We start from the raw sequence: 141,296 nt of genomic DNA, 5'->3' as shown, positions 1-141,296 counted from the left end.
ATTCAGGCTTCAAAATGGCTTCAAAATCACATTTTTGAGTACTGGGTGGGGTTTCATGTCCCAGCTGGCAGCAGATGCATTCTGTCAGCAAGACCTCTGCTCTCTGCAGAATGCCCTGCCCAGCCTGCCCCAGTGTCACCAGTTTAATTAGCTGTTGTTCCCAGTGCCTGTGGCTCAGCTTAACTTGATGTGAACAAACCCTGCTGTGCTCCACAAGCTGGACTCCTGCTCGCACCAGGGAGAAATCAGTGCCTTTGTCTCTGGTTTTTTCCCTAGACTTCACACCTGGCAGAAATTAAAACTCAGAAACTGGGCCCAGTTGGATTCATGTATGGCTTGGTCACTCAATCCTGTCTTTTATCTAAGGAGGAAAACAGAAAAAAAGGGACCTCAGGGAAATGAATCCTCCACTGAAGTCTGATGTGCAGCCTTCCAGGCTGCTGGTGTGTGCCTGGCAGTGGGATTATTACCCATCAGAGGAGCTCATGCAGGGAAGAACATCCTCACCAGATGCAGGAGGGGATAGAGAGGGCCACATGGGGCAAAACCCATGTAGACTGGCTGGAAAAACTGGGATTCAGGCTCAAAAAGAGTTTAATAAAAAGCTCAAAAAGGTTGTAATAAGGAGATAATGGGAAAAGTGATGTCTAGAAAGGGAGGGCCTGTTCTTCATGCTCTGCTGGACTAGGCAGGATGGACTGAAGCAGCAGCAAGAACATTTGGGGCTGGAAATCAGGGAAACCCTTCCAGGACAGCACTTAAAGCTAGGGCAGGCTGGCAGGGAAGAAGGCAGGCGCTGTCAGTGTGGGGAGCAGCCCAGCTGCTCTCTGTCTCTGGGCAGAGCAGAGGGAGCTGATCCTGTCTGGACATGTGGCTCTGGACCAGAAAAACTGCTGAGCTTTCAGTGGCTCCATTTTCCACCGGGCCAGCCCTTCCCTGACTCCCTTGGGGATACATTCACAGCCACTTTTTGTCACTTTGCCACCTGATTTCCCAAAAAGCAGAGGCACCCACCCAGGGCTGGGTACCCAGCTGGATTGGGGAGCCAATCTTCTCCTGTGAAGGGAATTGGATTTACTGAGCTGCAAGACAAACCTGTGCATCCCTGGGTGAGCCAGGGGGCTGGCAGTGTGCAGGGCAGGGGGACAAGGACAACTGCCTGTAAATTTGTCATGGGCTCAGACCTCAGAGGGCAGCAGGAAAATACCTCCCAAAGATTTGCTGAAGTGGGATTTTTCTTACTTGGCTCCATGAACTGGATCAGGAATCCCAACTGGTGTCTCAGAGCACTAAAGTAATCTCTTACCCTTTGGATACATGGCCAGAGACTTCTCCAAAAAGGCAGAAGACTGGTGATATTCTTTTTCCCAAGAAGAAGTACAGCACAAATGGGACAGATTGCATCTGCCAGACTGACCTGCATCCCCCTGCCTGCCTCAGCCATGTCCTGCTCCTTCCCCAGGGCTCAGCCAGCAGCCAGACCTGCCCCAACCACAGCAAACCCCCCTCCCCATGGCAATGAGCAGCAGTGACCCCAGGGACAGGGTTTCATCTCACTCTCAGGGTAGAGGAGGGGAGTGGGAGGGATGTGCAGGAGGGGGTAACCCTGCTGCTATGGAGTTTACCAGCTTTTTATGGTGTCTGATTTTTGTCATCTGCAAAGCTATCAGCTGAAAACGTCAAATTAGTGCTGTTAGTCCACTGCACAGCTCTTATCTGTGTCTCTCAGGATGGAAGACACTTCAAGATGATTATTGTTCCCCACTGCTCCTGAAATGAAATTGGCCCTCCCAGAGTGCTAAAAGGGAACCGAGAAATTGTTTGCCTGAATTTGCATGAAAAGCCCTGGAGACGTAATGAAAGCGGGTGACAAGCCCAGTGTCACCTTCTGCCAGCTAAATGACAGAGAGAAAATTTCCTTCGTGTTTCTGTTTCACTTTAGGGCCTTGGTTCCCTCTCCTGCCCTTTCCCCTGGCCTGTCCCCGAGCTCCTGAGCCCCATGCCTCCACCTGCCCCATGGGGCTGCCTGTTTGGGAGCCTGGAGGATATTTTGCCACCTGAGGAAGGATGGTCTGTCCTGCACGGACATCTGGACCCTGCTCCCAGCACAACAACAGTGTCAGTGTGCCCAGGGCACAGCTCCCCCACCTTCATCCCTGGCACAAGGTGGGCTCCCCCTGTTCTGGATTATCCCATTGTGCTGGAGCTTTTCCTCTTTTAGTTTAGGAAGTCCTGCACACTGCAAAGAAGTGCAGTGACACAACTTCAAGTCCCAGCCATTGAAGCTTGATATTTTCTTTTTGATCCACCTATTTGGCTGTGAGTAAACAAAGTAACACGGTCCCTCAGGACAGACTGTGTGCTTCCAGGGCTGCTCCTGATTGCCACGGGACCATCAACCCGAACCTGCTGCACCCTGGATGGGGCAGGAGTGTAATGATGGGGCTCTGCTGGTTCAAAACCCACAGCATCAAGGAAGGCAGTGCTGGGGAGGGGCTCCTGGCTGGGCTCAGGGCAGCATTTCAGCAGCCAGCTCCTGCAGTGCCCAGATGGGGCTCCAGATCCAAGGGTTGGCCCAAGCTTGCTCGTACATTTGTGTGTGTGCTTGCCCAGGCTGGGCAGACAGCTGGCTCAGGGAGAGCTGCAGCCAGCTTCCAGCTGGGAATTTGCTCACAAGTCATAGTTTGTGAAATTGCTAATTCCCACCAGCCTTGTGGTGTCTGCTGCCTTCTCCCTCCAGCATTGGTTATTCCTTGCCTTGAGGCTTTCCTTTGTACCAGGAGCACCTTTTGAGATTTCATACTCCAGGAGGAGGCCTGGAAATAACGACACAGACAGGCAGGAAAGCTCAGAAACCCGGAGGAGAATACTGAGATCACAGAAAATGTGAATAAATGTAGAAAGTCATGGTGTGTTCGGTTTGGGTTTGCTTTGTCAGGGCACTGCTGAGCCATCTCCACCCTGAGGACTGTGGAAGTTGCTTTCTGAGGGTCCAGCCTCTTCCCGAAATTCCATCCCAGTGTTTTTTCCCTCTTGTGCCTCCAGCCAAAGGGCTGCTCCAGCACCAGTACAAGCAACTGCATGGGTGGAAATGCCTGGAGGCTCAGGGAAGAACTGAGCTGCAGAGACCTTAATCCACTTTGTTTCTCTTTTAATTCACACACAAGGAAATGTCCTGGAGGCAGGACCAGTTTATCTGGGACCCCCTCCTGAGTTTTCTTCCCCTCCCATCAGCAGGGGAAGGCAGACATAAGCCCCTGCTCAGCAGATGGGAGGAAACAACCATTGCAAAGATGGAGAGTCCAGCAGTGAACCCCAAACTGGTCCCAGGGCAATGCAGGGACAATCGCCCAGGATCTGACACAGGGCTGCCACCACAGGGACCGAGTGGGACATCACCATCTCCATATCACATATTCTCAATAATCAATATTCTGATTGGGTTTAAACCCCTGGGGTTTCTCCCTTGCTGTGTTCCTAGTGGTCCCTGACCCTGAACTCCACCCTGCTTCTGTCCATCAAAACCCATCACCCTGCCTCTCTTCGGGGCTCTCTGTCTCTGGATCTGAGTTTGTTCCCATGCTGAATAAATGGTTTCATGGACAGAAGCCCATCTCGTTGGTGTCCCATGCTGGTTCCTAGTAACCATAGCTTCTCTGGACCTGATCCTGCAGTTGCAGAAGGCAGCACCTTCATGTTTCCTCCATGTGTGTCTGTCTGCCTTTGGCTCCCTGCAGCAGGCTCTGCCCATTTGTCCTGGCAGCATCCCTGCCTGCGCTGGCTCATGGGCACCTCCCACGGGAGGGAACACAGCCAGAGTCACACGAGTGTCTTCTTGATGCCTGCAGAAACCGTGCTGACACGTTTTCCCTCTTCCCCGTTCTCCCACCTCCAGCAGTGGGAGTTCTCTCGCTGCTTCACCTCCCACGGCCAAGAGAAGGTGGGGTGTTGTGTAACAGAGTCCTCGGGAAGGGAAACTGAGTCCCAGCAGGGGGACAAGGGAGGGCAGTGAGTGACTCCTGCTCTCCTGGGGACCAGAGGAGCCTCTTGGAACAGGGCTCAGGCACAGCAGGAGCTCCCTGCAGCTGAACTCATTGCCCTGGTGGGAATCAGCGTGCCCGGGGTGAGACAGGAGGATCTGTAAACACCCATCACAACCCATCACAACCCATCACAACCCTGGGAAGGCTTCTGTGCTCTGCCTCCCTGCGAGAGGAAGAAACCAGATGGAAAAATACACAGCTGGGAATTCAGAGGGGTCTTTCAGAGTCAACAAGGACTGGTTTCAGGGTCAGAGGAAGAAGCTTGTGGGTCAGCAGTGAAATGAAAGCAGCGATTACAATGGGAAAATGTACATATGTATATGTGGCCAAGGAAAACCAAATAGTGGTTCTTATGTTATCTTATGGAAGATATGAGGTGTTAAGAATTCAAAAAACAGTGAAAATACCAGGGAAAAAGCATACCCAGAAGGGCTAAGGGCAGTAAAAATGGAGTTTTTAAAATTGTATTTGTATTGTTACAGACAAATGTTTAATAGAGATGGCAGAATTGCTAATGATACATAACAGGCAGAAACAGGCAGCAAATATTTCTGTTTGGTATTTGGAAATGAGCAGGCAGCTATATTTGTCTCACGTCAAGCTGCTGAAGCACTTTCTAGTTCATTAATTATGTGGCCTTATTAAATATCATCTGCCAGGAATAAACACTGGAGAAGCAGTAGGCCAGGGTGCCTCAGCTCCATGCCCTGCCTGAGCCAGATCCTGGAGTGAAGCCCAGAGCCAGGGATGCTGCAGGAGGTAAAGGTGAGTTGGCTCCTGGGGAGAAAACAGGGGGTGACCCAGATCGGTGCTGCCTGCTCTGCCTGGCTTTAATCCTACGCAAAGTAAAAGACAAGCTGATATAAGATTCAATTAATAAAGAATTAAAGGATAGAAATCTAATTAATGCCAGTTGACATGGTTTATGGAAAACAATGTCTTGTCAAACAAAGCTGGCTCGTTCCGTGGTGGGGTGATGTTGGGTGAACAGAGGTGGTGCAAGGCTGCACCAACCCACAATTCCTGGGGTCTGGCTCTGAACTGGAGGGTGCCTGGTTCCCCAGATTTGAGGTTGGCACTGTCAGCAAAGGGTGTGCAGCTGGGGTGAAATGTGGGGTACGAGCAGCTCACAGCATTGCAGGGACTCTCCCCCTGCACAGGCTCCTGCCCCGCTGGCAGACTGGGGCTGTGCTGACACACAGGGACCCTGCTGCCACCCCCTCAGCTCCTGATGGTAGGAGTTTCTGAGCTAAATGAGGCAGAAGAAGACCCTGGGTGGCTGCCCCTCCTGCAGGAGGTACTCTGGCTGTCCCCATTGACGATGTGTGAGGTGGAAAGATCTCACTTCAACTCTTGCTCTTTGCACAGTCAGCCCACCAGCTGGTTTCTTTTTTTTTTTTTTTTTTTTTTGGTGATTCCCTTGTTGCTTTTGCGCTGAATTCTTCATTCCCCTTTGTTTCAATCAGGGATAAGATTTTGGAGGCAAAACAGACCCGCAAACAAGACACAAGGAAGGGGACAGGCATCTGTGTCATGTCCAGCAGTGCCCTGCACATCTGGTAATTTGTCTTCACCCCCAGCACAGTGCAAGGGCATGCAGGGCTCTGACAGGCACTGGACAGGCATCCCCCACATGCCAGGGACAGGGGTTTATCATTCACATTTCTCCCATTCTGCACAGCACTCTGCTTTCACTCCTGAGCAGGAGTTATCCTTAGAAGAAATGCAAAGATGCTCTGCAAAGGCAGGTCCCCAAGTACCTGTCACGTCACCTTGAGGTGCAGCACCAGAGGGGGACTGCGAGAGCTGCTTGGATAGGGGGGCTTGAAAAGTCTCTTTATCAATGGGAAGGAAATGGAGAGAACAGCTTCTGTTCCAGGTACATGAGCAGAGGGAAGAGGGGAACATCGCGGACATCCCAGCGCCCTGGTGCGCTCTGGTGCCTCGAGCCTGGCTGGCCGTGAGCCGCAGCGGGGCCCCATCCCTGTGCAGCTGTCCCCAAGTGGGCAGTGTCCCCAGGTGGGCAGTGTCCCCAGGTGGGCAGTGTCCCCAGGTGAGCAGTGTCCCCAGGTGGGCAGTGTCCCCAGGTGGGCAGTGTCCCCAGGTGAGCAGTGTCCCCAGGTGGGCAGTGTCCCCTCCAGGGCTGTGTCCCCTCCAGGGCTGTGTCCCCAGGTGGGCAGTGTCCCCTCCAGGGCAGTATCCCCTCCAGGGCAGTGTCCCCAGGTGAGCAGTGTCTCCTCCAGGGCTGTGTCCCCTCCAGGGCAGTGTCCCCAGGTGGGCAGTGTCCCCAGGTGGGCAGTGTCCCCTCCCGGGCAGTGTCCCCTCCAGGGCAGTGTCCCCAGGTGGGCAGTGTCCCCAGGTGGGCAGTGTCCCCTCCCGGGCAGTGTCCCCTCCAGGGCAGTGTCCCCAGGTCCTGCCTCAGCCCCATCCTCGCTCCGAGGCTCAGCCCGCTCCAGTCTCATTGCCATTCCGTGTCCTCGCGGCGTCTCCTGACACCGGATCATTTACAATGCCCAGGAGGCAAATACAATGACTCATTATTATTAGTTAATGAAGCATCCAAGCACTAAACCCACAGTCTGCGAACGGATAAAGAGCTCAGGCTGAATCCGATTTACCACGCATCTCCCTGGCTCCGCCGGCAGCGATGGAGCTGCAGCCCCCGGCCCCTTCCCGCTGTGGCTGGGGCAGGAGCCGCAGGGAGCGGGGCCGGGAGCATCCAGCGCCCTGCCAGAGCCGGGAGCGCTGCTGGCTGCTCCCACTGCGTCACCTGGCAGAGCAGAGACCCCCAGAAAGGCACTGGGATCCCCTCCTGCAGCTGCAAATTCCCAGCACAGAGCTGGCTTCAAAGCCACCAGCCTCAGGGGACAAGGGGCACCAGGGGACAAGGAAATGTTCTGCATTTCGAGGGGTCAGGGTGGAGGCACAAAGGACATGACATGTCCTTGGCTGGCAGCACGGATAACACGGGATTTCTCAGGCTGTATCTCCCTTCCCAGAAGAATAAATATTTGATAACAAATTACTTTGAAGATAATCCATTTAATCCTTTGCCATGTCTCCAGGTTTCAATATAATTAAAGTGTGATTAATGTTCTAAAGAAAAGCTAAACCCCCATGCCTCTTCTTGCCCCCTCTCCCCAGGCTGCAGGGGATGGGCTCTTGACAGGGACAATGGGGTCCTACCAAAATCACTGCTGGTGGCCAAGTAAAGCCCAGAACTGGACCTACACACATCCTGCATGGCTCAAACCACCAGGCTTGGAGCAAGGACAGGCAGGCCAGATGTGCCTGTGGCTCTGGGAAGGGCTTACACAGGCATGCACTCCCCAGGAGCTGCTCACACAGATGGATCCCTGGACTGGGAAGGGGCTTTCAACCCACATCAGCTTCCTTCCAATTCCCCACCAGCCTCTCACTTTCATTAACCCTTGTCCCTCACTCAGGGCTGTTGATGTCCCTCTGGAGTCCCAGTTTAAGGCTGTGCAGTGCAGAGCTGGTAGGATGCTCTTTTCTGCATCTCCCAAGGGCTGATGCAGTTCCAAACCAGGAGTTTCAGCTCCTCAGCCCCATAACCCCACCTCCACAGAGGCAAAAATACATTATAGTGGTATCTTGGCAGGGATACACACGTGACAGTGCAGAGCTGTGTGGGCTGGGGAGCAGCACAGAGGGGAGATGTGTGGGCTGTGCCCTATTGATGGAGTGGGATCACCTTTCCACTCCTCAAACACTGAAACCAGGGTTGAGTCAGTTGATTAAAAATAGAGAGTGAGGGGAGGTGTGAAAGCCATGGGAAAAAAAAAGGAAAACAGGAGAAAAATAAAGAAAAGCCAACCAACCTAAGACAATCTGCATTTGCCTCCCTGAAGGTCCTGGAGCTGGGAGGTGGGGGCCTGGCACCTGGGGTATTTCAGAGCTGAGACACCTCCAGGGAGCCAGGTGACATCTCCCTGGTGAGCCCAGACGTGGCAGCACTGCTCCCCATGGGGATGGTGGCAGCTCTGACTTGTCACACCTCACAGCACACAGCGAGGGGTCCAAGGGATGGGCGGGGGGTGGTGGCAGCAGGTGACACCAGTGGAGTTGGAGGACAGGACCCTTCCACTGCTCTTCACTTCCCAACACAGCTGTCAGGGACTCTGATATTCAGAAACACCACGAGGTGCATCCTTCATTCCCAGCAGTGTCCCTTGTCCTGGAGCTGTTTGCAGCAAACCCAGGCTGGATTTTCTGGATTTTGCTGATCAGTGTTGAATGAAGTTCCCTACAGACCATCACCACAACGTGTCTGGGACAGCACAGGCAGAGCTTGTCCCAGCCACACGTGTGTCCCCTACCCTCAGGGGGGAGCAGAGAGGAAAGAGGCAGCCCTGGTTGCTGGCTGACACTCATATATTCCACTTCTCCTGTGGGAAAGCAGCTTTCCCAGCCAGCACTGGGAGGATGGATGTTGCTGCATGCAGCTCTGCTCTCGGTCCTGCATGACTGATGCCACCTCCTTGTCATCCCCAGGGAATTCCCCAGCTCTGAGCCAGCTCCGTTCAAGGCTGGGTGCCCTGAAGAGTTCCCAGCTCCAGCAGGGGCTGAGGGGAGACAGACGAGCAGCCACAGTGGTGGAGCTGAACTGGGGTTCTTGTAGGAGATGATTCTGCCTGGGGACACTGCAGCATAACATGGGCACGAAGTCTTGGTGCCAGGCAAGCCGAGCTGCCCGTGCCAGCCAGGGGAGCGTCACTCTGTGCCTGCACCTAACGAGGACACGGATCCTGGCTAAAATTAACACCGTGCTTTCACTTAACAAGTGCTTTTTCACTTGCTCCAGCCCTGGCAGGGCTTTCCTTGCTGTGTGCCCTAGGATAGTTGTGTCTTCAGGTCAATCCTGTTAAGAGAAGCTTTGTAGCTCAGGACCATTCATCAAGAAGTTAAAACCCGCCTTAGCTCAGGGAGCGTGGGAGAGCGGCACAGGGCTGCGCTTATCAGACAGCTCAGCACAATCAATGTTGGCTCTAAGGACGCTGATAAAGCTGCAGTATTCAGAATATGAGGTTTAGCTATTGAATGTCAATAGCTGGCCAGTGCTTTTAAGCATCAAACACAGCAGGCATCTCGCTGCAAGTCAGGATGCTGCCCTGGAGCTGCTTCTGCAGCCGGCACACGGGCAGGGACAGGAAAATCTGCTGAAGAGAAGGAGCCAATTGTCGAAGCCTGCCAAACTGTCAATGGAAAAGGAGTTACACTGCTGAAGGATCAGTTATTCAACAGAGATGGCAGTTTCATTGCTGGGATGAATAACAGAGCCCTGGCAGCCATGGTGGGGGAGCTGTGCAGCCATCAGGGTCCGTGCTGCTGGAAGCTCTCAGCGCGATGCTGGGCACCAAGGGCAGGGTGGGTTTCCAACAAAATGCCATCAGATTTTGCATCACAAGATGCAGGGCTTACATTTAATGTTAATGGCAATGATAAGGAATAAAACTCAGCACGTTCTAAATTTTTCTCTTGCAGGTGCTCAGCACAGTGCAGTCTGCAAGGCAAGAGAGCTCTGCTCCATGTGCTTTGCTTTTGCTGTACCCCGGAGTAGCCCTGAGGAAGGGAAGAAACAATTGCTTTCACAAGCCTTTCTCCCTTCCTCTTTCCTCCTTCTATTTTCCCCACTGAATCCGGACTCCCAAACAAAACCAGGCAAAGAAACTCTCCTGCTGGTCTCTGACAGAGCTCTCTGCAGCAAGAGGTATTTTAGGAACATCCTGCTGGCCTTTCTCTTTCCCCTTACAGGACCTGGGCAGACATACTGCTAGAGACCGGTGGAAAAGGGGTTAAAATCAGCCCCAACCAGCACCTCAAAAAACAACTTGGCAGTGCAGGAACCCCAAAGTCCCTTCCCTGGCTGTCCCTCCCCACTGTCCCCTGAGCCCTGGGATGCTCCTGAGGGCTGCGCACACACTGAGGCACGTGAGGGTTCACCTGGGGCAATGCCAGCAGGCAAGTTTTGTATTTATTTCCCTTGAAAATATGTCCTTAACGGGCAGTTAACATTATGCTCAAGTGACAACGAATTACACATTTCATTTAAGAGCAGGCACAAGGAACAGTGTAATTCCCTATAGACTAATGGTGCATTTCTCCTCACAGACAGTCAATTAAATATTTAATCAGCACAATAGCCAGTTAAGTATTGTATATGGCCATAAATACAACCCAATACATTTCCATGCCACATTAAGCTGAAGCTTGTAGACACTTGTCTCCCCAGCATCAGGCACGACAGCTCGGTCAACGCATCCTTCGAAAGCAGATTCTATTTATTTTCTGTCATATTAAGCAGGCATCATTTTTGTCCTGTCCCAGCCGAGTATATTAACTTGTGAACCATGTGAATAATCTGCATCAAATTGTGGACTGGGGGAAGATTCCTGCCTTCCTGCTCAGCAGCTGTTTGTGAGGTGACTGCAAATTTATTTGAATAATTTCTCTTGGGGTCACATCCTGGAGCTGCAGCAATGGCTGGAGGGCCACTGCTCTCTGTGCTCCTTGGATGCTTTAGAAGAGATGAAAGATTCAACAATTAAGAACACAGGCTAAAAAAAGAAGGGGAAAGATGAGAATTCTGCTTCTCCTCATTTAATAGAGAGGGCTGAGGTTGGAAAAGCATTAAAATTTAGGTTTGCAGACAGGGCACTGCCAGAAGGAGGGAGGAGAGGGGAAGAGGGAGGGAGGGAGGGAGGGAGGGAGGGAGGGAGGGAGGGAGGGAGGGAGGGAGGGAGGGAGGGAGGGAGGGAGGGAGGGAGGGAGCTCATGGAACCCTCCAAGGACACAGCAGAGCACTGGGTGTGGGTTCTTGGTGGCAGCACAGAATGGGCTGTGGGCACAAATGTGCCCCATGGACAAGGCCCCAAAGGAGAGCAGTGCTGGATCTGGGCATGCAGGGCCATTCCAATGCAGTGTCCAGAGAGAGAAACATTAATTCCTCTTTCCCACCGTCTGGGAGATGTGTTCATTCCATCAGTGTCTTCTTTCAGGCTTGATTTCTGCTCTGCTTGCTTTCAGTCCCCACTTCCCAAGCTCTCATCGGCTCAATTATAACCGTAAGAATAAATCTATTTGCGGGGCATTGTTGCAAAATGAATCAATAAACCTGAAGCAAGCACAAGGCCAAATCCTCAACATCCTGAATGGTTTTGTGTCAGCTGCAGCAGGGGCTGCCTCCCACATCCCCTGAGTCTCTCAGGTGAGTGCTGTTTGCAAGCACAGGGGTCATTCCTGGGACAGAAAGTTAAGCACATGGAATGACAGATGATTTTCTTTTCTGGCTTCTGAGCAGCTTCAGATACAACTCAAAATCCTCTTTTTAGTTTTGGCAGCCACAGTGATCAGTGCTGGTAAAGCAATGACAGGAATATTCTCCTTGCTTGTGGAGTGCTTGGAAAATGGGGTTTTTACTTGATTTCAAGATTTCAAGCACATATCAAGGACACAGCACCTAAACAGGGAAGAGCTCCCAAAAATCGGGGACCATGTAACTAGAGGGGTGTACCACAGTAAATCCTGCAAAATGGCACTGTAAAAGGCTTTTCAAGGGTTGTGAGCCACTCTTTGGAGAGCTGGAGACTGTGTAAGGAGAGGTCAAACTATGGGAGGGACACCAGATTTTGGTTCATTTTTCCTGTTTTAGAATAGTTTCTGGAGAAATCTGTTACATTACATAAAGGTTTGGGAAAGTAAGGACTGTAACTCGCTGGAGGCCAATGCACAGACAAGGCACCCCAGGCTGAGTGGGCTCACACTTTCCCAGAGAGCTGTGGAGGGCAGCCAGGACTGTGAAAAGCGGCTTCATGACCTCAGAGAGCTTCATTCTGACACAATTCCATCCTCAGCCAGCCTAGCAGCATGCTTCTGCTGACTGCATCATCTTGGCTGAAGCACAGTAAGGCTTTAAGCCACATGAGTGCCCCCAGTTCTGTGCCCCTTGCCTTAATTGTAACCTGAATTTCATCAGGAGTCAGTTTGGTACTAGGCACAGGGAGAAATGGAGCTGGGAACCTGCCCACAGGTGTCCCCAGCCACCCCCAAGGGCTTCCTACTAATAAATCCCCTTCCATTAGGAAACAACAGGCAAGCACCAGGGGTGGTTTACACTTTTCTCTCTCTGTTGCTCTTAGTTCAACCTCTGCAACAGCTGCCAGGAGCCATAAATCACCAGGCACAGTCCTGGAGCTGGGGATCACTGTCTTGTAAAACAAACATCTTCCAGATTTTGTAGCACCTGATGCTGGTTACAAACTGTTGGCTGTCAAATTCTTCCTCTTCCATTTATTTCCCAGCCCCTCATCTCTGCTACTCCTTGTCTGCTATATATCTTCTGTTTATTGTTATTTCTTTCCCCCCTTTGTTTTAATAACTCTTTTACTGTGGATTCTTGTAAAAACAGCTGCTCCAGCCAGTAAAAGAAAAAAAATAATAATATCTGGAAACAGATGCCCTGGCATTGCTTCAGCTGTAATCTGCTAGATTTATAATTCCTCTTCAGTTCAATATTGATTCAGAATAAAGCAACTCAAAACACACTGGCAGCTCACATCTTTTTGTAGTCTTCTCCAGTCTTTCTTCTTCTCTGCCACAACATTTCTTTTCTCTTCCTCCACACAACCAAAATACGTGGAGAAGCAATCCAGTCCAAGCTGATGAGATATACCCTGGTGCCTGTAGAGCAGAGGGTTTATGTCTGTGGAAGCTCAGAGGAATTATGTAGCTCATTTTTTATTGTTTTAATTTCTTTCCTCTTGTCCAGCATTATCTGTCTCCTTGCAGCACTCCCCCTGAAGTCACTGCCATGTAATTCAGGGACTTTGGGAGCTCACAGGGAGGCAGTGGCAGCCTGGCAGCCCTGAGCCAGAGCACAGGACCTGCCAGAGGATACAGCTGGGGCCATTCCCCTCGGGCTCTGGGTGCAGGAGCCCAGGGAATGGGCACTGAGGCTCCTGTCAGCCCATCTGCCACTGAACAGCTCCTCAGAGATCAGTGAGTCCCCTGGCACCACACTCAGAAGGAAACACTAGAATTTCCCTTCCATAAAGCATCTTGAGAGCCCCCACAGGACAGGAGAAAGCTGTAAGCACACATCTCAGGTCTGGGGGAAGAAAAGCCCATTTAGGATGCACATGTTAAATATGTGAACAGCAGATGCTCCTGAGGCCTGACTGTAAGTGGCTCGAGGGCCACCCCACCCATCCACCAACACACAGATTTCTTTTGACTGATCCCACACCAATGAGACTCTGCCTAAGTGCTGAGTGGAAGGGTTGTCTGGAGCCTAAAAGAGGAATCTGCTCTTTTGAACATTTCCCCACACTTTAGACAATGCCACCTGCCTCTTACATTTCAGTTTCTCTCAGGACTATTTGCTTCGAAAGGTTGGAATTATTTATAACTGGCCAAGTCTAGGGTTCCTTTCTCATTCCTGAGAAAGCTCTGCCAGTCCCACAAGCTGTGTCTTCCCACTGGAGCTCCCTTTGGGTACTGTAAATGTATTAATTTCTTCTTTAGGAGAGGTGGCCTGGGCTCTCAACAGATTGTAAGAACTCAGATGGTCTCCAGTCTCACATCTCATACAGGTATGGTACCACCAACATTTTCCAAGCCCAGCAGATCCCTTTGGGTTTCCCCTCAGATTCTCCCCTGTGTTCTCTTCTCCTCTGGCTGCTTTTTCCTCTGAGGAAATGGGCCCAGCTCAGGGGCAGCACACAAAGCTCAGCAGCCACGTGTGTCTGTGCTTATCTAAAGCCAGGCTCTAAGAGGCACAATTTTAGGAACTATCAGCCCTGTGATAAGGTGGGAAATGCCACTTTCAGCAAAGCCAAACTGGTTCAGGGAATTTGATTTGAGGAAACAAGTCCCAGCCCACAGCCAGGCTGTCTCAGTTGGGCAGGAAGTTCACTGATTCCCCTGGCTCTGTCACATGTCAGCCCAGAGCTGAGAAACCCTCCAGGAATCATTTGCATCCCTGTGCCTGGAATGGCAGAAATGCTTCTAGAAATGTTCCCAGAGGCTCTACATCAGCAGAAGAGCTGCTCTCTGTGCTGTCTTCAGACTGGAGTGTCCTGTTCTCCCCAGCATGGAGCCTCCTGTCAGGGTGGGTGATTCCTCCAGCAGGCACGAGGGATGGGAAGGAGCTTGTGTTTAGGAAACTCAAAATCCATCCTCACCATATTGGCCCAACCTCAAACATGGGCTAGCCAGGGAAAATGACAGACAGGAGCAGTTTTCTGTGCTGAGAGTCCCTGTGGTCCCCAGCTAGATGTCAGGCACAGGCTGCTGTAACCAGCCAGCCAATGTCCCCTGCACTCTGCCCAGTCTGCATCCCAGCAGAGCACACAGACAGTTCTGGAAGGTCACCAGGGAATGGCAACAGTGAAGGAACTGCGTGCTTCCAGCAAAACAACTTGGAAGGCAGAGGTGGTTGTGGGTCTGGGGGTGCACCAGAGTGTCAGCACACCTTGAGCAGGTCAGCAGGGGGACAGGCACCAGGAATGCCTCCCTGCCTCTGTGCTCAGCTCTCAACAACAGAGGTGGGGTTAGCAGCTTCAGTGTGCCACATCTTCTGTGCTGTCCCCTCCTTCCCACAGGAGCAGCACCAGGATTGAGCTCTTATGTGAGCTCTCAGGTCTGTCAGCCAGAGGGGCCCGTGACCTGCCTGAGGTTTGTCACAGCATCCTTGAAGTGTGCCGGTGCAAAACAACTGGGATTTAACAAATTGGCAATCTCTGAGGAGGAAAAAAATAAAAACTGTTCTGTTGAAGCATTTCCAACCAGCTCTGTGGTCACTGTATTTTTCTTTCAAGAAGCAATGCGTTGGCAGAGATGCACAACCCGCACACAGCCCCCCAGGGTGGCCTCTCCCTCCCTTCATCTCCCGCCTCTCCAGCTCATTTCCAGCACAATTCCCCACTGCTGTCCATCACCACTGTTAGTTACTGTGCCCCTCAGCACTTCCAAGAATGTGCAGCCTTTCCCACACAGTCCCTGATGCCCATGGCAGGGACAGGTCCTGTCCAAGCCCAGGGAGGGACGGGGTCCCATGGGAAGCAGGGTGGTGTGGGGAGGGCTTGCTTGCCCTGACAGCCACTGTGCCAGGAGCTGGCAGAGCAATCTGGGATTGTCCTAATTTGATTATTTGTTGGCTGCCTTCAGGGTGCCAGAGGACAATGCACACAGCCAGGACTCTCCCGTGGGCTGGTGATGGAGATTCATTAAGTTCATTGCATACCCCATTACAGTTACGAGACCTTCTGTGGCTCTGACATGGCTCTCTAGGTTTGCAGTCACATTGCTCTTCCTTGGTCTGTATTTCAGGGAAGAAAGGGGAGTTAGGTATGATGGTGGCTGGAGAAACAGTCCATGTGGAACTATTCCCATAGGAGAGTCCACGCTTTTGCAATCCCTGTGCAAGGAGCAGGGAAATGTGATTTCTCAGATGAGAGCATCTTTTCCCCAGTGCTGGACACATTTACTGTGTTTTCCTTCCCTTCTCCCTTCTCAGACAGCCCAGCAGCAAAGAAAAAAAACCAAAACATTGCTGTCTCAACTCTGGTTCACTCGGTTCCTCCCTTGCTTGCTTTCCTGGGCAAATCTATGCGTCAGCTTCAGGCTGAAATCCAAGAGTCCCAGAAGTGACTTTCTTGTTCAGTTTCCAACAAATTAAGCAAGCAAACACCAGAACTGTACATGAGAGTTCTGGGACACAGAAGAACATGAACCCCTTTGTCTTTGCCCTGGTAATAGGGGACCCCTGATACCTCCCCTCCGACCCTGGCCCACCATGAGAGTGACCACACAGCTCAGGTCAAGGGGCTTTTCTGGGTGTTATTTCCTTTCTGCAGTCTCTCTGTGATATGGACAGGGTTCAGCCTGAGGTCTTCCTGGGTGGAAGAATTTTCCTGTCTCCTCTGAAACTTTTTGATGTGTTTCCCAGGAGTGAAAGTCTGGGGGAATCCCATGGGAAGTGCTTTGTCTTACAGCGCTGTGTACTGCAAGATGATGGTTATTAGCACGCTCAAAGCAGCTGTCAGTTATCTTTCATCCTGCTCTATCCCCTGGGAAGGAGGCAGAAAGCTCTGCACAGGGCTTTGCTCAAGTCTTTAACATAGGGCTGCTGAATTAACAATCCTCAGCAGCAGTAACAGCAATGGGATGTGACAGCCACGGCCTGGGATGTCTCTGGTGCCTCGTGTCAGCCCTGTGGAGTCACCTGCTAAGCAACAGGGGTGTGGAACATGCAGGATTTTGTTTCCCAGGCTTCCTCCAAAAGCAGCATCATCCCTCCTCTGTTCCTACTCCCACCCCAGTCCAACATTGCTCCTCCCATGTCATCCCCCCTGCAGAAGGAGCCCAGGGAGCACTGAGAGCCTGTCACAGTGAGTGTTCCTGATGGTCCCAGGTTAATCACTGCCTCTCACGAACACTGACACTTAAGGTTGTTGTTTGCTGCCCCAGGAGACTCATTACTGGCTGCCTGACAGGGCAGGGGGAGAGGGAGGAGGAGGATGGGAGGGATGAACTGCAGACTACAGGGGGAGGAGAAGAAAGGACATCTGGGATCTTCAGGATGAAGGCAGCGCTGAACTTCACCTCTACGAGTGCAAATGTCTGGTCCGTGTAAGTCACTGTAGCATCTTCCCAGCCAAGGAAGGGAAAATTCCTCCAAAGGAGAGGCTGCCTGTTAGAAATGCCTGTTGAGACAGGGCCTTCCAGGAAGAAAACTGCCTCTTCATTAACATCCAGATAATCTCTATGCTCTTTTGTATATCAGAGTTAAAATATAACAGAATTTCAGTTGAATTACAAGATTCAGCTGATGGGAGCTGTACAATTCCTTCCACAATGTCTTTGTGTGTCTCAGAGGCCAAAAGCTTTATCAGGCTCTGAAGAAATAGAAAGAACAAGATCAACCCTGGGGATGTGAATAAGAAAACATGAGGTATCCAAACCTCTGATGTTAAGATACGAATTCACTTCTAAAAGATAAAAAACTGGTGAAACACACTGAGCAGCTGAGCAGCTCCATCCCTGGCTGATGACTACCTGCAGCCACAGGGCAGCCTAGAGGAGTGAGGCTCCCTGAAGATGCAGAGGGCAATGACTTTGAGACAGCTGAAGGTCTGATCTGGCCCAGTAGGATTCATCCCACAGGCTTGAGCAGCAAGCTCCTGGTGCCACAGAGCTCCTGTCTCCCCTGTTCACCACCATGGATCAGCACCAAAGCTCCAGGGAGCATCTGCCCTCCCAGTCTCATCCTCTCATCCCATCCCACACCATGTCTGCCTTCCTTCTCTGCTTCTCAAACACAGCTTTTTCTGCCTTTCTTTTTAGACACAGAATATAAAGGACAGAGGTCCTGGTTTCCTTCTAGCTCTTGAACACAAGAGCCCTTGGAGAGGATCTATTTTAAGAGAGGAGAGCCTTCTCACTGCTGGCAAAGCAGCCCAGCAAGGGCAGGCTCAGCGCCGTGCCCTCCAGTCGGGCACTTGAGACACCTGCTAACAGCCACTCCAGCTGCCAAATGCTCCTCCAGCAGTGGCAGAAATCAGTGTCTCCACTACAAACTCCAGCAGGATCCATGGGGAAGAGGGGGAAGGTGAAGCCCCCACTGCACACCTTCTGCACTGGCTCATGGCACGGATGGCAGCCAATGCCACCTTTTCCCTGGAGTGGGCAAAAGCACCTGAGGGTGGCTCAGGCCTCCTCCAAGGCTGACCATGTTGTGTTTTTCATTCTAGAGGACTGAAGAAGCAGGAGGCTCCCATGGGAAGAGCTGCCCAGGCTCCCCTTGCTGAGGGCAATCATTTTTTCCTCAATATGAAAAATCCTGAAGCTGTTTTTTTCAGATGCAGAAGGCAGGGCAAGGTGCCACAGAGGCCACTTGGCACATTTTGTTCTGTGCTTAGAATCGTAGAACCATTTAGATTGGAGGAGACCTTTAAGATGATGGAGCCCAACTGTTAACCCAGCACTGCCAACTCCACCACTAAAGCAGCCCCAGGCTTGTGCTCCAGGGTCACATCTCATCTTGGAAAGCACCAGTGTGTCCACTCCAGCCTTGCCTGGTAGGTCATTCCCTGCTTTTTTGATTCTCCACTTGGGAAGGTGCTTCTCGACATCTGTTCTGATTTTGATTCTCCTCTATTTAGGTTTTATAGCCCTTTTTCCTCTCCCCTTGATAATTCAGATGATATTATCCATATAACTTAAGTTTTTAATCACTTCACCTAAATTTTCTTCAAATCAGCATTATTTTCCCTTTCCATATTTTTTTAGCAGTGGGTTAAGCATCTTTATCCCTGTTTCCCCTTTCCACATGGTTATTTTCTGGTGGTGTAAACAGAGTTTATCACACTTAATAAATAATCTGTTAAAAGAAAACTTGAGCATACAAGCATTCTGATCCACTGCAGATCCACCCTAAAAAAGACTTTGGACCCCAGTGATTCTCCTCTCACCCCAGAATGCAACCAGCACTGGAAGAAGAGCAGACCTATCCTCCAGGTTCAGCTCAGTGATGTATGAATGAATGAATCCTGTTCACAGGAAAGCTGCAAACCTCCACTGAAATCAGCTCTTTGTTGCTCTCACATATTCATTGGAGAGTCTCTTTAAATTCCTCCTTGTCAAAACCATGCAAGCCCTTGGCGAGCCCATTTTAAGAGCTGGTACCTGTTCCAAGCACTAATGGCTGCTACGGGGAACAGAAAAGCGAGGCTGAAGGCTACAATGTTCAAAGCTGCCTTAATTATTAGAGCGTGAGCTTCCAAATCCCTTGAGAAGCCCAGAGAGTGTTGGCCTCAAAATTCACAGCGTGCTCAGAGAAGCCAGGGAGTTTTGGGGACATCTTGACTGCAGTCTGTCTGCCTGGCTCCACCGGACTTGGAATGAGTCCGATTCATTGCAGCAGCTCTGAATTCAGAGCAGAGGGAGCAGACAAGGCTCATTGCCTATTCCAGCCAGAGAGACTGCAACAACATTTGTGGTTTTAGTTTTTTCTTTAAAATAAGGTTACTTGAGTAGACAGCCAGGAACAGACCCTCTGTCTCCTCATTCCTAGACTGAGCTCCACTGATAATTATGCACAAACTGTCAGGGCTGCTTTGGAGAAGCAGTTCTAGAACTAAAGCAGCCTGACACGGCTTTGTGCAAAGCTTTGCCTGGAGAAGTGGTGTCCTCAATGACCACCAAAGTCCAGCAGGCAGAGCTGGGACTATTCAGACCCTGCACAGTGCAGCAAGAACTTTTTCTCTCAGCCACTAATTTTCCTGAAGGCTGGGCAGCCTGGCCAAGGGGGGCACGGATTCATGTTACTCCTGAGGAAAAATGTATTCCTGTGCAAAGGAAATCTCTGGATATGTCGGTGCATCTGTTTACGATGTGAAATGCGTGAGGCTCCCTCCTTGCTTCGTACCCTGCTCCAGTATTTATCCACCCAGCAAGCCATCACTGCCTCATCTTCCAGGACTGTGCTTCAACTTAGACATCAGCAATTTCCCCTGCCACAGGCAATCAGTGAAATTACCTGATTTAAGGCCAGAGGAGTCAAAAATGTCACACTTTGGAAAACTCTTTCCACAGCTTCATTGCTTTTCCGCATCTCCAGGCTGCAGACCGACGCAGTCACTTCTTCCATTTGCACCAGGCTGGAGGACTGACCATGGGTGATGGCACCACTTTCCAAGCAGGACCTTGGAGCATCCTCCTCCAGCATCCAGCTTCAGCCACCCTCTCCTGACCTGCACTGCTGGGCTCTGTTTGTCCAAAGTAAATTCAGGCAGATTTTCCTGTTGATCGTAGGGATTTTGCTTGCTCAGGTGGATCACTGGTTTTATTTTATTTATTTTTCTGCTAAAAGTCTGTTCTATGCAGATAAAATCCCAGGTCAGTCATGCCACAGGTAACTCCCAACCAGGGCACAAGGATTCATGGATGTTGGTGCTGTCTTTTCATTTCTTGGGAGGGATGGGGAGAGGGTTGGATGCTCTCCCGCAGCGACAAGGTTTGCAATTTCGTTTTAAAAGCCTGTAATCATCTCACTTCTGTGAGCTATTCAGGCATTTACATTGTTTTTCAGCATCTTGAGTGCTGGCTGGAAGCAGCTCCAGGGTTTGGGGGAGTGCAGCAGGATCGCTGTGGGGGGCTGTGCTGACAGGCACCCCCACACTGAGCAGAGAAGGGCTGTGCTCCTGCCCACAGGTGAGCAGACTCCTCAGCATTGTCTCTTATCAGAAAAGAAAAAGGGGGGAAAAAAACCCCAACAAATCAATTCTGTTCACATGAAATTTTAGATGTACTTCAACTAATAAACACCGAAGGATAAAGAAATGCCACGAAAACAAAAGTCCTGTTGTGACACAGCCATGGCTGAGGTTCATTCATTTTTTAGAGATTGTTTTTCCTTTTCTCCTCCTGGCTAGAAATGAGATTTTCAGAAAAGAGACAGCATCACCAGCATACAAACACATATCAAAAAAGGAGCTGACTTTCCCTGTGGGTGCAGCCATCTGACACAGGACACAGGGTGGACACAGAGACCTGGATGGGAGCTCCCTCACTCCATCCTGGCTCTTGGGTGATATTTTTCCCCATTTCCCCCTTGCAGATATGTCATCCCTCTGGCAGCGTTTTCTCCCTGTAACCCATGCTGGGAGGCTGGCACTGCAGCTGGGAGTGTGGAAAGCCAGCTCTTGTCTCACTTATGACCTTTCACCAGGAGAGAGGGGATCCCATAACCATTCACCTCACTTACAGGGATCCAAAGGACTCCCTGCTTTCCATCAGCCACCCCTGCAGAAGTTCCAAGGTCGAAATGCAGCCCTTCACATGAGTCAGTCCTTGCCCTGAGGAGCTGCAGTCGGAGGAGACCAGAAGGCAGGAGAACACTGATTCCCTACGTCTGTGCCATCTCGTCTCCATGCTGTCATGCCATCTGTGGGCTTTATCCCAGGAACTCCTGTCACATCCACTCCCATTAGCATTTTTCAGTGCTCTCCTGCCCTTTCCCAGCATCTGCTGACCGAGTCCCTCTGGTCAACGCTGCTCCTCATCCTTCATCAAGGCTTTTAATTTTCATGATGCTGTTACCCACTTTTGCTGCACTCTGCCCTGCAGCAGCTCAGCACACGAGCTGCAAACCAGGCAACCCAGCTCGCTAGCAAAGAGAGCTTCCAGACGGGGATTGAGCTGCTATTAATTTATCCTATATTTGTTTTGAAAAGATGCCTGGGGAAGGTACACCATTTCCCTTTCCAGTTAGAGGCTTAACAGCCACAGGCGTTCTCCTTTCTCAGAAATGTAAATCCATGTTTATTTTGCATGTACCCGATCAATCCCCAAGGCATTGCATCCAACAGGCCAAAATCAGAGTTCTGTCTCCACCAAAACACTTCAGGAGAAAGAGAAGAGGTAGACATGCTCTACCTTTACTTTCACCCTAACAACATCTTTACTTTAGATGTTTAGAAACATCTATTTGTTTGGGACCGAGGCAGCTGCATGGAGTATAAATTATTTTAATTGGTAAGCCCAACAGGACTCACTCCGTCTTAAAGCAGAAAGGGAAGACCTGGAACATCCATTTCCAGAGTAATCACTGAGGAGCAGCCAGACTTCAATTCCCACGAGGCTCTTCAGAGGGCTTGATCATTCAGGATGCTCTCACATATACAAAATACTAATCTACCTGCTGCACCAGCCATAATCTGTTCCCAGTTAAAACTTGTGCAACTCTGCTGATGCCAATTTATGAAGCAAACATTTAATTTAGCGAGCAGGCTCACAATCCTAAATTTAAACATATGTCAAGCCAGCTAGTGGCTTTGTTTTAATTAACTCTCAAACTTTGTGGCTGTCATTTCTTTATATAAACGGGGATGTTCTGCCAAGGGCAGCCTGTGAGCCTGTGTGCATCCCTACGAAACCTCCTGCTATTTCACAGCCACTTTTCAAAGAGCTCTTGCAGAGGCAAGGGGATGTGGATGTTATTATAAGGGTCCATATGGCAGTACACTGGCACTGCAGCATTAAATCAGAGGTATTGTAGCTTTCCAGCCTGGATTCTCACAGTACCAGGTAATGTATATGTAGCTTTATTGTTGTACAATTTTAGTGGCTATGCATTATTCAGGAGCAGCCTAAGTCTCTGCACTGCCGGAGGTGATTCAGTGATGATAAAGGGAATACGCTTTGCTCTAAAGGCAGGAGTGAAGGGATTTCACGGGTCGCTATCTTCTCCACCCACGGAGAAACAATGGAAGCGTTAACACTTCTGGTAAAGAAATCAGCTGGCGACAAATTCTCATCGATAATTAAAATGAAAGCACAAGCTGCCTTAACATGTAGTTAGACTTAGGAACTGTAACCTGCTCTCTAAATTAAATGCTTTCCTTGATAATTTGGCTCTCGCAGCAGACACTGAAATCTGCTGGAAGATGCCATCTAGTGGGTTATGGAAGTTTATTTAAGTTTAAATCCACTTGCTGGTGTGGGGCGAGGGTGGCAAGAGCTGCAAATGTGGGGTGCACAATGGTTTCCGTAGACATTTTGTTGTTGCTCCAGGAAATTAGGTATTTCCCTGCGGAGGTTTGCATTGGAAGAGCACTAATATTTATTTTACCAGTGCCCAGCAGGGCACCGGATTGTCACAGCTTCGCTGTTGACACAGCCGAGCCTGACGGCTGTTGTGCTGGCAGAGCATCTTCCTGAGCGCCGGGGCTGCCTGCTCCTCATTGAGAAAACGGATCCGCTCCCCATTTTTGGGAAAGCTCTGCCGCCATTGTTTGTTTTTCCTAAAAAGGCCCTTCAAACACTATCCTATGCCTCTAAATTACGTAGTTTACGTTATAGTTGAAGCCACTTAATGGCTATCCGACAGAACAGCACTGTTTTTTAATGCGAGCCACGGGTGGGTGTGGATTTGGAGCGATCGTGCCTGTTGGTGTGGCCGGCGATGGCATCTCCATCCGCGGTGGAGGAGAGCGGATTGTCCCCTCCTGGTTCTTGTGTGCCCGTGGGGCGAACTCCAACCCTTTGGGGACCACCTGGACCCTTCGGGGAGCACCTGCAGCCCTTAACCTTCATCCTGCTCTGCTTCTCCCAGCCCAGTCCCCGCTCCCATCTAAGGGCTCCCCCCCATTAAGGGGTTTTAAGCCAATTAACCACCTTAACTCCCCCCCATCGGCGGTCGGTTCGAATCCCGCTCCGGCGGCGCCCGCCCAGACACCCCGCCGTGCCGCGGCATCCTCGGAGCGCTGTTCTTAGAGAGTCATTAGCGGGGAGTCATTAGCGGAGGGTCATTAGTGGAGGGTAATTAGCGGGGAGCGGGGGCGGGGTCTCCCCGGGCGGTGGGCGGGGTCTCGGAGGCCACGCCCCCCGCGCGCGGAGCGGAAGTGCCGGAGTTGCCGCCCGGCGCCGCCGCCGAGCGCGGGCGAAAGTTGCGCTCCGGGAGCGCGGCGGGGGCGGCGGGACCGCGCTCCCTCCTCAGCCCCGGCTCCTCGGCCCCATCCCGCTGCTCAGCCCGCTCCCGGCAGCCGCTCCGATGCGGCGGAAGCAGAAGCGGCTGCTGCAGGCGGTGGGGCTGGCGCTGGCCGCCCTCGTCTTCTTGCCCAATGTGGGGCTCTGGTCCCTGTACCGCGAGCGGCAGCTGGAGGGCGGCGGCGCGGCCGGCGGGGACGGGGCGGCCGCCGCGGGGGCAGCGGTCGGTGAGGCGCCGGTGAGTGGCGGGGCTGGGGGGGCTGAGCGGCACCGAGTGTGCTGGAGGGAGCGGTGGCAGCCGCTGGGTGAGGGTCGGGGGGGAGCGGTGGCAGCCGCTGGGTGAGGGTCTGGGGGGAGCGGTGGCAGCCGGTGGGTGAGGGTCGGGGGGGAGCGGTGGCAGCCGCTGGGTGAGGGTCGGGGGATTCCCGTGGCAGCCGGTGGGTGAGGGTCGGGGGGGAGCGGTGGCAGCCGCTGGGTGAGGGTCGGGAGGGTTCCCCTGGCAGCCGGTGAGTGAGGGTCGGGGGGGAGCGGTGGCAGCCGCTGGGTGAGGGTCGGGGGGGAGCGGTGGCAGCCGCTGGGTGAGGGTCGGGGGGTTCCCGTGGCAGCCGCTGGGTGAGGGTCGGGAGGGTTCCCGTGGCAGCCGCTGGGTGAGGGTCGGAGGGGAGCGGTGGCAGCCGCTGGGTGAGGGTCGGAGGGGAGCGGTGGCAGCCGGTGGGTGAGGGTCGGGAGGGTTCCCGTGGCAGCCGCTGGGTGAGGGTCGGGGGGTTCCCGTGGCAGCCGCTGGGTGAGGGTCCGGGGGGTGCGGTGGCAGCCGGTGGGTGAGGGTCGGGGGGTCTCCCCTGTCGCACGGGGCGTGTGCGGGGCTGAGTGCGACCCCTCCCCGTCACAGAGGGGGCCGAGAAGCGGCAGCCGCCCCTATAAGAGGAGGGGGCAAGGGAGGGAAGCCGGGTGGGCTCCCGGCTGGGAAGGAGATGTTTTATGTCTCCTGTGCCTGCGTTGGAGGGGGAGCGCGAGTACTTTCTTGGCAATTGACGGGTGCGAGGACGGGAGGGTCTCCTTGCCTTTTTTTGGCTGAGCGTGGTAAGGAAATAAAGCAAGGTCTTTGCTTCTTGCGCCAAGGAGCGAGGAAGGGGAGCTCGTCCCATCCGTGCACAGAAAGAACGGCAGTTCTGTTTCCCTAGGGAGTGCCTCCGTGCCATTTCTCTTCGCCTGCCTTGCAAGGGCGTGGGGCGCAAACATCACCTGTTACTCTGCGTCCCTGCAGAGCTCAGGGCCAGGGCTAGCAGCGAGTACCAGGTGGAGCTGGAGGATTATGTCAGTGATGCTCCTTTGGGAAAAGAGAATAACTCTTCCTGAGAGGCAGAGGATGCCTGCCGGATACGTGGCCTGAGGATGTTGCTACACATGGCTGCATTCATTTCTTGTGCCACTGGTGTAGTAGTAAATTTAACATCCAGACCTGTGTACTGTGTGAGTGAGGATGGCTGGATCACCTAAATTAGACGATTGGAAGCACAGTTTAGCTGCACTTACTTTTGGCTGCGTAATTGCTTTGTCCCCTTCTGGGTTTAGCTTCGTGCCATTAAGAATGATTGGGACTTGAAAGCTTGAAATGTCATTGTGTAACTATCAGTTCAGCTGCCACTTTAAAAGGCTCTGCTTGTTCAAAACCACTTAAAACTCTTAGTTGTCTAAATCTTTCCCTCCTTGGAGACTTCCTGCTGTAACTGCACCGTAAAGGTGGAGAAACCTGCTGTGACAATTTCTGCTCTGAGGGAGAGAAGGCTCTCAAAAAGCTGTACTCAAACTGGGGCTGAGCTCTTCTTTCCCCAAGAAATGCCTTTTCAAATTCAAGCTTTTTAGTGTAAGTCTGGATAAAACCATGCTTGTGTCCCATGCTATTGGGGAAAGGGCTGTTGCCTGTCATAAAACATACATTTGCAGCAAATCCTCAAACCTGTGCAGAAGTCCTTTTGATGTGATCACGCAGTGATCATTACATGCCTGGAGTTCCTGATGTTACTGCCTTATGCTTGTATTTCTGTGAGATGCAGGGAATCTATTTTACATGACTGGTGAAAATGCAGCTCTGCTCCATAACTCCATGTGGCACGGTGTTAGGGCGAAATGAAGACCTCTGTAAAATCATGTGTCCTCCAGAGATAACGAGGAGAAAGTTGGTAATTATTCTTTAAGAGGCTTCAAAGTGACAAGTTGACTTGAACGGTTTTGGTCTTCCAAAATTGTCCTCGTACTGTAGGCTTTGGGTAGGTGTAAGCCAGGCAGTGTCTCTCTGCTGATTTCAGTGTCCTTGCAGTGTTCTCGGTGTTTAGGTATCCTGAGCTGCCCATGTTGTACACAATGCCTGCTCCATTTTTCTTTATGTCTCTGTAAAGTATGGCAGCTGTCAGTGAATTGAGATCTGCTTTTGTTTTGATGGTGTGTGGAGCTGGGCAGAAAACGCCTGTGCAGCTCGCAGGAAAATTTGCAGTAAAACCTCTCTGCACTTGTGTAAATCAGAGTTGCTGGGTTTTAGGTTGAAGGCTTCATCTTCCAGTCTAATTAACGTGGAGTTATGGGCTGCAGGGGGTCTGTGAGTGAAGATGTATTTGTGTCATGTGCTTATTTTTTGAATGATTTGGCCCTGCAATGATAGCTCCAGTTGCATTGAGCAAGGAAAAACATAGCCTAAAGGACAGCAGGCTGTCTTGGTAAAAATAATTTCAGATGAAGCAGAATAAAAACAACTCGAATGTGATTTTGTTTTTCTGTTTATTTGTGTGGGTTTGTTTTACTGTTGTCATAGAGGTATCTGCCAGCTGACTGCAGAGGGTTTTTTGGGCATCCTCACAATCAATGGTTGCAGCCTCTCTTCCTCGGTCCCAACAAGCATTCATGGGTTTTGTACTTAATAATCAACTTCCAGCTTGTAAATGAATATGCTGTTTGTCTGCTTGTTCCCGATGCCGTTTGAAAGAGCTGACTTCTTAATACAAAAACTCCAGATGATAGGAGAGAATATAATGAAAAAATATATTCAGAGCAGTCAGAAAAGATTTTCTTCTGTTTCTGGCTTTAATTTGCCTTTTTGTGCAGGCTAATCTTTGAATTGAGGACATTTCCTATGTACTTCAGAATTGAGCTTTTCAATGAAATCTCTGTCCAGGCTCATTCTTTCTCTTTAAATGGTGTCTGCTGTTTCAGTCAGTAGTTTTATCCCTCAGAGTAACAGCAGAAGGGGGAAGAAGGTTTTAAGAAACAGCTGAATTAAAGCTATAAAACAATCCCTAGAACCTTGGCATGATGCTAAAATTTTGAAGTTTGAAACCATCCAGGAGCTTTTGTTGTCTGTCTGTGCTGCATGTTACCTTTAGTAACACAGCAATATAAATCACTATAGGTGATTTGGCTTTATTTAATCTTTCTAGTGCCTAAAACAAATGTCAGAAAATTAAGCAATCAGAAACGATGTAAATATATTCTAGGAAAGATTATTCTAAATGGTTTCTGCGGAAGTGCCTAGGCAGCTAATTGCTTCTGTATTTACATGTTCAGGGGAAACATTATGGTGGCTGAAAATAGTGTCTTGCTTTAATAAGGAGGGTAAAGTTTCTGCTCTTTCCTTCTGCCTTTGGGTTTGCTCTTTTGCAGCTCTGTGGGTGCTTCTTGCTCGACAGAGGAGAGATGGAGAGAAGTCATCAAGGTCTTGGCCTCAAGGTCGTGCTGCAGATCTCCACAGAAAAGCTGAAGCTTTGAGTTAGTCCTCACTTAACTGCTGTGTGCTCAGAAGCGGCCTCTGTCGCTCTGTACAGTGGCTCAGCAGAGGAGATGATCTGGGATGTCCTTTTTTCCTGGGGTGTGTAACAGGTCTGGCTTCAAATGAGGATGGTGGCATCGTGGTACTGAAATGTTTCTGCTGACAGCTTAGAAGATGCTTTCACTTCATGACTGTACTGTTTGCTCACCACTACGTGTGTCTCGGTGTGCTCACGGAATGCAGATTGACTTTTCTGTAGATTCATCTTTTTCTTTTTTTAACAACTATTCAATAAGTAAAAACATACGATCTGTGGGTGTGGGGGTAGGAAGAAGCAAAAGGAATGCAGCTATTCCTTTTGTCTCTTGGATCTCTGCTGTCTGCCTCAGAGGCTGCTGAGCATCCTCAGCCGAAATGTTTAATTGATGTGGATGTAGCTTTGCAGTGTGTGAACCCTGGATGAGTTAGGCTGTGGGCTGGTGGTTTATGCTTGGGCTAATGCAAGTATTTATGTGCCTTCCAATGCTCTGCAGAGCTACTGCTCTGCACTTCTGTGTTCAGGCTGGAGATCTGCACTCTGTGTGAAATCTGCTGTTCTGGGAATGTGGCATTTGAGCTCGGAGAGATACTAAGCTTGAAGGTTTTTCTTTGAATTGCTGGCTAAAAGCACTGTAGCAAATTAGCTGCCTTTCGTGGCAGCGCGTTTTTATCTGATATGATGAATGCTTTATGGAGTCACCCTGTAGCTTGTTGTAGCAGTAATTTGTGCTCTATAAATTAACTCGGGAGCATGATGGAAGTGTATAAATCACATCGGTGATTGTGTGGTGCCCTCTGCTGCCGGCTGGCTGGAGTGATGTGGGGTACACCCTCCTGCTGCTTCCTTGGCAATAGGAAACCGACTGCAAACCTGGGACTGGAAAATGGCTTGGGAGGATGCTGTTGTTGGAAAGTTTGGGGCGATAAACTTTGGCCTTAGTGCCATCGAGCCTAAAGTTTGCAGCTGGCATGGCTGAAAATGCAGCCCTGGTGATGATCTGAGAGTGGAGCGATGCTCTGCCTTCCAGGCTGCCACTGCTCGTGTCCTCCTCAGCTGGGGAAGGGGACAGGCTTTGCTCTTCTGACCTGGGGACAGCTGTGAGGTTGTCAAGGTTTGTCAGCATTGTGGTGTGGTTGGCGAAAAACTAATAAGGAAGAGGGTGTTTGTTAAAAAACAGGGTCAGGGCTGGGGAGGGAGGAGAGGGGCTTGGGGAAAATTAGAGGAAAACCTTTTCTGCTCTCTGCCTGCCAGAGGGGAATTGGACAACCAGCCCACTGTATTTCACAGGCAGAGTCCTCTGGCAGGTGGACTGGTCCTGTCCTAGACCTTGCTGCTGCTCCTGTCGGGGGTCTGGCTCTCTGCAGACCTCCTGGGCACTGCTGTGGTGGCAGCTGTGTTTGCCAGGCACTCATCAGCTGATGTAAAGGGAGACTTTGAAAAGCTTGTTTTTGTAAGTATAGTGTAAAACAATTGGCATCAAAGGACTGGAGTGCAAGTGCTACAGCTGAACAAGCCTGTTTTAATTTAAGAGTGACTGGTTGAATGTGGGCTACTCTGAAGTTTATCACTTCAGTGAGTGCACTTGTAAAATGAGCAGGGCTTTCTGAGCTAGGTAAGCATGTCCTGTACTCATGATTGGCAAAGAGAGCTGAAGTGAAGGTGAAGTGTCTAAACCATCTCACAGCTGTAAAGTGCAAAGTAAAATTTGAAAATATGTTTATAAAGAAACTGGAGTTTTCAGTGGCCTTTACTCAAGGTCTCATTGTGGTAATCATCATTGTAATGGCAGCACAGAGCTGAATGAACAAATGGGCTGTATTGTAGGTCTTCTATGCTGTGTGAAAATAAAAGGTTTATTATACTTTTTATTCTTCATCCCCAAGCAGGTCCTTCTGTTATTGGAAAAGTGGTTCTGTTCCACTGTTCAAACATGCTCCATATGCACTTAATTGCTGCAACAGTGACCTTTCTTCATGGAAGGAAGATTTCCACTGCAAAACTTTTTGGCTCCTGGCACCTGGACTATGCTTTAGGTCACTGCTGAAAACCATAATCATGTGGTGATCTCCAGAGCTGTGTGTTTTTCCTGAAAGAATATGAATCAAATTGCACGAGACGACTGATTTAAGAGCAACCACAGTTATAAATTTCCTGGCAGATAACTGCCAGGTATTTGACTTAAGAGGACTGAAAAACTAACGGGAAGTTACTTATTACCAGTGAGGAGAGTTGGTGAAATTAGGCAGAAAACTGTTATTAATCAGACTTTGTTATATAGTGCCACCTTCCACTAGCTGTTTGAATACAGCTACAGGCATCACTAGAAAAAGATAAAGAACTGCAGTTTACCTTCCTGTCACTCTGTATTTGCTTCCTTGCGGAGCCAGCTGTAACCCTGCTTACTTTGTGTAGGAACAGACCCTGTCTAACTTTGAGGAAATTGTATCCAGGTGTTAAAACAGCTCTGCATGCTGCTCCTGTTTGTTTGCAGCCTTTTCCTGCAGCAGGTGAAGGCAGGCAGCCTTCAGCTTCCTTCTGGGAAGTACGGAGCTGGGAGGAGGGATTCCGCTGTATGCTGGAAATATCAGTAGAAGAAAAATTGTGCTGCTGGAATTTGTTTTGATTCCCCATGAAAGCAGCCATTTCCACCTGTGAGCTTGTTATCCCGTGGGTTTTAGTGGAGCTGTCAGTGGTAGGTTTTTATGGAGTGCACCTCAGCCAGAGTGCAGAGAGTTCCCTGGTACTTCAGCACGGTGTAAATGCTCATGTAAAAGCTGCTGTGGTATTTGCCATCAGGACACTCTCTTTCTCTAGTGTCCATCCTGTTTCATGCTTCCATCCTGTTAAATCTGTGGAGTAACCTGAGTTAACAGTGCTTCTGTTCAGTAGTAGCATGAATAATGCACAATTCTGTGTACACTCGGGGAGAGAGGTGGCTGCAGTGATTTTTGTGCATATGAAATTTTTTATTAGTAATAATTCCCCTCAGGTCAAGTGACCTGAGTGTCTGTGTGCAGATTTTTCTTCTGGATTACATTGTCTAGAAAACTGGAAAGGCTGAATGGATTAAAAACTGTCTACTGTGATGGCAAACAGACATTAATGATTGATTATTTTAATAATCATTCATTTAAATATTATTTATATGTTGCTTCAGTCAGTCTGAGCTAGATTTGGAATAGTTACTTTCTGTTAATTTAATTTGCTCTCTGTACTTACTCTGAAATCAGATTTCTGCCTGACATTTGCACTTTGTCTAAATTTGATCTGTCCCTGAACAGAAAGATTTTGGTCAGTCCTTGACCAGGCTGGTCACTTGCATATTCCTTCTAGATGCAGCTTGGCCTGGGATTCCTCTGCTTCTAGAGACTTGTATAAATGACATTCTATCTTGCCTTCAGGCCCCAGATTGTTTGCAGAACCAAAAGCTGTCGGTGGGGATTTTTAGCAGTTCAGGGATAGTGTGAATCTGTTTATCATGTTTCACAGACTCCTGAACAAATTCTGGTGCCTGAGTCACTTTCAGGAGTGTAACAGTGTGATGCTTAATTTCCAAATCCAGGGATAATAGCCCCCACTTTCTAATTTTAAAAATCCATGTTCTGCTTTCAGACTGCCTTTTGTCTTGGTGGTGGTGGAAAAAACTTAAATATTGTCTGTTATCTCTTGAAGAGTCTGCTTGTGGTTTTCCCTTCAGGTCATGACTTCTTACAGCTCAGGGAGCCAGTAAGAGCTACTGGTCCTGCTTTACTCCACATGAAGCCTGGCCTCTCAGCTGCAATGATATCTTTTCTATCGGTGTAACCAACACCCCTGGTGGTATTTCCTGCATTTGTGTTACCCTGCGTGGGTGTTGGATAGGCAACAAGGAATGGAGTGTTTATCTACACAGCTTTGTTAAGAATATAAGTAGTAGTGGATATCAAATTATGGCTGACTTGTCAGACTCTGCCTCCTTTGTTAGATTTACAGGGTCTGGCAAACGATTGGAGAAAGCTACAGATCAGTAAATCAATACAAGTACAAAGAGTTGCCAGGCAGCCCTTCTTTTCAAATGCCTGGGTAGAAGAGTAACTTTTACTGTGTCTGAGATCTGCTGGCAGCTCTGCACCCCCTAAAGTACAACATATGGGTTGTTTGACATGTCTCCTTATTGTTCCTTGTGTAAACTTGATAAAGCCTTAACTTGCAGCTTCAAAGAAGGGAGGTCTACCGTTTTTTGGTCCTTAAATTTTCTTTTCTTTGTAAATAATTACCTCTCTTCTCTGGCCTTTTGCAGTTCCTCCATTTTCTCTGATCTTAGCTCTGGGTTATAAGAGAGCTCCCCAGAGTATATATCTGTAATTAAAGCTTTTAAACCACAGTTACAGTGGAGCATCAGCGGTGCTCTTGTGCAACCACTATCCAAGGGAGGAACTTGCTTCAGTAGAAAAGTTGTTGATTTAATTGCAACCAAAGTCTCTCCTATCCCACTCATAGAGTTTCCTCTGATACTCCTTCATGCCTTCCTGCTTTGCTAAGTTGTCTTTCTAAATCTGATGACCATTAATGGCACATCTTCTGTAGCTCACAAGAATAAAAAGGTTTTATTTAGTCCGCCTGTCATTTTCTGGAAACACAGGCTGCCAGCTACTGCAAATCATGTCCCTCACGAGTACATTCAGAGACCTGGAGGGTTTAAAATGGAAACCCTGTTTTAATGAGCAAACTCGTGTAACTCATGTGGATATTTTGATTCTTCCCTTGGCCAGAAATAGAAAGCAAAGGAAGGGAAGGAGGACAGAGTCTACCAAGGCTTGACTGTGTTGTGCTTCCTGGCTTGGTGGAGAAGCTCACCCTTAATGTCACCAAATAAAATGACTATATCTTCCAGTCTCAAATTCTTATTAATTTTTCAGCTTTGATAGTTTTTTCCTTCTCAATTAGCACACATAGCAAAAAGCAACTTCTAAAAAATGTCTTTCAAAACAGTGAATGCTGACATCCTTCCCTGTTAGGCAGAGAATTGCTTCTGCCCAGAGGTAACTAATTTCTGATCAAAGCATCTCCCCTTGCTACTAATATGTATTTCTCATGTGCATGCCATCTGTAGCTGATCTAGCATTGACCTAACACCTTTCCCTGATGTAGCTTTCAGAAAGAACTTGTCCTGTTCTTTGTGGTTGCAGATCACAAGGCAACTGCTGAAGTGAAGCTTCCAAAAGTCAGAATATTTTTTTAAATACACAGAAGATGCAGCTGTTTACTGAAATAATGACCAGCAAAGGGGTTAAATTTCAAACGAAAAGAACTCGTGTCTTAAACTTGGATGCCTGTAAATGAAGCCTGTCTTCCTGCTGTAGAGCTATTTGGTCATAAAAAGATTCACAGAATAACAGTAAATCAGTCTGTCTCCTGCAAGAATTTAAATTTTCTGGATGCATGAAGTGTTAGTTTGAATACTCTCCCTTTCAAAAAATCTGATTAGACTGGCATTTTGTCTTTGTTAGTCAAGGTCTTGTGATGTTTTGTGACTTTACCAGATCTTATCTGTAAACACTGTCAGCTGTCCCTCTTCCACACGGAGCTGCCTTGCTTCAGCCCTCCTGAACAACTGGGGTTTTTTTAAAAGCTTAAGATGCTATGAAAAGTTCTGCTCTGCTTGATCCCTAAAGCCTGAAATCCTTTGCTTGCAGCTCTGTGTGCAAGCTAAGGTGACTTTTCAAAGGAAAGTCATTTTGTTCTCTGTCTGCATATGATTATTCAGAAGATCTAAAATTTTAATCCCCATCGTAGCCAGTCTTGTTTTTTTTCTCAGTGGAAGATCACATTGGCTTGTTTTTCTATAAGTTGCCTTTACTTGTGTTCAGATTCATTTGGGAGGTTACTATTACCTAGTTGATCAGTCTGGCAAGGAAACAATTTTTCTCCATGATGGCAAAGAACTAGATTTTTCTTTCTTGAGCTTCCCCAATGCTTCCCAGCCTTCACATGAAGTCCAAAGAATAAATGTTCACAGGGACTAGTAAGGATGAGCTGTTTCTTAATAAATAAAACAGGTGAAACAGTTTGAGTGTTCTTAACACTTAGACTAAAGTTTTCAAAGATGTCTTAGAGTATGATGTTCCTTTGAAAAATAAGAGTCTTATTGACTTTGATCTAGGGTATGGTATAAAAATAATCACAACCAGTACTGGCATCCCATAAGATTTTTTTTTTGTTTGTTTTCTGGGGGTTTTTATAATCTTTTTAAAAGACTAAGAAGCTCCTTCACTTCTGCTCAGACTGACTTTAATCTTAACTCTGCTTCCTTGGAAGCGGCTCTCTTTAGAGACTGTAATTTCAGCTCAGATAAATACAAGCAAAATATATTCCATCACTGAGGAAAATCAGAACCCCAAAAACTAGATAAATACAGACATAATGATGTTGTAAAAGGCTCTCATTGGGCAAGTAAGTAATTTTCTGTAACATTACAGAAGGTCACTTAAATTTAGCCTGTCAGTCCATGTTAGCCACTGTGTAACAGGCTTATTCAGGGTCTCAAAAAGAAGTGAACCCTGTAATTATCTTCTGTCTTCTCATTTATCTCCCAGGTGGCCTGTTGCTAGTGTTTTATGTGTGATAGCCAAGTAAGAAGGAATAACTCTTTTTTTCACTCCTGTGCATGTTGGTTTTGCTGATCCACCAAATACTCTCTGGGCTGCCACTTCCCTTTGATTCTCAGGCTGTGGCTTACTGTGTCGGAAATACTTCAAACTCCTATGGATATCTTGCTGTTGCATGCTGCCTTTTTTTTTTTTTATGTGTGTGGCTGTTTTGGAAACTGATTCAAGGCACTAATTTAGCCTAGGAAAAAAAGTCTCCCTTCAGAAAACCAGCATCTGCTCACAGGTCTTATTCGCAGCAGTGAAGAAGTTATATTGGTACAGTTAAAGCATTTGGAGTGAGATTTCTCAAGATTATTTTGCTTGCTTGGTACTGAGGGCATGGAGGTAAACTGCAAAAATATCTTCAAAGTATTAGAAGACCTGGGATTTTAATGCAGAAACTGGCAGAATTGTATCTGATTATGTGTCTGGAGAGCAGAGAACTATCCAGGTTATCATTGTTGCTGTCACAGCTGATTTTTGAAAAGGTGATTCTTGATCCATTGTGCCCCACATTGTTTCTGATCTTTGGATGTGAATTGTGTGCTCTGCTGATGGGGATATGGAAGATGGGAAAAGTCTTATCAGCAACATGTGAAGGTCCTACTTGTGTTGTCCTTGATTTTGACTGCTGCAGAGAATCTGTGTATAAAAGATAACAAATTTTCGTTTATTGTACTGTCATATTTTCTGCAAATAGGAACTTGGACCTGCTGATTACAGAAAAAGAGTCCTTGGCAAGGCAATTGCAAACTAACAAGTGTCTTGAACCTCAATCTGTACCAACATGATTTTCTGTGCATCTTGGCCAAAGCTGTTATCAGCATAAACTAATACTGGTCACTCTGGGTTAAAGGCCTGAACTGTGGAAACAACTGATGGCTTGTGGCTTTTCAAGTGCTGATATTTTTATAATAAGAGGCTGCTCCTGGTAGAAATGCATCTGAGAAGCCATGAATTATCATGAATACGTGAGCAGAGAGCACTGGCATTGCTGATAAATTAGCTGGGAATTGTCAGTTGTGTAGAAGAACTCAAATATTGGTTTAACCTGAAAATGTGAAATTAAATAGAAAAGAACAGATTTCCTCTCTGGATACTTGAAAACAATAACAAGTCATGTGATAACTTGTTTTAGAAAGTATTTCTAGAGGGTATGAGTTTTCAAGCCTAATGCAGTGAAGTCTATTTTTATAGTCCTTGAAAACAAAACCTGACAGACCATATTTGCCAGCACTTATATTGCTCTGGTGACAGTGCTTCTTTTTAGAGCATGCCAGAGGAAATACTCTGTGCTGGAGCATATGTCAGTGATTAGTGGGACCAGTGCTGCAGGATGAAGTGGAAGAAATATGGTTGTGTGAAGAAAAAGCTGAATGGACAGAACGTGAGAAATGTAGCGGTTTATGGGTCGGGTTTAGGGTAGGAATGGAAAATAGCTATTTTTAGGGATATCTGTATGTATCTGACATGCTGTCTTCCAAATCATTGAGGTTTAACTGAGAGGATAACTGCTGTCTTTCTCTGTGTGTTCCCCTTAATTTCTTCTTCATGTAGAGAATGGTTTTCCCTTTGATCACTGTATTATGCAGGTGTTTCATAATGCAGATATTTGTATGCTCAGGGTGAACTGAAAACCTCAGGAAGTGGAAGACTTTGGTGCCCAGCCATTTTGTGAATTTGTGGATTTAAGGCAGAGGATGATCCTCAGAAACCAGCTGAGTCTTTCCAGAGCTGACATCCTGGACCCAGAATTCTTACCAGTCAAGCCCATGAGGTGTGTGCTCATGTCTGGGTTTGGGGTGGCATTTGTCACCTCCTTCTGCCCCCAGGGCTGTCCTTGGCATTGACCACCCTGTGCAGGATGCCGAGGTCAGAGCACAGCTCTCAGCCCAAGTCCTGCACGAGCCATCTGGGACTCTGGGTACTTGTGTTCAAAGTCCTGGGGTGCAGGGAAGAGGATGGAGCCCTGCTGCCCTTCTCAGGGATCACTGACAGCTCTTCCTCAAGAGCTGCAGGGCAGGAGCTACATCCTCAGTTGACTTTGCCTCCCTGCTTTGACCATGCAAAATAACAAATATCGGTGTTCTTTGCAGGCACCAAAGCGTGCAGACAGGTACAAGTGATTCATGTGCAATATAGAGGCACCACTGTACATAAGCCATGCACCAAAACCTGGAGAAATCAGGTGAAAAGCCTGTTTTCTCATACCCAGTTGTTTTAACATGATCCTGAAAGCACCCACAGACCTCACTCAAGGACGCAGACCCCACTGTGGCAAACACAAAGCTGCAAGATGTGCAGCCTTGTGATTTTTCAAGTTTCTTGTATATTTAGCCCTTGACATCATAGGTTAGTCATCAGTCAAGTGCTGTAAAAACGTTCTGCTGCTTCACCCTGTTTTTCCTATCTTGTCACTTATATTGGAGTGCTCCAAAATGTTTGCTATTCAACATAAATGGGAATAAAATGGAAATGCTCTGTTCTCTTTATCACAATTGATGCCTGTACTTGAACTTTGCCAGTATTTGTTTATGAAAACTGCTTGTTTTCCCCTCTGAAATGTTTTTGTCAGAGCAGCTCAATACAACTTGTATTAGGGGAAGTCAGAAGAGGTTGGTGAATCCCTGAAAACCAAGAAAAGGATAGATTAGACTGCTACATAGAATGACCCAGCTGGTATCAAAATTAGACTGCTGCTGCAAGGTGGACATTTGGCTATTAATATTCAAAGAAATAATGCAAGAGGCCAAGCAATATTTAATTAAATGCAAGTTATAAAATAACTGTCTTGAGCTCACTACACTTGTGATTTACCTGACTTAGACTTTTTTTTTCAGATTTTTCCCTCATATTTAAGTGTTTTTAAAGCTATTTTCGGTCTGGTTTTTGCTACCCTGGAAAGTTCTTGCTTTTGAATAACTCTTGAGATAATTGGAAAAACAGAATTAAATTATTTGGGCCCTTTAGGGAAAAGTGAAGGCTTCATGAGATTTGATTTGTATTTCTATAGCACACAGGAGGCCTAGTCAGAAATCTGCAAGGAGAAAGTAAAACACCCAAAGGCAGGCTGCTTCCCATAAAGTAACCCAAACTGAAAGTATATATTTATTTTCCTTCCCTAAAGTTGCTGTGTAGAAAATACATTAAAAATTGGATTGTTTGCTGGTACTTGTACCAAAAAAAGGAGTTTCTCAGCAGTGTGATAATTGGATTTTGTACTATGTCACCAGTACTGCATGGAGTTCTGAAAGGGACATTTGGGTTTTCACTGGTGACTGAATCCAGTGTTTAAAGATCTTGGTTTTTTCAGTCTGATGTGTGGGGTCTCTCAGTTCTGTAATTGCTTCATACTTGAATCTACTGGCTCAGGCATGAGATTTATGGATCCAGTTTCTTCTTCTTCAGTTTGTCAGAGCTGTGAAAGGAACTGACTTTGAAACCTTGATTATAGTTAATCTTTGTTTTCTTACAACTCTTAAGGATCTAAACATTTAAGAGGAGCACCAGTTTACCTCACTTGGGGGTCACAGCTTCACAATGACAGGGTGTCTTGAGCAAAATGTTTTCAAGCTCATGGAAGTTGTGTTTGTTGATTTTTTTAGATAGGAGTTTTTTGTCTTCTGCTGGAGGGTGTTGAAAGCTGTGGCTCTTGAAGTGTTGTGATGTTACTGTGGACTTGTTCATCATCTGCAGTGATTTCTGCTCGGGAGGTGCAAGAGAATACCAAAGGAAATTTCCTTCCATCCCGCTTAGGAACTTTGTCAGCTTGACATGAATGAGTTTGGGCTTGTGCTCAGTGCTGCTGGATTATGCAGTTGGGATTCTGTTCTGGCTTCCTAAACGAGAGCAGCATGTAACACATCACCATTCTGTGTGTGCAGCCTGCTCTGGTGCTGGTTCTGTGCTGTGTGCCATCAGCAAGAAGGGTCAGGATTTAAATAATGAGATCAGATCATGCACCTGGGTCTTGTTTGAAATCACAGGGTAAAAAGCCTCCAAAACCTCTCAGCAGCTCCTCAAAAGAGGAGACTGGTTGGCAGACAAGACCCTGAAAACTGATTGGTTTTCATGTACTCTTAAAATTTAATGAAATGTAATCCACGGTTTTAATTGCATGTCTGGGTTTACGCATTTAATGTTGACTTTAGCAATTCTGCTTAGTACCTAATGAGGCTGAACTGTTTGTGTAACAGTGAACCTCCTCCAAAAGATCTTAAGATTAACAAATACTTGAAAAAGCAGGGAGGGAGAGACAGCAGTTGCAAAGATATCACCTAGTTTCTTGAAGCTTCTTGAGTTTTAAGTGTCCTTTGTGGTTCAAAGTAATCTTGGCTTCAGTTTGTTATGAAAATTTCCTCCTTCCTGGTGTGCAGAGTGGCTTGGGCGATCCATGGCAAGTGTGTAAGAGATTGCTGTGATCTGAAGCCACAACAGTGGAAGCATCAAGCACGCTCTTTAGCAAACGTAGTGCAGAACAGCGTTCCAGAGGGATGCCAGAAACATCCATTTCTTCATCTGCTCCTCAGGCAGCATCCTAATCCCAAACCCAGCAGACAGAGTGGGCTGCAATGGGCAAACACTTGGCACTAACTCTAGGAAAGCTGATGGGCTGTGAACTAGAAGCATCCCGTGGATCTGACACAGTGCTTGACATAACTCTTAATCTGTGTTAATGGAATTTCCTGAGCAGCCTTAGTTTTTTCATTGTCAGCAAAGGCGGATGTTTCAAGTCTGTGGGGTTGAATATTTGCTCCCAAGGTTCCTACCCAGCTCCAAGGTGGGAACTGCATTCTGGCTCAGCAGGTCAGCGTGCAGCTGATGCAGAAGGTGGTTGCAGCACTCTGGGGTGGTGATTGTGTATCCTCTCTCTTGCTTTCTTGTGTCAGAATAGCTCTGGTTTCTCTCCTGGTCTGCACCTTGAAGGGAAGTGTCTGTCATGTAAACATTTCTGTGTATATATAACAACCTGTAAACACTGAGGTGTTTTGGTATCTTGCAGTGTAAGGGACCATTTAGAAACAGGGGCATTGGTTGGATGGGCAGCTTTCAGAAAGAGAAAGGTGTCTGCTGTAGCTTTTGCTGCTCCATCTATTTCTATCATCGTTTCTATTGCTGGAATGGGACTGGCTGTACTTCAGAAAGGCTATAGTTGAAACAAGTTACAAAACAGCACCCAGCAGGGTATAATCTCCTCCAAATAAGTACTTGATAAGGCGTTTCAAGACATAAGCCTTCTTTAAAGAGTAAAGGAAAGTTCATTGGTATCCAGACAAAGACCCTTTGGCCATCTGGACTTGACTTACTGTTGTCTGCTCTGGCTCTTGGGTGAGGAAGTGCTGTCTGAGCTGTGGATATGAGGTGCTGTGCAACACTTAAGCTCCTTTGACCTAATTCACTTGCTTTTTTGCTGGAGCATGGATTAGCAGTGGCTTGCTGATGCAAAAGTAAGCAGCAGTTAATTCTTGTAAGTCAAGTGTTGTATGACTGTGATTTGGGTAATGCCATCTTTGTGGAAAAAGCAGGACAAATTCCTCAAATGAAGTGATAAAAGAGTGGCTGGGGCAATCCTGGAGGCAAATACTGACACAGCAGATAAGTTGTGTGTTGAGGTTTGGATGATGCTGGCTGCTTCTAACTGCTGCTTTCCCTTTCTGCATCATGACTGATCTCAGCTCAGCCAGAACAGGCTTCCTTGGAGGCCTTAACACATTCCACAGGATTCCAGATTGTTCTGAAAATGCTTTCTAAATGCTCTCTTAATTAAAGATTTCTCTAAGTCAGAATTAAGTTATTAAAATGTTCCAGGCATTTTCTAGAAGTCTTTTGAAAGCTGACTGTACATTCCTTTCAAAGTTGATCTACTGCCTGAGTTACAGAGTAATATTGTACTGCTTGTGGGTTACAGATAAGTTCAAATAAACAAATTATTAGGGTTTTTTGCAGTAGTTTGCCTTTTTGTGAACTGACACTGCTACTGAGTCACTCTTTAGGATTTTGCAATTGTGTAGTTGTGGTTCTTTAGCACTAATGGAAACAAATGTTTCATGTGCCTAGCAAGGCATTTCCAAAATCCCTGGGTATGTCAGAGCAGGTAGTGCTGCATAAGACAATACACTAACAGCCATCTAAAATGCTTTTGTTTCACAGAACCTGTGTCCACTTCTTAAAGACAGGGTGATTACAGATGATAAATCTTGATGATAAATCATACAGAAAAATTGCAGTGTGGCAAGTTTGCTCACCCAGCTGTGGTGCTGCAAGTATTCAATGTGCTACTGAGGTGATCTGAAGGTGACAAGTGCCAGAGAAAGAGAAGCTGTGCTGCTCTTAGTCTGTCCCTGCCAAGCTCTGTGAGAAGAGATGGTTCTCTGCCACCTCAACAGTGGTTAGAGCATCAAAGCCAAACCCTGTTCTGGCTTCAGATACATGTACTGACATGGATTGAGTCCTGTTGTTCTGAGTTTTAATTAGGCTTTTAGTGTTTTAAAGACACACTGCAACCAGAAGTGTTCTGTGTATCAAACTGAAAAGGCTGTGTATTGGAGGGAAGTGGATTTCTGTAGCAGTAAAATGGAGTTCTCAGCTTAAAATACATGTTTGTAAGAGAGCTCTGGTTCTGCTTCCTTTGCAAATGCAAGTTCTGCATAGATTATGTTCTTGCATTTTTCAGGTAGCTTGGAGGAGCTTCAGTGGAGTTGTCACCTTTTCCTGGCTAGCATAGTTAACTTCTGCAGGAAGATGATAATCAGTGTCCCCTTGACTCAGCCAGTGTTAGGAAACCTTGACTGCTGGTTCCAAGATAAAGTCGGTGTACAGGCGTCTTCCTGAGCTTGCAGTTGGCTTTGGCATTTTGCTGTTCAGCTCTATGAAGTTGAGAAAGGTTTTATAAAAAATTAAATCAGAACCTTGTCAGTTTATGTTGCTTCTGCTGGGAGCCATGAGCAGCTGTGAAAGAGCTGATAAAGTTGATGTTCCAGTTCTGACTGGAATTTGGAAGAACATTTCAGGTTAGAACTTTGCCTGAAAACAAATGTGTGGTTGTAGAGAGCACCGTTGTCATGTACATCATCCCAAAATCTTTTACAGCAAATGAAATGTTAATTGTTTTCTGTTTGCTCGGCAATCTTTTGGTGAATCAAAAGCTATGTAATTATCCTTCCTTATTAAAAATTCAGCCATGGGAATGGATGACTGTGTCTGTTTGCTGTGCAATTACTATTAAGTAACAGGAAAGCCTGCTGAGGGGTCAGTCAGCAAAAGCATTACTGGGAAACTGCATCTATGGAGCACATGGGAGCAGAAGACAAATAAGTGTCTTTTGTGTTCTGAAAGAAGGATGAGAGGCAGCTCTTGCAAACTTTGCACTGAGATCAGAGTCTAAGCAGTGAGGGCAGTGAGTGCATTAATCTGTGGTGCTGAGAAAAATGTTTCTTTTCCTAAGATAACAAAGTTTGACAGGGTTGTTTATCTCCCTTAAGTTTCCCGGGAGGTATGAACACAAAGTATGTTGTGCTCTGCCTCCTCTATCACTGTGCTGGATAATTCCTTTGTGAAACATCTTGCCCAGAGAGGTCAGGTTTTTAGTACAAGCCTTGCTCCTCTGTTCCTGCTCTGTTTTTGAGTGTTTTGCAGATGTGCCTGGTTTGTGAGAGGTGCTTTCTCCAGGGTAGCAGAGGTAAAAGGAAGTTTAGAGCTGCTCGCATTTAAAAGACAAGGCAGCATCACGGCTGTGTGAACAGTTGCTGCTTTCTGACCCACAAAACAATAATCATTGGGAAGATGGAGTTTTTGGGGAAGGTTTACAAAGTTTTTGGACCACTTCACTGCAGTTTGGAGCACAATTTGTGTGTTTGTTTAGAGGATTTCCATTTGCAGCAGTCTCCCTGCACTCTTGGTCTGGGTCTGGCTGGTGGAGTGTCCTTAGTGATGCTGAGCTGTGCTCACAGGCCATTTGCTATTTAAATTGAACATTTTTGCCTACCTGTAGCACAAACTGTTGAAGCTGGCTTTAGCCTTTACATTCAGGAGTGCCTATTTGGGCCATAGGAGCAGCAGCTCAAGAACCTTTGCAGCAGGAAAATCCCATCACCTTGTTTGAATAGCTTTCATTCAGAGAGAATGGAAGACCTGGGTCAAAACTGAGTTCCTGACTGATTTAAAATCCCTGCTCTCATGTACTTCTTTTGAAGAAGTAAGCCACTATTTATTTGAGATGAAGTTTAAATTTAAAATCCACAATGTAAATTACTTGGGAAGGGATGTCATTTATGCACCCATAATGGTGATAAGCTGAATAAAACAATTGCAGGAAACTTATTTCTGGGGGAGAAGCCAAGGGAGGTATTTTAGCCGTGGCACTTTTATGATAACTTCTGGAGCTTGCTCCTCTTAACAGAAAGATTATGGATGTTTTACTGGTACAATCAAAACCAGCTGGGTTTGGGGAATTTTAAGGAGTTGTTTTTTAAAGCATTTTTATAAAAACCCAAGAAGTCCAATTAGTAGAATTCAATTCATAAGAGTTTAAAAATTAATGGTAACTTACTTTATGAAATATGGATCACTTGAGACTAAACTAAGAACAGACATATGGTTTTGATTTTTTTTTTTTCTTCTTTAAACACTGGCATAGTGCTAAGGCCAGACAACTTTATTTTCCTGATGCATTATAACCAGCTGCAGATGTTTTAGATGTTATCGCTTCTAAATGGACTCTGACAAATGTCTCCTGGAAGCCAGCAGCTCTAAATATTACATACACTATTCCGAGGAAATGTTGAAAATAAAGTTTTAGGAATTAAATGTTCAGTGTCTGAATCAAGAAAATTTACTTTCTGCTTTTCTCAGGGGGATTTGCTAGCTGAAAACATTATTTTGTGAGACAGGCACAGGTGTTAGTCAAGACACATGTGGAGACTGGAACAAATATTGCCACAGATGGTCTTGCATGGTGTTATTTACTGGCCCTCTACTGTTAATACTGGAAGGTGGGCACTTGAAAAAGATACCTTGACATATAGCTAAATGCTGACCTGGAATTTGTAACAGGTGTACAGCTATTCGGCACTAAGACAAAAAACAACTGAAGTATTTATTAAAACATATGGAAACATTGTGTTTTGTGCATCAGCGAGCAGGGCATGGCCCTCTGCTACAGAAACTTTTGTGATATTTCACTTACTCTGTTCAAGATTAAAGTAAATAGTTTTAATTAAAGATTTTTTTTGTGCTTCTTGTCTTTTCTGCATAGCACTGAATCCTTTGAATCACCCAGAAGGACATTTTCACATACATATGGGATACAAAATGTTGCTTGCATATGAGATGTGTGGCTTTGTGGGGGGAGAGGGACCATGTGAATATTGATATGGGAATTACACCTGATGTCCTTGACTTGCAAAACTCAGGCAGCTTGATTCATCACTGCATAAACCATTCACATTCATTTTTTCATTCCCTGAGAGTGGGAAAATATCTGTGCTTTGGTGTAGACACCTCATTAACATGTGATTCCATATGCAGCTCTCAGAGTTCTCAGGTCAACACAGGAGAGGAAGGAGGTGTCCTGAGGGGACAGGCTGAGTGACTAAAGGCTGCAGGCTGAAGTGAGTAGTAGAAATACCTTTTCAGGCACTACATCTGATAGGGCTTGTTCATGTGTTAGCAGTTCACCAAGTAATGGTGGTCCTAATCACTTGAAATTTTGTTGGGAGTATTGCCAAAAATCTTTGTAGAGTTTTAAAGGAAAATGGGGATTGCTGAAGTGTTATCAATAACTTTTTCTTTTTTGTGTGTGTGAGAGCTATTTTGGTAAAAAGGTATTTCAGAACGTAGTATGTGCTTATGATATATATATATATATATATAAAAGGTTAATGATGCATTTAGTTTGTACCACACAGGGTGACCAAAGGGAATCTCCTTCCCCTCTGTGTTACCCCTAAAGAGCCTCGCTCCAGCTTTGGTCTGGTTTAAATATAAGCCACCTTGTGCTCACTGGAATCCCTGGAGTCTGCCTGGCACTGGGGAGCAATTCCAGGAGCAGATTATGGCTGGAAGCATCAATGGGTAAGTGCTTGAGCAGGGACCTGCATGCTTTGCTGGGAGGGACATGGCACAGTGCCCTGGGCGGGAGCTGAGCCCAGCAAATGCAGGTCTAATGATTTGGATTTTGCTATTTCACATTAGTGTTTAAAACTGCTTAGATATAATCCCCCCAGCAAATCTCTCTATGCTCTGGGATGGTGAACATTCGCTGCTGCACACTGATTTTTAAGTATGAACTGGTTACACTGAATTCTTGTGCAGTTGAACAAAGGCTCTCTCTGGTGCCTGGCAAAGAAGAGAAGTTTTCATGTCTGATTTTGTTTGCACAGGATCATAAAATGGGTCTTTGTATTAACATGCTATAACAAATGAAACATTCAGGCAGAGGTTTGGTTTGGTACTTGCCAGTTGTGGTGGCTCTGGAAAATCATAGAATATATGTATAGAATCCTTGGAAAGGAGAACTTCCACTGAGTTCAGAGTCCAGAGCTACTGGTTGCATGTGCTGAGTTGGATGTTTTTTCTTGGCTTACAAATTATTACAAAGAAAGTTTATACATTGAAGGTTAATGTTCATAATACAAGTCTTTTCTTAGTGGTTGTTCACCTGAGCCACAAAGAAGTTTCTTCCTCCAGTCACCCAGGAAATTTCCACTATCTCTTGAACTTGCTCTGTTTTCTTGCCAAAATTTCATCAGAAAAAAAAAATCTCAAAGATAGTACATGCCCCTCAGCTGCAGCTGTCTGAACATACTTAAGCTCAGAGGTCCTTTTTCTCTACTGTGCATGGAGCCTGAATCCTTCACATTCCTGATTAAAAGACAAGCCACAGTTCATTTTTTGAAATATCAGTCAAGAGCACGCAGTATTTTTATGCAGCTCTCAGAAGATTGATCTGAATACTCTGAAATCCATAGAAGCTATGAACTTTGGCTTGCATCTTCTTAAGGAAAAGAAAATTATCCTACCTTTGATGGAGTTTAGCAGAAAGTTGGCTTCTATTTAACTTGAAGGAATTTGGGGTGGTTTCTCGTCTCTGTGGCCTAAGTGGAATATCTTGGCTTGTTTGAAACAACTGCTGCTTTTTTAAAATGCATTTAAAGGAATTTTGGTGGTTAAAGTATTTGATTTTCCCATGTCACTCATCATGTACTGTGGTTTCTTCATTTTCCCCATCCTGGAGGAAATGTTCAGCTTACTGCAGTGAGAGCTGCTGCAGAAGCTGTTCCAGACGGTCAGGACAGTTCTTAAAGAGGATAGAGGATTAAATGATGAAGGCTTTTATAACTGCATGAGCATTGGGTTGGGGTTTTTTTGGATTTTTTTATTGTTTGGGGTTTTTTTATGCAATGTTTTTTTCTGAAGCTTGCAAAGAAGATTAAATAGAACTGTTACTGTGGAGTTCTTTAATCAGGCTCTTCTTTGGCGGTCACTGAGATTAAAATGTTAACACAGGCTTGATGCAGTTCTAGAAACTAAACCAAGTACCTGTTTAAAGTTTTATATAGGGAAGGTGGCTTAAATTGCAGCAACTAATTAGATTAAACTGTTTGGAGATGTTAAAATAGGTGTACTAAGCAGACAAAAATGTGTGGAATTTCCCACCTACTAATAATTATTTATTGATTCCCTTAAGGCTGGCACTGAGGTGTCCCTTCTCTTCTGGCAGAAGCAGCTTTCTGTTTTAAAACCTTTTAAACCTTGAGAAGGTTTTTAAACTCTTTGGTTTGATAAGCCTGAAAGTTAGGGGGAGGTGGAGATTGATACATGTTCCTGTATGAGGAAGTATGAAAGTGTGAATTTGACTTTTGGAATGGTAGTTATGGCAGGAAGAATAATAAATTAACTGCCTGAATGTGCTTTGCTGCCTGAAAAATAAGGATCCAGTAACCAGGCCCTGTTAAGGAGGACTTTGACTGGAGTTGTCTCAGTAATAGAGGCAATTTGATGATCTTGCCCCCATTTTCCAGTCTGCTTTCCCTCCACTGTGCTGGTACAGCCCTGGCTGGGGACTTACTGCAACCAGATCGATGAGAGAAGCTGGATTTGAGACAAGAAAAAAGCCTTTAAACTGAGCTCTCCTTCCGAAGATGATGTGTGTAGAACAGCAGTGTAATTCAGCAAAGTGTTTTTGCTCTGCTGGTCTCACCTCTTCAAAGAATTTGCAAGGATTTACTTCAGACCATGGACAAAAGTATCAGGATTTATGAATCTAAGATTAGCTTTACTTGAAAGTACAGAGCAGCCTTGATTTTTGTTCTTTTATGCAAATTGGAAACGAATTCCACTAAATTGCATATACTAAGAATCTTACTTTTTACTTTTTGGCGAGATTGACATCTTGTTATTACAGTAAGTGTTCTGGTCCTCCCTCCTGTTCCTGTAATTTGTGAAAATCCAGTCCTACATAGGCTCTTCTGAGCAGCTGTCCTAAATGGGATTACTGAAACAGACATTTATCTGAGCTTTTTGCTTTTATAATTCATAATAGCCAACTGCTCTGGCTTAGGCTTTTTGGGACGGTGAACTTGTCTTGCCTCTTTGCACAGTGGTAAATTTATGGAAATACATAAATATTTCCTAATCTGGGAGCATCATGTGGACACTTAAATCTTCAAGTCTCTTTGCTTAATTCAAATTTCAAAAGCTGTTCTTAGAAGTAAAGAAGACTAGTTCACTTATGTGTGGCCTCTAGTGTTTTGTAACATGAGGCATGGGAAAATAGGTCTGGTTGAAGTCATCTGTGAAGAAGTACTGAGAGAGAAGTGGCACTTCTCCCTGAGGTAGATACTGAGGAGGGGTGAAAGTGTTTCCTTGCTTTGTCTGCATGGTGAAGTGATTTTAGATGCATCTGAAAGACCACTCTGGTTAGCGATTTGCTGTGAAGTACCAAGGCTGATTTTTAGTATGTGTTAGGTGTGGGTTATATATATGGGTCCTCATTCAGTGTGCATCTCTTAATAGCATAAAATTATTCAAAGTTGACTTGTTTCCATGCATTAAATGTCTGGCATATTTATGATTCTCTTGCCTTGCTAGCAAAGATGGTGACTTCCACATCTAACACTTAGCTCGTGTTTCAGGAAGACAAAAAAAAAAAGGCTTTTCTCTTTTTTTTTTTTCTTTTTTTAATATTTCCTGAAAATATGTAGCTTGTCTCCCAATGGTCTTGCATGTGCTGACACCCAAAACTGGCACTGTATGTAATGGATTTGGGATTCAGACAAATGTTCTTGGGCAGAAAACACTTGCCATATAGCATCATGTTTCATGATCTCATGGGGTGAGACTGCTCACAGGATTAGGTGTGGCTGCCTGTGGTTTGGGCTAAATAATCTGCCTGCTTATTACTGCTAGTTTTGGTAACCAGTGTGGTGGTTTTTTTCCTCCCTGAAGCTTGGCAACCACCCTTCCTGTGCAATTCCACCTTTACTTAAAAAGCCATCTTTCTTACCACAGCCCATCTCATCTATGAATCCTTACCCTGAGAGCAGCACTGCAGAGGGGATGTTTTCTACTAGAGGTTAGCTGATTAAATGCTATGAGAAATTATTACAGCTACTTGAAAGCAGTTGCTGCTGTCTTTAATTTTACAGTGTCATGTTACTTTGTCTTACTTAAGTGCCAACACTCTCCAGCTGCCTTTTGTCGAGGTCACTGTACATGGCTCACCTGTAAACACGTTCTGTTCTCTGGGAGGGCAGAACAGATGTTTCTGCCTCCAAAAGATGCTCCAGGCACTTGCTGCAGGAGATGGTCAGCAGGCTGTCAGAAGCAATCTTTATGGGCAAGGTGGTCTTTCACAAGGAGATGTGTTTACAGAGCATGAAATGAACATTTTTGCACAGAGGCAAATAATTGCTTACAACGGAGACTTTAGTAGCAGATTTGAAGCTTGAATGATCATTAGTAAGGTCAGCTGGAGCACGCATGATGTCCATCTCCTGAGCAAAGTCATTCAGGACTTTTTAGCTGTTCTTTTGTGTTGGAAGGTTTTAAGATGTAATGTTCACGCCACGAGCTTGTCACTTTTGATAATAACTTGTGATAGGCTGTGTTGCTACATCTGTGTATGTAGTATAGTTTCTTCATAATCATTCTTGAATGAAAAACTAGTTTTTGACTTGCAGGAAGAGAGGAAGGAACCCCCATGCCCATTATCTCAGTCTTGAATTATTATTTAATAGAATTTCAGCACTGACAGGGTTTTTAAGATTCTCTGCATGAAGTGTGTGTGAAACAGGCTGTTGTCACAAGCAAAAGGGATCTCTGTGAAAGCTTTCTGTGGTCAGGAGATGGGCCTGAAGGGCAATAGCTCTCAGGCAGTGTTGGCTGCCCCAAAATGCTCTGGGTTAATGCTCTCACTCCTCAGGTCAGAGCTCTTTCTTGGGCTGTAATGAAAAATGGTTTCCAAAGAATGGCTATTGGCAAAATTAACCAGATTGATTCTTCACTTATGACACAGATCAAGACTTGAACTTCAGTCTTCTATGGTAATAAGACCAGTTCATCATCACTAATTGCATCTCCTTTTCCCGGCAGTTTCTTCAGCCTTCTTACTCCCCTCCAAGGTCACTTCCTCACTCAACAGATGTGCAGGTCTGACAGAGCATTTAAAAATCACAGAGCTTGAAGGAGATGAAGTTTTTGTTAAAGCAGTTCTGTGTGATTGCAATTCACCACGTCACAGAATTCGGGAAGTCTGGCTGCTGTTAATTGTGAGTGCAGATAAACGTCAGGGCTGAGGGAGCCTCTCCTCTCTGCACACCACAGCTGGAAATGCTTAAGGCTCAGAGTGCTCCATTTTCAAAACATCTGTGCTGATTCAGGGAGGGAAAAAAAATTGCTGGTGTCACAAAGGTTGTTGTGAAAACCTCTTTAAAATGCTGTGTGTTGCACCCATGATCTTCCCATTGCTTTTCTGTAGGACATCATTCTCCAGAGGGCAGTGGCTCTTCCTTCATTCACATGGTGCAGAACGGCATTAACCATAACCCCTTTCAGCAGAGTTATCCTTGTCTGTGCTGAAAGCCAGTGAACGTGGCTCTTAAAAGGAACATCTGAGCATTGCCTGAATACTTCCAGAACTGTCCTTGAGTCCAGGGAACACACAAAATCTAGGATACAAGTTGTGTTCCCATTAAAAGGAGGCTTTAAAACAGTTTATGCCACTCTGTACAAGGCTGAACAGAGATTCACCTTCAGAATTCCTCCAAAGAGGTGAAGTGGAGCTCCCTGTGTGAGCTGAGCAGCCAGCACTGTTTTGCCAGTGCTGTTTTTGCCATGAGGTGTTACACCATAAATTTTCAGAGGACTCGAGAGAGATGAACACACAATGAATTAGTCAGGCTAACACGACCTGCTAACAGCCTGCCCTCTCTGAAACAGTCCCAGCAGTGGGAACTTAATTCTTTCTTCCTGTTTAATGAGACTTGGTAGAACAAACACCTAAGCAAATCTGAGAGTCTGTAGCTGTCATTCTCTGCTGCATCTCATGTATAACCATGCATTTTATTTCTTTATTGATTTTTTTTCCTTTTTTGTTGATGCTTAAGCATGCTTGCTTCAGTATGAAGCAAGACTCATAAAAATACTATATATAACACATTCAAGTCAAATTGGATACTTCTTTATTCTGGTATGAGAAGCTACAAAAACTGTATTTCAGAGAATGTCCTGCTGTACAGCAATTTTTCTCAGTCCCATGGAGCTTCATTACAGCGAGGTCAGACTATGCCGTGGAGAAGAGAATTTATATTTTATCATAGGGCTAACTTCTACACTCTTGTAATGACCCTGAAGGACAGTAAATGTTCTAAATAATTCAGCTTCTTTGGAATTCAGCTCTACTGTGCTACAGGAGCTAGAATACATCTAGGAAAATAGAGAATATTGTGGTATATTTTAATGTGTTGCCCATGAGGATGTTTGGCTGCTATAACCCTATCTGGGAAGTGGACACTGAAAATTTCAGGAATTCACTGTGTTCTCAAGGGAAAGACCTCCCTTAAAATCCTTGTGGTGAAATGAAACTCCTCAAAGTCTAATTGCCTCCTGGCCCAGGATAGAATATATTAATTTCTCACGTAGTTGAAAAGCCTCTTCCATAATTTCATGTGTGGTACTTCTAATTTCATGTTCTGGCCTTTTCTTCTTTGCAGCAGTGTGGAAAAGTGAGAGGGCTGTTTGTAATGCATGCCCTTCCTTTTCTGCCCAGTCATCTCTGCCCTCATCAGCATCCATTATTTTGTATTTTTCTGTGTGTGATGTTTTTGTAAATATCTCAGGATGAAATTAGCTTTTTTCAAACAGCAGGACAGAGTTCCATACAGTCATGATGATAGAACAGCTGCTGAACAGCTGCATAAAAAATCATTGAAGTCTCACATTTGTACAGCTAATGTCTTCTTTACCCTTTGAATTGGATCCTAAATTTTTGATGCTTTTTTCTGTGGCCAGGACTGCTTTTGAATTTTAATCCCATTCTCCAGTTAGCGACATCAGCAGATTTAACAAGCCTGTTTTCTATCCCAGTATTGAAATCGATAGATAATTTTACAGGGTCTAGAAAGATTCTGGCAAAGATTGTTTTGACACATGACCTGAGTTTGCATCAGAATGTGTAAGTTTTGATGAGATTTGAGTGAATTCCAATTAGGATATTAACAATAAGAAGACTGAGTATGCTCAGTTTTACATCACTGAGTGACACGTCTCTTTTCTCTCCTGTCTGCCTGGTTGTTACGTGTCCCACAAAGCAGCTGCTTGTTTCTTCCTTTTTAATCCTGACACTGCAGTAGTTAGCAGCGGTTTGTCACTTTTAAGATGCCATCCAAAAGTGATTTGTCACCTTCTAGACATATATAATGTTTTGGTGTCTGCATCCCCAGCCCTGCTCTTCCTCAATTCCCCAGAAGTGTTCAGCATCTCTCAGTTATTGGAAATATTATCTGCCTTCCACAGGCAGCCTAACACTGTCAGCCAGACCCAATTAATTTGTTTATCCAGCCTCTATATTCCACTATTGCACCCAAATCAGTGGTCACTACTAGAGGGCATCTCTAGAAGGGACCAGTGGTACCCACACAAGGTCTGGCCTCTAGACCAAGCATTCCAATGTGGATTATGTGATCCTTTCCTGGCCTTGGGTCACCCCAGGGTGCAGGCATGGACAGTTAAGTCTTGGGGTGGCACAAAGATGTGTGATATTCACAATTTCATGCAGTGTTTGAAAGGGGTGGAGTGAAGCCTCGTGAGCAGCTTGCTTGGGAGAGGAGTATTAAACTTGGGAAGTGTGAGGAGATGATGCACATACAGTGCCCAGGAGCAGGAGTGCTGCAGGGAGCTCTGCCAGTGCTTTCCCTCTGCAGAGAGGAGTGGGGAAAGGGTGCCAGACGCTCTCCCTTGCTGGGTACATGTGCTTGACACCTCAGCTTTCAACTGCTGAGAGAAGCCTCGAAACATTACTGTAAATGCAAGTTATTTTTAAGGTGCACAAAACTTGTCCATGGGATAACCTTCCCCAAGTGGTTCCTGGTGGGTTTTTTAGTTCTTATTTGTGTGATGTGTTCTCTGAGTCATTTTCCCCACCCATCAGTGGTGACCTGGTCTCCTAGAAGAGGTTAATGACTGAATTTGAGATTTTTGTGCAGTAACTCTGATTTTTGAGAATGTGGGAATTTTGTGCATTTGCTGGGTACAACATACTGGTTGTGTGAGCAGCAGTTAAATAACTCCTTGGGAAGAAGAGTCCTGTTAAATGTTGCTTTTTAGTGCTAATGTTTTCAGTTTAACATAACACTGTCAAGAAGCAATAAGTTTGCCAGGAAGGTGGTAAAGAATTCTCTTTAAACAGCTAGAAGGGAAATAGGGGTTTTCTGTTGATGAAAGCCAGAAAATTATGGTATTGCTGCTAAGAAAAAGTTGTGCTGAGACTGATGCTGTTGGTGGGAATCAGGCAGCAAACCTGTTTTGGAGCACCACCTGAAGTAATAGTAAAAGTTTATTGAAAACAATGATTTTTTTTTATTTTTTTTTTAAATTTTTTTTCCCTAAACTAAAGCTGTCAGAGTGATTGTTGATTTCCCAGTGTCTGCAAGGCAAGTGAGCAGTGTCAGCAGTGAAGGTACAGCCTGAAGAATGCGGAAATTAAAACATAACAATGTTTGTGGCTCTTTTTTCTCTTTATTGGAGTTAGTGGGAATGATTTGGTTCAAGATGTGTGTAAGTGTTATGTAGGCAGGCTAATTGTTCCTGGTAGCAGGAGATAAATTAAGTTCCCCCTAAAATCCTTTTGGCTGAATATTTATTGTGTGACCTGCGTGCATTTCCAGGGACAGTTCAGGGTTAAGCTGCAGTCATGGTCTGCTGAGCAAGGTGAGCTGGCAGAGCATGTCTGGGCATCCTTCCCTGTGTTGGTGGCTGCTGTTCATAGATGGTCTGACTTTTCCATAGATGACAGTCAGATTGTGCCTCCTCTCAAATATCTGGCTAGAGATACTTCATTAATTTTATATGTAACTCCTAATGATGGGTGAAGGCTCAAAAAAAAACCCTAAAATACAGATTTTTATTTTTTTTTTCCTCCTAGTAGCTTTCAAAATTCAGGGAAGAAACAGTTTTTAAGCATGATATGCAACTTGCTGTGGGAAGCTCTGTACTGACATAAAACACATTCTCAGTACCTGGCACACAAAAAAGTGGCAGCTACAGTTCTTATTCCAGTTTTTGAGTCATATCTGTCACGTAGGTTTTGTATGGATTGAACATATTTTTCCATTGCGCTGAATGTTGGGTATTTTTTCACCTTTTTGGAGATTTCAGTAGAGTGTTATTAACCTTTCTGAAGCCAGTGTACTGTGCTTGCTGACAAATCTTTGCCCCTCAGCAGGCATCAAACCTTCCATAATGTGCCCTTGAATTTTGTTTGTGTAAGTTTGGCAGCAGCCCAATTTCCATGAGGAAAGGTAAATATCTGATCTACACTGTCAGCTGTTGCAGACTGCAGCAGCTCTGTCAGGCTTATGGATGCCTTATGGTGCTCTGCCTGCTTTTTTGGGCAAAATCCTGAGCATTTCTGTTTACTATTATGAACTATAACTGTTGGCAAGCTTTCAGACTGCCTCGCTCATCTTACCTCAGAAAACATGTTCTCATGCAGTCTCGCTTGTGCCTTTATCACAAAGTGCAGGGTGTCCTGGTAGTATACTTTGAACATTGGTAAATCCCCCAAATTAAGTGTTTTTCTCTTGAAATGTCTGTCTCTGTGGAAAGTACTTAGAATTCTTCTTGTGCATGTCTAGCAGGTGGATTTTGTCCTGTCCTTGCTTCAACTGGAGCATTAGCAGCCTTATCTTTTTATTATCATTTGATTTCTTTTTTTTGTACCAGTTATGCCAGTTTATACCAGGGTTTCTCAAGGACCTAGCACCCAGTCAGGTGGATTCCATTGAATGAAAGGCACAGATTGCCATGTTTTATCATTCAAAAAGTTATAAATGCTGTACATTTTTTCCTGTAAACTGAAGAAAGTCAAATTTGCAGTCACACATTTGCCAGGTCCACATATGTGCAGCACCACCTGAATTGTCATTTTGTATTGGTTGAGTACTGGGAATTTCACCTCTATGTAGTATTTCTGTGTTGAGGATATTCAGGATGCTCATTGTGAGGTATTTTTAATGAGATTTCTGCTAATATTGTATACAGAGTTTGCTTCTATGCTTGTGTATAAAATATTTGGAAGTTGTGTTCATCTGAGCAGTCCTTGATTGGCTTAACATCCCTATAATCTGATCTGGAGTTTATAGCTCGAGTACAGGGAATTCACCAAAATAATGAATTAATAGGTTTTCCTGCATTTTTATTAAATCTTAATGCAGATTATTCAACTATTTTTGCAGATGCAACATAATCTGTAAGTCTTGCTGGAAAGTCAGATTTCAGAAACAAAGTTCTCCAAAGTTTGCCCTTGTAGGAAGCCACTGCACCTTGTGGGCTGTTCAGTTGAGTTAAATGGAGTGTGGATATCTGCAGACACGTGCCAGGTTCTGCTTCAAATGGTCACTCCTCAAACTGATCTCCAAACCAGCTTGCTCCCTCCTTCTGTGAATGGAAGGCTGTATTTTAAGACAGCTTCAGCTAGCACTAGATCCTGTGGAAAGCAAAGTGCATCTCTCTGGATTTCAGGCCCATAGCTTCTGCTGGGAGTTGCAGTCCAAAACCAGCTCTTGGACGTGTGATAAATCACTAAATGTACCCTGGTTCCTTGGGAGAGCTCATCTAGTTTTATATTTCCAGCAAGTTGTAAAGAGAAAGGGAAGGTGGGAGGGGTGGGAAGTCTAATCTTGTTTGGAATGTTAGTTCAGAGATTACTTTTGTCTACGTCTTCATTTTGTGTGTTTATTGTCCGAGCCTCTCCGAGCTCTTGTACCTCAGGCAAGGTGAGGAGCAGGCTGTCTCCATCTCAACCAGAGGCTAGCCTAGGGCCTGATGTATTCTGCGGGAATTTTGTAGGGTGTTGCTGTATCTTAGAGCAATGTTCTTATTGCTTGAGGGGAAAACAAGGTGGTTTACCCCAGCTAAATGCCTGCAGGAGCTTATTCCACAGCGTTCGGCAGATTCCTGAGACAGGCTCAGTGTGGGAGGTGGAGCAGTTCTGTAGATGGAAAGGGCTGTAAACGTTTCAGTGAACAGAGAACATGAGAGAGCTGTTGTGGGCAAATGAATTCTAAAACTAGGCCAGCTGGGGTTTTAACAGCTGAAAGGAAAGTCTGAGACTGAAACTGCTGTGCTATCACAAGATGTGCTTAAATTCACGAGGAACTCACTGCTTGGTGCTCTGTGCTGACCTTGGAAGGTGCTGTGCCTCTGCAGGCCTGGGCTGAGTTAGTCAAACAGTAAGTTCAGAACAGCAGACATCACAAAACTATAATATTATATCTAAAGGTAAGCAAAGAACAAAGTGTGAGGTGTTTGGCAGAGATAGATGACTAAGCTGGATGTCATATCACGGTCCTCAGCTGATGTCTGCAGACTTTAATCCACTGATGAGCCAGGACTTTTTGCGAGATGAATTTTTTTTTTTTTTTTTTTGTGCTAAGGGGTTTTCAGCAATTGATGGTGAATAAAACTCATTAACTGAAGGAATTTAAAGGGAGGGGGGAGTTTCAGTTCAAACAATTACTGTTCTAGCACTTGATACAAAAAACTTATTACATTAGAAAGCAGAGTCAGCTAAAAGCAGCGGGATGTCCCATCCACCAAGGAGCTGGTTCTGCAAGGAACGTATTCTTTAATAGCTCTACAGCTCCCAAATGTCCCTGGGCATTCTCCACAAAGGCTCTGCTTTGTGCCTGGCTGCACTGATCCCTTCAGCTGGTTCTGGTCCAGCTGTGGTTTCATTCTCTGACACAGGGTAAGGACTGATCCAGGACTGCCCACAGTTATCTGGGCTCTACTGCTGAAGTAAACAGACAGGATATTTCCATGCTCCAGAGTCTGGCCTCCTCAAAAACAGAGCCCAGATCTGAATTTCAGTATTACTGGTGTTACAGGTGGGAAAGAAAATGATGGCCAAGGGATAGCATTCTGCAGGAGAAATTCAGGTCTGCTTGGATGTGAGTCCCAACAAGCTGTGAAGATGAACTTGGCTTTTTTTGTCTTTGAAAGCACTTAAAGATTCTGCATGATGTGGTGCCATTTAGTCCTATGTTTCCTTTTAATAGTTCCTGAAATGTTGAAGGTATAGATTATGTTAATGTACCTTTTAAATTTTTTATGGACTGAAATAGCTTCAAAAATTAACCTTTTGAAAACACTTGGGTAGATCACTCAACAGGCTTTTAGCAGCCTTTCTTTCCAGTAGCATGCTGCCTCCTGTTCCAGTAAACGAGGAACTTTGATTGACTGAGGTTATGTTCAGCTTCCTGGCCCAGGAGCAGCCTCCAGCTGATGTTGGTGATATTTTTATTTTTCATTAGTTCATCTGAAAGTCTCAGCTGTTTTCCTGCCAGTAAAAAGGATGAAGTCTGTTTATGCTGCGTGAGAGCTGTACCAGTTTGTTGTTCAACACTTGCTAATAGAGCTCTGACAAACCAAAACAAGAATTTCATTTCTTCATGGTGCAATAATGCTGTCTATTTATCAAAGGGTTACTTACATTTAGCATGGATAATCCCACGATCATTAAAACCTGAGTTTGCTGCAGTGAGAGGGAGGATTCCTCCTGTTTTCTGCTAGACCTGGCTTCCCTCACATTTTGCTTCCTGAGCCACCTCAGGTACTGTAGGCTTTGGAAGACTGGAAGGAATCTGCCTGTGGAAGTTTTCTCTTTCTGCTTTACTATGTCACAGAATGTGACAGTTGGGTTGTACCCTAATGTGTACTCTTGAGTGTTCCACCGAGTTCACCTCAGGTTGCAAGTTCCTTTAACAAACAGAGGAATGGGTCTTATTTGCTGCTTTTCCTTTTCCTGTTGTTTTTCTTGAATTGTTTTCGCATCCTCAACATCTTGTTGTAGGATATAAGTGCAGGATAGACTTGCTGAGGTGCTGGGGTAAATGAAGAGGTCTGGAGTGAAGCAGATGCCCAGTTTGACACGGTCTCCAAAAATCATGGGTCTGATTATAGCTCCTTGGTTTGAAAGAAAACAATAAATCAGCGTTTGAAGAGGGTTTGAGATCTGTACAGCATTATGGTTAACATACATGCTTCAGCAGATCTTTTTTCCTCATGTGTAGAAAACTCTTGGCTTATGTCTCCATCCACATCTTTTTTTTTTTTTTTTTGGCTGCAGCCAGGCGCACTAAATAGTGATTAAACAAAAAATTAAAATTCCATTTTTGTGCATTTGGCGTTTGAACGCTGATCAATTGCTTTGGCGGCGTGTTAAGCAACAGTGTGGTAGACAACAGAAGGGGCTTATTTACAGCAATCTGTCTAAATCCATTTTCAATGTATTGCTTAATATGCCTTTTTACTTTAGTTCATTTTCAGTTTTTAAAAAATGAAGGCTGGAAACAGGAAGGAGAACAGTTTAAGATATTGCTGGAGAAGTAATCACTCCTTAGTGGTAAACAACTTCCAGCTCCTAAGGAAAAGAGAATGTGCTTGAGCTGAAATAGAAGTTATGGGCTTGTTGGAGGAGTTAATGGATGGAATTCAATGGCTGGGGCACTTACACAGCCTGACTACATGATCATAATGAAGCCTTCACGCTTTAAAATGTGCTTTTTACATGCTGTTTACAATTGACCATTTAAAAAAAAAACCCAGCAATATTTTTGCAAAATGCAAAGCTAACGCAGAGCAAAAGTGAAAATTGCTGACCTCTTTTATAGGGATAGAAATCCACATCCATAATGTGAATTTACCCTAACCATGCAGAATTGACAGCTCCAATGTTCAAACAGTGGTCACTGCCTTCCACAGATAAAATGCACATAAGGGGGGATATGCTGGAGGGTTTGGACAAAAATGTTCTACCTCCTGCTATGCAGTTAGAATTAATGAGAAATTAGGATGAGAGTGGCAATTGAGATGAAATACAGCATTACACATATGACATAGCTCCCCATAAAGGAGATGCTCGTTTAAGACTTAAAGCAAAAATCAGTCCTAGGAAACTTGCTGTGTTTTGCAGATTGCTCTGATATCACAGTCTAGAGCATTTGTTGAAGGAGTATCATCAAGTTATGTAATTTGCATAATTGAGTCAAATCCCATGCAGCATCCCTGAAGGAAACCACTAAAAAAAGCAACATTCTGGTCCCTGTATGCTGTGTCTGGATTTCTAGAGCTCAGACATCTTTTACAAAGGGGGGGGGGGAAGGAAGAAAGAAGGAAAAGAGCTTCCAAAATCACATCAATGTCAGCAACCTGCCCATTTTCCCAGGGAGAGGGACTTTGAGGACATATGTGTGCATCCTTCTTCTGCCCGTGGTGGCATCGTGCCCGCAGCCTTACACACAGCCCTGCTGATAGTGGTGGCATGAGATAAGAACTGCAGTTGAGGAGGGGGAAGGCAAATGTTTTATGGTTCACTCTGACTTCTTTTGTTGGTCTGCTGGGATTAGGTTGGTGTTGCAAGTGTGGTTCTTAACCAGAAATATGATTCTGATTGGGCTGCTGCAGCTCCACCTTCCCTCCGGGGTTGTGTTGATGGTGAGGGCTGGCAAGGTCACAGAGGCAAAGACACTGATACTCCTTTTCTAGCACTGAAAATCACTTCAAAATTAATGTTTAGACACTGTTGACAGAACTTGTCAGTGACTCACAGCAGACTTTTCAGTTACGCTGTTTTAACAGCGACCTGCAAAACCAGTGTAAGCATTGTATGTTTGTTTGCAAGGGATACAGTAAGAAATAGTCTAACCTCTTAACATTTACTCAAGCTGAATTAAATGTAGTGGAGGACTCCAGTGTTGGATGAGGCAAGGTAACTTCTCTGCTCAAGACCAAAAAAAGCTCCAGAATGCAGCATGTCTGCCATGACCTGGAACTGCATCTACTCTTCAGGATTCTAAAAGCCTCTTGGAGGTTTATGTTGATCCAACAGAAGTTCATGTTGTGCTTATCCTGTGTGAATCTCTCTTGGTGTTCAGTTGTCCCGGGCAGAAGCACCATGAGTACTGCAGGCAGAGGAGCTGATAATGACTCACCCTGCACAGTCCTCATTTCATTTTGCCGATGCCAACATGAAGAAATGTTGATCCTTTTAAGTCTCCAAGACTGAGAGCTGTACAGAGCCTGTTCCCAGGACTCAGGATCAATAACTCTTGCTCTGTGTACCTCTGAAGTCCCACACTGCAGTTCAGAGAGGTCTGAATAACTGATATGTATGCTTCATAGTTTTCCCTCTTGCTTAATTTAAAGTTTGTGAATTGCTGACATGTGTGGCCCTGACAGGATTAGCTTAACCCAGCTCACAGATGCTTTTGTGTGTAAATTTATCTGGGACTGAGAGAAATACATCTGTGTGCTTGACTTTCTACTGTCCATCTGCCTCATTGGTGCTGTGTGTAATGCAGTGGCAGTCTCTGTGCTTTTTTTTGTTTTGTTTTGTTATTTTTGTTTTTGTTTTTTGTTTTCCTTTATTTTAACAACCCTGGAGGATGGTGTGCTGCTGCCTGCTTTCCCTCTATCTCAGGGTTTAAATTGCTTGCATTAGGTTGTTGCTTGCTCTGAGGATGTTTACATGCACATTGCTGACCCCTCTGAAGAATGGCTTGAAGCTGTGCAGAAAATTTACTTCCTGGTACACATTATCCTACACTGAGCACACAAACACAAGGATCACTCCAGCCCAGAGCCTGGGGATGCACACACTGAGCAGGGATGGCTGCAAATGCTTTTTAATGGCTTTTAGGCTGATGCTGTGGTGGGACAGCTGTGTAATGGTGAGAGATGCCCCTCCTGAACCAGCCCAGTGCTGTGGCTTCCCTCAGAGGGTTCTGGAGATGTCAGTGTGAATCCTTTGGGGTGTGTTTGAAACATCTCTCCTGTCTCCTGGGAGCTGTTGTGGAGGACAGCTCCAGATCCATCCAGTTAGTGTGTTCCAGAAGGAATGAGTCGTGGTTGTATCCCAGCTGGCAGCTCAGCCCCACGCAGCCGCTCGCTCGCCCCCGCCGTGGGGTGGGGTGAGAACTGGCAGAGTAGAAGTGAGAAAACTCATGGGTTGAGATAAAGAGTTTAAAAAGTAAAGCAAAAACCCCGCAAAGCAAAACAAACCAGGGAATCCATTCCCCACTTACTGTGGTCAGGCAGGTGTTCAGCTTTCCCCAGGAAAGCAGGGAAGATAAATGTCATCACTCCAAAACATCTCTGCTTCCTCCTTCCCCCAGCTTTATGCACTGAGCATGCCACCACATGGTCTGGGATGTCCCTGGGGTCAGCTCTCCTGGCTGTGTCCCCTCCCAACTTCCCTGCACTGCAAAAAGGGCAAAGCAAAAAGGCCTTGACTGTGGGTAAGCCCTGTCCAGCAGCAGCAAAAACATCCCTGTTTTATCAACACCTCCCAGCACAAAGCCAAATCACAGCCCCTGTACAGAAAATTAACTCTACCCCAGCCAAAGCCAAGAGCAGCCCCCATGGGTACCTGCAGCAATGGGCAGGTATTTTCCAAGGGATGTTTTCAGAGGGAAGGGAGGTACCTCTGCAATTCTAGTTTAAGTTGCCCAAGTCCCAGGAAGAGATGGGATTTAAATACTTTTAGCAATGCTCTGTTAGATTGAATGTCTGTTTGCTGGTGGGCCTCAGTTTTCCTCTTTTTTCCCCAGCTTGCCTGAATTCCCTGCTCACTTTGTATGGGTTTGACTTGGGGTGCTGGGCTCCCACATGCACAGTGGGTGTTGTGAGGTTCAGAGTTGCACTGTGTATTCTTCCTGCTGGATTCCCCTGGACACTCTGGCCACGCTCTCCTCTGCAATGCTGGGTGGGGTTTCCAGAGCAACTGTTTTTGAGGGATTTTTAAACACATGTTTAATCCAAGCAAATGGCAGGAGGGACAGTGGCGTTGTCAGCAATTCTCCTGGTGTGTGCAGTCAGTCCAGAGCACTATAAACAAGAGACAAAAGAGACGTAAAATACAGAAATTTCAGACTTGCCAGTTGTTCCTGTGCCCATTATGATACTCTTGCAGAAGACTAGTGCTCGGAAAGCTGGCGGAACTCTCCTGGCAAGGAGGTGCTCTGGTCTGTGAGAGCTTTCCAGGAGTTTTCCTGGCAGAGGAGTATCCTGGAGAGGAGACTGGTCAGTGAGCTGGTCTGGCAAAGAATTGTTCTCGCAAAACAGAGGCAAAAATTCCACAGGATGGTAGTGTGCTCTAGTGTGGGTTATTTAGTGGGAATGATTAGAAGGGGTGGCATTATCACCAGGTAGGAATTCGCAGGAGAACAGTGGTGCTTAATGGGACAGCTGGAAAACCACAAGGCAGGTTAAGCAAATTAGCTTGATATTTATGTTTGGTGAGCTCAGGTGAGCCCTTCCATGACAGGAGTGTGTGGTTTTTCACCAGCTCAGCTGCTTTGGGGCTGCACTTGCCTTCTCCTGCATGATGTGAATCAATAAACCTTTTGCAGTGCCTCTCATGACTCCTCTTTCCTTCAGCAAATGTGAATCTGCATTGTGTGCAGTCAGAGGTGAGCTGGAGGTGTTGGGTTACTGGGGATCTTCATTTGCTGACTTGTTTTCAAAGCGCCCGTGGCTTTTGAATTTCAGGAACAACATAATGAAATGGAATCTCTAATTGGGTTCAGCAGCAAGAGTCTTAATAAATGGCCTTTTAAATCTTATTTTGATTTTATTCAGGTGTGGTAGCGTCTCATTAATAATGATCCCGCAATAGGTCTCCCATTACATCTATTTAATTAACAAAAAGGCTGTGAGATGTATTGGATGTTTTCAAAATGAAAATGGGAGTTTTTAATAGATTCTCTGATTAAGAAATACTGTTCTGCATATGGATGGTGCCCTGGAAAAATATCACTTAACAGACACAGATAAAGTTCTGAGACAAGCAAAACTCACTTCCTCCTCACCCCTTTCAGGCTAAAAGCCACTTGCTTGTGATGATCTTGCCTTAAGGGAGATGTTTAATTTCCTTTTACAGGAAGGGGAGGCTGCTGAGGAAAGGTTTCATTTGTTGTGTATTTATTATATATCCAATTTTTTGTTTAAAAGGCATCATACGTGAGGCAAAAGAAAGACTCTTACTATGCTGATGGACAAAGGAAAAAGGATTGGCATAACAAAGAAGCCATAAGGAGGGATTCTGAGCGTGTAGGTATGTAAGATTGCTAGAAATATATTTTAATACAGATTGTAACTTTGATTTTATTTGGTAGGCAGAGTGTAGAACAACATGTTCACCTTCAGGGTCAAGGTGATGTTCTTGACATGATTCAGCATTAAAGAAAATTCATCTGTTAATCTTCAACTGTATTAATCCCAATTAAATTCCTTTTTCCTCAAGTCCACAATAACTATTTTTAAGTGCACACGCATCACGTAAATCTTGGTATTTCTATGGCAGGTGAAAAATTGATTTTTAAAAAACTTACACTCACCCCGCCTCCCCCCCAAAAAAGCATGCATGTACCTCTCCCAAAAATGGGAGATCCAGAAAGGAAGAATAAGAAAAACGTTCATGCAAGTCTATTCCATAATTCTGGGGTTTGTCTTGCATTGCAAATAAGGCTCATTTTGAATGTCACAGCTTTACACTGATGTGTTTGCAAGGGCTCTGCCCCTCAGTGCAAGAGCACAGATCCATCTGTGCTGAGAATTCCAGCAGTGCTGAGATATTCAAACCACATGGATTCTTCCCACTGTGAAACAAAAGGCATTCTGTAGATCCTCCACAGCATTGCTGAAAAGCCTTCATCTGTTTCTGGTGTCAGTAGGAAGACTTTTACCTTCAATTTGCACAGCTGAGTGGTTTGTAGCAAAACTGCTTATCAGATAAAATTGTTAAATTGATGTGGTTGACCTGGTGCTAAATATGACAGCACAAAACTAAGAAATGTTCTAAGGACTATAAGATGCTCTTTTTTTTTTTGCTATATGGATTAGTTTCTGGCCCGTTAAGCACTAATTAGCAGCAATGATCTGTATTTACTTTCTGTCTGTCCACAGGAAATGGAGAACAGGGCAAACCTTACCCAATGACTGACGCAGAGCGAGTGGACCAGGCATACAGGGAAAATGGCTTTAATATCTTTGTGAGTGATAAAATTTCTCTGAATCGTTCTCTTCCAGACATCAGGCATCCAAAGTGAGTATACAGTTTGCATTTCTAGGTGTGAAGGTTTGCAAGATCTAAATTACCACCTCTGTGTTCTTTTTTATTATAGACTCTTGTGCCTTTGTTCATAAAATGCAATCATTGTTCAGCTGGGTCCTGGTATTTCCTTAATAAAGGATGGTGTGTAGTAATTTCAATGGAAAATAGCAGATATCAAATCTGGGGAAAAAAATCAGGTTTTGATTTCAAAAGACTTAAAATTACCACAGACTTGCAACCCTGTTCAGAAGAAATCTTTAATGTAATCCAGAGGTTCCAGTTCTTATGTTGGCCACTAGCTGGAAATGGCTGTGGAATGCTCAGGAACAGAAAAAGATGAGTAGCTTCACTCAACTATGTATGAAGAGTTTTACCAGGTTTATGGGTTGTTTTTGTGGACCTCTTGTTCATAAAAGCAGCCACATCAGGGTTTACCAGTAGAAATGAGTTCCAGCTGAATGCTGGCTTTAGAGTTCATCTGATTTTGGACATTATACTGTAGGATGGTGCTGTACTGGATTTTGGTCAAGCTAGAAGGTTTTCTCTAGCAAAAATGCATCAGTTAGGTCTTAGACCTTGTTTATACAAAGCTGAGAGGTTTTTAAATACTGTTTCTGGAGTTCTTAATCTGAAAGCATTGTTAGACATTTGAATCTAAGATTCTTTTGTGTAAAGCTGTTTATTACAATTTAGTAAATCTGAATGCAACATCTACTTTATTCATGAGATACAAGTTCCAGAAGTCAGTTTTTATAATTTGTTAACTTCACAATTGAGATATTACCTCTTCAGCTGTCACAGCAAACTAATCAAATACACTGGCTTTGACACCCTCTCTCAATATAAACACATAAAACAAAGTAGTGAGTGTAGCTCCATAAATATTTTAGGCATGCAGCTGAAATGTTTAAACACAGAGATAAATCCAGTAACTGAAGATGTTTGTGGATCAGCCAATGCTCGAGTTCTAGGAAATACAGTTTGAGTTTACGAACCTAAATTCCACCTGGCCTCCATTTACAGGGTCTGCCTTGGGCTCTGAGAACTTAAACACCAGACAATGCCAGTATTTCATTACCTGAGGGTTTAATGTGTTACCTCACATGCTCCAGTGTTTCCTGAAATTACCGATTCAGTGTTGCTAATTCTGCTATTTAAACTTTTTTTAAATGTGAGACTTCAAACTCCAGCCCCAGATAAAATTAATAAGTGAAGTGTCTGGTACACCAGCGACTTAAACTGTGATTAATGGTGCTGCTGCAGTGGTTTGCTTGTTCCTTGACACATCCTTTCCCTCAGCACAGCAAACTGTAATTGTGGGGGCCTCGAGGAATGGATAAACAGCATGTGCCTAATGGGTGCTGGGATTAGCTGGGCAGGGAGCAGGGTGGGGATGTGCAGTGAAGGAATTCATGACTGGAAAGATCTGCTGTGCAGTCTCTGTGCCCATTAAAAAAGATATACATGAAATGGTATGGTTTGTGTTACTGGAGAGGTTGATGAGGGCACTTTATAACAAAGTTAGGCTGAGACTTTGTCATAAAGTCACAAGTCCATAAAGAGTATTCCAGAAAGAAGGGAGCTGTGTTTTACAGCTCTTTCCTCTTACATGCAGTAAACGAATAGAGAGTTTGGAGACGTGCCTGCAGACAGCAGGGAGTGTGAGGAGAAGGTGTACTGTGGAAAAATGCCTCATCTGCCTTGCCCTAAGCTTTGGGGCCACAGCTGGGCTTCTCCCCAACAGCTGCCCTGGGTGGGGAAGGGCAAAGAAGCAGCTGATGTGCAAGATGGTTTGTGTGGACTTCAATATACCAAATAATGTGTCACCTCTCCTTTGTTAATTGTGGGACTCGGGGAGCTGGGGCACAGCATGTTCTGGATCTGCCTGGTGCACACATACAATTGTTTGTTTCAACAGTCATGTCTTCCCCTGATAACATTTCCTTTAAGCGCCTCTAGGGTTTTTAATATTAAATACTAATTTTGCAGGTCTTGTAAAGCAATTGTAGATACAGTAGCTGGAGGGAAGCAATTTCTCTCCACGCTTAATGGTTAAACTTAATAGCTAAAGTTTCCCACTTGTTAAAGTTAGTCAGAAAATGAGAATTCTAGTTTAAGAAGAGTTAGGAACAGTTCAAGGGCTCTTGGCTCATATTGGAACAGAACTGGAGCTAGTAGCTGTTGGAAGAAGGTTAGGATGGCAATGCCAAGGGCTGGATGAAAGCATTCCCTGCAGCTTCAGTTTGCATCTGTGCATTGCAGCCACAGCCTGCAGGTTCCTGGCAGCACCCCAGGACAATTCATCGCACCCAGAATAAGTTACTGTCCTCTCACACAGGCAGCAGAGTAGCTTCCTGTAGGCACAGATGTATTGAGCTTGTATAACATAGGTGCATCCTTCTCTGTGCCCTGGGAAAGGTACCAGGAAAAAGCTGCCAGAGCTGCTTTCATTCCCATCTGCCCTTCTGGGGGCCAGGGGAAGGAATTACTGCCTGTGTGCATGGAATTGTGCACAGTGACAGCCTCCCAGGGCCTGGCAGGGCACAGCAGCTTGGGGGCCATGCAAGGGACAGGGAGCAGCGTGGGACACACTGCACCTGGGCGTAGGGCAGCTTGTCCTGCTGGCACTGTCATTGTACCGTCCACACACCTCCATTCACACAGCTACCACTGGTTTGTTCTGGACACAGAAGGCTCTAGGGATGGGTGAGGTTTTTGACCCCTACTGAAGAGCTGCTGGTTGTTTTTTAACTACATTGGGTCTCTGTGTGGTCTTAGAGGTTACCTGTTCAACAAGGTGTAAAGTCCACTTATGGCCACACCTGCAGGAAAGTAAACACTGCACTTCATAGTGCAGAATTTATTTATGAAACTACCTTGAAACCATCCCTACAAGGAAAAAGTTTGTTGCCCCTACTACAAAATTAGGAAAATTAATACACTCTGCATCATTCTGAGGAGTAAAGAACAAAATAATTTGCTTGCTGGTAATTAATAGAGAAGTGCTGGTGTGTTTTGGGTGTTTATTGGTGTGTTCTGGCAGCACCTTTTGACTTGCTCTGTCTGTGTCCAGCTGCAAGAACAAGCTGTACCTGGAGAAGCTCCCGAACACAAGTGTGATAATCCCATTCCACAACGAAGGATGGTCCTCCCTGCTCCGGACAGTGCACAGCGTCCTGAACCGCTCCCCTCCCGAGCTGGTGGCAGAGATCGTGCTGGTGGATGACTTCAGTGACAGAGGTAGGATGGCTTCAATGTGACATCCCCTCCAGGCTTCCCTACCTAAGGGATCAATGCACTTGCAAATATGTGTGTAATGACCTGAGGTTTTTTACTTGCTGGCAGCAGAGGAATGCCAGCTCAGGGGAGTCCTGCTCTGGTACATTTGAAAGCAGAAAATTCATGTTCTATATTCAGGGTGTGCTGGTTTAGCTGCTGCTGACATGGGCTGTCCTGTGTTCTGGGCAATATGAAAAGCCAGGGAAGCTGGTTTTAATATTCAGCTAAAGGCCTGTGTAGCCCTTAATGTAAAATGTTAAGTGTTGACTCTTGAAATAACAAAAAACAAAGCCAGAAAATGGAAATAGCTCACTCCTTACATTCAGCTTTCCTGGCTTTTTTTTTCCTTTCTTAATGCAGAACATGTAAAAGAATCCTTGATAAAAGGTTTCCACCTGGGACTGCCTATGTTTTGGCTTGCATTTCTCATGAATTTTGTGCTCCTGAAAAGTAAATGTGCAGCATCCAAACCTTTTTTCTCTCTTGGTGGGAACTTCCCGGAATATTTTGTACTGCACTGCCTGGAGTAGTCACCTTGGATTGGGCTGAAGTGCTGTCTGCAGAGATGTGGAGTCACTGGCACCCCACATCACCACAAATGGAACTGGCATGTGTCATGGCAGCATCAATGTGTGCACAGCCACTGAGATCTTTTTCTCTGAGCCATTTAAATGGTGCCTGATGCAAATTAAGCTCTGCTTTGCCTTGTGTTTTGCACCCTTGCTGTGGTAGAAAAGGCAAGTGAAGGAGGAATCAATGCCTCTGTTACGTAGACATTGCATAGGTGGAGAAATCCCATGGAAAAATTCTCTGGTGTTGAAAAGGGCACAGTAACTTTGAGGGGTTATGGTCAGATCTAGTAACTGTTTTTTCCTTTAGAGTTACTAAGACTATTTAGCTTTATAAGCTACAAAGTTCAAGCCACTGATATTACTCAAGTGAGGCAAAAGAGCTTACTATACAGATCCTAAAGGATACATCTCCAGAAATCTGACATACAGGAAGCTCCTAAATGAGCTTGGAAACAAGTTTGTGAATATTTAGTGTTCTGACCTATACTGGCTTCCAAATAGGCACTACCCAACAGCTGTAGTACTTGGTCAGAAGTTCTTCTCTCATTAGTTTGCAAGCAAGGTGTGCTGCATTGAACAAATCAATGTTACATGAAATAAGTATTTCTTTAGAGGATTTTCAGGCTAAGGTGAGGAGAAGGAAAACCCACCCTCCTGACAAGGTCTTTTTATTTCTACTCAGTTTAGAAGCAAATTAGACAAGCTCATGCTGTAACCACAAGTGAATTGTACAAATGGATTTCTTTTCAAACATGTGGAAGTAATGAAATCTAGTTTCCTGTGGATCTGTTTTCCTTGTTCTTTAGATGTGCCCTGACCAGGTGAAAAAGAGCCCTCCTGGCTCCACCCCTGCTCCTCAATCTGCACCTGTGCTGTTTGTCCAGCTCACTCTTCTGTGTTCCACCTGCCTCTGATAAGACAGAAACTCTTCTCCCTTGGTCATCCATCTTTCATACAAAGGTTGCAAGATGTACTTGAGATTCATTTGTGTACAGCATCTATTTATAAATGGAAATAAAAGACTCCAGGTGCTGGACAGTGAGCTGAATTGTCAAGGGAAGAGAGTGTGTTAATAAAAACTGGTGTAGGGGTTATCTTTGTTTGTGGGGGATTTTTCTTGGTTGAGTTCTTTTTTAAACCAGTATTTTCTTGCTAGCACAGTTGATTTCTGCACACTGGGACAATTACTGGTTAGGATGAAACATCTTTCCTTCAGTGCTGTCAGTTCTGTATTTGCACTTTTCTTCCTTAACCACACTGGGGTTGGCTTACACATCCCTCAATTGGGCTTTAGTACATCCTTGGTCCTAGGGGACTCTTAAATCCTAAGCACATGATCTTGACTTGAAAGGCTGATGGTTACAAATTTCTGGTTGTAATTTATCCATTGTTTAAAAAAAAAATAATTAAAACCTAAACAATAGCACTTCAACCCAGTAACTGAGAATTGATAGTTTAGTGCATCCAACTGAAATGCTTGAAGGAGCAGAAGTTCCAGGAAAACTTTTACTTATATGTTACATGTTTGAAAAGAGCACATTCTTGGATTTGGACTGTTGGGCAACTGCTCTGGTTATCTGTTCCTTATGATTAAATTGGGCAGATAATAAGAACTTCATGTCCAAGCTGATCATCATCACAGCTGTGCCACAGAACTGGAGAGGAGTAAAAAGAATGAGGAGAAATTTCTTGATTTTTCTTTGCAAATCATAAATGATTGGTCCTCTGTATTGTCTGCAAAGTATTCTGTATTGTCCTCAAGAATTCTGTGTCTCTGTTTGAAATAATAGTCCCCTAAATTTGTAGCAGCATCTTTCTTTTAAAGTTGCAGAATCACTGTTGGATGTAGTGATGGTAGGGGCCACATCTGAGATCAGAGGGGCACAGTACAAACAGTAAATGTCATCTCCTTCCCTGAAGAGATCAGTAAATAGTCGCCATAAACTCCAGTGAAAAGCCAAAGATGGAAAGGATAATCACTCAATAAAAATCTTTTATTAATTTTTTTCATCGAGATGTTACTCTGACAGGATAAAACACTGGATATCTCTGCTGTATCTCATGCTGGCCTTTCACTCAAGGGTTATCTAAACAGACCTCAAGAACTTTAATAACTCTTTAAAGAATAATCTTCAGTAGCTTGACCTTCCCTGGCAAGGAGACACTCTCTCTCTCCTGCCAGCATTTCTGGTGTGCTGATCTGTGCTGGGGTTAAATGTGCTGGGGTTTGCCAGCTGCCCTTGAGGTGCAGGGATGCTTCTCTGTTGTTCTGCTCTTTCACTGGTTTCTGGGAATGGTGATATTGGTCCTGATCCATCAGCCTCTTTCATCCCTGTATCTCATACATGGAGAATCTTTGCTGCACATGAAGAAAAGAGGACTTTGGTAATAATAGGAATAGTAAGTGTGGAAACCTGGCTACTGCAAACAGTGTTTCTCCTGACAGATGTTATTTGCATGTGTTTTTCATCTGGTTTCAAGCTTGAGAGTAAGGAATTTTTGGTGTGTCTACGAAGAGGGCTGAGAAGTTGGCTAACAGAGTGACAGGAGAGTGAAGACAGATTTCTGGGTTAGTTGGTGGCTGCTGTGGTCTGCAGCAAACCTGAGGGGCAGCTGTGGCCGTGTGTTATTGGAGCTCCCAGACAGATGAATCATCATCTGGAAGTGTCAGTAGCCATTTATTTCTTAATTTGTTTGAAACAGACAACTCTGTGACCTTTAGCAATAAACATTTTTCATCCAAAAACTGCTGTCCTGATGACAGCAAATCTTAACAGGGAGCAGCAAAAGCTTTACGAGTCATGTTTTTTAAATGTTTCCTTTGCTTTGTACTTGGAAAGTCAAAATGTCCTGGAACAACTTGCTGTCTGGAGTGGTTTGGTGGGTTTTTTTGTATGCCTGCAGTATAATACAAATGCTCCAAATCTAAAAACAGGCTAGAGCCTTACCTCACCCAAATTTTGTGCAGGATTCTGTGTCAGCCAGAGTGCTGTGGGAAATGCTGCCTGTCAGTGGTGTCAGTTGGTGTGGTGGTTCCATCCCCTTTGCCTTGAGCTGCAGACAATGTTGTCACCTCCAGCAGCTCCTTCCTGACACTTAAATCTTCCTCTCTGGGGATTCCCTTGGTAGGCTGGGTTGATTTAAAAGGAGCTGCTTTCCATCATGTGCCATTGGTCACAGCAGAGTGAATATTGCAGGGCTATTTTTTACTTTATTTACAGTCTCTGCTGTCAGTGTAGCATTGCATTAAGACTGCTATAATGCTTTTTCTCCCCATGAACTTGATTGAGAGTGATGTAAGAACTTCCTCCCCAGTTCAAAGCATTCGTGGGGATTTTCTGTGCAGAAGAAAATAGTTTATATTGAAGAGGGAGGCGCCAATTCAGCAAATTATTGTTGGAGAATAAGAATTAACCTGCCCAACATTGGCTGCTTCTTCCTGCATGGTGCAGAGAACTGCTAGAGAGCCACAGACTGACCTCCCGGGTTTGATGAACCTCAGCTCTTGCAGGCTGGTCCAAAATAATGCTTGCCCTTCTGGATAAGCAGAAATCAGAATGCAACACATGTGAATTACCACTCTAGATTTCCTGATCATAAAAACTCCTTGCTGTGGCAGTCCTGTGTGGATTTGTGGCTTCACTTTTAATTTCTATAGCTATTCTTTAGGTCTGATAGGTTAGATTACACCTTTTCATATGCTGACTTGCAGGGTACTAATTGCATCACTCCAAGCCTGTTGTTACCAGAATGGCCCTAAGTAAACTAAAATGTTTTTTCCATGTATATGTCTCCTGGTGACTGTCATGTGAAATTTGTTTGCTTTGTGAATATCTAATTACCATGCTGCTGAGTGGGAATTTGGTTCTATTCTATCATAGAAATGGGAGGAGGAGAACTGAAGTGGAATTACAGGTCAGTTTGTAACACTGCAGGTTCTTCTATCAGCTCTGATGGCATTTTGTTATTGATAGCTGGCAGGAGGTAACAGGCAGGCAGTTCATGGTTCTTCAGGGTCTGCTTCAGTCCCTGGGCCTGCAGCCTGAATTGCTGTGGTGAGAAATGGAGTTGTTCAGCTCTAGTGTCTGTCTTGTACAAAATGAATTGTTGGTCTCCACCTAATTCTTGTAGCTTGTGGACACCTCTGCTGTAAAAGCTGTCTCTGTATCTGTATGAACAGATGTAAAGCTGTCCTGTCTCTCAGTAATAAATGATCAGCCCTCAGCTGGAGAAGCAGAGGATGGCACATCCCTTTGCTGGATGCTTGTCAGAACGTTCTTCACCTGCATATTTGGTAGCCCAGCACAGCAGTGAAACATCAAATACTCCTGGGGAAAGGCAGAAGGCAAACTCCTTTGTTTTGGAAGAGAGTTCTCTTACAGGTGAGGTGGGACTGGAACAGGTACAGAATCAAAAATAGTTGAGTTTGGAAAGGACATCTGGAGATCATCTAACCCAACCCCTCTGCTCAGCTACAGAAGGTTTCTCCAGATCTTATTCATTCAATTTTTGAAAGTCTCCAAGGATGGAGACTCCATAGTGTCTCTGGGGAACCTGTTCTGCTGTTCAGTCATTCTGTCAGTGACCTAGTTTAAAAAAAGTAATTAAAAAAATACCTTCTGCTTAAACAGCATTTCCTGTGCTTCAGTTTGTGCCCAAGGACTCCCAGGTGCTTTTCTGCAGAGCTCTTATAACTTATATAGGAAACACCTGTAAAAGAATACCTCTAAAACAAACTAATTGTTTGCATTTATGTGCTTCTGGGACAAACTGATATCATGGATTTTTCAGCCTTTCCCTTAATGTCAGACATGGTAGGATTTTTACCTTTTCACCCTTTGCAGCAATGGAAATTCAAAAATTATTCAAGACATTTGAAGCTTACTGTGTGCAAGAGGCTGTGACTTAATTGCTGAATGTCATTTAAAGGAATCATCTTGTGGTGTACTTGGGGCTGGCTGTGTGCACAGAGGAAAGGGTACACACCACACAGGGTTGATCTTATTTTATGTCTGAGCTTGACAGAAATCAGTGATTGTGGCTAAGTGCTTGAATTTCATATAAAACTCACGTTTCAGCATTCAATTATTTGCATACTGAGTGACAGCCTGTTCTTACTTGTTTTTAAGATTACTTTGGTATAAATGACAGTGTTTTAGAACAAATGCTGTCCCTTGTCGAGGAAGAGAACTGCAGCATCAGTCATCTCCAAAGCATGAGTTACATGCAAAGCACTGTGTTGGTACAATAATCAAGCTGGATGTGGCAGCACTGAAAATGCTGCAGTCTCCAAACATCAGGATTGTTCTGGAAGTGTTAACCCAGCTGGGCCCTCTCCACTGCCTTATGGTGTTGCATGTCCATAGAGTGGCAAGATGTGAAAGCTGAGCATCCTTCTCAGAGTAACCAGGCAGAATCTGCACCTGCACTGGGAGGTAACAGCATCTTTCAGCCCAAGTATTTGAATATATTTGACTCAATATGACAATGGCATTTGTAAAGTGAACCTTCTGGCTTTTACGTTAAGCACAGTCTGGTTTAGGGAGTGGCTATCCAGGAGGCTGTGTAAATGCATCCTTGGCTGCAGTGGATTTCAAGGAGACAATTTTGTTCTGAGGAATGTGTATGGGAACTCATTTTCCCTTGGGTGGTCATTATGGAAATTTTGGATTTCAGCTTCATCTTCCAAGATTACCCTGTTACCTTGAACCACATCTTAATTTCTGAAAACTTTTTTTTAAGGAGTCTATTCTATTTATATGTTCAACCATTTAATTTATTTTTTATTCCTTCCCCATTTTCACTCTCTTTTTCCTTACCTGTGTGTGTTCAGCAGGACTTTGTGCAGTCAGACTTGGAGCTGCTCTTTGGTGTCTGGGAGGCACCGTGAGCCTGGAGTGTGTGTGTGGCCACTGCTCATCCTGGAAAGGCAGCAAAGAGCTTTTAGGCCTTTTAACAGAGGAGTCCAAGGAGTGTTTTCCCCAAGCAGTGTCACCTCAGCCCTGGGTTTTCACCAGCATTGTTTGCCCTCTCCCCTCATGCACCATTGCCATGGCCCCACCCTGGAGTTGCCCCGGATATTTACACACTCTTGGAGCCCATCCTTTCCCAAATCAGAGGGGAGACAAAACCAAATCCTGCTTTTTCCCTCAACAAATAAATCCTTGTGACATTTTAAACCTCTCTTTATATTGCAGTACAGGTAATTCTGGAGGTACTGGATAATCTGAATGGAAAACCAAATGAGAGTGAGGTAACTTGGCTGAACCATGAGCAGCATAATTTGGTCTGGAGGGCAGAAGTCACAAAGTAATGTAGTGAGGGAGAAGGCAAGGGGTGATTAATGTGTCATTTGGTGCAGCAGCAGGTATATAGCAAATACAGCTCTGTTCCATTAACCACATCTGCCAGGCCTTAATTGAAAGAAATCATGTTCTTAGTATCTGAAATAGAAAAAGGTTTAATACTTGAATTCTTTTTGATCTTTAAATGGAACAGTAAAGGATTTATGCAGCTAAAGAGATTATCTTTTCATCTTTAGGCACATGCACTGTAAAAGTAATTTTTTTTTTCTCTTAAATGCACTAAAGTGCATCTGGATAGTACATCTCAGAATATGGAGTGACTGTGCTAGGGACAAAGTGATGACAGACTTTCTTGCTGAATTATCAATATGTTTATCTTAAAGCTTTTTACCATAAAGTGTGGAGAAAAGAAGACAAAGCCAAGCTCTTTTGGGCCAACTGTGTTTTTCCATAACCTTTTTTAAAGTGTTTCTTTAAAGTCTCTCATAGAAATTGTGGTAAATACTGTCCCAAAAAACTGATAAAAACATTACTTTTGTAAATTAAGTCACACAATAAAGAGGATTTTTTTCCTTGTTAGAATTCATTGCAGACCATCTCAGGTCTGTTTAGATTCATAAAAAATGTCCTTGAAGTAACAGTCAGTGAGACAGATCTCCCTTTGTGTGGGTGGAAGAAAGTTGGTTCTTCTGGGTGGAGAGATGTGAAATTTCTGTCCCAAGCTGCAGGATGACACCCAGGTAGCACAGCAGAGCAGGGACATGGGTGTAGGAGTGAATTTGTGCACTCACCAACACTTTTTCCCAAAGGGAGCAATACAATAAAAGGTAGTGCAGATGTCACATTTTTGCTATTGAGAAGAGAGTAATTTGTTATTCTCCATTTCTAACAGTGTCTTGTGGGTGTGGGATACTTTAGATAACAGTGACAGAGTCTGCTTTGGATCAGAGTGAGATGTGGATGAGATTCAATTTTATGTTTTCCCTTTTTTGAGTATTCATTTTTAATGTGTCTTTAATGTCTGTACTCATGTATTCCCTTCATAAAGGGATGCCTAAAAACCTGCACTGTTCATTAGGCAATGGCTGGGGAGCATTAAAAGTTTATTCTCTAGTGTTTTAAGAGGCATGAGGGCCTATTGTAGTTGTTTACTACAGCTTTGTTTGTGACAGCCTGAATTAACTTAACAATCATCTTGTATTTATTTCTCTAAGATCAGTTGCTGTGGCTGAAAGATTCTTCTAGAAAGGAGATGAGGTGGCCTTAAAAGGTCGAGTTTACTGTGACCTCTTTCTCAGCTAATTATTGTGTAGTGAAGGATGTCTGGCAGTCTAAAGTTTAAAAAAAATAAATAATTGAGCAGAGTTTCCATTACAGCTCATTAAGTAAATCTCAGTGCATTGCTTGCTACTAAGAAACCCTACACATGTAGCTTCTGTTAGAGGAACTTTGCAGGAAAACAGCTTAATTTTATTCTCCTCACCTTGAAGTACATGTCCTCATCTGCTAGGAGTCAAAAATCTTGATATCTGCCAGCTGCAGTGCAAATCAGCATTTTAATGCTTTACAGCTGCTTCTCTATAGAAGTTAATTAGAAATGTGATTCAAACACCCTCTGCCCATATATGATATCTATTACTGGTAATCATAGTTTCTGCTATTTAAACCTGCATTTGGAGTGGTATTAACAAAGCAGCTGTTCCACACAGGGACTTTGATAAAGGTGGAAACTTCTTCACTTTGAGAAAATTGGAAGCTAAATGCTGCTTCAACTGAAAAAAATAAAAGTGGATAAACCAAACCACATTCCTTTTCTAGTTTTAATTGCAGTTAGATTTTCTCAGTAGAGAAATGCCACACAATTCTCTCAGTGTAGCATCAATTCCTGGGGACCACTGTACCCTGTTACCCACAGCAGGGATGCACTGATGGAGCACAGGAGTTTAACTGTGCTGAGCAGGGGGAAGCCAAAGCTCCAGATTTAAAAGCAGGTGTCAGTCCTGCCCTGTCCTCTGTCTTCTAGATAAAATTAATGTGTTACTTGAGAATGGTATTGCCCACAAGATAGCTTAGTTTTGATATCACTACAGCTGTGAACAGGCCTGGATTTGTGCTTCAGGATTTAATAGATTTATTGATCTTTCTAGCAGATGTCACTGGCTTACTCTGATAGCTGCATTGCTTGTGAGTAAAGTAAACCAGAGTGCTGGGAACTGATGGTGAAGAGGTCTAGAAGAATAAAGTGGGAGTTGGTAAATTATACTTCTGGCATGGCAGAGTTTGTTACTGCAAGTCAATTGAGTGTGTTCTCCCTGCAGCTGTATTGCTAATTTTTTATTTGCCTAATACATTGTTTTCTGTTCTCTGATACACAGGCTACAGGATAAACCTTCTTCTGCTTTGTCATTCGTGGTTCTTAATGTTTAAGCATCATTGTAGGACAAAGATTATCAGTTAGTTTTCCAATATTCCAGTTTGGCTGCAACCCCAGAGCAAAAACTTTGTACTTCTCTGCTATTAATTTTAGGCTTCATAGTTGTTCTTCCTCACTTAGACACTTGAGATCAGAGCCTGTGGGATCTGAAGGGGTGCATTCCTACCAAATCAAAGGCACTTTCAAGTGAGTTACATCTCAGGCCTAACGGACTGTTCTCTAACAAGACAAAAGTCTGGAGCAGATTTCTCTGTCAATCCTTGTGCTCTTTCTGGAATATTTCCTTTTTTGATGATTTGCACAGAGCAAATACTTTCAGGCCAAGAAGTTCTTTGCCTCTATCAGCACTATTCATGTACAAAGCCAGCTCTCCGAGGACTGGTTTGTTTTGGCATCTTCTTTTCTTTTTTCCCCAGCAAAACTCAGTGACTTTTAAGGCTTTAATCTCGCAGCTTTGATACGTTCCAAAATGTAAGTTCTTTCAGTAAGAACTTACTTAACACTTCATCTGCCTGCATCTCTTCAAATGATGGCAAGCTTTGCCTTGTTGTTGGTTGTAGGCTTTAGGTTCATGTCACGATACACCCTGCAGAATGTCACTGGCAGCAGTGGCTGTATCCTGACACCCTCCCTGGGCACACAGGAGGCTTTGGAACAAACTTCTGAGATGCTTTTGCTTGTCTCTCCAATGCCCAGAAAGCAGTTGATGGTGTAGGTTCAAGGCAATTAAAGATTTTTAGAGTGCAGGTATTCCTTTGATTAAACAACTGGACAGTCAAAGCTACTGATGTGGCCTTAAGATGATTCATTGGGTTGAAGGCAGTATTTGGGACAGTAATGCCCTTCCTTACCAGTCACCATGGCTACATCAAACTTGAGCTGAATATTAAGTGTACTGCAAGGAATTCACCCCTGTTTTGCAGCTACAAAGGCTGTGTAGGCCAAAACCTGCATCTCTCCAGTGTGTGTGTGCCAGCACAGCAGCTCTGAGGTTAAAAGCAATCAACAGGAAACAACTGAGAGTCACAAAATACCCTCTTTAGATGAGATGTAGTCAACAGAAGAGGGAAAAACCTAAGAGGGTGCTTTAATCTTGATACATATTTAATGAAACAGGAAGGGAGAAGAGTGAACTAATGAGAATGACTTGACTGTTTCCCCTGGGAGAGATGGGTTCTGGTAGAGGGGGCAAAAACTGGTCTTGTGGGTTGGCCAGGAGGTCAGTGTGTGGGAATTACAAAATGATGTATACACCACAGGTTGGCTGCACTGCTCCCAAGGAACAAAAGGTGTTTAAACCTTTACAGCATGAGCGAAAGATAAGTAAATGGATTTTTCTGGATTCCCTCAGAAGGCAGCAGTTGGAATAGACTCCTTTACAAATTAAACTTTGCTGGGAGATTGAGAGGTTGTGCTGTCAGTAAGATGAACACTCCCTGTGTATTTCCCTGCTTGGAAATGCAGCCTACTACCTTTCCTTGGGGTCTGGGTGTATTTATATACTAATGCCAGTAAGTGTGAATTTTCCTATTTTAAAATCGCACCTTTGTCTCTGCACTGAGTGCTAGTATCTCCTGAAGGATACCTGAGCAGGGTTGGGATATCTGCTGTAGGGAAGAGGAAGCACTGAGAAAGTTCCCTTTGCAAACTGAAGGATGAACTGATGGCACAGGCAGGACAGCAGAAGTTGATGCACCTGAGTTTATCACAGCACAGGCTCACATCACTGGTCTTTTCCCCACTAACTCACAATCTGGCTTATGGCTTGGGCTCCATTCTTCCACTTCTGTGCACTTCACTGTACCTGAAACAGGAGTTTGGTTTGAAACCATTTCAGAAGAGAACAAAACCAGTAAGGTTTTCAGCAAAGCCTTTAAATCTCTGTTGAAGTCCAAACCATGCTATGTTATTGTGTGGGGTGGTACACATTCAGCTATTGTCCCATGCACAGAAACCCTTTCCCCCGTCAGTTTTTTGTTTTCAAAGTTGTGCTGAGACCCAACACTGATGCAGAATGGGCAGTGGGAACTGGGCCCCCTTCCCTTTTGGAGTCTACCCCAGAACTGTAATCAGTGAAGCAACAAATATTAATTCTCTCCCTTCTCAGGCCTTTTCCTCTTTGTAAGAAGATTCAGCTTGGAAAGCTGTGATCAGCCTAATCAGTTTTCTATTACTGAGGCTGGTGCTCATAGTGCAATTTGTTAAATCAATTTATTATCCTCCCAACGAACTTCAGTGATCAGAGTGTGAAAACATTGAAAGAAAATTAAAACTAGTGGAAGTGCTGCCTGTTTGGATAACAGCACATTTTCCTGTTTCAAAGGATTACTCATCTGCACCAAAACAGGGAGAGAAGTTAATTTCAATGATTTAGAATCTTCTATTTCAGGGAGGCCTGGCTTGCACATTATGATGGATTCAGGAAGAAGTATAATTCGTTTTTAAATTGTTAAACAGCACGTTAGGGCCAAGTATCCAAGTAAAAATGAATGGATTAGTTTGTAATCTTCAGCAAGCATGTCTGTGTGTGGGAGGGTAGGGATGGCAGGCTGGGGTAACCTGTAAACAAATGCTAGATGCATGCTGGCACTCCAGGCTTTGGTGCTGGAAAGCAGCCAAAATAACCTGCAGAGAAGAGAAACGGTCCTTTTCTGCCTAAAATGGAATTCTGCAGATCCTCCAGTCCTGTCCTCCTGTGCCCTTCAGTGGGAAGAGGAGGTTCCTTGGATTTTCAGTCCAGTGGCTCACCCATTTCCACATCTTCAAGCTTCTGAGTGTAAACTAAAGCAAAGCAGCTCAGCAGGTGCCAGAATCCTGTAGGGACAGAGGGACCTTTGGTGTTACCAGTGGCAGCTGAGTAAGGTGGGAAGGTGTCTGGGAATGTTCCTGATTTCTGCAGTGCTGTTCCTTCTGGACTGGGTTGTTGATACACGTATGGGAAAGGCACTGGAGCTGCAGATGTGCTGTACAGTGTAAAATTCAGAAACCAAAGCTGATGGTATCATATGAACCGTGAAATGTTGCACTGGCAGGACAGAAGTGTTTCACTCATAGCTCTTTCTCGGGACATAAATCACTTTAATAGTTTCAAGTCATGGCTGATATTTTAAATTTGTTGGTTTTTTTCTTTTTTTATATGACAAATCCCTTCCCTGCCAAATACTGCAGAGCTGTTACAGGGACCATAAGCTATTTAAAAAAAACCTCCTTGGACTCTTCTGTGTTCCTCCAGCTTCTACTTACGCTTGTTTTTGAATTTCTTAGGTGCCTCTTCAGGTGGCAATGTTGGAATGAAAAGTCAGCTGGATATGAGGAATTCCAGTTTGGGAAAGTCCTTGCCATGCTACAAGTGGTCACCAGATTAGAGGGATCTGAGGCCAGTAGGAAGAAATACAGTAAGACCACCATAGAAATTTGACCTAGGGGGAAAAAAATGCCTCATTTTGGCAAGTTTAGGGCTGCTTTTGTAAAGCAGGCTGCCTGTTAAAGCTGCTCTGTCAGCTTTATTTACAGTTCAAAGTAAAGAAAGCGGCAGTTTTTGACTGGTACTGTTAATGTATACACTGTACATCAACTTTATTGTAAAGTGTTTTAGCAAACTACCAGAATAGTTTTTAATCTGCAGATAATCTTACTCTCATTTCTATTTTTGGACTGTGTTACTTTGCCCAGCATAGGCACAGCCATTGGAATCCATCCAGTTCACCTAACAACTTTCATTAAAAAAAACTGCCCTTGTAATAAAAATTACTCAGTGTGACAAGATTCCATAATATATTTTCTTTAAAGCTTCATTAAATTTTGTAGCAGTTAATGGCACTTTTTGGTTTTTTTTAATTTTCTTCTAAAAGCAAAATTTGGCTTAATTGGGACAATATTTGAAATAGAATTAAATAACTATTTTCTAAATGGGTGCATAGAAGCCAAGCTGTGTGGCAGGAATAGCACAAGGATAAGGAAATACAAAATCTATTTCAAAACCACATTTTACTGAGTTTTGTATATTGTGAGGTTGCTCAGAAGTCTGTGACTCTTCAGTTAGGCAAAGCAGATGCAATAAACTCTGCCCACTTGCAGTTCATGATAGAGAAGTCTTAATCTTACAAGATGCAGTGACCAAACATGGATTTTTCTGCAGCAGTTGGGAGGAGCAGCTTACCTGAGCATCATCCCTCTGATCCCTGCAGCAGTGTGAGCACACAGGTGCTGCTGGAGCACCTGCAGCTTTTCCTTGTTCTCCCAGCCATCAGGGACATGATTCCTGATGTGTGGGGCACTTGACCAGTGCAGCAAACAGCAGGCTCCTCACTGCAAGCATGGAATGCTTCGGTAGTTTCTTACTGTGGAAATGTAGCAAAGAAGTGCTGTGGAATCAAACCCAGCTTTTGGGAATGCAGTGAGGAGTCAGTGGATTAGTCTCTCTGCTGACTCTTTGCAGTGTACTTGCCTGAGAAAACTCCAATCTCCATTTTTAGCTGCTTGTTCATCAATAGATACAAATCACCTTGTCCTCAGTCTGTGTAGCAGAGCAGCCATCATCATCATCATCATCACAACTGATACAGCCGAGTCCAGTGACTCTGTGTTCACCTCCTGGGGTGTGTGTGAGACCCCAGGACATTCCAGTGCTTGGTAGCAGGCTGGAGGAGTCACTTCAGCTGCACCAGGTGTCACCACAGTTGAAGTTGCACCAACAACCAAAACAGTTCAGAAAGGCAAGTGATGCTGAGATGGAAATGACCGACACACAGGTGGTAGACAAACCTCTGGGATCTTTCACAGTCTCATTTTCTCATTTTAATCAAAATAAACAGCTGAAGAAAGTCTCTTTATATTTTCCATTGGTTTGGAGCTTTGGATTTTTTAAGACTTTCCAGTGCTTTATAGGTTTGGCTTGGATAATGTATTGTGTAGTCTGATCTTCCAAGTGTCTTCTGCTATTATCAATCTCTGGCTGTTGTTAGGGAAATCACACCAAGAGTGTCTGTTTGACTGTTCCCTCCATTATTATAACGAGCACCAGCAGCCACTCTCATGTTTATCTTGTCTTGGGTACATTAGGTAAAGTCTGCATCCTGGTTTGGGCGTAGCTGATTTATGCTTGAAGTGAGGATTGTTTGTTCTCTGCGATGAAACAATCTTTTGTGACAAGCTAACAATGGTAAGGGATGAGCTCTGATGTTAAACAGTGGGAGCTTTTCTTTCTTTTTTTTTTCTTTCCTCTTTCTCGTTTTAAGTCTACCCACTGCCTCAGGAGGAAGGCAGCTACACTAATAATATGTCTAGTCTCTGTGGAAGGCCCTTATTTGAAAAATCTGTAATTGAGTGGACAAAATTTCTTGTTGCTTGAGAGGATCTATTCAGAAGAGACCTGAAAGGGATGAGGGAAAAGCACACTAGACATCAAGAAGTCCTAAGGGCTCTATTGAGAGGGAAACCTGTGTAGATATTGTGGGACAATTGCACTTGTCAGGCAAAACACTAAAATGGATCTGTGAAAAAAAAAAATCCTGGGGAATGTTAAACAAAGCTTTGAACAGGGCAAAGAGCTTGCTGGGAATACCTCAAAAGCAAGGAGGTGTATTTGGGTGATGTTTGAAGGAAGGCACATGATGGCTGCTTCAAAGAGCAGGCACAGAATGTGCGTTACCACAGGGCTTCTGACCGTTCTCACAGTTGCCAGGTCAACACAAGGCTGAGAGCTCATAACTAGGTTAAGTTTATTCACTCCTTTGCTCTTTTCAGTGAGCTGTTCCATTGCCCAGCCTCCCTGGTGCCCTGTTCAGGGACACTTTCCTGCTGTTGGCTTTTCCAGCCCCTGCCTTTCATGCCTCCTTTGGAAGCTGAGGAAGATGTGCTGTACAGAGTGGAGAGGATGTGTTCCCTATAGAAGGCAAATAACCCTGTGAGGGTATTTGTATTGCAGTGATTGCCTCTAGTCAAGTTTTTTGTGTGAGATTTTAAGAGTTGCTTGCTTAGATGTAACATACTAAGTTTTGTCTAGTGAGGCTTCTTTCCTGCATCCATTACTGGCTGCAGTGGGGCATTAATAAACAATCCCTGGCACCCTCTGAATGGGCTTTGCTGTCAAAACTTCAGATGCCTAAAAGATCAACCCATTAGTGATGAGACCAGCATCAGCTCAGCCTATTTTTAGGTTTTTCTTTGCTTGCTTCACTCTTTGATGTAAAGACAGCTGTGTTCCCCTCTCTCGTTATGCAGACCAAACTTTTTATCTCCACTTTGGAACAAGCTGTCCATTGTTTTGATCACTCAGTGATCTTTCTCTGCAGCTCTCCTGTTTGAGTTCTTGTTAATCATGGTGACTGCCATTGCCTGTGTTAATTCAGATGTGGCACCAGTCCATGTTCAGTAGTGTAAATATTTCCATATTTAAATGCAAATCTCAGATAAGCATTTAAGGAAGCCATCCCCATACACGCTGTGGCTGTGCCTCGCTTGCAGCTTGGACGGGTGTCTGACTAGGCTTTTTCCTGGTTTTTATTTATGCATGAGTGGATTGTTATGTTGTGTGTTTTGAAAAAACCACACACAACTTAAATGCCCTGAGTGTGGTTTACTTCTGAAAATTAATTCCCTTGTGTATTTTCTAAGTTTCAGTGGTTTTCCACAAGTGTCCAAGAATCCTGACTCAGGGTGTGACAGCTGTCTTTTTATTCCTTTTCCTCTGTTGCTTTCTTTCTCATCCTATACTCTTTTTTTTTTTTCTTCTCTGTTAATTGCTTCTTAAGTTTTGGAACATCTTCAAAAGCCTTGCTTAGGCAGTTATTTTTAGACTTTCAAAAGAAGTAATTTTTACTTCCTTTTTCCTGTCACTGCATTTGTTACCTGTTGAGGCCATACTTCCAAAGACATCTCCTTCTGGTGAAGCTAGAACAGCATTTTTAAGAAATTGGTTGTTCCAGTGTCCAGATGTCTCCTTTTCATACAGAACACCTGAAGAAACGCCTGGAGGATTACATGGCGCAGTTCCCGAACGTGCGGATCCTGCGGACCAAGAAGAGGGAAGGGCTGATCAGGACTCGCATGCTGGGAGCCTCGGTGGCCATCGGGGACGTCATCACCTTCCTGGATTCCCACTGCGAGGCCAATGTCAACTGGCTGCCACCTCTCTTAGGTGAGTGGGGGTTGTTGAAATGGCTGCTTTCCCCTCGTGCTGTAAGTGGATAAAAGAGGTGAAATATAAAAGAGAGCAAACCAACCACAGGACTCAAGTGAATTGTTGGCAACTTGTAGTGTTTAGTATGAGATTTTTTTCTGTTCTGGAGTCCTGCACTGTGCAGTAACCCTGTCATATGCTTTTGTTAATTAAAGAGCAGAAATCATATTCTTCTGTTTCCTCATTAAATGAAATCTTAAATAATTTACAGCTTGCTAGAAGAGTAAACTATCACACAGTCATGCAACAGCTTGCAGAGAGGAATGCCTTTATAATACAGAAAAGATCTTCAGATACAGTTTTTGAGTAGCTTTTAAGGTTTTATCTCCTATATAACTATATTTAACTTCATAGTCTGCAAGGCTGTGAAAAACACTTCTTGTGAATGAGAGCTGCTGGTGTGTATTTGTAGAACATGGGCACCCTTTTCCAAGGCAGCAATCCATCTTTGAGGAGGTGTCAGTTCTCTCCAAGGATGACTAATTGAAGGGACAGTGCCGTCTGGTTCTGGTACCTGTCTGCCTCCAGCCGGTACCAAACTCCTTCCCAGCCCTGCTGCCAGTGACCTGTCAGAGCTCTCTGAGGTGTGACTTGCTCAAATAGGCTGTGGCAACAACAGCCAAGCGGAGCTTTAAGAAGAGAGTCAGATTTTCCACCAGGATTGATGGATGGTTTATCCTGTTGCTTTCACTACAGTTTATATCTGGCAGTAGTTTGAAACATTTGCAGCTTTACGAGCCCCAGGGAGGGAGGACAGAATTAGCTCCAATGCCATTTAAATGAGAACACGAAGAGGATGCTTTGATTTTTTTAAAGCACAGAAAGGATTTCTGTGAGATGTGTTTTGGAAGCTGAAACATCATTTTATCGCCTCTACTCTGAGAGCTAACTTCCAACAAGAGGCCATCTCAGTTATAAAGTATTTAAGAAATTCCAGATGTTTATGCAGGAATTTATCCTGTGTTGTATTATTTGGTTGGAAGAAAAGATTGGAGGGGAGGATGTAACACTTGCATTTCTTGACCCTGCTGAGAGCACTCACGCTATTAGTCTGAAACGCTTCCTGCCAGGTTCTGGTGTGGCAGAGCTGGGTGGTGCAGTGGGTTATTCCCTGGATTTGGATCTGCACAGAAGGGGTTCACATCCTGGTCACTTTGGAAATGAGGATTGCTCATCAAGTACAAGAGGTCTGGTTTAAGCCTGGCAGTCTGTTGTAGTATGGCTGTGTCTTCCCATTCTGCTTCTGGGTGATGGGTGCCTGGTGTTTTTCTCAGGGATTGCAGAAGTAGCAGATAAATTGATATAAATTCAAGCATCTGCTCACAAGAGAAGGAACAGGAAGAAAGCTCTGTCATTCTTGAACAACTTCATATTTTGATGCTCTTTTTTTGTAATTTCATGGTCAAAGGAATTGGCTGGTGCAGGTTTTCTAACATATTTCTCCAATCTTCAGATCGCATTGCCCGAAACCGCAAGACTATCGTTTGCCCAATGATTGATGTTATTGATCACGACCACTTTGGATATGAGACTCAGGCTGGAGACGCAATGCGAGGGGCCTTTGACTGGGAGATGTATTACAAGAGGATCCCTATTCCTCCTGAGTTACAGAAACCTGATCCCAGTGATCCCTTTGAGTAAGTTACTGAAATGCAGAGTGCTAAGAGCCAGCTAATGAAATAACACCCTGCTGCAGGGTTGGTTTACACCTCAGCACAGCAAAAGCCAGAAGCTGGTGTTAAGCTGCTTGCTTTTTTGGCAGCTGTTTGCTTTGCTGGTTTAAAAGAAATGTATTGTATAGTAGCTGTGAACCCTCTCCTTTTCATTGCTGTTTTTTGCCACCTTAATTCCTGCAGAAGTTAACATTTCATTGAAAACTCTAATGTGTAACAATTAATGTGGTCATTTATTACGGAGATCTTTCAAACATAATTTAGTATCCCTAATGCTCTGCCAAAACCAACAAACCAATGGTGGGTTATGTGTCATTCCCAGGTGGGGGAAGAAGAAAACCTAGGAGCATAATTATAGCAATTTTGATTATTACAGTGCACTGCAGAAGTAAATCTGTGATCAAGTTGTGCTCTGCTGTTGGTGTGCTTGCCAACATTGAGACAGTTCTGCTGTGTTTTATACTCTGCAGTGTTTAAAAGAAAAAAAAAAGAAAAAGAAAAACCAACAAAACACTTTTTGAGGTCAAACTCAAAGACTCAATCCTACAACAGAAGCAGAGCACCACGTGTGAAGCTTACAGGTCCCTTGGGCCTGAGGTGGTGTCCTGTCACTTAATGGTCAACTCCTGCCTGCTTGGAGGAGAGGCATTGGCAGGTTCTGAAGGGAGCCTGGTCTGGCCCTCCTCGTTTGCAAGTGGGAAATCAGGAGATAACACCAAAACAACTGTTTGATGTGCTGATGTGGCTGATGGCACTGGGTATGCTGGGTGGTGAAAAGAATATTCGTTAAATCTTGCTTTGTTTTTTAAATGTTTAGCTAGAGATCTGTGTCTTTGAATATGTTTGTAATATGGAGTCTGGTTTTTCCTTAAGGTCTCCTGTAATGGCTGGAGGACTGTTTGCAGTCGATAGAAAGTGGTTCTGGGAGCTGGGAGGGTATGATGCAGGTCTGGAGATATGGGGAGGAGAGCAGTATGAAATATCCTTTAAGGTGAGCCATGTTCTCTGGAAATTCCTTTTGTTTTGAAAAGTAAGAATTTGTTCTGAGGTGCAGAATGTGAATGATCTGTCTTGTCCTTACTGTTGCGTGTGACTGAAGGTGAAAGAGTTGGGAGTAGTAAGACAGTGCACAGAAGAATCAGCACTGATGTGAGCAGTGACTTGTGAGGGCCAGTTTTGGAGCAGGATGAGCTGGGGTGGCCCCGTTCTGTGGCCACTGCTCCGATGTGTGCACTCTTCCCAGCAAGGGTAAGTCAGCTGCTCTGGAGCTCTCTGCCTCTGGGGCTGCTCAGTGCTCACCCTGGCAAGATGGTGAAATATTCTCCTCCTTGAGGGCAGGAGGATTCCAGTTCCAGCTTGAGTTCTCAGAAAGGAGAACAACTTTGTTGTAGTCAATCCAGCTGACCCCTGGCTGTGAGGAACTCAGGCTATTACTTAACCAGGAAGAAATCTTCAACAACTGGAGTCATTACTGTTGCTGGCAGTGACTTTGGATCATTATCTGCATGGCCTGGGGACAGTTCTGCTACTGACTGATTGAGCTGCTCAGTGAAGGCCTTTGAGAGTTAGCCAGCTGACCAAAAATGCTTACAAAGAGTAACAAGTCACTGTAACCCACCAAGACTGCTGGTACCTGTGTTAGGTTGGAATATGGCACTCTGAAATCCAGTTTGGGAAACCCACCAGAATGTCCCAAACCCCTGAAGGCAAATGGCCAGTCTTCAGTGGGGGGATTCCTTCCCATAGCCTGGACCAAACTGAGTAAAGATGTCTACATTAAACTCTGAGGTTTCTTTCAGAGGTTGAATATTTAATTTTACAGGTGTCTGGATGCCACTGATCTAAGATAGCTGACCTTGGCACAAGGCTAGAGGATAGCAGGGATGTAGGACACAGTTTGGCAATTCTGTCATGGCTGATCTCTTACAAAACAGATGCCTGAACCTCCATGTCTCTGTGCAGTTCAGAGGATATCAATCCTCAGCAAGCCACGCTGCCATACACACCCCACATGCTACTGGACAGCAAACTGTGGGAGAAAATACATTGATTTTGAGATAGCCTTTGCTTCCATCATTTCCTCACCAGAACCCATAAGTCATCTTGGATGTCCCTTGTCCTCTGTAACAGTGTCAGGAAGGGAGGGACGAGGGCACCCTCTTTGGGGGTGTCATTGTGCTTAGAGCCATTTCATCTTTGTGTTGCGTGTAATGAAATTGTGTAAGGCGCTCATTCTCTGCAGGAGGGGCAGCATTCAGCCTCTTCCTCTCTGAAAATGCTGGTTTCCAAGAGTGATGACAGTAGCTGGGCAAGCCTTTTGTCTCCAGTGCCACAGCAGACAGTCACACTGCTTGATCTGCAGGAAATAAGACTGCTTCATTCATCTGTTTGCTTATCCCCTCTGAAACACGCTGTGTTTTATTTCAGTCCAGAGATGGTAATTTATGGAGGGATAAATTTGCTTTAATTAATCTCTGCAAAGACCCCCTTTTTTTCTTTCATTGTGCAACAGAAAAATGAAGTTTTCACTGAAAGAGGCTCAGTGTATTTTCAGAAATTAAGATAAATTGATACATTCATCTGTGGCTGATAGATTTAATAATTCTGCTGGAATTGCAAGAATAGAAGGTTTGTTCATAGAATTTATGAAGCTTTGGCATTTCCTGGTGAGCTTAGAGCTACGTTTTTACCTTTAGAAGCAGACTGAGATTTTGTAGTTAAAGGTGCACTGTCAAATAATTTAAAGCTCTGGCTTTAGGCATGGGGTACCCGTTTTCACATTATTTATCTCATGGGAATTCAGATTCTAAGCATGCCAGATTTACAGCCCAGTTTTATCAAAGAATCTGTTGCTGTCCCTGGTGGTTGTGGGTGCAAGTACTCTTCTGTACTGCTGGCCTCTGATCCATTGCATTGATCTGGCCTCCTCGAGCCTCACCAGGAGTACAGGGCTTCTTAAGGGGTTACTTTGTGCTTTGGAATTTTTTTTCCTTAAGCATATTCTTTTTTTGCCATTAATGGACTATGCCTTGCTGGTTTTGTCTTTATTTTAAAATACAGAGCTCTGTTGCCGAGAGACTGGAAATAAACAAGTTTATTTAGGAGCCTTTTGCTCTTGTTTTTGGAAATCATACCTATTTCTGTTATCAGCTGGCTCTGCTTCCTTCTGAGCAGAAATTTTCAAGCAAGCCAACAGAGAAAGCATCAATGTTTAGCACCTCAGAAAACATTTAGCTAGAGGGTGGATCAAACTCTTTCCAAGTGAAGCCTTTCACTTTGTATGAAACATATGCATCAAACATCATTAGGAAACGTTGTATGTAGGAGGGACAAAAAAAATTGAGGTGAACTTTCTAACCTTAACTTCTGGTTTGTCATTTTCTGGGCCTTAGCAATCCCTTAAAACAGAAATTTCTAGTTTAGAAATGAAGGAGTTATATATCCATTCCATATTCAAGCAGAAATCAGGCACTGCTTCCTTCTCTTGACCTGTGTGTATCCAGAGCTCAGAATCTCACAGCCAGCACTGCTGAATCTCAGGGTGATCCTGGTCAGGTCACCCAGACACAACAGACACATCACAATCTCCAGTGGTAGTTGCAGGTAAATCATCAGGTGCTGACCTTGAAGTGTGTTCTTGTAATTTGGAAAAAGGGTAAACAAGCACTCACAGCATTCTCTGTGGGACGTTTGTCACCTTTTTCTGCTGCCTCGTGGCTCCTGTGCTCAGCAGGCTTCATTGAGGTGGGATTCTTTGGAGTCATCTCCTTACCTCTCCTCTCTTACAGTTTTTCTTGGTCTTTTTTATCTTCCTGATTGTGTGAACAAAACCCAGTTCTTTACCCAAAGTTATAATGGACCTTTCCTCTTCTAAACACAATGTAATAGCTGCCTACATAACTGCTTCATTTTTTTGGACATAAATGCATTTAATTTGGAGCAGTATGTGTGAAGCATTTAAACTGTTCCCTTCAGCAAGTGCTACTTTGTACAGCACTTATCTGCATCAGTTTTATTTGAGATGGTGTTGCCTCTTTTCCAGTATTTTTGTGGCTTCTATTCTGTTTGGCTTACATAAATCTCCACTAAACTGCTTCACGCCTCTCTTCCATAAATACATAGTCTCTGATTTTTTTTGGTTATGGGGAAACAGAAGAGTAAAAAGGGATGTCTCTGACTTGTGTAGGCATAAATATAGATGTACTTTGTATCTCAGATCCGAGTGGTGTGGTTTTCAGTCCTTTAATTGCACACTGTACTTGAAGAGCAAAGAATGAGACTCCAGAATGTCCCTCTGTAGGTGATAAATCATTTCAGTTTTAGAAACATTTGCCTTGTAATTTGGAGATTGTAAAGCCTTCATAAAATGCAAAGGCTCAGTGCAAACAAGCCAAATTGATAGTTGCCCTGAAAAGAACAATGAGAAGGGAGACAAAAGAACCGGTCAGTACTTGTGGTCTTCAGTTCTTGCTTCAGCAACAGGAAAAGAGCCTGGTATTTGTAGGTCACTGCATTTTTCCAGGTCCTTTTCCCAAACTGTCAGCATGGACTGCTTCTGATTTCCACAGCATAAAACATGTTACATGTTTTCCAGCAAATCCAAGTGCTGCACAGCTTCTGTTCACATGTCTAATGCCTGCCTCTCCTTTGTCCCATGCCAGCAGCATGTTTCTGATTCCCATTTTGCTGCTGGGCTCTGGCAGGTGTGTAGTTCTGGTGCAGCTGCCAAGGGATCCCTTCTGACAGCATTTCTACTTGTGTTGCTGAAGTTAGTGCTGATTGTGAGCCTGCACTGCTTATTCCAGGCACATACTCACTCCACTTTCCAGCACCTCACGTTTGCCCACACTGGAACAGGCTGGGCATTCTGCTGCTTTTTTTGTGGTTTTTTTTTTAACCAGCACATGCTGCTTAATTCTAAGGCTCTCAGCTGCAGTACAGGGCAGCTTCTTTCTCCCTTCCTATCTGGTGATGCACAGATCAGTTTCAGACCATTGACTTGAATTTTTTGCCTCTGTTCACCCTCTTCTTGGTTCAGGTTCCTGAGCAGCCTCCCACCAAGCAACAGCAGGGAAGTGCTCCCCTCCACTCCCTGAAATGTGATTATTAGAAAGTGCTGTCATCACTCTCAAATGCTCCAGACAGTGAGGAGGGGCTGTACTGGTGTGTGGTGTGTGAGAAGGTGCTGTGCACACACAGATCCCAGTGCCTCACGGGCTACCTTAATCTCTCAGGGAGCACCAAGTCCCAGCAGCAGGAACAGCTGATGCTTCCAGTATAGAGGATTACAGTTTTCCTGAGTTATTTGCCTTGCTTTCATCCTCTCACCTACTTTGTTATGCAGAGAACCCCCATGACTTACCCTCTGTGTCCTTTCCTTCCCACCTTTCAGTGTGTGCTTACACAACCAGCCAGCTGCTCTCTGTTGATCCATCCCATGGTCTTCATTTCTGTTGTGTCCTGCAGAAGCAGCTTTATTTTCAAGGCTTAACTATCCTTTGTGTTTTTTCCCTCTCTTGGGAAGCATTGGCTCATCATGGTGCAGTCTTTGGAAACCATAAACCTTGTATACCCAGATAATTTGTGTTCACACACCAACTGCAGCATTGTATTGTGTGTTTGAGAGGAGAGGTTCAGCTGTCTTACCTGACATTGTTTTCTGAAATTGCAGAAAGGGAATTGGATCAGCGTAACATTCCCATGTAGAGAATAGGTGGCATATTATCTGCTGCTTTCACAGCATACTGACTGAATCAAAGGCTCTGGAGTCGCTTTATGAATATGGAGTTACAGCACTCCAGGTCGCTGGGAAGATGGAAGCAATATCACCAGTGTTATTTTATTTCCCTTGTGTAGTTTTTTATTATTAGGGTGAGATTGTGGCCTTAGCTAAATCTGCTCAGTGTGCCCGTTGACCTCAGTGTAGCCAGGTTTTCTCTTCATTCTAGCAGATCTGTCAGCTGCTGGATTCCAAGCCCAAAATGAAGATTGGCAAAATTGTGCCTGAGGAAGAAGAGAAATTTCCTGTTCTCTCTTGATGAGATCTGATTAGATTATTGTAAGAAGCACTGTCTGCCTGACCAGCTTTAATTCTTGTTCTTACGGCATAAATGGCTGTTTAAAATCAGCTGCAAGTTCAGGCTCTGACGTTTTCTGTCACGTCAGCTGAGGAGTGAGGCACGAGCTGTAAAACACCTAAAAGAAACTGGCTCCCGTGGCTGAAGGAGAAGACAGTAAGGGACAGTCAGTGTTGTGGGGAAGGCATGAGGAGCTGCCCCACAGCCCAGCACGGTTTCAGCTGTCTGACAGCACAGTATTTTTAGCAGTGTATGTTCTGGTGTGTCGTGCTGGGAACTGTACTCTTGTTTAAAAACAACCAAATATCAGTAACTGAGTGGAAGCATTCCCTCAGCTAGCACACAGCTATTTTGGGTTTGCTTCCCTTGCATTTACTCTTTGACAGACCCCTGGATGAGATTCTCTGACCTTTAGCTCTGGCTTTCTAATGCTTTTGTTAGCTGTGTTTTACCAATGCATATCACGCTCTTTCCCTCTCCCCCGTTCTTCCAGTTGTATAGATAAGGACTGGTAATTGTCTTTATGGAGGTTGTAATGAGTTCTGTCACCACACAAAGCAGCTCACTAATAAAATAAATCAAAGCAGCAATGAATGAATGGAAAGCATGCCTTTAAAATTAGATTTGTACTGCGGGTGCCACACTGTCACTTGCAGCATAAGGCAACGTTAAAAAGGCACAGAGGTGGCAGAGTGCCTTGAAAGGTCCCTACCTCTGCTGGTGGGGATTAGGAAGCTTTCCATTGCCTACATTGCAGCATAGTTTGGAAGTAAATATTTTAAAGCATGATCAGGAAAAGAGCAAGTCAAACTGATGTTAGGTTTTACTTATTAAGCAGATCAATTAAGCCGCTTCTCTGATCACACTGCATATGTTTGTGTAATGTTGTCTTCTATGCCTGGAGTCTTGTACCAGCTTCAATCTCCTGGCCCATCAGTTCTGTCCAGCTTCCCACTCCTGCTGCCTCTCCAGCTCTGCAGCACAGGGACAGCTCTCTCCTCTCCAGCTGGACTGACTGCAGGGCTCTGATGCTCAGCTTACACAGGGACATCATGCCCCAGAGAAGAGTAATTGTGGTGGCCTGGCTGAAAGCCTCTCCTTAGAGATGGGGCAGCATCCTGTGGGCAGGCAGCAAGGAAAACAGGCTGGTGTTTGCAGCCAGGCTTGTGTTACACTAAATTGCAGCTGCTGTGAACCTCTCAGGCTTCTCGCTGCAGGGTGCAGTGCAGAGTAGTGCAGGTTGTTGTGTGTGTGTGTGTCTGCAACTGAGCTCAGGGCTTCTGCTGCTGCTCCTGCAGGTTTTTATGGTTCCCAGATCTGTTGCAGCCCTCACAGCCTTCCTAGAAACACAAACCATGCCCAAATGCTTGTTTTCTCAGCCTGTTAATTTCCCAACAGCGAAATCATGCTCTGGCACTCTGCAGCCAAAAGCACAGTCACTGCAGAATAAAAAGTATTGCTAATTCTGTAAGAAACTTCACAGAAGCTGAGTGCTAGTTGCTTTTTCATCTCTTCTGCACCAGCCTCTCAGGACACAAAAGGGACAAAAGGAATGAAATTCTGTAGGAGTGTTTGTCAACTTTCTTCTTGTCTCTCTCACCATAACGAAATATAATTAAGTACCTTGAACTTTAGAAAGTTGCCTGTGAAAAATATTTCTCTGACTGAGAGTAACCAACCTCCATTAAGTTATACGCAGTCAGCAAATGACTGTAATTATTAGGGCCAGCAGACAGAGCTGAAACTCCAGAGGACTTTAGTGTCAGAGCTAATAATTATGCAGCAGCCTTGGCCAAATATTTCTCTTCCGAGCTAAGTATTTAATATCGTCACTGTAGAATATTAATGGAATTGTCTGCTATGTGTGAAGCTGTTGACTAAGCTCATTGTACAGTGAACTGTGGTGGCTCAAATTAGCCCCAGTGAATGGGGAGATCAAGAGCACTGCACCAGCCTGCCCAAAATCCACGGCCTTTGGGTTCTCCCACGGGATCTGGGGACAAACAGAAGGGCAAAGGCAGTGCCTTGCTTCAGGAATTCAGAAAGTCATTTGTTTGGCATTCTAAAGGGTATTTAAGTATTGATTGGATATTCCTGTGAAGCACAGAAATATTTCTTAAACCTAATGAGGTGATTGACTGGTTTAGAAAATGTCTCCTTTTGTTTCACTTGGACAAAATTACTACATCCATGTTTTAAATGAAGAATAAAAGAAAGTTGCTGCAGAGTGCTGGCACAAAATGAAGTCTTCCCAGATGGGGAAGGAAGCTTTTGAGCCCGTTCTAGCCATTAACCAACCATCAAGGTAGTCATCTCCAACTAGTAGTGTGTTCTAGTGACTTCCTGAGGGCTTTTTTAAAGCTATTTATGTGTTCACCAGGCAGAAATTTCCACTTAATTGTAAGGCTGCAAAAGCAATGAATGAATGTCAGCAATGAAACCATAAAAGAGCAGTGATAACCACAGGAAAAAGTAGCAGTTTCTTCTGATTTCTGGCACTGGAACAGGCTCATGAATTCCCTGGAGCCTTTTGCATAACACATGACCACCTGTACTAGGGAGATGGCCTCCCTTTTACAGCCTCGTTACACAACCTACACCCAGGGCGTTTTATGGCAGCCCAGTTTAACTATTGTGGTTACTGTTGCTGTAATAACATATATCAGTTTAAAGCAAGGTGTGTGCTGTTTTCTCAGTGCTTGGATTTTTTTTCCCTGTTCTTTTCTGTATAGAAGGCTTGAGAACACTTGTGCTAAATCAAAGCTTGCTGCATGGCTCTAAGCGGGTTGTTATAGGATTTGGGACTAAGGCAGGGAGGGGATTTGGGAAGACTGTACTTTAATGTAAAAATCTGGGTTAAGGTTTTTTTATTCCTTGGAAGGCTTTTCTTTTTCATTTTCCTCCATTAAGCCAAGATTGAACGTGTTTCTCCGCTGTTCCACAGGTATGGATGTGTGGGGGTCGCATGGAGGACATCCCTTGCTCTAGAGTTGGTCATATCTACAGGAAATATGTTCCATACAAGGTTCCCACAGGAGTCAGCCTGGCAAGAGTAAGTGGCAGTGACATTCCCACGACAAGAGTCTGCAACATGGCCATGCTGTTGTCTACTCTCACCCCACAATGGGAGACAAATGTAGGGGCTTTTGTCTGTAATTTGCACTTGTTCAGTGCAAGTTGAGCAGTTTTGCAGTGCTGGATGTGTAGCACAAAGGGAGAGAGCTGCAGATGTGTGTGTGAACAGCTGCCATGCTCCAGACATCAGCCACTGCTGGGTGCTGGGCAGGGACTTTGTGATCAGGCGCTGGCTATAAAAACAAGATATGGCTTTATTTGTATAATACTTCAGTCATTTTATAGCTGTGCTTTCCAAGAGCAGCAGGCTTCAGCGTGGTGATTGGTTTTGGTGATTGAAAGACCTCTCAACTTCAAGCATCACAGACCACTGAATGGGCAAGCTGTAATTTTCCACAATGGAATGTTCCGTGCCATCTTATTACTTAATCTAGTGTAGCCCAAAGAAGAAAGAGATTTTGTCTATCCTGCACTGGGTTTCTCTAGCTAATTTTTAAATTGAGGAGGGATTGTATTGCCCTCTGGTGGGAGAAAAACATCCTAGGAGCAGGAAGGCTGCAAAACTAAAAACCTCAGAGAGGTGCCCTGCTGTTCTGAAATCTTAAGGCTTGCACAGCCTTACAATGCTTCCGAGGTTAGTGGCATCATCCCAGTTATAGATTTGGATTTATTCCTCAGCCCAGCAATGACCTGTCAGAACAACAGCACTCTTCTGTCTGTGCCATCAGGAGGGAGCTGTATTTCTTTTGATTCACTATTTGGGTCTTCTGGACTCCCACAGTGCTGGAAGGAGATGGTGGAGAGGTAGGAAAGGCTGTTTCTTGGCATCTTAACAGACATCTTGAGGTAAACACCTGCTCCTGTTGAGTGCACGCTGCATTTGGGGCAGGATCAGCACGCTGCTCACTCTTCCTAACTTTTCTGGTAGTAAATGTTCACTGTTGGACTGAGCAGCTTCATGCAAGGAGTCCCAACTGCACATGGCACATTACTGAGGGGCACCAAGAGTGTGCCTGATGTTGCCAGAGAACAGCCCAAGGTCCAGCATTCTCAAGGGCGCTGTGACAAGCAGGTTGTCTTGAGTGGGTGGTGTTTGTTGCTGTCTTGGAGGTGCACAGGGAATTAAGCTTTATAGTAATACATAAAATGTGCTGCTGCCGAGGTAAAATCCTTTGCTTCTGTTCTGAAGGGTCATCACCTGAAAGCTCAGTATTCCTGAGGTATCTCAGAGTTTTACCCAAGGAAATGGAAAAATAGTGCTAAGAAAGAGTATTGTGAACTGGAGCTTTTCAGAAGGGAGTACTGCAAATCCCATTCCTAGATGGAAATAAAAGATGCAATAAGAAGGATTTAAGAAAGCAGCTTTTTGTCAGAGACCTTTGAATGTCCAGTGGTATTTACCAGCATCATGTTCTGACTAGTTTCCTTACAGAAAAAAAGGAAAAAAAACATCTTTTGATTAATGTTGTTTTTCTTAGCCACAAGGAACTAGATATAATGGCCAAGTGCCAGGATTCTGTTTTGACCTCAACTGAAAATATCTTTCTAAAAGTCCCTTGGAACTACAGAGTAATAAAAATAATCTTTGTCCTGAAGCTGGAGAGAAAGAGTGGATGTGAATGAAAATCCTTTCTGAGCAAAAACACGCGAGCTGCTCTGAATGCTAATGGTGGTTTGTGCAGCACTCTCAGGTGGTTTCCCCTCTCGTTCTCCCCCACAGAACCTGAAGCGAGTGGCTGAGGTGTGGATGGATGAATACGCGGAATTCATTTACCAGCGCAGACCTGAGTACCGGCACCTCTCCGCGGGCGACGTCGCCGCTCAGAAGGAGCTCCGCAACAACCTCAACTGCAAAAGCTTCAAGTGGTTCATGAACGAGGTCGCCTGGGACTTGCCAAAGTTCTACCCACCAGTGGAGCCTCCAGCAGCCGCCTGGGGAGAGGCAAGTTTGTGCTCTGACATCTGCAGTGGGCAGAGAGGCTGCGGTTTGGTTTTTTTAAGGTTGCCTGTGTGCCTCAGTTGCTGTGGGTAAGGTGTGAGCAAGCGTTTAAAGATCTGCTTGATGTTTCAAAACCTAAAACTACCATTGCACTGGCCTGATCAAAGCAGGCAGTTGGGCAGGCAGCTGCTTCTATTAGTGCACAGCTCCAACGAGAATAGAGACTTGGCTTGTTCTGCATGTTGTGTATTTAGTAGAAAGCAGAATATGCCAGAGGGAGGACTAGGGAGAGGCAGCAGCTGAGCAATAGTGAAATCTTGTATTTCCAAAGGATTCCACAACTGTGTTGAGCTACTCTTGTCCTTAGCTTTCCCATGTGAAAGGCAAGAAAACCATCCATATTTTTGAAAGTCAGCTGTGTTCTGGGAAGAGACTCACCCCAGGAGCGAGGTTGTGAGTTGTTAAACACAGCTCTCATGGCTGAGTGTTTTGGGTCGCTTAAAGAATCACTGGCAAAGGTGTTGACAAAAGCAGGTGTAATATAAAAGTGAAAGCCTGACAAAGTTTATTGGTAAGCTTTACACTGCTACTTTCTAGAGGGTTAAAGCACACGGGGGAAAAGCAAACTAAAATCAATCAATCTAAAATTGAAATCAACCAAAATTTACCTGTGTGAAGACTGGGAATGGAAAAGGGTAAGGATAAAATAGAGTAAGGGAGATCTTCCCATGGAGTCACAAGGTTCAGAGTGGACCCCCTTACTAAACTTAGCTATGAACTCAACAAACAGTTTAAGCCTAAAAGTTCAACAGCATTTAATCTATAGCTTAAGTTAAACAATTGAACAAAAGATTCATGTAGAATTTACTATAGCACAAGAATAACTCCCAAATCTAAAGTACTTAAGAATCCAGAAGAGCGACATTCATTGTACATTTGCTATAGCATATTCACACTGGCACAGACTTAAGGGAGGATATATAAGGTATAGACCTGTGGAAAATGGCACCACCAGAGACAGCCCAGCCCACAGTGGGCTCTGCAGTCCTGTCACTGCTCAGTTTTGCTGTGTGCTGGAGGTACAACTGGGTCCCATTTTGAATTCTGTGCTTTCTTCCAACTGTTACTGGCCAGCTCAGACTCACAGCTAAGAGAGAAATCTTAAAAATTAACTTCATACAAATGCTGCAGTTTGAGATAATTTGAGCCTTCTTTCCTGGTAGGAGATTCAGTGACTAATTAACTATTTCAGATCCGCAATGTGGGAACTGGACTGTGTGTGGATACTAAACATGGAGCCCTGGGATCCCCCCTGAGGCTGGAAAACTGCGTGAAGGACAGAGGAGAGGCAGCATGGAACAACGTGCAGGTAACAATCTGATAAATCATTGGCCCTAAATCTGGGGAGGGCGAAGTTCCAAGGACCAGTGTTGAAGGAAGGCCATTTAGAGCTGTCAGGTGCACCCCAAGGCTCACATGATGATTGTACTTTGGTACAGGATGTGGCTTGTGCTTGTGGCACAGGGGTGTCTGGAGCCTGGCAGTCTGTAGAGCTTTTACCTCTGCTTTGAAGTTCTCAGAGTGAACAAAAGAAATGACAAGAAAACAGTGTGCCAAAACAATAAACCAGTAACATGGCAGCTGTAATATGTAACAAAGTGAATATTAACTTCAAAGGTTGTGCTGAAAGAAGTGATAGAGGAGCATCATGCATATTAATGAACCTGCAGGAGCATTCAATAACTGTTCACTATCATCCTCCTGACAGGAGGCAAATGCATTATAAACACCCAACCAATGCTGGAGAGATGAAACCAGCCAGGTTATAGATTCACCCTCTCAACATATGAGGTGCCAGAAACGACAGCTTTATTGTAACAGAAGGGAGGAAAATATTAGTTTGTCTAAACTGTAGCAGCTGAGCTGAGAAAGGATCAAGAAAACAATGCCTCTATTACAGAGCCATGCATAACTCTTCAGGGAATGGCTTCAGTAGTAGGGAGACAGAGGGTTGTTGCATATCAATTTGATGCGTGAAAAATAGAAACAAAACCAATTTACTCAGACACAGTCCAAAACTAAGCCTCTGTTGTGTCAGGAGGATCTTGAAAATTAGTTTTGGCTTATGTTTAGGAAGAGAATGCGGTTTGAACTTCTGAGTAGCGTTGAGCCTAAATGATTGTGGTAATTTCTCTCTCAAGAGGGATTTAAAAGACAGCCAAGAACAAAGTAGTTTCTTTGTGCAAAAGTTTTTGGCCACAATGCTTCAAATAGCAGCACCCTGATCATTACTTGCCTTTCTGACTGCCCCGTGAGAGATCTCTGAGGAGAGCTGTTCCTCCAGCTGACTCCAAAGGAGCCTCCAGAAAAGCCTAGCTAAGGATAGGGACTGAAAGGGAGGCGTGCTGGCTGGCAGCCCTGCAGAACCTCATGGGCCACTGCTGCCCTTTCAGAACCTTTCCTCAGGGCACTGCATTGCCAGGCATAGGGTGTGCTCAGTTACTGGAGTTAAAACTCTTCCCTCATCCCTCCCTCATTTCACCTGAGAGTGCTGAGAGTTCATTGCAGGGTCAGTAGAAGGAAGCAACGCCCAAGTGTTTGCCCTTCCTGTACTTGTGTGGGCGGGCTGGGAAGCTGTGGCTCCTGGTCTCTTGTCCCAGGAGTGTGGGACAATTTCTCAAGGTGACTGCAGGCTGCCTGTGCAGACTCTGGTGTTCACTGCCAGCGTTAACTCGAGCTGCTGGAGCTCTCTGGCTTTTCTGCTGGCTGGGAAGGGCTGTAATTGGTCAGCTGCTCACTTAATCCTTGATGTATGTCTGCATTGCAGAGACATCCAGGGCTGCTCTAGTACCCGGGCTGACCAGCATGGCTGGCTGCAGCAGCACAATCTTGTTTCATATGCTGTGTGACAGCTGGTACAGGGTCCCCTGGTCAGCAGTCCCTGTCCCCAGAGGCGGGAGGAGTTTTTTCTCTAGAAGATAGTGTCCTTTCCTTGAAGCCATCCCCACCCTGTGGGCACAAGGAACAGCATTCTGCCAGTGAAAGTATTATGCCCAGTACCAGCCATTGTGAGGGTCCTGTTTGTCCTGACAGGTATTCACCTTCAGCTGGAGAGAGGACATCCGTCCAGGGGATCCTCAGCATACCAAGAAGTTTTGTTTTGATGCCATTTCCCACAGCAGCCCTGTGACCCTCTATGACTGTCATGGAATGAAGGGGAACCAGCTCTGGAGATACCGAAAAGTGAGTCTGTGTGTGTGGGTGTATTCTCATCTAAGGTGTCAAATTGCCTGAGGTGCTTACGCTTCCTGAAAATGTCACCACTCGTGTTTATTCCTTCTCTTCATGTAGCTGTAATAAGAGAATCTGCAGACAGCTTATTGTCCTTGTACCATTGATTAAAAAGAGGTGACTCCCCTGTTCCACTGGTTAGAAGGGTGAGGACCCCAGGGCTGCTGAGCAGAGGACACTCTCTGTGCAGTGTCCCCACAGCTGACAGTGAGGTGATGCAATGCCCTTGTGTTTGCAAAGAGGTGTTCTGAGAGTTGGTTTGTTCTGAGCACTGGAATGTCCTGCCAAAAGCAGATAAGGATTTATTCATTCTCCTACTAAGCAATGCTTTTGTGGGCCACAGGTAAGTAAATTCTTGTCTATGTGCCCTGTCCTAGACCTAGCGATCTGCTGGCAGGTGCCCAGGAGGGATGCAGCAAGATTCCAGCCTGGAGAGCCCCTGGGAAGCTTTAGACAGTCCCAGTGCAGGTGTGAGGATTGGGCTGCATTCCATTCTGTTGGAAGGGGGGTGGAATGAACCCAGACACTTGTCAACCAGTTAAGTGTGGAACAACTTCAGATACACCCAAGTGGCATAATAGCTCGCCTTGGTTTGTAAGACTTCTTTCTGTTGGTTTTAAAACAACTTTTGTTGTCCACTTAAGCAACCTCACATCAAATTTCTCTCCTCCAGGACAAGACCCTCTACCACCCAGTAAGCAGCAGCTGTATGGACTGCAGTGAGAGTGATCGAAAGATCTTTATGAATAGCTGCAATCCTTCATCTCCAACACAGCAGTGGATATTTGAACACACAAACTCAACCATCTTGGAAAAATTTAACAGAAATCTTGATCTTTAAAAGACTGAGAGAAAATATATATATATTTTACAATTATAGTTTTTACTGGGGAGGGTTACAAAAAAATTTTTTTAATACTTTTTTTTAAACACTTAATGAAGGTAAAAGGGAGAATCTCAGGAGAAGGTTAACTAGCAGGCCAGTCTTTATTGTGAAGATGCTGCATCCTTCTCTTCTGGGGATGGTGGAATTTTAAAGGCTTTGCCAGAGCCACTTCTGTGCTAAGACTGAACAGAAACTCTGTTTTTAGAGGAGTCTGAATGTGTTTCAAATGGCTTGTTTTGGTGGGGGTTTTTTTTGCTTTGTTTTGTTTTTTGGGGTTTTTTTTTTTTTGCCTTTTTTGTTTTATTTCCCACTGGGATCTGGTGTTAAATGATTTTGTTATCCAGGACCCTGCAGGACTTTTTGTAGCTGCTATACCACGCACTGAAGCATTCCCACATAGGTGCTTTATCTTCCAAACTCCATTTAAGTAAAATATTGAAGACAAGATCTAAGCCTCCAATCAAAAAAAAAAAAACAAAAAACAAAACACCAAAAACCCATTTTTGTAATATGAAATGAGTATTTTTTTTGCCCTGAACCAAATACATTTCAAATAGGTTGAGTATTATTACTTTCCAAATCATAGCTCTGATGAAGGAATGAGCTCTAGTGGAAGTGCAGCCAAGTGTTGGGAATATAACTGTTGTTATTAGCCATGAGGAATCTGGGTTTCTGGTCCATTCACTTTGCAGTCAGTTTGTCACTCACTGTTGAATATTCAAGGTGAAAGATTAGCAGAGGGTTTTTAAATAATCGCAGTTGTTATAGGTGAAGACTTTATTCTAAAAGCCTTTGGATATCAGGTTCCAAATTTGCTTCTTATAACCTTTTTAGCACAGACATCTCCAGGATTTCTCAGAGTTAAATCTACTGCGTGAAGACAATTTCCATTCTTCCTTTAGAGGTTTGAAGGCTAAGTTAATTTACAGTTGGTGTGAGCAGATTAATTCAGGATAATTAAATCAGGGCTGAGATTAGCCATTGGTCTTTATCCATTTGTTCATCAGTCTTTAGTTTCTTGAGTCCTGTGGTCAGTGGTTGTTCTAGCCTTGTGGAAACGTGCTGTTAATCTCTTCTCATTTCCCAGCACCCACAGCACTGTTCAGTTTACTGTGACTGGAAATCTGTTTGCTTTAGCAGAGATGTGGGACTGATGGACCCATTTTCCTGGTATCCTATCCCTTGTGCAGTGAGTGAGCAGTGCAAGGTGTTACCCCTTCAGGTTTGGCTGTGGGATCTGCCACACAATGAACCAGGATTGTCTAATCCCAGGAGCTGGAATGTACTGACATTAAAGAATGAATAGAGGACCATGGGTTCAAGTTTATCTGAAGCAAGTATTTAAAAAAAATCTGGTTTAAAATGAAGTTGTTGCAAAAGCACATTTACTCGTGACTTAATCTTGTACTGAAGGGAGCAGTGGCATTTTCTGGTAAAAGCTGTGAATGGTGATGCAGTGAACAGATGCTGTGTAAATTAGTAAACAGGATTCCTTTGTCAGGAATTGCCCAGCTCCTTGGATTGTCTAGCTGCCCACGGGTGTTGCAAGAGTAGGTAGCATGCAGCCAGCTCTGGGGTGATGGGGATGGGACCCCTGTGGGATGCTTGATGAGCATGATCAGTACATTGCCCTCCTCAGAGGGGCAGGGAAGCTCTGCTCTGGGATGTCTTTCATGTGAAGGCAAGGAGGTGCTTCCCTCCCAAAACGAGCAGGATGGCTCCCTCTGCAGAGCTCTAGAAGCAAGAAGCCCTTTTTTTGCAAATTGTAGGATTGTGTCCCATGTTTCAGATGTGTTTGAGGCCATGTAGTGCTGTGCCTGGAAGCTGGGAGCAAACAAGGACACAGCTGTCTGCCCCCCAAACTCTCCAGTCTGGTGGATTGAGGAGGAGGCTCAGAATCGTTTTCACCTCTCATCCTCACAGCTGAGGCTGTGTCTGACCTTTTCTGCCAACTTAGCTGGTCCATGCAGTCATGGAGAACAGGAAACATGGGCACTGCATTGCAGCTGGGACCAGGCTTCCCAAGTGTTCGTGTCTAAGATTTTGGAGGTGAAGAAAGGAAAAATAGCCCTAGACTTCCCTTGTGACAGTTCTGCAGCAGTATTGAAGTGACACTAGTATCAAGCAGAGTTGACATCTTACGTTCTCAGTTACTGCAATATGTCTGTCATGAGGATCCCTTTGTGTTTCTGTGGGAGACAGAGTCACCTTCCAGTGCTTTGTGTCTGACTGCTGCTTTCCTTAAGTTATTAATGCTCTCATTAGCCGAGTAGTGCTGACTGTGGAGCCACTAGATGGCCTGACTAGATGTCTTTATGAATGTTTTAATGCCTGTGGAACAAGAAGCTGTTTGTCCATGAAGAGTGATAGTTTTTTATAACTGGGACATAATCAGCATATTCTATAAATGGACTGTAGGTTGTTCTGCTTGCAGGTTGCAGCTTTGTGTGTCTTAAGTTTTCTAATGAGAGGATTAGCTTCTGTTTCTAAACTGCATGGCTTGCTTTGTTCTTGGGCTCACCTTGTGAAGGGAGCCCTTGCTTGGCTCACTGGATTCTTGCTTCATAGAGACCTGCAGCAATGAACAGGTCTTTTACCACTTGGTGATTTTAATTTGGAGAGAAAGGTCAGCTCTTAGCAGCTTGCACCAACAGATTAGGCAATAGTTGAGGCAATTCCTGTTTGACAAACCACTACCAGTACACAGAACCTGGAGATTTAGTGTCAGTGGTTGTACCAGGTCTATATCAGTGTGGTTGATCTCTTTTCTGAAGGTTTGGGATCTGAGTGTGGTTAGAGCCTCCCAAATTCTGTACACTTCTGACTAACTCACTGGGCTTTGAGCTATTAATTATTTGCATCAGTTACACTTTGCAGTACCCTAGAAGCTTTGTTGACCAATGCATAGACTTCATATAGCCAACCATCCACTGATTAAGAAATGTAAGCTGTATTTGATCATCTGCATCTTTAACTGAGCCTTTGCTGGGCAATCTAGTTAATTATTCCAATTACTTTTGGTTATTTGTAAGCAAAATCACTAAAGCATGAATACATAATCAGATCTTCACATCTGCATGCAAGTCAAGACTGGAGATTAAATACTGGTGATTATCTAATGCCAAATACATGTTTTCATATTTTTCCCCCCAAAGTATTGAAACACCCCTCTCTTTGTGGCTGCATAAGTTTTACTGCTTTTAAGTATCAGAATCCCAGACAACAGGGTGTGTGTTGTGTTGCATAAAAATACTTTGATTTGCTCTTGAAGCTGTTGATCTATACTGGTGCTAATCTCTAAGGCCTACAGACAGTAAATAGGTTTGGGGCTCTCATGTGTGCAAGGTGTCTTTTCTTATACCTAGGAAATTAATTTTCTTTTTCAAACCACAATAGAAGAACGTGTGAGCCTTCCTGAAAGGGGAATACAGCATCATTAAAATAAAGATGTGCCTTTTTAAATGTAAATGTACAGCAAATGCTTAAACTTGAACCATTTCCTAGTGCCTTGCTGGACAAGAGAGAGGGGTTGGGGTTGGGGGGTAAGGATATAAGAGAAAGCTTGACTCCTGCAGTGTTTGTGTGTGGGTTTTTTTTTTAAATGTCTGATTTTCAGTGCAAAATTTGTGTGAACGACAGTAATTCAGAAGCTCTTGGGTTCCCTCTGTTAAATCGATATTGTTAATGACTCTGGGGAGGTTTGTCACTCCTAATAGGAAGACTTGGAAAGGTTGGCAGCTTCCTCTGGGTGTGCTGTAAGAGCTGCAGCTGCACTGGAAGATGCCTTGGTTAGCTGCTGGATGTTCCACCTCATGGTGAAGGCTCATGATTTCACTGGCATGTGGGATCCTGCATTTTATTTTTTAAGTATGCAAATCAAAAATAGTCCCAAAAACATATGAAATCTGTAGCAGAAGTGTCTTTCAGAAGAATTCTATGCCTTCCATCACTGGGAAACTTTTTCACACAGGAAATACAGAGTGTATTAAAATCTCTAACACAGAAGTAGCAAGAAAGCAATTTCTCAGACTAACTTGCCTCGTGGTTGGTTTTACAGCAGTCTGTGCACAGGGCTTTGCTTTCCTTTACTACTGGAGTGTTCCAGTCAGCAAACTTTCCTTTTTCCTGCTGCACTGATATCAGTGAGCTGAGAGTCAAACAGGCACCACCAGCATTGCAGGAGAGTGCTCTGGGGCTGCTGCAGGGCTGTGACAGCAGCTCTGCTGGCTCACATCACCCAGGGGAGACATCTTCTAAAAGTCAGACTGGGCAATCACAGAACTGCCAGGTGAAAAGGGAGAAGATTTTATTCTAAATTGTCTTTCAGGATACAGACAGGGACTTGAATTGATTGGGGAGAACAGCCAGCCTCTGGCAGTCAGCCTGTCACGCTTGCAGTCAAAAGAGCCCTGGTAAAGCCGTGTGTGAAACAGCCCAAGTAACGCATGTGTACCTTGCATTCCACTTCCACAGCTGCTGGGGTTCTTGCATTCACTGGGTGGTTTCACAAGATACACAGCAAAGGGGAGCTGCCTTGGGAGTCAGGAGCACTGAGTCCTGCTCCTCGGCTGCCATGGCCTGAGTTGATCTTAAGCAAGGAAAAGTCTGTGTGCTGCAATTTCCCAGCTTGTGTAGGATTCACCTTTAAGTGCTTTATTTTCTGACCTAATGAGTGCTGAGTCCAGGTTTTAAACCAAGCTGCAAATCCTCACCTGATTCAAGTGGAGAGAGATGCAGTGGGTGGAGAATGGGAAATGAGATCTGAAATTGCCATCAGCATTCAACACAGACTTGTCAATTCATTTCATATTCCTCATTAATAAGTCAGATTGATTTATTCACATTATAAATTTGAAGTTTAACCAAAACAAGCTCACCTCCTGCTCTGATTTTTACTTTGTAGTGTCATGCTTTAGCTTGGAGAGTCTGTATGGAAATAGGCTATGACAGATCATGGAAACCCTAATAAAAAGCCTGTGTCTGTTTTTGACTCTGCTAGCCAAGTACACTCCTTAGTTGACTGCATTTGAGCTTTCTTGATGCTTCTGTGTGACCCAAAAGGCTTCAATGATTCCAGCAGTTGTGAGTGATTTGGGAGTTTTATATAAAGCCACTGGATCTATGTGGTTTTAAATATACTAGTTCAACTCAAGGAGAAAAATCTTAATCCCAGGTAGTGAGCAAACAAATGTGAACTTCAACCACAAAATAAGATAAAAACTGCTCAAGCTAACAGCCTGAAACCTTAGCCCTTATGGTAACAGCAACAAATAGCTTTAGCCTCTAGGGTGGAGAAGGGAATTGGTTTCAAAATGCATTCTCTAGGATCTCGGTGATTAGGTCTAAGTTTGTCTGTACCTTGTACTGCATGCATTTTCTCTGTAAAACTGGATGGTGCCTCTTGAATCAGTGTGTATTTATTTTGTGCGTATTAGGACCAACAGCCTAATATCTGGGGGTGGTAAAGGACTTGTAGCACTTTAATGTAGTAGCTTTCATAAATTGGGAATCATTGATAGAATGCCTAGTGTTTTTAAAGTTGAATGGACTTCCTTTTATAATATATTTAAAATAAATTTTTAATGTGTTTTCTGAAAATTGTGTGTGCAGACATGACTGTCCCCACCTGCTTTGCTCCAGTGATCGATTTCTCTTCTCCTTGTGAGAATAAGCTCAGCTGCCCTGGTGTGGTGTTTCCCCACCACAGGTTTCCTGTCACTCCATGTCCAGTGGTGCAGTCCTGAAGGAACCACAGCTGTAGTGGATGATTTGTACCCAGGTAGGACACCCCTGAGGAATGGCAGCACAGACTGTCCTTGGTAGAACACACTGGGAAGCACAGAAATAGAGAAAAGACGGCTGTGACTCTTCTTTCTCTGTCTGTTTGCCTTGGGAGTGACTGCTGGGAGATCCATCCCACCCCTTGGATCACATGGGAGGGCTTTAACAGCTCACGGCCTTGTTTGTGTTCTGATCTCCTGGTGGGGAGCACAGGCTCAGCCCAAGCCAACAGAAGTGTATCAGCATTGCTCATGTTCCCACTAGGACCCTCTGCTTCCTGCTGTCACCACTTCATTTCTTCAGTGGCCTTCTCAATATTCCTTTTTACTCTGCTCCATTGGGTGAAAAACAGTGGGGGAAAAAATGGATGGGACGGAGACAATGAAATGTGTGAAAATCTGTGTGTGGGAAAAGGAGTGTTTCTGGGGGGACCAGCAAGACATGATCCCCAGGGAAAACTGTGCTGTGATTCTTGGCCACGGGAATGTTGCCCAGGGTAAGTATGTGCCAAAAGCTGTGACAGTTTAAGCATTTTAGCAGGTTCAATATGTGCCACCCTAGAAAAGTGCTGAGGAGAGTGGGAGTCTGGAGGAAGGTGCCAGAGCAGTGTTTTCATTGGCCTCTCCATGGTACTGCAAAAGGAAATGGTCTGATTTCTGCTGATGAAAAGTTTAAAAAAACCTTCTTCCCAGGACATCTCAAACCGTTGAGAGAGAAGTATTTCTGTCCTGAGCCCCCTGAATGGCTCCATTAAAATAGTAAGTTCCAGATGACAGCTACACCACCGACTTGTCTTTAGAGGGTAGTGCTGCTCCAGGTGAGATTTACAGGCCTGCACAGGCTCCCCTAATTTGATTAGAGGCTGACTGGGATGGCCAGGCTATTACTGCTTCAGAGGCACTAAAACTGCCTGGGTACTGATGGGTGTATGAAACATTGTTTCTCACTTCATTGCAGCTCCCACAAAGAATTATTGGATCAGGTTAGTGATAGATACCTAATAAAGAATGTCTCCATGAGGCAGTTTATTTTGCAGCAAGCTTGTTCCAGACTAGCAGACTGTGAAATCTGGAGGTTCCCATGAGGATAAATATGCTGAAATAAACTCCAATTATAAAAACACCTCCATGCTTTTTTTTTTTTTTTTTTTATTTTGAAAGACTGAAAAAAGGTGTCATCCTGTTAGCCTGAGCAGGAGGTAATTAGCATTGAGTTAGCAAACAGACAGTGACAAAACCTGGGTTTTTCCTTCTAGTGAGCATTGCAAAAGGCCTTAAAACCTTTTTATCTGCAGGGATGAGAGGTTGCAGTGCAAGATGAAATACAATCTGATGGTCAGTACCAACCTGTTCTGACACTTAAGGTGCCTGTTTCTTCCCAAAATATAGTCAGGGAGAACCTGCACAATCTCCTCCTCAAGGGGACAGGAAGAAGTTCTGCTTGTTAGGGCTATATTCCCTTTTATCTCCTTGCTTGCTGTTATTTCATCTGTCCCTACAGTCTGTGGTTTTGGCTTCCTGAGTGTCAAGATAATCCTTCTGCAAGACTTCCTCAGCCAGCCATTTGATTTTTATTGCTAATGTTAAGATAAAGCCAGAAAGCTTGTTATCAGCAGCTCTGAGATCTCTGTCGGCCTCTTGGTGTTTTCCCTTTCCCCAAAACAAGGGAATATCTGTATGGCTTTGCCAGGAGGGTATTACTTCAGGCAGGCAGATTCCAATCAGTTTGGCCTGGGGCTTTTATAAGCCGTAGTGTTTTACTCTCTTTAAAATCTCTTTGCTCTTTGCTAACTGCTTGTTTGGTCTGTGGGTAAAGTCATTAGTTCCCACCAGCTTCCCGTGAGAACGGCCGGCTCCAAGGAGCGTGTACCCAGGAGGGTGCACTGTGGTTCTCTGCTGGTCACATGCACAAACACAAATTACTAATTGCCCGAGGGCACCCGCAGTAAAAGCCAAGACAAGAGGCGGAGCTGATGATGAGTACTAAGTCTCTGCTCTCTAGATTTATTCTGAGGCTTGTTTGATATTGTAAGGAGTGCTTGGAAAATATAGATTTTGAGTTTTCTCAGTTGTCCTGTGCAGAGCATGCAGAACTGGTTGCTGTGTGGAGCAGCCTGAGCTGATGACCTTTAAGGGCTTCAAGGAGTCTCTTTCTTAGGAAGGCATTTCGTGTGATTCAGCACAGTTCACCCAGTGCTCGCGCACATTGTTCCACATGCAGGATTTCAGGCTTTGAAGTCATTTTAGTCTATAGAACCTTTCTTCTTTCTGAGAAGAAACTCCTTTCTTCAGGAAGATGACATCCTTTTCCTTTTATAGCTGCTCAGGAACCTCTGACAACAGCACTTGCTGTCTGGTATTATAGAAGTCACACCATTTCCAGAAGTTACATCTTTTCTTCACAGATCAGAAGGAATTTCATTATTTGCTGCCCGCCACCCCCCCTTGCCGCCTCCTTTTTTTCTCCCCTTTTATATTTTTGGGGAGATTTTGGGGTTGGAGTGGGGTTTTTTTTTGCTTTTTCAGGGTTCTTTTTGAGTTTTTTCCCCTGAAGATAAAATTTGCGAAGCTTAAAGTTACACTGCTTTGAGGAAACACTTCTCCAGGTCCCATCTTTTCACTATCCCTGCCTTGTAATTGGGGGAAGAAATCTAAATCCTCTATTTTTTATAACATTAAAAAGAAAAAATTACATTTCAGCCAGGAACTCCAGCCCGAGTGACGACCCAAGAACAGGCATCTGTGGCTGTTTTGTTTTGTCCGAGGGCCGGGTGCGAGCCGCAGCTCGGGCTCTGTTACGGGCTCGGGTCCGTCACAGGAGCGGTGCCGGTGCAGCTGCGGGCGGCTGGAGGAAGCCGCGGTGCCGCGGCTGCATGCGGCTGTCCCGTGCGCGTCTCGGCAGCAGGGGAAGCCCGAAGGCCCGCGGGGCCGGACGGCTCCGGCATCCTGCGGGCGCTGCCAGCCCGGCACCTGCGGAGCAGCGCAGGGAGCGGCCGGCTCCCCTCAGGCTCCGGGGGGGCCGAGCCGCCGCTCCCTCCGCGCGCCCCTCACGGCGACCTTCCGGCTGCGGGGGCCGGGCGGCGGCGGCGGACTGACAGCTCTTCCGACCAATGGGAGCTCGGAGCGGCGCCGTGAGCCCCGCCCCTTCAGCCGCGCGGCCCAATCAGAGCCGCGTCTGCGAGTCGGGGGGCGGGACTTCCGCGGCCGGGGAGGCGGTTTTGTGTGTGCGAGCGCTGCGCGGTCCCGGCTCCCCGCGGGCGGCGGCGCTTGGGGGGCCCGGCCCGGCCCGACCCCGCGGGCAGCGCTGAGCGGCGGCGGAGGAGGGGGGGTCTCCTCCCCTGCCCTAGTGGGGGGCCCCCGCGGCGGCGGCGGGGTCCCCCCGAGGGCGCGGTAGTGACGGCGGCTCGTCCCCCGGTTGGTCCCCCGGTTGTCGGCTCCCCGCGCGGGGTGAGGGGCGGGCAGGTGGGCGATGAATGGGTTCAGCACCGAGGAGGACAGCCGGGATGGGCCGCCCGCCGCCCCCTTTTACGGCCAGAGCTGCTGCCTCATCGACGACGGGGACCGCTGCGTGCGCCCCGCCGGCAACGCGTCCTTCAGCAAGAGGATCCAGAAGAGCATCTCGCAGAAGAAGCTGAAGCTGGACATCGACAAAAGTGTGAGTGAGGCCTCGGCCGGGGCTGCCGGGCGCCGCCGAGCCCCCCGGAGGGGCGGCCGGGCCGGCCCCAGCCGCCACCGCACTGCGGTGCCTCCGGGGAGATGCGGATCCGCCCGGCGAGTGGAGCTCCCGGGCGGCCGCGGGGCTTGGCGCTGGCCCTGCGGGCTGAGGCTGCGGGCTGCGGGGCTGTGTGCGGCACACACGGTGCCTCCGGACCGCCTGTGCCCAGCCTCAGCCTCACAGCGCTCGGGAAGGGAACGACGTGCCTGGGTGGACCCGGCTGTTCCCCGGGCGCAGAGCCGGCTTTTCCCCGTGGCACTGTCCGCCTGCTGAAGCATAACGTAGCTGAAGCGCTAAACGCCGTGTTTGGGAGGCAGGTGCTGTGCAGGGAAGCAAAGGAGCGAGCTGTCAGCGCTTCGGAGGCAGGAGTGCTGTTCCCATTGCGGTTTCAGGTTGGAAAGGCTGGTGCTGTCAGGTGAAAACAGCGCTGTGGTTGCTGCTTCAGTCAGGCGGCACTGACGTTACTTCTTTAATTGGTAAGAATTGGTGTTGTAGTGAAGCGGGTTAAAAATCGAGCTGGCAGTGAGATGTGCTGCCTCTTCAGCAGGGCTTATTCGCACACAGAACAAACCGGTTTGCTGCCTAATGACATTAAGTGACAGCTGTCAGCTCGAGATAGAAACGGGTTATTTGCCCAGCAGAGAAATAGACAGAGCTGAGCAGATCACAGAAGGAATTTCTCAATTTCTCGGAAGTGACTTGGTTAACGGAATTCAGGTCTGCACGCTTTTCTTGCCTGATCTTTAAAGATCAAAACCACTGAAAACAAAGCAAAAGCAAAAAAAAAAAAAAAAAAAAAAAAGGTGAAGTTTTGAGTCAGTCTGTTTGGCAGCTCCCCCGGTTGGTTGGGTCCCTTCTACACAGCCAAAATGCATCGTGTCACGGGAAAAGTGACTCAGTTTGAAACATATTCTTAAAAAATAGAGTATTTCTCCCAGTTGTAGTTCTCAGCAGATTTGTCTAGTGGCGTAGTAATTTCTTGCATTTTAGAAATGAGTCTTTGTTGACAGATGCCAGGCTTTAGAAACAAAAAGGGGAAGTCAGACTATTGCAGTCAGAACAAAGGGAAAGTGTAAAGCAGGCGGCATGGAGTGATTTTGGATGTAGGGTGCTTGTGTTATCTGCAGATATTTTGCCTTATGGATACCAAATAATTTTGATCATGTGAAGTCCTTTATTTTGCTAACTCTAGTAAGATAATATTTCTTAAAAGGGAGGTTCCATGGCTGAACAAGCAATAGGAAGGAGGCTATTCTGCATTTGGTTTGTTTGTTTTAATTGAGGTGATCAGCCCAAGTTTTATTTGGTCAAGGTTTTAAAGCACTTGCCTTAATAATCTTCTGTACTATTCAAGCCAGAGAGTTCAGAAGAGTGGAATAGAATAATTCATTTTTGTAGTTACCTTCTAGTAAGTCCTGAAATAAATGCACTTCCTTCAGACAATCATCCGTTTTTTTCCTGACATATGTTTGCAGCCATAAAAAAGAAATATATTATCTGCAAAGGTTCAAGTTCAGCTGGAACTTGAGTTCTTTGTTTTCTTTGCCTTTAGTCTTTGTAAGGTAAGTTATCTCTGAATAAAGAGTGTGATATCAGGGCTGGGATTTAAGATTAGAAATTCCATGATGTCAGTCAGTCACACCAGTCTTGAGGGATGCAGCTGACACAGGTGTCTAAGTGGCTGCTGTTGGATGCTGTTTCACAGTATCTTTTTTGACTGCTTTTTCGCCACTTCTGGTTCTCAGGTGAGACATCTATATATTTGTGATTTTCACAAGAACTTCATTCAAAGTGTTCGGAACAAAAGGAAGAGGAAGACAAGCGATGATGGAGGTGATTCTCCTGAGCACGACACGGATGTTCCGGAGGTTCGTGGGCTGCTTTACCAGTTCTTAGCATGTTGAAGTTTCACTTGGATGTTCTCATATATCAGAAAATATTTATATTTAATTTGCAAGGCCATTGAAGCTGCTGTGGAGTTGCGTTCACTTTCCAGGAAGAATTTTTTTTAATGTGTGGTGTCCTAATTTTCTTCATTCCTGTATGGATTCTTTGCCCATGTAAAGTTTTCTATAAAAAGAGGTGTGATAAGGTAGCTGCACAGCTTCATTTATATACAGTTAAAATTGTATTTGATACTAATTTTTTTTAAGTCTAAAAATTAGTTATTTTTGGTGGTGGCTGATGCCCTGACGTATTTCTTTGTTACTTAGCATGTGTCATTTTGCAAATACACTGCAGAATTCAATAGGTCACTCTCTTGGACTGGGTGTTTGATACCCAGGAATATTGAGCTGCTCGCGTTATTTGCATATATGATGTTTCTTAGCACTATTTAAAACTACCTTTAAATAGTTTGTGACACATTTTTATTTTCAGGATATAGGCCTGGGGGAAGTTTTCTGTGATAGAGAACTCTAGAATAATCCCTTCTCTATGCCACTGCGTGTTGCACTTGCATCAGTGATGTTTCTGGTACTGTTGACACGGCAAAAGTTGTGCAGAGGTGATGTTCAGAGAAGCAGAGCGTGGCCACGTCAGCAGAGCCCTCTGCTGGAAATGCCAACCCTATTGGCAAAAAGCCTTTTATTTCTGAAAGGGGAAAAAAAAAAAAAAAAAAAAAAAAAAAAAGAGTCATTTTGCCTGCAAAGCTGTGTCTTGGTGCAAAGCTGGTGCAAAGCTGGTGCACACACCTCCTATGTGGAGGTGTTGAAAGAGTAGCAAGTTTTTGGTATGTTGTTTTTTGGGTTTTTTTTTAAGATAACCTGACCTTTTGTTATCACTGTTCATGTTTCCATTCTACAAGGTTCTCCATCAAAACTTTCCTGTTCAAGCTTTGCAGTAGTTGCCAGGGTGATTGCTGAAGACCCAGTTGGCATCTAAAAATGTTGGTGCTGTAGAGCACACAGAGTATTTGGTGACTGAAACCTGCTGGATGCACGTCACCCAGCTGAACAGGGAACTCTGCACCGTGTCAGTTTTCATGTCATTTCCCTCTCAGTTTTCAGCAGAGATTCCTTTTGTCTTTGAAACTTGGCATTTCCCACATGATCTTCATCTTCCCTGCTGTAACCTCGCCACCACCCCCTTTGCTTTTAAACTGTGCACTTCCTATTTAAGTATTTGAATTTCATTTCATCTTTGTACTCTGTTTTATGTCACAAGCCGTTTGTTCAGTGCCTGCTAAATTGTTATTTCATGTGTGAGCTTTTCAAACCTTGTGGGAACAAAAGGTTCCCCTTTGCTTGGAGGTTGCAGAGGTGTAATTGAGAGCAGAAATTGGCCAGCAATTCTGTTGACAGCATGTGAACCAGAACAAAAATTTCTATTTCCCTGAGGCTATTTTGGTCCTTTAGCATTAACAAATACAAAATATACTTAGCTTTGTCAGTAAGACAAGCCAGTGTGGTTCTGAATGCAAGCAAGGAGAAGTCCTGTTGAGGAAGAAGTAGTTATTTTTAGATATTTTTAGATAAAATAACTACTCACAGAAGCTAAAGGTAGTGCTCATGCCCTCTTCCTTTTATCACTTCCAGGTTGACTTGTTCCAGCTCCAAGTGAACACCCTGCGACGTTACAAGAGACATTATAAGTTGCAGACTAGGCCTGGACTCAACAAGGCTCAGCTTGCAGAAGTAAGTGATGACAGCGGTGGTGTTATCTCTGTTACAAGAAAACTTTTTATCTCCTCTGTTCAGGGGCACATTTTGTGGGCCCTCACACCTGTGTGACTCACTGGTATGGACTGAGTGCCCTCTGAGAGGTTTCAGCAGGAAAGCTGCCTGCTTGCTTTCACCTGGGACAGGCTTGGAAGGCACAGACACTGGCTGTTGAAAGCCTGTTTTAGTAACTTGCTTGTCAATGCTTCCTTTCCCACTCTTTTCATAGTCCCAGTTGGTGCCCTTTAGGGAGCAGAAACAGGACCCAGTTTTGGGTGTTTCCTGGGGATGGCTACTCAGCTGAAACTCAGACTTAACCCACTAATCATCTCCCTAAGTGCTCCTGTTAGTTTTTCTTTCCTCACAAGCACTCAAACTCATTGGAATTGCTTGTTATTAAAGGCAACATCACTGTCCATGGATTCAGGTTCTTTATTTCCCTCCTTAGTCCTGATGATCCTGTATTATAAAAGGCTTTTTTCTTAAGGGCCTCTGCTGCTTTCTCACCATATGGGCTACTTGTTCAGAAAGAACTCTCTGTGTCTCTGGTAGTTGGGCAAGTTGTACTTGCTGTGCTTCTGCTTTGCTCTTTCCTGACTTGATCTGAAGTCATGCTATGGGGAAAATCTCCTCTAGACTTGAAAAATCTGTAGTAGTTGCTGATTAGTACTGAGGTTGATAAAAGTTGTGGCTTTCACAACTGTCTGCCTAAAACTGTCTGGTTTGCTTTTACTTTTGCTTCAAAGAACAAAAAATCCTGACAGACCAAAAAAGTCAGCAAGACACTGTCTTTCTTTCAAAGTCAACCAGGGAGTGAATATACAGATTATAGAGAATGTACAGTGTAGGGCATGTAGGAATAAGTTGAATGAAGTAGGGTGGGGTGGTTCCTCATTAGCAGTCCTGATTTGTCATATTTTAACCAACCAGTTCATATCTGTCAGCTGCCTCCTGCCATGAAGGACTGCCTGTTAAAGGAATTTACCATGAGTAATTTTCTTTCCAAGAGGAAAGAAAAGATCAATTACTGTGCAGGCGGAAAATAAAGGGAGCCTAACTTAGAGCTGTCACACACTTCCCAGATTTCCTGTGAACCAGGTGAAGCAGCTTTGACTCTATGGCAGATCCTCATCCAGCTCCCATGCTTTAATCACTGCTGCCTGAGGGTTTTACACTCCTCATGCTACCCCACCATAAGGAAAACTCAAGCTTCCATAAATCTCCTTGGAGTGACTGACTGCTCAAGCTGCTTCAAAATCCCATTCTAGATCTGTGTTTGGTACCAAAAAAAGAGTTTCTTCTGTGTGAGACGTAGATCTTGTCCAGCTCCAGCATGTTTTCTGCATTCACTTTCTGAGGAAAAAGCAGCTAATGTTTCAGGGCTTATGCTACTGTCAGAGAGGGGTAGCCCTAACTAAACCCTAAGTCTCCCATTGCAAATTCCCTGATGTTCCTTTCAGTGAAGACTTAAGAGTCCAGAGGAAATTGTTCTGGATAAAACTTTGCTACTCCTGATTCACACAGCAAAGTGCTGCAGTGTTTCTGACACTCCTTTAAAACACAGAGGTGCAGGGAAAACTCGCTCTCCAGATAATCTCAGCACAAAAATGTCGCTGAGGAGAAGCTGTGCTGCTTTGGCAGGAGGACGTTCTGGCTTCCAAATTCCTCTTGTAGGTTGGCTGCAAATCCTGCTGACATAGCAAGGCTATGCTATGTTCATACACACATTCCAGCTGCAAAGAGAGAGGGAGGTAAATGAGGACTGACAGTTGGAATTGGTGCATGTTTCACTCAAAGGATAATGTGCTCAGTGGCCATAAAATCGTTTTTGGAAAGTGAAGAGAAACCCTGTTCTGATTATTTCTAGTTCTTAATTCCAGCATTTCTGTCTCTTTACCTGTTGTCCTTCTAGACTGTCAGTCGTCATTTCAGGAATATTCCAGTGAATGAGAAGGAGACACTTGCATATTTCATCTACATGGTGAAGAACAATAAGAGCAGGCTGGACCAGAAATCAGAAGGCAGCAAGCAACTCGACTGAAGATTAACAAGCCTTGGAATAAGAGACACCTTGAAGGAACATGTGGTATTGTGCATTTTAGGTTTATAAAAACTGTTAAAGTATATTGTAAATTTTTTTTTAAATGCAGTGTCTGGATGACAGAAAAAAAATATAGACATTCTTATGAGGAGTATTTGAAAACATGTCCCCAGCATGTTTCCGAAGACTTCTTCCCCTCATTTCAAAGTCATATTGGAATAAAGAAATGAGGATAATGGGGAAACCAAATAAACCTGTAGAACTGTGGAGTTTGTCAACTTGGTGTTTTAAACCATTTCTGGAAATCTACATCTCAGTGCAATTCAAATGCCAGATGGATTTTTTTTCACTGAATTCAGGCTGCATCACAAACCACCATGCAGTTTGTCTTGGTACAGGACTGGAAGAGCAGCAGAGATAAAATTCATTATCAAGGTGCATGGGTCAGAAGTTTGTCTGAAGCTTGCTGCTCACCTACACATGCTCTGTCTTGCCTTGAGTCAGTGCTTCAAGACCCAAACTTCTACAAATGCTCCAGCTCACCAGATCTACTCCAGTGAACACACTTGACCAGTCTGAAATTGATGGGGGTTTTTTTGCCATTTTTTCCTCTCGACCCCATCCGACACAGATGCCAACCAACTCTCTGCAGTCTGTTTTCTAATTTCGTTTAAGAACTCACTAATTAAATTTTCTGTAGGCATTTAAAAATTTCTGCATTTCTCTGAATGTGGTATTAAGGCAAACACAACCTATTTGCTGTGTCTGATCATGTTGGTAGAAGTGCTTATTTAATTGATTTATGCATATTTCAGTGATGGTAGGTAAAACAATGGCTTGAGACATCAGTCTCTTAATTTCTGTGTCAGGTCAGTATCGGTCACAAGTGATGTGCATTTTATACTGAAGCTTTAGCAGGTGTCACAAAACTGCTGTGTATATTCAGGGGCTCTGTTTCGTATAAAGCAGATTTATGGGTGAGTCACCATAACCAGGGCAGTGATCTGACTGGAGCATTTCATGATTACATTTCATCTCCCTTTGCAATGTGTTAGAAGCATCAAAGCATTTACCTTTCACAAATGTTTCACAGACATTACATGTGCTTTCATGAGAGCTGTGTGAGTGAGGGTGGCACACTGGTGCTCCCTAACAGGGCACTGTAGGAGGAGATCACCCTGATTTTATTTAAAGCCGAGGTGTCCTTACAGATAATACAGTGATTATTTTGGCAAAAGGAGCTTTTAAAAGTGTTGGTTGTGACTGACTGTTCTCCAGTGACCTCAAATTCTCTTCAGGGGATCTCATGATTAAAAGCACCGCTCTGTTTCTTTGCTGTCCTGACCAGTGTCTCCATTCTGGTACAAGATGCCAAGACTCCACATAGAGAGGATATTCTTAACAAGCCTTAAGCAACGAAATGAACAGTAGAAAACTTCGGCTAGCATTTTGTAAATGGCAGGTTTTATTATTTCAGAACTGGATGAAGCTTTGTTTAAGAGCTAAACACACTGGTCATGGTCTCAGCTTAGTACTGCATTGTGTTTTGTAAGGCATGAAGGGTTCACTTAGTGAAGCTCTTGTTGAAACTCTCCCAGGGTCTCTTTAAAATTGAAGTCACAGTTTAAAGCAAGTTGTTCACATCACTCTGAATTGTTTGCTAATACTCCAAAAAACATGTTCAACAAACTTCAACATGTCTTAAGTCCTGTGTTGTAGGCAGAAATACTCTGTTATGGTACATGTCCCATTTGTGACATCTGGGGAGTGTGATTGTTTCAGCATTTCCTTGTTCAATTCCGTATGGATTTTTAGAACATCATACAAGAGAGAGGTTCAAGGAATGAGGAGAGAATGTCTTGTGTCGGTATTTCATGAATGTTTAAAAATTTCCTATTTGTGCTGGTCCTTTCCTTATTGAAAGGGTGGAGTAGTTCCCACATCAGTCAACGTGATCTGGCTTTTCTCATTCAGGGCAGATGGTTAGACGGGTACATTCTCTGACTGCATATTAACCTTCCACGTGCTCATGTAATCAGAGGATGTTACCAAGGGAAAATGAGTTTCTGAGTTGAGAGGGTTATGCCTCATAGTGATTTTTCCCCCGTACTGGGCACTGGTGAGGCAACACCGCAAGTGCGGTGTTCAGTTCTGGTCCCCTCAATTCAGGAAGGACATTGAGGTGCTGGAGCAGGTCCAGAGAAGGGAAATAAAGCTGGTGAAGGATCTGGAGCACAAGTCCTGTGAGGAACGGCTGAGGGAGCTGGGGTTGCTCAGCCTGGAGAAGAGGAGGTTCAGGGCGCACCTTCTTATTCTCTGCAACTCCCTGACAGGAGGGTGGAGCCAGGTGGGGGTTGGCCTCTTCTCCCAGGCAACCAGCAACAGGACAAAGGGAAATTGCCTCAAGCTGCACCAGGAAGGTTTAGGTTGGACATTTGGAGGAATTTCTTCACAGAAAGGGTGATTAAATAAGGGAATGGGCTGCCCAGGGAGGTGGTGGAGTCACTGTCCCTGGAGGTGTTTTAAGGAAAGACTGGCACTTGGTGCCATGGTCTAATTGACACAGTGGTGTTTGGTCATAGGTTGGACTCGATGATCTCAGAGGTCTTTTCCAACCTAATTGATTCTGTGATTCTGTGATTCTAGACCAAAACTGTAAAAATGTAGTTTGTTTGGGATTTACTTTTTTTGTGGTTGTATTTTATTTTGTTTAATTTTTAAGAGTAAATAAATCTGTTGGGGTGTTTTAGTAGCCAGCAGCAAAATGATTCTTTTCAAGGAAATACGGTGGCAGGTTCCATCTGTTCAGGTGTATTCACTGGAATGCTTTTGCGCCGAGGTGGTATCCAGGAAACTTTTCTTTTCTTTTTTTCCTGAAATAGTCAATTGATGTTAAATGTGATCCTTGTTGGTTTCACTTCTAAAGCAATTATACTTTTTTGAAAAAAAAAATTCTTAGTGAAGTGTGATGATGAAGAGATGTTTACCAGCCATTAGCAGTTGTTTATAAGGTGGAAAGCTTGGAGGCAAGACACCAAAGAAACAGAAGAATCTTTGGCTGTCAGACCCCATGGCCTTATAAACCCCTTGCAAATGCCTTATTACCTTGTTCTCAACTTAGCTAGAGCAAAACACCTTGAGCAACAGAAAGCTGATGGTCTTGATGGGAGGGTCAGCCACTTGCTGGCTCCCGTGCTATGAACTGAAACCACACGTCAATTCAGTAGCAATATCCATGTTCAGGGTGCCTGTGATTCTTGAAAAGCATTTAGTGTCTAATAACCAGAAAACGCAACAATGCAATTGTCGTTGTGTACGATACCGTGCTGTGTGTTCGATTCCTTATGCTGCATGCCAAGTAAAAAAAAACAAAAAAAAAGACTTTCCAACTTTTTATTTTAAATGTCAAAGTAAATGTGTTTGAACCTCACACTTGTGAAGCCATGAGGTGGGACATTTTCTCAGCACTTTCAGAAGGGACTTGTTGGAAAGGTGTAAGACCCAAATCGCTTTGGCTGGTATGATATTTTTTTTGCATTTTGCATTTTGCTTTTCACAGATGGGCCTTAAATTCTGTCTAGCTTTGAACCATGGAGCACAAGCCTTGGGGGCATGGAGGATGACCAGATGTCATCTTCTATTTATAATAGTGGAAGCTTATTTCTTACAAGCCTGCATAGGTGACATTCACCATGGGGCAGAGGAATTGTCTCTGAAGGTCTCCAGCCATTATATAGCCTAATGCAATTCCATAGCCTAGCTCAATTCTCATTGCAGAGTTCCATTAACTTAATTAGAGTTCTGAATAGATCCAAAGCCATTAGTATGCAATCCAAATAATGCAGAAACATCTCTTCTGGGTTTAATTTCATCCTGTATGCTGACCCTCTGCTCACTTCAAGGGAAGAAGAAGAAATCATTGCTGGTAGTTATTGGCTTGAGCTCAACTCAGGGGAGTTGGAAGCATGCAAAGACTCGAGTCAGTAGCAACCTGATGGCTGAAAAGTGCAAACACATCCAAGGAGGCTCTGTTAGAATGCAGTTTTCAAAATTTTATAATCTGAAAGATTATTGTATATCAACCTGAAGTAAACTATCGCATTAAGAAACAACATTTCTTTTGCCAGGCACTTTAGATGCTCAGCCTGAGAAAAGCAGAGCTTTGTACCACTTCTCTCCACTATTCTGGTGTCCCAGTTTTCCTTAGAAATGTGGCTGTAAACCACTAGATACCCCGGGGTGTAAAAATTGACCAGAACATGTCAAGCCTGGAATTTCAAGTGAGTCTAAAGTGCAGGCTGGGTTCAGAGAGGCTTTGAACACAAGAGCCAAAATAATCTACAGTAAATGGGAGTTTTCATGCGGGTCATGATGGCACAGGGAGGATGAACAGGACATGGCCCACAGGGAGACTGAACAAAACGCGCTTCTGCAGCAGCAGCAGTGTGGAGGGAGATTTGTTCTGCCTCAGCTCTTGTGATGGATGTTTTATGAGAGGGGGAGGAGGGCGAGCTGTGCACTTTACATCTTTTGGTTGAGCCAAATGTAAATACCAATGGGAGATCTTCAGCAGGAACTGCAGTTGGAGGGGAGAGGAGGGGTCTGCTGAGGGACTGTTTGTTTAGGTTCGCAGATCGCTGGACTTCCCTGGAGCACTAGAGTCACTTTGTCTCTACAGTTTAGAAACGTGGGTAAAACAAGGTGGCCTCCCTTCTAAAAGGGGTCCTTGTGCTGCCCAGAGTAAGGACTGGAGAGTCCCAAAGGTAAAGGAATGTTATTGATGCCTCACTTCTCGTGTCACTGATGCCCTTTAACCATCTCTAGCTTATCAAGTTAGGGAGTTCTCATTTTCCACTTTCAAAGTGCAAATGAGCTATTAGGATGTAAGATACTCCTTGCACTTTTCACAGCTATCCCTGGTCTCGTGTTTTTGACTTGCTTGTGAACACATCTGTTTGGGATGAATTAATGCTTGAACAAAATGTGGGGAGAGGGGGAGGCTCCTGCCTTAAACCTGAACTTCCCTTGCAAGCAGCTCTGCAGGCCATCCTGTGCATCAGCAGGCTCCAGGAGCCTCTGGCTTACCTGAGCCTCACCAGGGCTGGGTTTACTCCTGTCCTACCCAAACCTCTGCTCCACAGAGTCTGCTGCAGGAGAGGTGGGTAGCAGGTAACTTGCAGAATGGTTTGGAGTCTTTTGGCAGGCTTACTGGGAGAGAAAACTGTGTTCCCTCTTCTGTTTCTGGCCTCCATGTGTTGTGCTGATCTTATGCCAAATGTTTTGGACACCTTGTATTTTTAACTGTGTAATATAGCTGTGTATTGTTAAAGCAACTTAGTAACTTATAGCAAAAACTGTAGAACTCATTTCTCTGAGGTGTAGGAAATGTCCTGCTTCCACTGTGTATGAGACTTAACTCTGTACTGTCTGAAAAAGATAAAATTCTGAATTTCACTTTAATAAATGATCTATCTAGCAACCAGGCCCACATTCCCTTGTTTGCCTTTCTGCCCTCAGCACTGATGATTCCAGAGCCAAAGGAGTTTTGGTTTGTGTGGATATTTTGTGCCAGGCTTCTCAGATTCACTGCCTTTTCCCACCCACCTCCCCAGGGCTGAAAACACTGCAGACATGGAGCAGCAAATGGCACTGCTCAGTGGGAATGCCAAGCCTGCAGCAGAAATCTCAGGTGATGGGATTATTTTCTGGCAAATCCATGTGGGTTTCATGGGTGCAATTCATGGAATCTTTTGAATGCAACAAAAAGACAACTTGCAAGAAAGATGGAGGCTGTTGAAGAGCCACGTGCCCTTGCATTTTGGGGAGTGTTGAGCTTTTCTATGATGGGAATTCCTCCCCTCCTGTATCATGAAGTCTGTCAAGTGCAGCTTCTCATTTGATTCATGTTTTCTAATGAATCTTCTTTATGTCTAGTTCAACCCTGTGCTTCTGCTCCTTTCTCAAGCACATCTTTGGCTTCATTTTATGCATGATTTATAGCTCCTGTTGTCCAGAGTCAAACCTGCATGCCCAGCTGACAAGGTGGGCACTACTCCAGAGCAGTAATGACATGGACCATCCCAGCATTCAAGATCTTTTCCCATGAAATGCTTTGTTTTATTTCTTTCTCTGATATTCCTCCTGACCATCAGCCTTACAGACAAAGGTGCCTCACTTCTTTGCTGCACTGAGGAAGCAAGTGAAAAAAACTGAGATTTGAGTACTTATTCGTCTGAACTCTGTCATGGTGTTTTTATTTGCTGGCACTGAGTTGTGCTTTTAGCCTTGATTTTTCGCCAGGAAAGAGGTTGTAGTGTAGCTTTTCACACACTTGGGTTCTCACAGAGGAGGATGATCAGATGTCGAAAGCTTTACACCCAAAACAGACCCCAGTGTCCCCCAGTGCCTGCCTTTATGGATGTGTCTGGAGGCCTTAATGAGCCAGGATAATTTTGGAACATGCTGCTGTACTACAGGAGGCTGTCCCTGCCTCAGGGGGCTCTCAGTTGAGGAAGAGCAGAGGTGACACAGGTGGGCACCATGGAACAAGGAGCAGGGGTGGATCACATCTCACAATCTCTGTGCTGTCAAGGGTTCTCAGGAGGTGTCAGGGGAGAGTCTTCAGGTGAGGACAACGGCAGCATATCCCAGTGGAAGGGGAAAGCTCTCATTTGCATTCCCAAATTGGTGAGTGGGGGCTCTTCTGCCAGCCCAGTGAGGAGATGCAGCCGGGCTAAAGGAGGACAGCTGTAAGCAGCAACCTGTTGTGCCAAGTGCTGACTTTACTACAAGAGGGTATAATGGAAACCTTTAATAAACTGCCAGTTAATCTGTTACGTGTATAGAAATGCTACTTAATCTCATGTTTGCTCCCTGCCAAGAAACCCACAGAATATTTCAAGCTCCAAACCAAGGTGGAATCTGCTGTCTTTTTAACATATTGACAGTGACCAACAGAGGAAGCAGCAGATTGATCTGCTGGGCCGAGAGCTGCCCGTTCCTCTCTGCACTCCTGGCTGCCGTGCGAGGGCAGTGTTAGCTCAGGAAGCCAGAGGGGGGATCGCTGCCCCTCGGAGCCCAGGGCAGCTGCCGGGGGCACCGGGGCCGTGTCCCCGTCCTGAAGATGCTTCCTTGGCAGGAGCTGGCTGTGCCTGTCAGAGACCGGAAGCGGGATTATGCTGTGCTGGGATGTGGAGATCATAAAAACGGTTTGTTTGGGTTTTGAGGGTTTTTTCGCCGGTTGGACATTGAAATTGAACACGTCCGATCCTCTGCGTGAGCCGTCCTGCGGCCTCCCTGCAGCCTTGATGGAAACCAGGCGCTACTTCCTCGCTCCCCGGCAGAAAGGGCAGCACAGAGGACCAGGGAAAAATGTGAATGTGGATTTAATGGCTTTGTGTCTTAGAGATGTGGCTGTGCAGGAGGAGTGTGGAGGGGAGAGACTCAGGACTTACTTTTTTTATTTTTTTTTTCCTTTTTTAAAAATTTCTCCTCTATCCAATAAGGAATAACTACTCGGCTCTACCAGCACTCAGTGTCACTTTGCCAGGAGCTGGAGACCATTTCACATCTCTTACCTTTGCAGGCAGTGCTGGCTTTTTTCCTAAGTACCTGAAAACCCCGCAGTGTGCTTTTACTTAATTACCTTTGGAACTTGCTCCAAGATCTGTTCACTGTTGCAGGAAGTTCTCCGTGATCACCCCAGCACCTTCAGCAGGAGCACCCTGGTGCTGTGGGGAAGAGGGAACTGTCAGGTAGCTGAGGTGGCTCTGCTGCTTCTCCTTCCACAGATACAGGCTGCCAGAGAGCCCAGTGATGGGCACCCCTGTGTCTCATCCTGCCCTTGACACCTGTGTGGACAAAGCCTGTTGTATCCAGCTCCTTTGCACCTCACTTTGGGTTCTCAGCAGCAGCCATGGCCTGGGAGGAAGCCCAGGTGAGCAGAGGAGGGAGTTTCAGGGTTCCTGCAAGCTTTGTGCACTAACTCAAACTGGTAACTCCTTCACAATCTCAGTTTGGGAAGGTGCTCTTGGCCATTAACCCAGCCTGCTCAGGTCCCTGCTTTCCCCTGGGCCTCTCCTGCAGGTCAGTCACAGGCCATGACAATTTTGTCAAGGTAGCTGCAGTTTGAGGGGGAAAAAAAACGCTTTTCCTCTCAAACCCTCAGCTTTCAGCTGCTGGTGATGCCATAAATTCCCCTACTTCTCTGGTTACTGTAAAGTCTTTCAGGGTGGTCAGGACCTGAATTCCTCACACGAAAGAAGCAGGGGGAAAGGAAACAGCAAGAAGGGCCTTCCCTGCCTAGGGGATCTGTCACAAGGGCTCAGCGAGGCTCCAAGTGTGTGCTACAGCTCTGCAGCCCCTCTGCTCTTAGGTAGCTGCCTCTCACTCCCCTCTCACCAGTGCACACCCTCCTCCCACTCTGTGCTTCCCACTCGTGTTCCAGCAGCTCCATCTGGCTCCTTGGCCTGTCTGATCAGCAGCTTCCTGGAGCTGCAGCATCTCCAGGTTTGTTACTGCACTTCAGCTTTGGAGTAACCAGGAGAGACAGAGCTCGTCCAGCATCACAGGGCTGTGGCTGCTGAGAAAAGTGCCTGGGTGGTTTCATTCCCTGCCCTGAGCTGTACAGAACTGGTCCTCTGCCAGTCCTTCCATCCTGGGCTTAAATCCAGCTGCTGCATGAGACACGTGTGGGCTGCTGTGCCACCCCACACCACCCACCCTCACCTGAGAATGGGTGAATTGGCAGTGGTGTCAGCACTGCCAGAGAAGGTGTCTGCTGTGGCCACTGCCCCACCACTGAGCAGGACAAGAACAGGTAATTCTGCAGAAAGCTCTGGGTCTCCCAATCCTCTGCACTGGACAAAGCCTTCATGGATTAAAGGAGCAATGCAGGTTGACTTTGGAGAGGTAGGCATGTGGGATGGATGATGAGTTTGTCCATTGTTTGAAGGATGATCTTGGGAGGGTTGGCCCAAGGTGCAGGGTTCTTGGTCTTTTCCCAATAAAGGCAGCTGCATGGAAAAATTTACCCTGGACGGAGCTCAGTGAAAGCAGAGCCAAGCAGGAGCTGCCACAGAGGTGAAAACCCAGAGTTTGAATTTGATTTGGAAAATTTTTGGAAATTTTGGAATTTTTTTATTTGGAAAATAAAATTTAAAAATAAAATAAAATTAAAAAATTTTAAAAAGCCTTGTGGCTGCAGAGTCTTCCCGTGCTTGAACATCATTCCCACAGCTATGGATAAGAAATGCATGGTCTCTTCAGATGGGCTCACGTGACTGGAGGAGCGTGGAGATTTGAGGAAGAACTATTGAATGTCATGAACTCTGCAGCTGGGCGGGGCCTCCGTTGGGCAGAAAACCTTCCCACCTGAGCAGTGCTCCCAGGAGACAGTCTGACTTAGGAGCCAGCAACTGGCCTCAGAGGCTCCAAGTGTTGGGAGAGGATCAAAAAGCTCCCCTGGCAGTAAATCTTTCACCTGCCATGTGACTCACTGGGGCTTGTGGCCATTCCTCCGAGGTCGACCCCGGGTCAGGATTTCTCCTGTCTCTTTAGCCCCCAAACCTGGAGATTTTTGTCTTATCTTTGACGCCATCTTGACACCGAAAACAAATTATGGCCCAATTACCCTTACTCCGAGGGGCTGGGGCTACCTTAAATGGCCACAACTACCAGGCGCTTCCTTAAGAGCGGTAATTAGTGGGGCGTGGGATGGGGAGGGGGGCAAGGACTGGGGGTACCCCTGGCATGAGGCTGCCCTTGCTCCCTTGTTTCCCAGGACGGGAGGGGACATCCCATCCCATCCCATCCAGCCCCATCCCCTCCTGTCCCATCCCTGCTGCACCTCTGGGCTCCGCGGAGGCCGGGCAGAGGTGGGGCCACTGTGGTGTCCGGGCTGGGGGCTGCCCTGCCCCCTGCCGCCCCCAGCCCTGTGTCACCGGCTGGGGCCAGCCCAGAGGGGCCCCGTGACGGGAGGCAGCAGCCCTGGCCCTGGCCGTGACCTTCGGGACGACCTCGAGTGAGTCCCTGCCAAGGGCTGGGGACCGGCTGTGCCTCTCATTCCAAGCTGGGACATTTCCGTGTTCACCCCGAGAAACACGGGACAGCAGCATCGCGGCTGAGCTGCAGGAACAACCGACCTGAAACTTTTCAAATTCATTTTAATTCCCATCTTTCAGCGTCATTACACCGCCCTCTCCTCTGCTCTGTCCCTGGGCATTTCTTGCCCAGGGTTGTGCTGTCTGCCTGAATCCAGCAGCTGTTTTGGGAGCTGGCAAATCCAGCCTGCAGCCTGGACAGTGCTCATGGGTGATCGGGTGGCTGGGTCTGGGTGTTTCTTTCCCCCCCTTTTTTTCTTTTTTGTCAGATTGGTATTTTATTTGGCTCCATCCTGTCTACCGAGCTGTCCAGTGTAACCCTTCCCTTGCTGCTTCTGAGATAAGAATAGGCTCCCCCGAGATCAGATAAACAGGCCCATAAATACCTACAACAACAAGAAGCAGGGTCTGGGCTCGGCAGAAAAGGAGGAGGGGGGGAAAAAAAGAAAATGTCAAAAAAGGAGCCATTGCTTTGCACACCAAACCAGGGGTGCAGAGCGAGGGGTGGGAAGCGCCCCACAGCCTCCTTGCCCACAGCATTGCCCCCGTGGCCAGACGGGGAGCCAGGGCCAAGCAGTGTCCCCTGCAGTGTCCCTCGTGGCCGGATTGCAGGCAGGGAGCCTGGCACGTAAGATGCTGCCCCGGGGCCAAGCGATCCCTGCGTGCGTGTTCCCCTGCCCGGGCAACTGCCGGCCCCCGCCTGCGTGCCCCGAGCCAGCTGCTTCCCAACGGCATCAAGTTCACGGCAGGGTCGAGACGAAGGTATGTGCAGGGCCACCTCCCCTGACCGATGAGCTAGGCGCTTCGATAGCCAAAACCTCCAAGCTGGTGGCCAAACCGTTCTTCCAGCGAGTTCTGGTGCCGGCGGCATGCGGAGCTCTGCCGCTGCTGCCGGGACGCTGCTCCCAGCCCTGGCTCGCTGCCTGAGGAAGGGAGGCTGTCCCTGTGCGGGGCTCCCATCCCCCTGCAGCTCCTCTCTTTGGGGGTGAAGGGGTGACCCCATCCGAGGCTGGAACAGGCGCTGGGCTGGGAGCTCAATTCCCCTTCCCGGCCCCGGAGCGGCGGAACCTCCTGAGCGGTGCCGAGCTGGGGACGGAGCTCGCTGCTTGCAAAGGCAGCTCTTCCAAAGCTTTTTAGGGAGCGGGGAAGCCCGGGGCTACAGAAGATGTTTAGTGCTTTTTTTTCCCCTCTCTCCCCCCAAATGCTGAGCCACTACCTCGTAGGAAAACCCCTTTGCTGGGCAGGAAAATCCTCTGCAGCCGTGGAAACGGAGAGCGCTTTCACTTGCAAAAGCCCGAGGAACAGGGGAGGCTCGCACTGGGGACACCTTCCCCAGAAGTTTGCAGCCAGCAGGTACCGCCACCAGAAACCTGTGGTAAGAAAAGAAAAAATCCTGCGGATGCAGGCAGAGCATCGCCCTGGCTGTGCGGGGTGTCCCCAGAAGCAAAATTTGAAACACGTAAGGTAAAAAACAGCGGAGTTTTTTGGTGAGGTGAGAGGTGCGCAGGCTGCGAGCGATGTACCATGGTGTGGTGGCACCGAGGACACGATTCCCGTGCAGAGTCACCTTTGCCTCACAGCAGAGCAAGTGCCGAGTCCCCAATTAACCCTTTCCCTCATCCACTGCCGAAGGGCAGCCCCGCTGGTGCTGTATAGGTACCGTATGGATACCGTATGGATACTGTATGGATACACCGGCCGGCACCTATGAACAGGACTGCCCCTGCACACATTTATGGGGCGCTGGATTAGTGTTAGTGACAGCTTGGGAGCTTTCCTGTAAGAACCCAGCCTTTAGGTGACTGAAAGACATAAAATAGGATCTTTGGGGCTGACTTTCTGTACGTCTTCTTTTTTTTTTTTTTCCCCCTTGAATGCGTTCAGGTTTGGGAGTGCTCTACTCTACTCCACTCATGGAAGTGGTATCATGCTAAGCTTCTTATAGCTCAAACAAAAAAAGTACCACTGCGGGCAGACATTGCTCTTCTCTGGCAGTCAATTTTCATCTCAGCCTCGCTCAAAGGGATCAGAAAATAGATCAGGGACAGGGAAGGCAGCGGCGCAGCGGCTCTGGAGCGAGGGAGAGCTGATTCACTCAGCCGGATTCTTCTTCATCGAGAGTTAATCACGACTGGTTGTACCCCCACTGTCTGTGTGTCCCTCCGTCTGTGTTTGTACACATGCACAAAGTGGTTATGAAACCCAAGCTGCTTCCCCACGGCTGAGCTGGGGTATTCTTGGTGCGTGTGGCTGCACAAGCACAGATTGATCGATGTGTCAGTATTTTACAGACGTTGCATCATTAGTTCTTTACCTTTAGTCGCAATCAAAAGCTTGGTTTCAAACAGAAAATGTAAACGTCCCTGCTGTGAGCCCTCAGATTAGCCCTAGAGTAATGTACACGTTTTCCCGTGCTGTTTTTCTTTGCCCCGAGCAGCCGCACGAGTGTCAGGGTTTATCCCGGTGTCTCTGGGAGCGGCAGTGTGGCCAGGCTGGGAAGACAGGATCAGGCTCTGAGCCCATGCACACACGTCTTGGAACTCTTTGGTAAGAGCACCGTGTGTGCACAGTGATGAGGATTTGGCTTTCATTGTTAAGGATTGTGAAGGATTTATACCTGAGTGGTGACAGAATTTGGGCTGCGTTGCTGTGTCTGGGGCTGGTGGCATCCATCGTGTTCGAGAAGGGGACGCTGCTCCTTCCAAATGTGGCCGAGGCAGCGCCTAACAGGGGATCCCTGTGAGAAATCCCTGCTGCTCCGGCAGGACACAGGAGCTGAGCCCTGACCCTCTGCGTGGCAGCAATAAAACCTGAGGCTCCACAGCCCCCTGGTGCCATCCAGACGCTGTAAAAGCCTGATCCTGCCATCCTTCCCCAAGCCAAATACGAGTCCAGTCCCTCTAGCAGGTCTCCTGGGTAGGGAGGAAAGGGGTTGTAGGGCAGGGGCAGAGTTCGTGCCCTGGAGGAGGTTGCGGGTACGCGTTTGAAGACACCAGCTCCTGCTGCCAGCAAGGTCGGCATAAACAAGTCTCAAAGCATCTCGAGCTCCCCAAGGAGGAATTCCCTCACAAGGATCGGCCCCACAGCAGAGTACTGACTTCAGGGATGTCTTTAATCCCGCAGCATCCCAGTGGGCAGCACAGGGCACCCGGCCAGAGCAGCGCGATTGCCGGAGCAGGAGAAAGCAGAGGGCTCGGACCGGAGGCCGTTTGCATAAAGTTTAAATTTTATTTTATTAGATTTTTTTGTTTGTTTGTTTAGCTATTCAGTTTTAAATACGTGATGTGGCGCGCTCGGTCCCTCGGGAAGTGGTCATGCAGATCTGAGGTAGAAAACCCGGCACAGGAGTGTTCCCAAATGCACCTCTAGGTAGTTTCACCGCAGCCACACGTCGGTCAGGCAGCGGACGGGGACAGGGGATCGGGGGCTCCTATTTACAATAGCAAACGAATCGAACCCTTCCAGTCCGGCCCGGCAGGGCAGGAGCAGCCGGTGGCTGCTGGCAGCGGGATGGAGCAACGAATACTGAAAATTCGGGAGGGGACAGGGGGAAAGGGCCCGGCTGGACCCCGCTGCCGACGAGGCGAGCAGGACCCGCACCCACAAAGCGCTCTCGCCTCTCTCCCGCTCAGCATCCGTCCGGGCGGGGGGCAGCCGGGCCGGCTCCCCGTATCCTGCCCCTGGAGGGGCTCCGGGGCCGGGCTGGGCTCTCTCCGACATTGCACATGGAGGGGCGGGCGGGGAGCGGCGGCGGGGCAGCTCTCAGGGGTTCAGTTCCAGAGCCCAGACCTGCTGGGGCCAACCCGTCCGGCCCTTCAGCTTCTTCTCGCCGTGACCCAGAGGATGCGAATAGACCTCGGGCTGCTGCGGGAGAGGAGATGGGGAAAGGAGGGAGAAAGAAGCGGTCAGGAACGGAGCGGGGTCCCGGGCCGCCCGCCCGCCCCTTGCGCCCGCAGCAGGGCTGCAGCCGGGCCCCGCAGCTCCGAGCGGCTTCGCCAACCCGAGGACAAAGAGGGGCTTTAGGGGTCCCCACCCCGTCACCCGCCCGCTGCAACACGGGGAGAAGCGGCCGCCCTTGCTCCGAATCGCTCCTGCTCCCGCTCGTCCTGGGAGAGCTCCCGGAGAGGGGAAGGACAGACCGGGGGAGGCTCCGCCACGGCCAGTCCCGGACCCGGGGGCTGATCCCTAGCGGAAAGTGCTCGGAAGCCCACCCGGCCCTTCGGGCGGGATATTTTTCGACGAGTTTCCCTCCACAGCACAGATTTTTTGTTGTTACTATTATTATTATTATTATTATTATTATTATTATTATTATTATTATTATTATTATTATTATTATTATTATTATTATTATTACTACTACACTGGGAAAAAAGGTTTCAGCGAGGCCGAGAGAGTTTAGAGCATTTTCTCCCCCCCAGCCCCGCGGTTTTTCCCCTCCGGCTCTTGGCCCACGGAGAGCAAGGACGCGAGTCCCGATCCGCTTCTTACCGTCTCCCTTTTCCTCTTGTTCTCCCTGCCGTCCGCCTTCTTGAGTTCGGCTTTGAAGCCCTCGGTGTCCCCGGGCTGGCTGTCCTTGGCCAGCACCTCCATCAGGTAGGCGATGTAGCTGGTGGCCAGACGCAGGGTCTTGATCTTGGAGAGTTTGGTGTCGGCGGGCACGTTGGGGATGCACTCGCGGAGCTCGGCGAAGGCGCTGTTGATGCTCTCCGTCCTCCGCCGCTCCTTCTTGGGACCCCCGACACCTTTTCGCCGTCCCAGGCGGCCGCTGAGAGCCTCCAGCCGCCCCGGGCCGGCCGGGCCGTACTCGGCGGGGCCGTAGCCAGGGCTCTGCCCGGCGAGCTCGGGGGTCGCCTCGGCCGGGTTGAGCACCCAGCCGGGGAAGTAGGCGCGCTCCTGGTGGCACCGCGCCGCCGGCCCGAAGAGGAAAGGGTCGTGCAGCATGTGGTGGTGATGGTGGTGGTGGTGGTGATGCTGGTAGCCCCCCACCAGGTTCATGATCCGCTCCGCTGGCCCCGGGGGCCGCTCAGCAGCGCTCCATGGCCGGGCGGGAGGCGCTCCCCGCCGGGCGGGCGCCGCGGGCTGCGGGGAGCGCGGCTCCGGTGGCGGAGGCGGCTGTGGGGTTTGGGGTGGGGCGGTCGGGGTTTGGGGTTTTGGGTTTGTTGTTTGGGGTTTTTTTAACCCCTTCTGGAGCCTCCCGACCCTGCCTTTATATAGGGCCGCGGCCCCCCCGCCGTGGAGCCAATGGGCAGGGGAGGATGCGCGGAGGCCCCGGGGGGAGCGAAGCGGCGGAGGGGGCGTGCGCCGGGCTCGGGGGTTTGGGCTCACACCTCCGCCGCTTGCCCTCGGTCCCGCCTGCTCCTCGCTTTCAGGGAGAAGGGGGTGAAGAAGAACGGAGGGGCACCCCACCCCCGTCCCGGAGCGCTTCGGTTCCCGCTGCCGGGGCGGGGGTGTCCGAGCCCCCCGAGAGCCGGCAGCGGGGCGGGGGAGCGCGGCTGTCCGGACCCCGACGGTCGGGCCGGGCCGTGTGCTCGCTCCGGGGCCGCAGTGCCCCGGGACTCTCCTTCCCAAGCGCCGTCCCCATGCGGGACAGGCTCGGCTCCGTGCGAGCGGAGCGCGGCGGGGCCGGGCGGGCACTGCGGGGCGCTCGGGGCCGCACTCGGAGCCGCGGGAGCCGGGGATGGGGGAGAAAACGGGGAGAAGGTATCGGAGTGAGGCGGGCCGGGCACCCCTGCGGCTGCGGTGATGGGGTGTGGGCTCCCTCCTTGCACAGAGGGCTCCTGGCCCACGCCTGCTCCGTGCGTGGCACAGCTGCACAGGGATGTGCACTGCACGCGTGTACAGCACACACCCACGCCGTGCAGTGCACAAATCCACACTGCACTCGTGTTGGTTGCACCATGCGCTGCTGCTCACGCAAATACACTGCACACTCTGCCCATGCACCACAAAGATGCTGCATGCACCACACAATTCTGTGCTGTACACACACTCCACAAACACGCCACACACGGGCGCCCCTCTATGTTACACACCCCAGCAGCACGGATGCGCTGCACCACAATGCCATTATATACAGATATATAATATATATATAATGTATATGACACACATACACGTGAGGCACGCTCACCTATCTCACACATGGCTTATAAGCACGCGTGTGTGCTGCTCACCCCTGCACAGACACTGCATAGATATATAAATATATAAAAATTATACTGTCCATGCACACAAATGTATTTACAGTAGGGAGGTGGGGACCTGCCCTGCGTTTTTCTGTCCCAGCCTGGCCACCAAAGGGCTGGGGGGACCCTCTGGGGCTGGGATCTTGTACATCACCACAGCCCCAAACCCAAGCCCAGGGCGGGGCCCTGAAGTGGGCAGCCCATCCTGCTCGCCTCTGCACCCACGGGACACAGATCCCCAGGAGGATGTCTCCCAGAGGCCGGGCTTCACCCCGCTGGGTGACATTGGGGCTGACCCCTGCTCTTGCTGCAGTGAGTCCCAGGCTGGGCACGGCCGTGGTGCTCACAGCACGGCGGGGCAGGAAGGGGCTTTGGGCCCAAGGTATGTTAGCGATTAGCGGCGCTTTCCAGCGATTCATCTTGCAGCGGAGGGTGGAAACGTTGGAGGGTTGTTTGCAGGCGCTTGTATTAATCATCCGGGCTAACACACCATTAACGTCCTCCTGCATTTTAAAGATGACAAATTTTATTTGACTTCTCTCAATCACGGTTCCCGGGCGGATTCGGGAGCCACTTAAATGCCTCGGATTTTCCATCGTTAGTTGTTACAAGGCGAGTTGCAAAGGCAGGAGGCTGGGGGGGGCCGGGGCAGGGTGCAAGCAGGTCTCCGGTTCTGCCGGGGCTGGGGGGAGCGGCCGTGCCGGATCTGCCCAACTTTGTTCCCCCCTGCTTTGTTCTCAGCTGCTGCAAAGACCCCGCTTCCCCACCCCCTTTAAACAAGCGCCCTGCAAACATTTGCTAGTGATTACTCTCCCGTTAGAGCCAGGCCTTGGGTAGGGTAGGGCGTCGTGTCCCCGATTTCCTTCAAAACAGCCGTGGTTGGGTGGGATCCCCGAGCTCGGCTCAGAGCTGTGAGCCAGTGCTCACCTGGGAGAATTCAGGGGTCCAGCTTCATGCCTCAACCCCCCCTATGCTGGCAGAGCATCACCTGTAGAGCCCTGCTCCTCTTACAAACCATCCACGCTCCTCGCTGAGCTTCTCCCCAGTCCTGCAAACTGCCAGGTTAGAGTCTGTGCCATCCAGCTCTAGAAATAGCTCCTGAAAATACCCCTTTCATCCCCACAGCCCTGCATTGCACAGGCACTCACAGCCACATCCAGCTGGGAGCTGTCGCCTTGAGCCATGCACCAGAGTCACCTCCAGCTGCCAAGCCAGGTAAGTCCAGCCCAAGCTGGGCATTATCTTGCTTAATCCACCCCCTGATGGAGGTCCCTGGACCCCGCAGCGTTTGGAAGTGCTCAGCTGAGCAAATAGTGGGACCAGAGGGTTGATTTTCCTTTGGAAAATCATTCTAATATTTCGTGTTTTAATAAAATAATAAAACCAGAGCCCTTTTCATGCCGACACCTTCTAAATCAAACCAGACTGCCTTTGTCATGGCGTCCAAATTTAGCACTTCTCAAATTTTTGGTGAGTTCCTTTAATTTCACATCTCTCCACTCACATGGGGGAGAAAACGCCGAGCAGTTTGGATTAGGCGATTTATGCCTGGCACGGCAGGAGGACCCACGTTTCTCTCCACCTGTTTTCCTTCAAATCCTTCCCAGAGAAAGATTTCCTGCCCTCACGGCCCGATGATGGTGAGGGGGCCAATGCTGCATGTTGGGAGTGAGGTTATCCCAGGTCTCTGTGAACCCCAGCACCCCAAACGCAGCAGGAGGCACCAAGCTGTGCACCCATCCCCGTTTTTGGGACGGGAGCTGAGGTTCTGGCCCTGGCCCCTCAGCCACCTCCTTATCAGCGCCCGGCCAGCGGCAGCCCCGGGTGTCCTGTGACTTTGACGCCAGCTCTGCTCCCCCCCTCCGGCTCCCTTATCTAAATAGGAGCGTAAATCAGGGCCTTGGCAGATGCCCTGGCAGGACAGGGACTCCATAAAAAGGGGCTCTGCTCCAGCTCTGTTTACATTGCAGCCCCGTAAAATATTCCCCTTGTCTTCCTTGTTAGCATCTCCCTGCAGCATCCCGGCACCCTGCTGCACCCACATCCTCCCACCGCAAGCTCCACTGAAGCCCCAGGGTGCAGCCAGGAGGGTCCCAGCCCTGTCACCCCACAGCCCCACACCATGTCCCCCATCAGGTTATGCCCAGGGTACCTCCTCCCTCAGGCACTGCCTTCGATCCCCTCCTCAGCCACTGCAGGCGCAGAGCAGGGCTGAGCCAGCTCCCCTGGGCAGCTGGGTTGTGTCTAAAGGTGCCCCTGGGTATTTATAGCACTTGCCTGAAATAATGCAATAATAATCACTCAGCACCTTCCTAACAGTTCTGCTCTCAGAGGCCTCGGGGGACGGTGGCAAAACCCTTGGGAAACTGAGGCATGGCCAGAGTCTGCTTCAAGGAGAGCTGCAGAGAGCTTCTCTGGGGGATTATTTTCCTCCTGGCAGTGTGAGGAGCGAAAGAACCTGCAGAAGTGAACGGAATCAAGTCAGTTTGATCAGCAACAAAGTCAGCTTTGGGGTCACAGCCAAAGCTGGGCTGCAAAAGCCCACTCAGGGCATTCCCTCCTCCCCAGCAGGGCTTGCCACACGTGTCCTGCTGTGCCAGGAGGGGTTTCAGAGGGGTGAGAGGTGCTGGGGTGCAGCAGAGCTCACGTTTGCTGGTGGCCGTGCTCTCCTGTGCCCGCACACTGCCTGAGTCCCCCCGACTGCATCGCTGGGCTGCTTGATCCTACACCAACACCACAGGAGCAACCCCAAGCAGGGTTCAGCCTGTCAGAGCCCCACGGAAGGAGCAGCAGGAATTGGGGGTGAACACAGGGCTGTGCCTGGATGTTCCTGGTCCCAGCATCCAGAGCATCTTCTCTGTCCACACGCCTCCTGTGCCGCCCCCGTGGCGACACACAGGATGACTGCAACCATCGCCCCTCAAGAAATACCATCTATTTATGGCCAAACAGCCACTGCCTTGCGTGGATAAATCAAAAGGAAAACAAAGCTTTACGGAAAAAAGTATTAAATTTTCCATGTGCTCCTGAAGGGATGGGCCAGGCACTCGCTGTTTATTTTTTGGGCTCTCTCTTTGCTAGTACTGTAAGTGACATTGTGTTTACAAAAGTTTTTATGTCATCAGAGCAAAGTCACAGCTCAGCTTCCTCTCCTGTGTATTTTATGTAGATGGATGTGTCTGTGAGGAACATTCAAACTAAACAGAGAGCTGGTTTATAGGAAAATGTATTTATTTGAAAAATCGTAACTCACAATTTCGGCAAAACCGGGCTCCACATTTATTGCTGCTAATGGGGTGTGGCGGCCATAAATTAACCTGGAAAATTGCTGTGGCCATTTCAACAATGGCTCATTGTGCTGATGGAGCAGCAGCTCCTCAAAGACCTCTCATGTCAATTTGCAATTAGGTTTGGATGCAAACAATAGGTAAAGGGAAGGTAACAGCAGCCTCACCACTGAAACCAGCTCTAAAATCATTGCTCTAGGCTGGCACGGGTGCCCTGAGTCTCACTTAAAACAGAGCTGTTCCCTCATCTGATTGCCATGGGAATCAGTGGAAGGAGGCTCCACCTGACATAAAGGGGAATTTCTATTTATACTAAATTACCTGTCATAGACACGTAATTGGAGATGACAGAAAAACCAAATCCCTGAGCTCTGACTGGCAGCCCAGGTGAGCCATGTGCATGGAGAGTGGGTCCAGTTGCTCCCTGGTTGAACTCTCTTCTTGAAAGAAGTTTTGCACTGAATCAGGAGTGATGCTCCTACCCTAAAACCTCTTCTTCTCCCGCTCACATTCCTTGCTGAGACAAACACTGATCCCCAAAACCTTGAGGCTGGCTGCTGACCCTGGGGTACAAGCTGCCACTGTCATTCTCCCATCCTTGGTCACCCTGGCAGGGTTTGGCTGCTGGGTCGTGGTGGCAGCTCTCCACTCATGGGGAGTAGTGGAGAAGAGCTCCCAGATGATTCAGGTCCCTGGCAAAAAACAGTGCCTTTCCCTCCTCTAACCACTTTCCACTCCTGAAGCAAATTTACAAGGGCTCTAAAATGTCCTGCTCCAGGGCATCAGCCAATTGCTAATGGCTGGGGATTGGGAAAGACATTTCCTCTGCTGAGAAGGATTGCATAAGCGCTTATTAAGGCAGCTCCTGGCGTCTTCGTCAAAAGCATCTGGTTTGGGGCATAGCTGGAGACAAACTGCTGGGTCTGGATGGGCAGAGCTGGACTTGCTGCTTCCATCCTTTCCCTTGGTCAGATGTTAGTGCAGGTTTGGGTCATCTCCTGTGTGCTGCTGGGCAAAGGGAGGTGGGTCTTGATGTGAGACGTGTCCTTCTCCCTCTCCCCCTGCTCTCCATTAATCCTGGTGGTGCCACTGTGGGGACTTCTCTTCACACTCCTTCCAACTGCAGGAGCTCGAGGACCTTCCAGCCACAACACCACGTGTGCATGAGGGATTTCCCAGGTCCCTGCTTACACCACCATCCCTCATTCCTTGAAAGAGGGGCTTCCCTCCCATCCCACTGCTGCTGTGGCTGGCACATGGACTGACCTGGCTGGGTGGCTGAGCTCCTGCTCTGCACCATGTCTGTGTGACATTGCAGGTAAATGGCTTTGTGGTGGGAAAAGGCTGCTGACAGTGGTCCTGACCACCAAAAAAGGTTGGGGTGCTTTTAACAGGGCTCAGCAGTGTCACAGGCTCAGTGTAGTGTGCTGGCACTGCAGAGCAGCCAGAGCCAGGGAACAGCATCCTGCCCATGTTTCCCTGTGCTGGCACCGTGTCCTGGTATCCCTACTTCCCACCTTCCTCTCTGTGTGGATCCACAAGGGGGTTTTAATTCATTTTAAAGATTTTCAGGGCACTTCCAATTCTCATCACACAATGCCTTGTGCCAGGTCTGGCTATGCCTTTTCAACTGTTCCAGGGTAGGAGGATGAGGACAATTAGGGGTGCCTTATTATCCTGCTTATACTCAGCTCTCTCAAAATTCCATGTTTTCTCTCTGCTCAGGTGCAGGAGTTACTGCTCACTTCCTTGGGAGCAGAGGGACTGATTTTCCCTGAGTTCCCCCCACTGCATCCTGAGATGTCTGTGCAGCTGCCGGGCCAGCCATTACAGCAAGACTCTCAAGATGGGTTTTCCAAGGTTGTTTTTTTTGCAGATTGAGATGGTTTTAAGAATTAACAAGCATCTGTTAATACTTTTTTTTTGCAACAGAAAATTATTTGGGAGTTGGGGGTCTTAAATAATTTTAGTGCTTTTTCCCACCCTTTTTCCCCCTGTTTTATAAATGGGAGGTGGCAGAAGCCTCCCCAGAGCTCATTATTCCCCATCCCAAACTGGGATCCAGCACCCAGCATGGCTGTGCTGCTGCCTTCATAGGCATGGGGGAAGTGGGGGGATTTGGGGGCAGAAAGGCACAGAGACACCGAGTGTCCTTTTGCCAGTCCAGAGTGTCCCCATGGATATTTTACCTCCTTGCATCCAGGGAGTCACAGGAGGGGGACACACTGCACAAAATGAATCCAGACCTCCAATGAATAACGCTTTTATTGTATATCAATATACACAGTAAATATGTGGCTCCTCCTAACATGCTCTGGAGAAAAAAAACTGTCTGAAATGGAGCTTATTGGAAGGAAATAAATCGCTCCCATAAAAATACTGATCCCTCCCTACTTCTCAAAACTGAAACAAAATCGTTTGCTGTGAGCTGAAGACCTTTCTTCTCTTGGCTCCTGGTTTTCCAAGAAGAGCAGAGAACATGAAGGGAAAACAAGCCTTCCCCATTAAAACACGCTTAAGCGAAACTCCAGTTTTCTCTTAAACTTTGCTTGGAAACATTTGAAGCGCCTTCGTGCAAACCAGTTCTGCTCTTTGAAAGGCCATTAAAATAAAAAACACCCAACCCAAAATAGCCATCTCTGCAAGAAGCATCTTGTTTGGACAGAAGTGGTTTGTTTTACACCGTAAATCCAAACACTCCTGGGGAAAGGCTGTGAAATCCGCCTCGCTGGCGGTGCAGCGGCTCCAGGGATGTTCTGTGGGACACGGACAGAGCTGGTGGGTGCTGGCAAGGTGACGGCCACCACCAGCACTTCACTGCTGATTATCCCAGCTCCTGGAGCACCCCTGACCCCAGCACAGTGCATTTTCCACCAGGGTGAAGGCTTGGGGTGAGTTCTGGCAGGGAGGGATTTTGTGCCAGAGTTCAGCCCTACTCTGATCTTGCCCCAGAGCTCCTGTGGCCTCTCTGAAGGGCCCATCAGGAGCTGAGAACACTCACCCTGGGACAAACAAAAACCATTTTCCAACAAGGTGTTAGAGCCCTTTTTAAAGTTGTTTTTTTTTTTTAACATACTCCATGTTATACCTAGAGCACATAAAATCCCACAGTAATCCCTAAGCTCCTAAGACAGCAAATTACACACCAGCAATCCTGATACAGCATATTTATTTATTTTTATATATTTATATATTTATATACTTATATACTTATATATAAATATATTTATATCTAAATATCTTTATATCTTTATATCTTTATATATTTATTTATTTTGTATATATAAAATAATAATACATACCTATTTTTAATATACATTTATATGTTTTTTAATATAAATCAATATTTTAATATATAGAAAATAAATGTAAGTACAAATATAATTATGATTGTAGTTGCAAATATAAAGAATTATGTGTGCAGTGTGTGTATACATATATGCATGTGTGGTGCTGCTTTCTCTGATAGTGGCATCAGTCTGTGATTTAGGCACAAATATTTCTGTCCCAGGGTCTTTGGGACAGATCTTTTTGGGTGAAGTTTTACCATACAGCAAACCCAGCCTGCCAGGAGCCCAACCCATGGAATTAGGGACAAGCTGTTCCTGATGGATTTGCCCAGGCCTGCCAGTTTATGGGGGGAACTGGGATCCTCAGGATGGGCACTCCACCTTGCTGTGGCTCTCCAGGAGGAAACAGACCCAGCCTCATCTGCTGGGTGTGATGCTGAAATTGGGGGGTGGAGGGTGGAGAGCCCCCAGTGCCGCATCCTCCCACCCCAAGAGCTGCTGCCCCGGCCTTTCCTCAGCAGGGGACTGGGGGAGAAGGGGCTACAGCACAGTGAAACTGCAGTTTTAGAGGGTGGTGGTTGTTTTCTTGGGCCAAAAGGACAAGAAACATCATGTCTAAAGATGACAGGCTCGATTTGCTGTGTCATTAACCAGAGCCGAAACTCTAGATGGGCTGGGTCTCCTGCGAGCTGCACCGCTGCTGAGCTCTGATTCTGCCAGATAAAGGCCTTTGTGGGTGCATTTCTCTTGCTCAGACCTTGTTTTAATTCCATGGATGCTATTATGCAGTCTATGGATGAGGAAGTTGTTTCTCCCACATGTATCTGAATGTGCCCCCCAAAATGCACTGGCTCCCCAGCACACATGTGTTCCCTCGGGTATTTGTAGGGGTTTCAAATAAGCACAAAGCATAACCCTCCTTCTCACCAAGAAAAAATCCCTCATTCCCAGCCTTCCACAGCCTTGAGATCTCATGGAAATAAGCCCCAGGATCCAACCCAGGCGGGGAGTGGTGACAATGGTGTGAGGCACAAGTGGTCAGCAGAATCGGGAAGCCCCATAAAAGCCCTATAACCACACATCTCTTGGTCCTGGCTGTGGTTACAAACCCCACTCCAGGTTAGAAGCAGCTGCTGAGACCCAGATGTGGTGGATGAGGAGAGCAGCCACCAGCCAGGCGAGCTGCAGCTGCAGCATCCAGCCACTCCAGGGGCTCTGCTGGGTTTATGGACACCAGCACCTAAACACAAAGCACTTTTTGAATGAACACGGGTGCTCTGGGCTCTGAGCAGCCCCTGCCTTTGCAAGCAGAAAGCTGGAGGCGACAGGGCTCACATGGAGCTTGCTGGAAAGGGAGCAGTGGAGCCGAGTGTGCCGCCTGCCTGCGCCGCATGAGCCGGCTCAGAGCACAGTAGGAAAAAATACCGCAATAGGCAAAGCATCTCCCATTTGCCCCTAAGCTCTGGCTCTTCCTGTGCTGATAACAAGCCCAGTAAATCTCCTTACAGCACTGAGACATTTTTTCCCCCCTCTCTTTCCCTCCTCACAGCCTTGTCAGACTGTGCTGACTGTGGGAGCTGCGGTGGGACCGTCCCCCTCACCCCTCTTGGGGAAGTATCCCAAAGCATGCAGCCCCCCGAGCATCCCAGCAGCTTCCAGAGGCTTCAAGCCCTGCCCTGAGGTGTGGGAAGGAGCTGGGTGCAGGCAGGCTCTGTCTCCTCTCTAATTGCCCCAATGGCTGAGCCACTTGCTGCTATCTCAGGCTGGTGCTGAGTCAGGAGAGATGGAGACTGATACTGACCCTCTGTCTGACTGACAGGGTGCAGGGCAAGAGTGGAGGAGGAAAACCTGGGATGTACATGTCCAAAATCTCTCTGGCTTTAGTGCTTTGGCTGAAATAAGGAGCTTAGGCAGTGAGCAGGTTCCCATCAGCAGTTTGGTGCTCAGCCCTGGGCTGGACGAGCCCCAGTGACCTGTTAGATGTTGCTCCTGACCTGAGAGAGTTTGAGCCTGCCCAAAACCTGGCAGAAAGAGCATTACTGCTCTGAAAAAGCAGCTCTGGATATGTTTGTCAGCAGGAAGGGGTTTACTCAGTTTAGGAGCTGTGGTGGGGCACAGGGCTCATCATTTCCCATGCAGGAGATGGCCACAGAGCTTCCTCCCTGTTGCTCTTTTTATGGCTGAGGGCCCAGACCCCTTTCTGGTCCCACCACGCTGCTGTTCCCTCCCCACAGCCAGGACCCTGCCACCAGATTGCCCCCAGTAAATGCCACCATGCCATGGCTCAGCTGCTGCCCTGTTGGGATCTTCCTCCCTTGTGCATCAGCAAATGCTGCTCATTTTCCTCTTCCTCATGAATTCCTCATAAATTTCCTGCTGCTGGCTCCACCAGCACCATGTTCCCATTAAACCTTGCAGGCTGATTGCATCTGTCAGTGTCACTGTCTGGGGCTGGAATGTGTCACCCTGCTCCAGAGGAGTCATGTATTCAGCCGTGGCAGAGCATTTCAGGACAAAGCACTGGGTTAGATCACGGTGGGACCGTTTTCCTGCAGTGGCAAGCGCTGATCCATCTTGTGGAGCAGGAGGAAAGCACTGCCTCTGGATTCTTTCCTATTTACTTTTCCTAAACAGAGGGCTGAGAAATGCAAGTCACCTAACAACAAGATCCTGAACTTTGCCGGAGTGTCCTAAAAAAAGGGAGTTTGCTTTAGAAAGTCTCCAAACCCCATGAATTTGGAGCAGACATTTTTTTTCCACTGTCCCTGTCATGTCTCAGTGCTCTTGTCCGGATTCTTGGGGTGCCTGGTTGGTGGCAGGGGTGGTCCCAGAGCTGCATGAACTTTGGGGTCCCTGCTGTATGGTAGCAAGGGCTGGGGCTTGTGGGGTCTGAGATGTCCACAGTAGCAGAGGAAGCAGGTACAACCATGACCCAGCACCTCACCATGTCCCTGCAGGCAGTGGGACAGGGAAACTGGTGGTGACAGTGCAGTGACCATGGGGAGCAGCCAGCTATGACACTCCCATGCCCACACCAGGTCCCTAATGCTGAGGAGTGGGGGTGTCTTGAGATATTCGATGTGATAATCAGACATTCAGAGTTAAAACATAAAATGAAAATATGCTTCTGCTCTCATTATCCATGTAAATGTGCAGCTGCATGCAGGAACCCCACATGCTGGGAAATACTTCATCCTGACCATCAGGAACTCCATCCTCTGTCCCTGCCTGGGCAAATCTCATCCCTGTAATGACAGAGATGTGTGTTTGGGCAGGGCATGGTGTGAGATGAGGTGATGAAGGGACAGCTGTAACCTCGAGGACAGGCACCCTTGTGCAGCGGCTGGGCAGCGGGAGCGAGTCATTCCTGGAGCAGTGATGGACTCAACGGCCTTCCTTTGGGATACATATCCTTGGATGGGTCTGTGCCACTGGAAGCAGGTTTCCCATTGCTTTTCCTCAGCTACCTGTGCTGGTGTCCTCCAAAGGGAGCTCGGATGCGCTGGGAAGCGCCTCTCCCCAGGGTGCTGCCCGGTGACCTGCGTATGGTAAGGGTGGAAGAGACAGTCAGTCTGTGTTGCTTTGTTTATAAGAACATATTTGCAGTGATTGATGTCTGAGCTGGGGAAGTATGCTTGCAAGTGAGACTTTAAAGCATGAATCAAACAATGTTTGGAATATGTATGCTGCTCTGTCAAACATTTCTCAGCGTTTGG

At 46.1% G+C, this 141,296-nt stretch overlaps 3 protein-coding genes and 1 long non-coding RNA gene across 5 annotated transcripts; 3 read left to right on the top strand and 1 right to left on the bottom strand.

Moving 5' to 3' along the window:
- The first annotated feature begins 23,487 nt into the window (after positions 1-23,487).
- GALNT10 (polypeptide N-acetylgalactosaminyltransferase 10) lies at positions 23,488-99,500 on the top strand. Its single transcript, XM_058848650.1, has 12 exons — positions 23,488-23,790; positions 61,708-61,810; positions 62,662-62,800; positions 65,883-66,049; positions 82,352-82,537; positions 84,033-84,216; positions 85,126-85,243; positions 93,274-93,381; positions 95,125-95,346; positions 96,596-96,712; positions 98,437-98,586; positions 99,308-99,500. Exons 1-12 carry the CDS (start codon positions 23,617-23,619, stop codon positions 99,473-99,475), a joined length of 1,836 nt encoding a protein of 611 aa, XP_058704633.1. The 5' UTR covers positions 23,488-23,616; the 3' UTR covers positions 99,476-99,500.
- Positions 99,501-108,495: 8,995 nt separating this feature from the next.
- On the top strand, positions 108,496-120,194 carry SAP30L (SAP30 like). Its single transcript, XM_058848553.1, has 4 exons — positions 108,496-108,955; positions 110,761-110,883; positions 112,552-112,650; positions 114,587-120,194. Exons 1-4 carry the CDS (start codon positions 108,770-108,772, stop codon positions 114,713-114,715), a joined length of 537 nt encoding a protein of 178 aa, XP_058704536.1. The 5' UTR covers positions 108,496-108,769; the 3' UTR covers positions 114,716-120,194.
- Positions 120,195-125,434: 5,240 nt separating this feature from the next.
- LOC131584004 (uncharacterized) lies at positions 125,435-134,120 on the top strand. Its single transcript, XR_009278637.1, has 3 exons — positions 125,435-125,577; positions 132,129-132,218; positions 133,323-134,120. It is a non-coding gene; the product is annotated as an uncharacterized LOC131584004 (long non-coding RNA).
- HAND1 (heart and neural crest derivatives expressed 1) lies at positions 128,538-129,966 on the bottom strand. 2 transcript variants are annotated; one of them, XM_058848703.1, is made up of 2 exons: positions 129,307-129,966; positions 128,538-128,676 (listed from the first exon to the last, which is right to left on the bottom strand). In XM_058848703.1, the coding sequence occupies exons 1-2, from the start codon at positions 129,811-129,813 to the stop codon at positions 128,578-128,580; spliced, it is 606 nt and encodes a 201-aa protein (XP_058704686.1). In that variant the 5' UTR covers positions 129,814-129,966; the 3' UTR covers positions 128,538-128,577. The 2 variants fall into 2 exon arrangements, with proteins under 2 accessions (XP_058704686.1, XP_058704683.1); XM_058848700.1 differs by having other exon boundaries at positions 128,541-128,679; positions 129,307-129,954.
- Positions 134,121-141,296: the final 7,176 nt, after the last annotated feature.

This window comes from Poecile atricapillus, chromosome 13 (assembly GCF_030490865.1).
Source record: "Poecile atricapillus isolate bPoeAtr1 chromosome 13, bPoeAtr1.hap1, whole genome shotgun sequence".
Taxonomy (NCBI): domain Eukaryota; kingdom Metazoa; phylum Chordata; class Aves; order Passeriformes; family Paridae; genus Poecile; species Poecile atricapillus.
Note: the sequence above shows the minus strand (reverse complement) of the source record. Positions and strands in the feature narration are given on the sequence as shown.

What these genes read in the sequence shown, in the direction of transcription:
- HAND1 (XM_058848700.1), bottom strand. Translation starts at nt 129,813, where the DNA reads ATGAACCTGGTGGGGGGCTACCAGCATCACCACCACCACCACCATCAC. An exon ending in ACAAGAGGAAAAGGGAGACG is followed by an intron (nt 128,680 to 129,306) that starts GTAAGAAGCGGA and finishes CCTCTCCCGCAG; the next exon opens with CAGCCCGAGGTCTATTCGCA.
- GALNT10 (XM_058848650.1), top strand. Translation starts at nt 23,617, where the DNA reads ATGCGGCGGAAGCAGAAGCGGCTGCTGCAGGCGGTGGGGCTGGCGCTG. An exon ending in GGATGACTTCAGTGACAGAG is followed by an intron (nt 66,050 to 82,351) that starts GTAGGATGGCTT and finishes CTTTTCATACAG; the next exon opens with AACACCTGAAGAAACGCCTG. An exon ending in CAGCAGCCGCCTGGGGAGAG is followed by an intron (nt 95,347 to 96,595) that starts GCAAGTTTGTGC and finishes TAACTATTTCAG; the next exon opens with ATCCGCAATGTGGGAACTGG.
- SAP30L (XM_058848553.1), top strand. Translation starts at nt 108,770, where the DNA reads ATGAATGGGTTCAGCACCGAGGAGGACAGCCGGGATGGGCCGCCCGCC. An exon ending in ACGACACGGATGTTCCGGAG is followed by an intron (nt 110,884 to 112,551) that starts GTTCGTGGGCTG and finishes TATCACTTCCAG; the next exon opens with GTTGACTTGTTCCAGCTCCA. An exon ending in ACAAGGCTCAGCTTGCAGAA is followed by an intron (nt 112,651 to 114,586) that starts GTAAGTGATGAC and finishes TTGTCCTTCTAG; the next exon opens with ACTGTCAGTCGTCATTTCAG.